Here is a 130,277-nt window from a genome sequence, read left to right as displayed (position 1 = left end):
CTTTCCAGACTTGGCACGTAGCCATACAGACTTTTTATATATTTTTTTAAATTTTGCACCAAAATTTGCAGACTTTCCATGTTTCTTTACGCAATTTCCAATGTGACATTGTCAATTTTTCACGCAACATTCCAGACTTCCAATGTAGCATTGTCAACTTTACACGTAACTTTTCAGACTTCTAATGAAACATTGTCAACTTAACACCAAACTTTTCAGACTTCCAATGTAACATTGTCAAATTTGCATGCGACTTTCCAGACTTTCAATGTAATATTGCCAACTTTGCACGCAATTTTCAAGACTTCCAATGTGACATTATCAACTTTGCACGCAACCTTCCAGACTTCCAATGTAACATTTTATACTTTGCACGCAACTTTTAAGACTTCCAATGTAATATTGTCAACTTTGCACGCAACTTTTCAGACTCCCAATGTAACATTGCCATTTTTGCATGCAACATTTCAGACTTCAAATGTAACATTGTCAACCTTGCACCCAACTTTTCAGTCTTCCAATGTGACATTGTCAACTTTACACCGAACTTTTCAGACTTCCAATGTAACATTATCAACTTTGCACGCAACTTTCCAGACTTCCAATGTAATATTGTCAACTTTGCACGCAACTTTTAAGACTTCAAATGTAACATTGTCAACTTTTCACGCAACTTTTCAGACTCCCAATGTAACATTGCCATTTTTGCATGCAACATTTCAGACTTTAAATGTAACATTGTCAACCTTGCACGCAACTTTCAAGACTCCAATGTGACATTGCCATTTTTGCATGCAACTTTTCAGACTTCAAATGTAACATTGTCAACCTTGCACACAATTTTCAGTCTTCCAATGTGACATTGTCAACTTTTCACGCAACTTTACAGACTTCCAATGTAACATTGTAAACTTTACACCAAACTTTTCAGACATCCACTGTAACATTGTCAACTTTGCACGCACCTTTTCAGACTTCCAATGTAACATTATCAACTTTGCACGCAACTTTCCAGACTTCCAATGTAACATTGTCAACTTTACACGCAACTTTTAAGACTTCCAATGTAACATTGCCAATTTTTCACGCAACTTTTCAGACTTCCAATGTAACATTGCCATTTTTGCATGCAACTTTTCAGACTTCTAATGCAACATTGTCAACATTTCATGCAACTTTTCAGACTTCCAATGTAACATTGCCATTTTTTACATGCAACGTTTCAGACTTCAAATGTAACATTGTCAACCTTGCACACAACTTTACAGACTTCCAATGTAACATTGTCAACTATTTACGCAACTTTACAGACTTCCAATGTAACAGTCAACTTTTCTTGCAACTTTACAAACTTCCAATGTAACATTGTCAACTTTGCATGCGACTTTCCAGACTTCCAATGTAATATTTTCAACTTTGTACGCACATTTTAAGACTTCAAATGTTACATTGTCAACTTTTCACGCAACTTTTCAGACTTCAAATGTAACATTGTCAACCTTGCAGACAGCTTTTCAGTCTTCCAATGTAACATTGAAAACTTTGCACGCAACTTTCCAGACTTCCAATGTAACATTGCCAACTATGCACGCAATTTTCAAGACTTCCAATGTGACATTATCATCTTTGCACGCAACTTTCCAGACTTCCAATGTAATATTGTCAACTTTGCACGCAACTTTTAAGACTCCCAATGTAACATTGCCATTTTTGCATGCAACATTTCAGACTTTAAATGTAACATTGTCAACCTTGCACGCAACTTTCAAGACTCCAATGTGACATTGCCATTTTTGCATGCAACTTTTCAGACTTCAAATGCAACATTGTCAACCTTGCACACAATTTTCAGTCTTCCAATGTGACATTGTCAACTTTTCACGCAACTTTACAGACTTCCAATGTAACATTGTAAACTTTACACCAAACTTTTCAGACATCCACTGTAACATTGTCAACTTTGCACGCAACTTTTCAGACTTCCAATGTAACATTATCAACTTTGCACGCAGCTTTCCAGACTTCCAATGTAACATTGTCAACTTTACACGCAACTTTTAAGACTTCCAATGTAACATTGTCAATTTTTCACGCAACTTTTCAGACTTCCAATGTAACATAGTAAACTTTGCACGCAACTTTACAGACTTCCAATGTAACATTGTAAACTTTGCACGCAACTTTTAAGACTTCCAATGTAAAATTGTCAACTTTTCACGCAACATTTCAAACTCCCAATGTAACATTGCCATTTTTGCATGCAACATTTCAGACTTCAAATGTAACATTGTCAACTTTTCACGCAACTTTTCAGACTCCCAATGTAACATTGCCATTTTTGCATGCAACATTTCAGACTTTAAATGTAACATTGTCAACCTTGCACGCAACTTTCAAGACTCCAATGTGACATTGCCATTTTTGCATGCAACTTTTCAGACTTCAAATGTAACATTGTCAACCTTGCACACAATTTTCAGTCTTCCAATGTGACATTGTCAACTTTTCACGCAACTTTACAGACTTCCAATGTAACATTATCAACTTTGCACGCAACTTTCCAGACTTCCAATGTAACATTGTCAACTTTACACGCAACTTTTAAGACTTCCAATGTAACATTGCCAATTTTTCACGCAACTTTTCAGACTTCCAATGTAACATTGCCATTTTTGCATGCAACTTTTCAGACTTCTAATGCAACATTGTCAACATTTCATGCAACTTTTCAGACTTCCAATGTAACATTGCCATTTTTGCATGCAACTTTTCAGACTTCAAATGTAACATTGTCAACCTTGCACATAACTTTACAGACTTCAAATGTAACATTGTCAACTATTTACGCAACTTTACAGACTTCCAATGTAAGTCATCTTTTCTCGTAACTTTACAAACTTCCAATGTAACATTGTCAACTTTGCATGCGACTTTCAAGACTTCCAATGTAACATTGTCAACTTTGTACGCAAATTTTAAGACTTCAAATGTTACATTGTCAACTTTTCAATCAACTTTTCCGACTTCAAATGTAACATTGTCAACCCTGCAGACAACTTTTCAGTCTTCCAATGTAACATTGAAAACTTTGCACGCAACTTTCCAGACTTCCAATGTAACATTGCCAACTTTGCACGCAACTTTCAAGATTTTCAATGTGACATTGTCAACATTGCACGCAACTTTACAGACTTCCAATGTAACATAGTAAACTTTGCACGCAACTTTACAGACTTCCAATGTAACATTGTAAACTTTGCACGCAACTTTTAAGACTTCCAATGTAAAATTGTCAACTTTTCACGCAACATTTCAAACTCCCAATGTAACATTGCCATTTTTGCATGCAACATTTCAGACTTCAAATGTAACATTGTCAACTTTTCACGCAACTTTTCAGACTCCCAATGTAACATTGCCATTTTTGCATGCAACATTTCAGACTTTAAATGTAACATTGTCAACCTTGCACGCAACTTTCAAGACTCCAATGTGACATTGCCATTTTTGCATGCAACTTTTCAGACTTCAAATGTAACATTGTCAACCTTGCACACAATTTTCAGTCTTCCAATGTGACATTGTCAACTTTTCACGCAACTTTACAGACTTCCAATGTAACATTATCAACTTTGCACGCAACTTTCCAGACTTCCAATGTAACATTGTCAACTTTACACGCAACTTTTAAGACTTCCAATGTAACATTGCCAATTTTTCACGCAACTTTTCAGACTTCCAATGTAACATTGCCATTTTTGCATGCAACTTTTCAGACTTCTAATGCAACATTGTCAACATTTCATGCAACTTTTCAGACTTCCAATGTAACATTGCCATTTTTGCATGCAACTTTTCAGACTTCAAATGTAACATTGTCAACCTTGCACACAACTTTACAGACTTCCAATGTAACATTGTCAACTATTTACACAACTTTACAGACTTCCAATGTAACAGTCAACTTTTCTCGCAACTTTACAAACTTCCAATGTAATATTGTCAACTTTGCATGCGACTTTCCAGACTTCCAATGTAACATTGTCAACTTTGTACGCAAATTTTAAGACTTCAAATGTTACATTGTCAACTTTTCAATCAACTTTTCCGACTTCAAATGTAACATTGTCAACCTTGCAGACAGCTTTTCAGTCTTCCAATGTAACATTGAAAACTTTGCACGCAACTTTCCAGACTTCCAATGTAACATTGCCAACTTTGCACGCAACTTTCAAGATTTTAAATGTGACATTGTCAACTTTGCACGCGACTTTACAGACTTCCAATGTAACATTGTAAACTTTGCACGCAACTTTTCAGACTTCCAATGTACCATTATCAACTTTGCACGCAACTTTCCAGACTTCCAATGTAATATTGTCAACTTTGCATGCAACTTTTAAGACTTCCAATGTAACATTGTCAACTTTGCACGCAACTTTCCAGACTTCCAATGTACCATTATCAACTTTGCACGCAACTTTCCAGACTTCCAATGTAATATTGTCAACTTTGCATGCAACTTTTAAGACTTCCAATGTAATATTGTCAATTTTGCATGCGACTTTACAGACTTCCAATGTAACATTGTAAACTTTGCACGCAACTTTTCAGACTTCCAATGTACCATTATCAACTTTGCATGCGACTTTCCAGACTTCCAATGTAATATTGTCGACTTTGCACGCAACTTTTAAGACTTCCAATGTAATATTGTCAACTTTTCACGCAACATTTCAAACTCCCAATGTAACATTGCCATTTTTGCATGCAACATTTCAGACTTCAAATGTAACATTGTCAACTTTTCACGCAACTTTTCAGACTCCCAATGTAACATTGCCATTTTTGCATGCAACATTTCAGACTTTAAATGTAACATTGTCAACCTTGCACGCAACTTTCAAGACTCCAATGTGACATTGCCATTTTTGCATGCAACTTTTCAGACTTCAAATGTAACATTGTCAAGCTTGCACACAATTTTCAGTCTTCCAATGTGACATTGTCAACTTTTCACGCAACTTTACAGACTTCCAATGTAACATTGTAAACTTTACACCAAACTTTTCAGACATCCACTGTAACATTATCAACTTTGCACGCAACTTTTCAGACTTCCAATGTAACATTATCAACTTTGCACGCAACTTTCCAGACTTCCAATGTAACATTGTCAACTTTACACGCAACTTTTAAGACTTCCAATGTAACATTGTCAATTTTTCACGCAACTTTTCAGACTTCCAATGTAACATTGTCAACATTTCATGCAACTTTTCAGACTTCCAAAGTAACATTGCCATTTTTGCATGCAACTTTTCAGACTTCAAATGTAACATTGTCAACCTTGCACACAACTTTACAGACTTCCAATGTAACATTGTCAACTATTTACACAACTTTACAGACTTCCAATGTAACATTATCAAATTTGCACGCAACTTTCCAGACTTCCAATGTAACATTGTCAACTTTACACGCAACTTTTAAGACTTCCAATGTAACATTGCCATTTTTGCATGCAACTTTTCAGACTTCAAATGTAACATTGTCAACCTTGCACACAACTTTACAGACTTCAAATGTAACATTGTCAACTATTTACGCAACTTTACAGACTTCCAATGTAAGTCATCTTTTCTCGTAACTTTACAAACTTCCAATGTAACATGGTCAACTTTGCATGCGACTTTCCAGACTTCCAATGTAACATTGTCAACTTTGTACGCAAATTTTAAGACTTCAAATGTTACATTGTCAACTTTTCACGCAACTTTTCAGACTTCAAATGTAACATTGTCAACCTTGCAGACAGCTTTTCAGTCTTCCAATGTAACATTGAAAACTTTGCACGCAACTTTCCAGTCTTTCAATGTAACATTGCCAACTTTGCACGCAACTTTCAAGATTTTCAATATGACATTCTCAACTTTGCACGCAAATTTACAGACTTCCAATGTACCATTATCAACTTTGCACGCAACTTTCCAGACTTCCAATGTAATATTGTCAACTTTGCATGCAACTTTTAAGACTTCCAATGTAAAATTGTCAACTTTTCACGCAACATTTCAGACTCCCAATGTGACATTGCCATTTTTGCATGCAACATTTAAGACTTCAAATGTAACATTGTCAACTTTTCACGCAACTTTGCAGACTCCCAATGTAGCATTGCCATTTTTGCATGCAACATTTCAGACTTTAAATGTAACATTGTCAACCTTGCACGCAACTTTCAAGACTCCAATGTGACATTGCCATTTTTGCATGCAACTTTTCAGACTTCAAATGTAACATTGTCAACCTTGCACACAATTTTCAGTCTTCCAATGTGACATTGTCAACGTTTCACGCAACTTTACAGACTTCCAATGTAACATTGCCAACTTTACACCAAACTTTTCAGACATCCACTGTAACATTGTCAACTTTGCACGCAACTTTTCAGTCTTCCAATGTAACATTATCAACTTTGCACGCAACTTTCCAGACTTTCAATGTAACATTGTCAACTTTACACGCAACTTTTAAGACTCCCAATGTAACATTGTCAATTTTTCACGCAACTTTTCAGACTTCCAATGTAACATTGCCATTTTTGCATGCAACTTTTCAGACTTCTAATGCAACATCGTCAACATTTCATGCAACTTTTCAGACTTCCAATGTAACATTGCCATTTTTGCATGCAACTTTTCAGACTTCAAATGTAACATTGTCAACCTTGCACACAACTTTACAGACTTCAAATGTAACATTGTCAACTATTTACGCAACTTTACAGACTTCCAATGTAACAGTCATCTTTTCTCGTAACTTTACAAACTTCCAATGTAACATTGTCAACTTTGCATGCGACTTTCCAGACCTCCAATGTAACATTGTCAACTTTGTACGCAAATTTTAAGACTTCAAATGTTACATTGTCAACTTTTCAATCAACTTTTCCGACTTCAAATGTAACATTGTCAACCTTGCAGACAGCTTTTCAGTCTTCCAATGTAACATTGAAAACTTTGCACGCAACTTTCCAGACTTCCAATGTAACATTGCCAACTTTGCACGCAACTTTCAAGATTTTCAATGTGACATTGTCAACTTTGCACGCAATTTTACAGACTTCCAATGTAACATTGTCAACCTTGCACGCAACTTTCAAGACTCCAATGTGACATTGCCATTTTTGCATGCAACTTTTCAGACTTCAAATGTAACATTGTCAACCTTGCACACAATTTTCAGTCTTCCAATGTGACATTGTCAACTTTTCACGCAACTTTACAGACTTCCAATGTAACATTGTAAACTTTACACCAAACTTTTCAGACATCCACTGTAACATTGTCAACTTTGCACGCAACTTTTCAGACTTCCAATGTAACATTATCAACTTTGCATGCAACTTTCCAGACTTCCAATGTAACATTGTCAACTTTACACGCAACTTTTAAGACTTCCAATGTAACATTGTCAATTTTTCACGCAACTTTTCAGACTTCCAATGTAACATTGCCATTTTTGCATGCAACTTTTCAGACTTCTAATGCAACATTGTCAACATTTCATGCAACTTTTCAGACTTCCAATGTAACATTGCCATTTTTGCATGCAACTTTTCAGACTTCAAATGTAACATTGTCAACCTTGCACACAACTTTACAGACTTCAAATGTAACATTGTCAACTATTTACGCAACTTTACAGACTTCCAATGTAACAGTCATCTTTTCTCGTAACTTTACAAACTTCCAATGTAACATTGTCAACTTTGCATGCGACTTTCCAGACTTCCAATGTAACATTGTCAACTTTGTACGCAAATTTTAAGACTTCAAATGTTACATTGTCAACTTTTCAATCAACTTTTCCGACTTCAAATGTAACATTGTCAACCTTGCAGACAGCTTTTCAGTCTTCCAATGTAACATTGTCAACATTTCATGCAACTTTTCAGACTTCCAATGTAACATTGCCATTTTTTACATGCAACGTTTCAGACTTCAAATGTAACATTGTCAACCTTGCACACAACTTTACAGACTTCCAATGTAACATTGTCAACTATTTACGCAACATTTCAGACTTTAAATGTAACACTGTCAACTTTTCACGCAACTTTTCAGACTCCCAATGTAACATTGCCATTTTTGCACGCAACATTTCAGACTTTAAATGTAACATTGTCAACCTTGCACGCAACTTTCAAGACTCCAATGTGACATTGCCATTTTTGCATGCAACTTTTCAGACTTCAAATGTAACATTGTCAACCTTGCACACAATTTTCAGTCTTCCAATGTGACATTGTCAACTTTTCACGCAACTTTACAGACTTCCAATGTAACATTGTAAACTTTACACCAAACTTTTCAGACATCCACTGTAACATTGTCAACTTTGCACGCAACTTTTCAGACTTCCAATGTAACATCATCAACTTTGCATGCAACTTTCCAGACTTCCAATGTAACATTGTCAACTTTACACGCAACTTTTAAGACTTCCAATGTAACATTGTCAATTTTTCACGCAACTTTTCAGACTTCCAATGTAACATTGCCATTTTTGCATGCAACTTTTCAGACTTCTAATGCAACATTGTCAACATTTCATGCTACTTTTCAGACTTCCAATGTAACATTGCCATTTTTGCATGCAACTTTTCAGACTTCAAATGTAACATTGTCAACCTTGCACACAACTTTACAGACTTCAAATGTAACATTGTCAACTATTTACGCAACTTTACAGACTTCCAATGTAACAGTCATCTTTTCTCGTAACTTTACAAACTTCCAATGTAACATTGTCAACTTTGCATGCGACTTTCCAGACTTCCAATGTAACATTGTCAACTTTGTACGCAAATTTTAAGACTTCAAATGTTACATTGTCAACTTTTCAATCAACTTTTCCGACTTCAAATGTAACATTGTCAACCTTGCAGACAGCTTTTCAGTCTTCCAATGTAACATTGTCAACATTTCATGCAACTTTTCAGACTTCCAATGTAACATTGCCATTTTTTACATGCAACGTTTCAGACTTCAAATGTAACATTGTCAACTGTTCACGCAACTTTTCAGACTTCAAATGTAACATTGTCAACCTTGCAGACAGCTTTTCAGTCTTCCAATGTAACATTGCCAACTTTGCACGCAACTTTCAAGACTCCAATGTGACATTGCCATTTTTGCACGCAACTTTCCAGACTTCCAATGTAACATTGCCAACTTTGCACGCAACTTTCAAGATTTTCAATATGACATTCTCAACTTTGCACGCAACTTTACAGACTTCCAATGTACCATTATCAACTTTGCACGCAACTTTTAAGACTTCCAATGTAAAATTGTCAACTTTTCACGCAACATTTCAGACTCCCAATGTAACATTGCCATTTTTGCATGCAACATTTAAGACTTCAAATGTAACATTGTCAACTTTTCACGCAAATTTTCAGACTCCCAATGTAACATTGCCATATTTGCACGCAACATTTCAGACTTTAAATGTAACATTGTCAACCTTGCACGCAACTTTCAAGACTCCAATGTGACATTGCCATTTTTGCATGCAACTTTTCAGACTTCAAATGTAACATTGTCAACCTTGCACACAATTTTCAGTCTTCCAATGTGACATTGTCAACTTTTCACGCAACTTTACAGACTTCCAATGTAACATTGTAAACTTTACACCAAACTTTTCAGACATCCACTGTAACATTGTCAACTTTGCACGCAACTTTTCAGACTTCCAATGTAACATTATCAACTTTGCACGCAACTTTCCAGACTTCCAATGTAACATTGTCAACTTTACACGCAACTTTTAAGACTTCCAATGTAACATTGCCATTTTTGCATGCAACTTTTCAGACTTCTAATGCAACATTGTAAACATTTCATGCAACTTTTCAGACTTTCAATGTAACATTGCCATTTTTGCATGCAACTTTTCAGACTTCAAATGTAACATTGTCAACCTTGCACACAACTTTTCAGACTTCAAATGTAACATTGTCAACTATTTACGCATCTTTACAGACTTCCAATGTAACAGTCATCTTTTCTCGTAACTTTACAAACTTCCAATGTAACATTGTCAACTTTGCATGCGACTTTCCAGACTTCCAATGTAACATTGTCAACTTTGTACGCAAATTTTAAGACTTCAAATGTTACATTGTCAACTTTTCAATCAACTTTTCCGACTTCAAATGTAACATTGTCAACCTTGCAGACAGCTTTTCAGTCTTCCAATGTAACATTGAAAACTTTGCACGCAACTTTCCAGACTTCCAATGTAACATTGCCAACTTTGCACGCAACTTTCAAGATTTTCAATGTGACATTGTCAACTTTGCACGCAACTTTACAGACTTCCAATGTAACATTGTCAACCTTGCACGCAACTTTCAAGACTCCAATGTGACATTGCCATTTTTGCATGCAACTTTTCAGACTTCAAATGTAACATTGTCAACCTTGCACACAATTTTCAGTCTTCCAATGTGACATTGTCAACTTTTCATGCAACTTTTCAGACTTCCAATGTAACATTGTAAACTTTACACCAAACTTTTCAGACATCCACTGTAACATTGTCAACTTTGCACGCAACTTTTCAGACTTCCAATATGTAACATTATCAACTTTGCACGCAACTTTCCAGACTTCCAATGTAACATTGTCAACTTTACACGCAACTTTTAAGACTTCCAATGTAACATTGTCAATTTTTCACGCAACTTTTCACACTTCCAATGTAACATTGCCATTTTTGCATGCAACTTTTCAGACTTCTAATGCAACATTGTCAACATTTCATGCAACTTTTCAGACTTCCAATGTAACATTGCCATTTTTGCATGCAACTTTTCAGACTTCAAATGTAACATTGTCAACCTTGCACACAGCTTTACAGACTTCAAATGTAACATTGTCAACTATTTACGCAACTTTACAGACTTCCAATGTAACAGTCATCTTTTCTCGTAACTTTACAAACTTCCAATGTAACATTGTCAACTTTGCATGCGACTTTCCAGACTTCCAATGTAACATTGTCAACTTTGTACGCAAATTTTAAGACTTCAAATGTTACATTGTCAACTTTTCAATCAACTTTTCCGACTTCAAATGTAACATTGTCAACCTTGCAGACAGCTTTTCAGTCTTCCAATGTAACATTGAAAACTTTGCACGCAACTTTCCAGACTTCCAATGTAACATTGCCAACTTTGCACGCAACTTTCAAGATTTTCAATGTGACATTGTCAACTTTGCACGCAACTTTACAGACTTCCAATGTAACATTGTCAATTTTGCATGCGAGTTTACAGACTTCCAATGTAACATTGTAAACTTTGCACGCAACTTTTCAGACTTCCAATGTACCATTATCAACTTTGCACGCAACTTTCCAGACTTCCAATGTAACATTGTCAACTTTTCACGCAACATTTCAAACTCCCAATGTAACATTGCCATTTTTGCATGCAACATTTCAGACTTCCAATGTAATATTGTCAACTTTACACGCAACTTTCAAGATTTTCAATATGACATTCTCAACTTTGCACGCAACTTTACAGACTTCCAATGTACCATTATCAACTTTGCACGCAACTTTCCAGACTTCCAATGTAATATTGTCAACTTTTCACGCAACATTTCAGACTCCCAATGTAACATTGCCATTTTTGCATGCAACATTTCAGACTTCAAATGTAACATTGTCAACTTTTCACGCAACTTTTCAGACTCCCAATGTAACATTGCCATTTTTGCATGCAACATTTCAGACTTTAAATGTAACATTGTCAACCTTGCACGCAACTTTCAAGACTCAAATGTGACATTGCCATTTTTGCATGCAACTTTTCAGACTTCAAATGTAACATTGTCAAGCTTGCACACAATTTTCAGTCTTCCAATGTGACATTGTCAACTTTTCACGCAACTTTACAGACTTCCAATGTAACATTGTAAACTTTACACCAAACTTTTCAGACATCCACTGTAACATTATCAACTTTGCACGCAACTTTTCAGACTTCCAATGTAACATTATCAACTTTGCATGCAACTTTCCAGACTTCCAATGTAACATTGTCAACTTTACACGCAACTTTTAAGACTTCCAATGTAACATTGTCAATTTTTCACGCAACTTTTCACACTTCCAATGTAACATTGCCATTTTTGCATGCAACTTTTCAGACTTCTAATGCAACATTGTCAACATTTCATGCAACTTTTCAGACTTCCAATGTAACATTGCCATTTTTGCATGCAACTTTTCAGACTTCAAATGTAACATTGTCTACCTTGCACACAACTTTACAGGCTTCCAATGTAACATTGTCAACTATTTACACAACTTTACAGACTTCCAATGTAACAGTCAACTTTTCTCGCAACTTTACAGACTTCCAATGTAACATTGTCAACTTTGCACGCAACTTTCCAGACTTCCAATGTAACATTGTCAACTTTGCATGCGACTTCCCAGACTTCCAATATAACATTGTCAACTTTGCACGCAACTTTTCAAACTTCCAATATAACATTGTCAACTTTACACCCATCTTTCCAGACTTGCAATGTAACATTGTCAACTTTGCACGTAACTTTTAAGACTTCCAATGTAACATTGTCAACTTTTCACGCAACTTTTCAGACTTCCAATGTAACATTGCCATTTTTGCATGCAACTTTTCAGACTTCAAATATAACATTGTCAACCTTTCACACAGTTTTGCAGTCTTTCAATGTGACATTGTCAACTTTTCACGCAACTTTGCAAACTTCCAATGTAACAGTCAACATTTCTCACAACTTCACAGACTTCCAATGTAACATTGTCAACTTTGCATGCGACTTTCCAGACTTCCAATGTAACATTGCCAACTTTGCACGCAACTTTTTAGATTTCCAATGTGACATTGTCAACTTTTCACGCAACTTTTCAGACTTCCAATGTAACATTGCCATATTTGCATGCAACTTTTCAGACTTCCAATGTGACATTGTCAACTTTTCACGCAACTTTACAGACTTCCAATGTAACAGTCAACTTTTCACGCAACTTTACAGTCTTCCAATGTAACATTGTCAACTTGTCACGCAACTTTACAGACTTCCAATGTAACATTGTCAACTTTGTGTGCGACTTTCCAGACTTCCAATGTAACATTGCCAACTTTGCACTCAACTTTACAGACTTCCAATGTAACAGTCAACTTTTCTCGCAACTTTACAAACTTCCAATGTAACATTGTCAACTTTGCATGCGACTTTCCAGACTTCCAATGTAACATTGCCAACTTTGCACGGAACTTTTCCGACTTCCAATGTAACATTGTCAACTTTTCACGCAACTTTTCAGACTTCCAATGTAACATTGCCATTTTTTCATGCAACTTTTCAGACTTCAAATGTAACATTGTCAACCTTGCACACAACTTTTCAGACTTCCAATGTGACATTGTCAACTTTTCACGCAACTTTACAGACTTCCAATGTAACAGTCAACTTTTCACGCAACTTTCAAGATTTTCAATATGACATTCTCAACTTTGCACGCAACTTTACAGACTTCCAATGTACCATTATCAACTTTGCACGCAACTTTTAAGACTTCCAATGTAAAATTGTCAACTTTTCACGCAACATTTCAGACTCCCAATGTAACATTGCCATTTTTGCATGCAACATTTAAGACTTCAAATGTAACATTGTCAACTTTTCACGCAACTTTTCAGACTCCCAATGTAACATTGCCATATTTGCACGCAACATTTCAGACTTTAAATGTAACATTGTCAACCTTGCACGCAACTTTCAAGACTCCAATGTGACATTGCCATTTTTGCATGCAACTTTTCAGACTTCAAATGTAACATTGTCAACCTTGCACACAATTTTCAGTCTTCCAATGTGACATTGTCAACTTTTCACGCAACTTTACAGACTTCCAATGTAACATTGTAAACTTTACACCAAACTTTTCAGACATCCACTGTAACATTGTCAACTTTGCACGCAACTTTTCAGACTTCCAATGTAACATTATCAACTTTGCACGCAACTTTCCAGACTTCCAATGTAACATTGTCAACTTTACACGCAACTTTTAAGACTTCCAATGTAACATTGTCAACTTTTCATGCAACTTTTCAGACTTCCAATGTAACATTGCCATTTTTGCATGCAACTTTTCAGACTTCTAATGCAACATTGTAAACATTTCATGCAACTTTTCAGACTTTCAATGTAACATTGCCATTTTTGCATGCAACTTTTCAGACTTCAAATGTAACATTGTCAACCTTGCACACAACTTTTCAGACTTCAAATGTAACATTGTCAACTATTTACGCATCTTTACAGACTTCCAATGTAACAGTCATCTTTTCTCGTAACTTTACAAACTTCCAATGTAACATTGTCAACTTTGCATGCGACTTTCCAGACTTCCAATGTAACATTGTCAACTTTGTACGCAAATTTTAAGACTTCAAATGTTACATTGTCAACTTTTCAATCAACTTTTCCGACTTCAAATGTAACATTGTCAACCTTGCAGACAGCTTTTCAGTCTTCCAATGTAACATTGAAAACTTTGCACGCAACTTTCCAGACTTCCAATGTAACATTGCCAACTTTGCACGCAACTTTCAAGATTTTCAATGTGACATTGTCAACTTTGCACGCAACTTTACAGACTTCCAATGTAACATTGTCAACCTTGCACGCAACTTTCAAGACTCCAATGTGACATTGCCATTTTTGCATGCAACTTTTCAGACTTCAAATGTAACATTGTCAACCTTGCACACAATTTTCAGTCTTCCAATGTGACATTGTCAACTTTTCATGCAACTTTACAGACTTCCAATGTAACATTGTAAACTTTACACCAAACTTTTCAGACATCCACTGTAACATTGTCAACTTTGCACGCAACTTTTCAGACTTCCAATATGTAACATTATCAACTTTGCACGCAACTTTCCAGACTTCCAATGTAACATTGTCAACTTTACACGCAACTTTTAAGACTTCCAATGTAACATTGTCAATTTTTCACGCAACTTTTCACACTTCCAATGTAACATTGCCATTTTTGCATGCAACTTTTCAGACTTCTAATGCAACATTGTCAACATTTCATGCAACTTTTCAGACTTCCAATGTAACATTGCCATTTTTGCATGCAACTTTTCAGACTTCAAATGTAACATTGTCAACCTTGCACACAGCTTTACAGACTTCAAATGTAACATTGTCAACTATTTACGCAACTTTACAGACTTCCAATGTAACAGTCATCTTTTCTCGTAACTTTACAAACTTCCAATGTAACATTGTCAACTTTGCATGCGACTTTCCAGACTTCCAATGTAACATTGTCAACTTTGTACGCAAATTTTAAGACTTCAAATGTTACATTGTCAACTTTTCAATCAACTTTTCCGACTTCAAATGTAACATTGTCAACCTTGCAGACAGCTTTTCAGTCTTCCAATGTAACATTGAAAACTTTGCACGCAACTTTCCAGACTTCCAATGTAACATTGCCAACTTTGCACGCAACTTTCAAGATTTTCAATGTGACATTGTCAACTTTGCACGCAACTTTACTGACTTCCAATGTAACATTGTCAATTTTGCATGCGACTTTACAGACTTCCAATGTAACATTGTAAACTTTGCACGCAACTTTTCAGACTTCCAATGTACCATTATCAACTTTGCACGCAACTTTCCAGACTTCCAATGTAACATTGTCAACTTTTCACGCAACATTTCAAACTCCCAATGTAACATTGCCATTTTTGCATGCAACATTTCAGACTTCAAATGTAACATTGTCAACTTTTCACGCAACTTTTCTGACTCCCAATGTAACATTGCCATTTTTGCATGCAACATTTCAGACTTTAAATGTAACATTGTCAACCTTGCACGCAACTTTCAAGACTCCAATGTGACATTGCCATTTTTGCATGCAACTTTTCAGACTTCAAATGTAACATTGTCAACCTTGCACACAATTTTCAGTCTGCCAATGTGACATTGTCAACTTTTCACGCAACTTTACAGACTTCCAATGTAACATTGTAAACTTTACACCAAACTTTTCAGACATCCACTGTAACATTATCAACTTTGCATGCAACTTTCCAGACTTCCAATGTAATATTGTCAACTTTACACGCAACTTTCAAGATTTTCAATATGACATTCTCAACTTTGCACGCAACTTTACAGACTTCCAATGTACCATTATCAACTTTGCACGCAACTTTCCAGACTTCCAATGTAATATTGTCAACTTTTCACGCAACATTTCAGACTCCCAATGTAACATTGCCATTTTTGCATGCAACATTTCAGACTTCAAATGTAACATTGTCAACTTTTCACGCAACTTTTCAGACTCCCAATGTAACATTGCCATTTTTGCATGCAACATTTCAGACTTTAAATGTAACATTGTCAACCTTGCACGCAACTTTCAAGACTCAAATGTGACATTGCCATTTTTGCATGCAACTTTTCAGACTTCAAATGTAACATTGTCAAGCTTGCACACAATTTTCAGTCTTCCAATGTGACATTGTCAACTTTTCACGCAACTTTACAGACTTCCAATGTAACATTGTAAACTTTACACCAAACTTTTCAGACATCCACTGTAACATTATCAACTTTGCACGCAACTTTTCAGACTTCCAATGTAACATTATCAACTTTGCACGCAACTTTCCAGACTTCCAATGTAACATTGTCAACTTTACACGCAACTTTTAAGACTTCCAATGTAACATTGTCAATTTTTCACGCAACTTTTCACACTTCCAATGTAACATTGCCATTTTTGCATGCAACTTTTCAGACTTCTAATGCAACATTGTCAACATTTCATGCAACTTTTCAGACTTCCAATGTAACATTGCCATTTTTGCATGCAACTTTTCAGACTTCAAATGTAACATTGTCTACCTTGCACACAACTTTACAGACTTCCAATGTAACATTGTCAACTATTTACACAACTTTACAGACTTCCAATGTAACAGTCAACTTTTCTCGCAACTTTACAGACTTCCAATGTAACATTGTCAACTTTGCACGCAACTTTCCAGACTTCCAATGTAACATTGTCAACTTTGCATGCGACTTCCCAGACTTCCAATATAACATTGCCAACTTTGCACGCAACTTTCAAGACTTTCAATGTGACATTGTCAACTTTGCACGCAACTTTTCAAACTTCCAATATAACATTGTCAACTTTACACCCATCTTTCCAGACTTGCAATGTAACATTGTCAACTTTGCACGTAACTTTTAAGACTTCCAATGTAACATTGTCAACTTTTCACGCAACTTTTCAGACTTCCAATGTAACATTGCCAACTTTGCACGCAACTTTCAAGACTTTCAATGTGACATTGTCAACTTTGCACGCAACTTTTCAAACTTCCAATATAACATTGTCAACTTTACACCCATCTTTCCAGACTTGCAATGTAACATTGTCAACTTTGCACGTAACTTTTAAGACTTCAAATATAACATTGTCAACCTTTCACACAGTTTTGCAGTCTTTCAATGTGACATTGTCAACTTTTCACGCAACTTTGCAAACTTCCAATGTAACAGTCAACATTTCTCACAACTTCACAGACTTCCAATGTAACATTGTCAACTTTGCATGCGACTTTCCAGACTTCCAATGTAACATTGCCAACTTTGCACGCAACTTTTTAGATTTCCAATGTGACATTGTCAACTTTTCACGCAACTTTTCAGACTTCCAATGTAACATTGCCATTTTTGCATGCAACTTTTCAGACTTCCAATGTGACATTGTCAACTTTTCACGCAACTTTACAGACTTCCAATGTAACAGTCAACTTTTCACGCAACTTTACAGTCTTCCAATGTAACATTGTCAACTTGTCACGCAACTTTACAGACTTCCAATGTAACATTGTCAACTTTGTGTGCGACTTTCCAGACTTCCAATGTAACATTGCCAACTTTGCACTCAACTTTACAGACTTCCAATGTAACAGTCAACTTTTCTCGCAACTTTACAAACTTCCAATGTAACATTGTCAACTTTGCATGCGACTTTCCAGACTTCCAATGTAACATTGCCAACTTTGCACGGAACTTTTCCGACTTCCAATGTAACATTGTCAACTTTTCACGCAACTTTTCAGACTTCCAATGTAACATTGCCATTTTTTCATGCAACTTTTCAGACTTCAAATGTAACATTGTCAACCTTGCACACAACTTTTCAGACTTCCAATGTGACATTGTCAACTTTTCACGCAACTTTACAGACTTCCAATGTAACAGTCAACTTTTCACGCAACTTTACAGACTTCCAATGTAACATTGTCAACTTTTAACGCAACTTTACAGACTTCCAATGTAACATTGTCAACTTTGCATGCGACTTTCCAGACTTCCAATGTAACATTGCCAACTTTGCACGCAACTTTACACACTTCCAATGTAACATTGTCAACTTTTCACGCAACTTTCCATACTTCCAATGCAACATTGTCAACTTGGCATGCGACTTTCCAGACTTCTAATGTAACATTGTCAACATTGCACGCAACTTCCCATATAAAAACTGGGCCGCCATCTTGATTTTTTGGAAAATGTTCAACATGCCCTAAGCTTCCTGGTATAAAATCTGAAGAGTAAACTTTGATAGAAAAAAAATTAGTATAATTATAATGATAATATCACCACAGTATAGCAAATATATTAAATATATTAAAAAGTCCGCCATTTTGAAACAGGTTCGCCATCTTGAATTTTTGGACATTTTTCAACATGCCCCAAGTTTTAATACATTCTAATATGCTTCCTGGCATAAAATCCGAAAAGAAAACTTTGATAGAAAAAAAAATAGTATAATTATAATGTAATATCTCCAAAGTATAGCGAAAATATATAGCCCCCCCCCCCAAATAGCACAATTATAATGACAATATCTCCACAGTATAGCAATTATGTATTTAAAAGGCCGCCATTTTAAAAACTGGGCCGCCATCTTGAATTTTTAGAAAATGTTCAACATGCCCCAAAGCCAAACATGCCCCAAGGTTTAATACATTCTAACATGCTTCCTGGCATAAAATCCGAAGAGAAAACTTTGACAGGAAATAAGGCCTAATTTTTCTAGCAAATGGCCTGCCTATCTACTTTATCTGCATTTCAAGTTGCACTTTTTCGTAGCTTTACCAACTTAGCAGCAACTTTACAGACTTTCAAGATCATTTTACCCATTTTGCACGCAACGATATACATTCGACGTAACTTGACCACATTTGCATGTAACTTTTCAGACTTTTGATGGCCAATTTTTTTAGTAGTTTAATTGCCATTACCGTATTACCCCGGGCACGCGTCCAGGGGCCTGAACATACAAAATCGGGAAAACTTGGGGGTGGGCGCTTACCGGAGGACCACCCCCAAAAAGATTTTAAAAAGTTACTTTTGTGATCGTATGATAAGGTCAAATAAAGGAATGCTTTCGTACACTTTGTACACATACTTATTTCTTGATTTATGCGAGGTTTCAATAAACGTGAGCACTCTGTCAAGAACTGTGGGAACACTAAGACACAGGGTCGAATTTCAAGAATAAAACTTGTTTTATGTCAGCTTTTTTAGTAACCGTGATCAGTGCAAGTCGAAACGGCCGGGAAAAACTACCGCTTGTAATCCAAGATGGCGATGACCTCATTAGCATAATTTTGTTCACGCGTGTATTGATACATCGCATCGTAATTACTGAAGAATAGCAAACAGGGTTATGAAACAAAAAAAAAACTTTTATTACTGATGTGAAATGTTTACAAACTATTGTGAATACATAAACATATACAAATGGCGATACATAAAAAACAGACTGAAAATAAACTCTGGTCGACCTTATTAACATGATTTATTCACGCACCCACACACAAGACAAAATTATGATGCAACAAGTTCCCATCGTCGGCATGCCTCATTATGGTTATCGTAATGGGCTTGAGGTCGGCAAAATGTTTTTTCTTCAACGACAGAAAAATAATCCACATGACCGTAATGCCATAGCTGTGATGAAGGATGGAAAGAAAGTAGAAAGTTTACTACGTGATGTCTCAAAAGTGCTAGCTCCCGTTCACAGTCAGCTGGCATCGGTGTCGCTGGGTGTATGATAGAGGGAAGTTGTGCAACCAAATTTGCCGAGTTCGCAGTTTTTCGCCGATAAAAAAATAACTAAACTCACGGTTTTTCAGCATTTTTGTAATAAAGACATTATTCTCTATCAATAATCCGCCCAAAATAGGAACATTTCTACTAATTCTTGTGTTTTTTCGACGTTTTTCGAAAAACCTGCGATTAGGCTGCGAAAGTAGAACATTCCGGAGGGGGTGAAACGGAAGAGCATCGCCATGGACGCGGGGCTTTTTGGCAAAGACCGCAAACGTACAGTATCCGTGTCCAGCCATTGGTTGGCCACGTGGAGGTCAAAATACGCGTTCTATTTTTACGCGTTAAGTTTGCCAGCTGACTTTTGCTCCCGTTATGAATTCACAGTCAGCGAAGTGCTGCGTTTTGAAACCAAAGCTAAGTGCTTCAAACCACTCACCAATGTATGGATTATTGTAGTATTGGATTCATCGTGAATGAAGAGAAAGCAGAACGTGTGCGCCACATGCTGCGTGGTTCATCTTACGTCGTTAAGTTCCAATGAGTTTTTACGTAAAAACACAAACAAAACGGCCCTTTTCAGGGCCACCACACACTCCAAAAAGAGAACTACCGTAACAAACACACTATTTAAATAAATCAAACGCGTTCGTTTTTGACAAATAAAACTTTATTGTTGACCCCGTTCTTGGCTAAAAATCACCCTGGGCGTTTAACCGAGGATGTCCCCAACATGTAACTTTTGTGAAAACAGGGGGTGGGGGTGGGCGCTTGCCCAGGTGGGGCGCGTGCCCGGGGTAATACGGTAGAAAATAACACTAAACACTGAAATTAGAGCGCACTACAACATTACAACAAGAGTACTTGATACCACAGTCCCTGTATCCTAGAGTGACTGTGTTTATACTTAAAATCGCCGCGCTTGAAACTTAACTTTTCGGACTAGTCTATATTAAAGATTGGTGAATTCTGAGTGACATAAAAATCACAGACGCTGTCTATTTCAAATCACAATTCACCAAGAAAACAAGGTTAATTCGTTCTATTCGTCCCAAAGACGAGGGAGGTGTATAATTATTTTCAGACTTAAAATTTGACTCAACAGACTTTTCAATACGGACTGTTCATGTAATTTTACCAATATTGCACGCAACTTTACCACGTAGCATTAGAGGTGTTGCACATAACTTTTTTTACACAAGTTGGCAGGTTTCCCTTGTAACTTTGCCAACTTCACCTGTATCAGTATCTCTTCAGACGTTCAATGTCACTTAACCAACTTTTCACGCATCTGTGTAGCCTTGCCTCACCGCATCGCATGCAATTTTGCAAACTTTCCACACAAATTTGACAACATTGCATGCAACTTTTCAGGCTATCCAAATGTTATTTTAATTACAACATGTGACCTTTCATTAACGTGCAGCTACCAAAGCCAATTGGACTACAAAGAAGGCAGCAAATCAGCAGATTTAACTCTGCGAAATGCGCACTGCTAAGTGATATCAAAGCAATGGGCATAGTAGTTTTCAAGAAGTAGAAAATAACATTTTTCTAATGACCCGCCGTAGTACAGCATTTGCATGGGAGAATTGGTCACACTGTTAACCTACGAATGTAATCTGAAACACGATTGCATGGCGGTACCTTGAATGCTGCAAAACCGATTTTTGCAATGAGAGAGGTGCTCCATGGTAATCTACCAACAATATTGTGTTCTATTTGGCAGCATATTTGGCACCTTTTGCAGAAGTCTTGTCAAATGCGGAATTTAGTTCAAACAGTAGCGCCCTCTTCGGTACAATGTTATTAGTGTTGTTTTGAATTAAAGCAGCGCCTAATACATGTGAAATTAAAGGGCGGCGGTCGTCGCGCAGCGCGTGTTCGTATTTCACGTAAATAAACAATGTATTTTACACATGTTGTGTACGTCGCTACGAGTTTCATATCAATCAGGACGCTGCGCGACGACCACCGCCCTTTAATTTTTTTTCCGGGCCCGCTTTATTTATGTATATTTGAGGCAACCATTCACCAGATCAATTAACTTTAAATCTAAAATTCATATACACCTGATAAGCACACATGTGAATATAAATTACGAGCCAAACAAGCAAATCTGTTTTTACAAATGTTTACAAGCTAGGCGAAGCTATAGCGCCCTCTGGTGTTCATTTAAATATTTCGGTTAAAACTATATATGTACGTACCCCAAATTCAATATATAGAAATGTTTTATACTGTGGAACGATGTCAAATAGACATAAATAAATAGATAATAATTAATGAATAGGAAAAATAACAAACTTGATCTCCTGTGCTCTTTATTTAAAAAAAACTATTTTGACTCTCAAAATAAAAAAAATATTGTGACGGCAATATAAAATTCAACTTGGCAATAAAAATGACATGCATCGTAATATTCGCATTAGCATGGATACGCTTTAAATCTGTTTCCTGAAAACAAACACGATGGAAATGTCATGACCTTATAAATATTGCCGAGTAGCAAGATCACAGCCAATCACGGCAAGGCAGCTCGGTCACGTGGACTGTGAATTAAGTGAACGACAAAAGGCAGCGCAGGCAGATCAAAATATCTGGAGCTGGAATGAAGATCATCTTTTTCACCATCGGCCGTATTTATTGAATGGCGATATAGATTGGAGGTGAGTGTATTTTCTGAAGAAGAGAAACCGGGCTAGCTACAAAAACGTAGTCATAGTAATGTTTACTGTCTTGGTTTAATGATCGTTTCTTGACCCCGTCCTTGTACTAGGCGTCAGCTGTGGTCTGGTCAACATGATATCGTCACGGACCTGTGAGGCTGTGTTCAGCGTTGCATGCATATATCTACAATTAGTCGGCGGCATAACCTTTCCATCAATTGTGTATGTTTTATGGCAACTTTTATTTGACGTGGACAATATTTTTAATCTTGGTTATTTGTGCAATAACAGTCAGATGTCTCTCGAAGAGAGGGGTTACTTGCTATAATGACACTGTGTACCACAGTGGACCCAGGAAAGATGGGTGATAGTATAATGAGACCAGAAATAAAATTTAACTATTTACCTAAATTAATTCAATACTTTAAACGCTAAAAAAAATATGATAAACCCCAATCTGCATATTGTTTTAATTGCCTAACTTTTTGACCAAACATGAAAAAAATATGTGACAAAAACATAGAAATATCAATAAGAATTGAATGAAATTGAATTTCTGATTCTGTATTTTGGCCAAATTGGGATGACTTTACTGTAAACATCATTAAAAATTGTTCTGTAATTGACTCCCATGTGCGAAGCACAAAATGGGAGTCTTTGCAGTTAGTGTGTCTGTATGTGTGTATGTGTGTATGTGTGTATGTGTGTGTGTGTGTGTGTATGTGTATGTGTGTCCGACTGTTCCACTGCTATCTCAAGAACCATACATCGGTTTTTGATGAAACTTGGTGCATAGATGCTCTGGGCCAATGCGCAGATTTGATTAGGTTTTGGTAAAAATCCATGCTCGTTAATTACCTAATTTGCATGATAATTAGCTAATTTTTAGCTGTTCTATGACTGTTCCACTGATATCTAAAGAACCACTCATTGGATTTTGATGAAACTTGGTACATAGATGCTCTGAACATATGCGCAGATTTGATTAATTTTTGGTAAAAATCCGTGCATATTAATTACCTAATTTGCATGATAATTAGCTATTTTTTAGTGGTTCCATGACTGTTCCACTGATATCTAAACAACCACTCATTGGATTTTGATGAAACTTGGTACATAGATGCTCTGAACTAATGCTAGGTTTTGATTAGTTTTTGGTAATAATCCGTGGATACTAATTACCTAATTTGCATAATGATTAGTCAATTTTCGGTTTTTCCACTGATATCTCAAGTACTAATCATCACATTTCAATGAAACTTGGTACATAGATGTCATACGACACTGCACAGACCTGATAGTTTTTATGGTAATATCAGTACATATTAATTACCTAATTTGCATAATTAATTAATTTTCAGCATTTGATATAAGTAGTTAGCATTACATTTCAATGAAACTTGGTACTTACATACTCAAGGACTATGCAGAGATTGATTGTTTTCGATAAATATTTGTGCATATTAATCACCTAATTTGCATAATTAGTTAATTTTCAGCTTTTCCACGGGTATCTCAAGTACTAATCATCGCATTTCAATGAAACTTGGTACATAGATCCTTTAGGACTATGCAGAGACCTGATTAGTTTTAGGGTAAATAATTGTGCATATTAATTACCTAATTTGCATAATTAATTTTCAGCTTTTCTACTGATATCTAAAGTACTAATCATCATATTTCAATGAATCTAGAATTATGCAGACCCAATTAGTTTCCGGTAAATATTTGTGCATATTAATCACCTAATTTGCATAATTAACCAACTTTCACACTGATATCTCAGGTACTATACATCACATATCAATGAATGTACATGGATGCTGTAGGACAATAGACAGACCTGAATAATTGTGGGTTAAAATCTGTACATATTAATTACCTAATTTGCATAATTAACCAATTTTAAGCTTTCACACTGATATCTAAAGTACCGTAAAAACTCCAAAATTTCGACTGGTTTTAAATAATTTGTGTTAGAAATGTGACGTGTTTTTAGAGTCAAAATTAAGGTGCATTTTCGGACGGTCGAATTTTTCAGAATAGAAATCAGCAAAAAAAAATGGGGATGATAGACAGTGTGCTTCATTAGTTTTTAAAAAATGCAATGTCCGTCAATTGACGTAAACTTCCTCATGTTTCACGGTAAAAGCAAAGGTCGTGGCCGAGTTGTAACTCAAAATCTAAACAAAGTCATCAATCAGTGAGTATTATGACAAGCAAAACAAAACATCAAGACGCGGAGAAGAGGTCAGCACAAAACTAATAGGTCAAAAGACAAAGCTGTCTCGCACTACCTAGGAAAACTTGCGAATGTTCGAAGTACAGGTACCCATTGGACAAAAGATACATGGAAGTTTAGCAAATGATCTCCCCGACCCAGTGCAATGTATCCGGTTAGAATCAAAGCTCACGTGTCCCTTATTTGAGCACCGTACCGGTGATTTGAGGGACCAAATTCTGCCGTAAATTCGCCCTTGGATTAAAAAATATAATGGGATTTAAGAAAATAAAATGGGACTTTTAAGGTGTATTTTGGCGTCATTTTTCGGACATTTCAATCAATCCTGCCGGCTAAAATAGAGTCTAAGTTTTACCGTAGTCATTGACGTCTGTCTATTCAAGAGTACACGTGTATGATTTTTATCGTGACTAGCGTGAGCGGGTAAGCTTCCTTTCGAGAATGAGCTGTTATCACTGTGAACAATGTTAAATTATTCTTCAGATGACCAGTTTATTTTTTAAAAACAACTAATTTTTTTATTTAAAAAAAATCATGCCGTTTTCGCATCATCCAGCTTTTTGATTGGTTAATTAGCGATTTGACCTATTTGACCTAAGAGAACATGGCGGATATCCTACAGCATCAAACGTTTATACGAGACCGGAATCATTCGCTTACGATGAAACTAAGTTGACTTTTATTTGTATTTCATAACCATTCAACAAATTTATTTTGTGTACATTATTATAATCACTACTGAGTACAGTAATAATCAACAATTCAGAAACGCAGCATGCCGAGATTTTTGTGTTCGTTTTTATTTGAAACTTCGTTTATTTAGAATATATTTTCGTTACCAATAAAATAAAAATCTCTCAGTCAATCAGAAACCCGGATTCATGCCTTTGAGGAAGGTCCCGTTTGAACGCTCACATCGGTTTTTTTTTCGTTTGGGGGAAAACTAAAACTGGTCGCAATTTTCGAATAAGAATGAGTCGGCAATTTTTAGTGGAGTCGAAAATTTGGAGGTAAATAAAACACCGAAACCCGGCAAATAAATAGGCGGTCAAATTTTTAGAGGGGTCGAAATTTTGGAGTTTTCGCGGTGCTAATTATTCCATTTCAATGAAACTTAGTACAAAGATGCTCTAGGACAATGTACAAACCTAATTAGTTTGGGGTAAAAATCTGTTCATATTAATTCCCTAATAAGCATAATAATTCATAATTTTTTGGTTCTAATCACATTTCAATTAAACTTGGAGACATAGATTTTCTGTTACATTGCGCAGACCTCATTAGTTTTACACTCAAATCTGGTCATATTAATTTTCTGATTTGCATAATTAGTTTTCAGCTAAGTAATTTCGAATTATATTTAATGTGTCTCCAATACTCTCAGCACATGGGAGTTCTTTCTAAGCTTTCTTTGATTTTTATTTATTTTTCCATTTATCACACTGTATCCACAGTTTGTTATGTAGCACAAAGTATTAAATGTTGCCGCTGAAGGCAACGATAATTATAATCTGTGTTTAAATGCTATCGTAACGCAATTTATTTTTTAGCCCTACTACAAGTTTGAATTTGACTATTGTATTGGAACACTTCAGGTCACTTTAAAAACGTTGCTTTGCAAATAAGACACGTAGAAGTCAAAAATTTGTAGTAAGGATTCAAGGATTATGTAAATTGTACTGATTTGGATTAATTTTGACAACGTCTGCTTGTTTGGATATTTGTAAAAGAATCTAATATTTTGATTTCCGTTTGTTTTGTAGGATTGAGTAAAGTCACACTTTGTTTCTCTATTTAGTGTTGGTGTATGCCAGTAACGTCCCAAGTTATGTACAGATATAAAAGTCATAGTTTTCTCATCACTATTTTATTATTTACATTTTTATTTTATACTATTTCTAGTTCTCTCATTCTACTACCATTACCCATCTTTCCTTGGCTCCCTATGCCAGTCGTTCCAGACAAAAACGTGAAATTGAATAACCTATACCAGTAACCCAGTAATTGGATGCCCCTTCCCAGATTCTGGTTTATTATGATTTAAACAAAGTTTTTTTTTTTTCAATGATTTTTAAATATGTGTATATTTGTAATTTTCGTCATAATTGATGAAATTGTTGAGATCCCATTCCAGATATAAGATACTTTAGCTCAAAAAAGAGACCCACGTCTGGTGTATACAGCTTTCTGATTACAATATACTTTTAACGTTGCAATCAATTCCTGAATATTTGTGACTCCATTCGTATTACGATAATATGTTTTGATTTTCAATAAATCATGTTTTCCATTTACACTAATTGAATAAAGAGAATAATGAAAACATCAATCGGATATGTATCGCCAATAACATTACTGCATGGTCACTGGTTTTAGTTATTTTAAATAAATTGGATTACTTGGATTGTTGATTCCAATTGCGCAAATGCTACATGTGTTGTTATTTTATTTAAAATGTTCTTTTATGTTTTTCTGTTGAAAAGTGACTGATCCCTCAATTTACTGTTTTTACCAAGTTTATTTGTGTTTTGTTGTACATTTTGACATCCTGAGGCGAATGATACATGTATTTACAACTATCACGAAATTATTATGGCTTGTGTTCAGCAAAATAAAATAAATAAATTTTTATTTTATGCATATTTTTCCATGGAAATTAGCTTGATCATGTTGTTTTGGTTTAATTCACTTTCTTAAAGGGAAACCGCTCAATCCCATGGATTGCACCAAAGAATCATGGGACACTATTGTTTATGTTGTTTACAATTATGTTAATCTATCTTTTGTTATCCATTGTTATTTTAATCCAGAAAGTAAATTTGTTGTAAAATTAATCTTAACTGGAAGGTGCCCCTTTAAGTACTATGTAGTGAACTTATGAATAGCTGTCAGTATGAAAAAGATCTATCAAGAACAATACCTTTAGATGACATATTTGATGTGTAAATTTTAAACTATAAATAAAAACTTTTAAATTATTAATAAAAAATAAAATGAAAAAAATAAAAAAACAAATAAAAACCTCATCTACCATTCCCAGTACTGTAGAATACTTTATTTTCGCTTGGAATTTATTTTCGCTATTTTCGCTGAAGACATGATTCCGTGAAAATAAAATCCAGCGAATGTATTTTTTTTCCTATATTTCCTATTAAACTCATCAAAAATCAGTGAAAATAAATTCTAAGCAAAACGCCCAAAAAGCCTTTTCAGTGAAAATTAATTCCAGCGAAAATAAAGTATTCCACAGTATTTTTATTTCAATAATCAATATCAGAAACATCAATTTTATTTTATTTGCGCCCATTTGAATTCCTGTTTAAAAAAATATACAAGTTAATATTAACAAACGTGCAAGCCTCAATAGAGTTTAGGACAGTAATCAATTGCCGAGACATGTCAAGGTGACAATGAGGTTTCACTTAATCATTGAAATTCTTTAAAAATCAAAATTGCTCACAGCAGGAATGCAGTTCCACATTGTGTCACTGAAAAACATTGTTACATTTTGTGATACGCTTAGTCAGTATAGAGAAAAAAAACAGTTGCAAATAAGTGCTTTTCAATTTAAGAATGACTAAACGTGTGTAAAATTAATCGTACACAGCTGTGAGCCAAAGTCCTTTTTATTAAGTTGGATAATCAATAATAATTTTTGTATCCCTGTATTTAAATAGAAAAATAATTCAGTCACTGCTGAATAATTGTTTGCAATAGAATTTTGAAACAATTATACCTACAGTGGTAGATCTGTCTGGTGCAATTATACCTACAGTGGTAGATCTGTCTGGTGCAATTATACCTACAGTGGTAGATCTGTCTGGTGCAATTATACCTACAGTGGTAGATCTGTCTGGTGCAATTATACCTACAGTGGTAGATCTGTCTGGTGCAATTATACCTACAGTGGTAGATCTGTCTGGTGCAATTATACCTACAGTGGTAGATCTGTCTGGTGCAATTATACCTACAGTGGTAGATCTGTCTGGTGCAATTATACCTACAGTGGTAGATCTGTCTGGTGCAATTATACCTACAGTGGTAGATCTGTCTGGTGCAATTATACCTACAGTGGTAGATCTGTCTGGTGCAATTATACCTACAGTGGTAGATCTGTCTGGTGCAATTATACCTACAGTGGTAGATCTGTCTGGTGCAATTATACCTACAGTGGTAGATCTGTCTGGTGCAATTATACCTACAGTGGTAGATCTGTCTGGTGCAATTATACCTACAGTGGTAGATCTGTCTGGTGCAATTATACCTACAGTGGTAGATCTGTCTGGTGCAATTATACCTACAGTGGTAGATCTGTCTGGTGCAATTAAACGCATATCAAGGTGACTAAGTAAATACTGTATTTCAGAGACAACAATTGTGACTTCAGTGATTTTGATTTGTTCTTACATATATGGTATACCATAATCTGTTTAATACATTGCTGTAGGCAGAAATATGGCAGTCAGCCACTATCTATTTTATTTTGCTAAAGTGTCTCTCCTGGACCACTAAACAATTGAGTTGTTCTATCGTTAATTTGAGATTCACAGAGTTAACAAAAAAATTAAAATCAACACTGTTTAAAAAAAATAGTTTCACATTAATAAATTAGCTTCTCTGTATTTTACGTTGCGAGTTGTCATTTATTTCACTAAAATATAACTATATATAAAATATATATAAAACTTCAAATAATAAATTAGCTTCTCTGTATTTTATGTTGCGAGTCATCTTTTGATTCACTGAAATATAACTATATATAAAATAAATATATAATATTTATAAAACTTTCAAATTCCAAATTGATACAAAAATCAACACTAATTAACATTAAACAATTGCATAATTGAGAAACGTGGATTATAATTTGTGTAAAATATTATGTGTATAATAAAATTAAAAATCAGTGAATGATTTTGACAGTGATATTCGGATAAATATAATATTGAATTTCAAGGTCAAATAATCAATGCCCTTCTACAGATCAGTATTGTAGTATGCATGTACACAGTGAAATTTAAACAATAATTGGCAAAGATACATGATTGAGATGAGCTAAATTTATTTTTGAAATATGATGTGCGCTATTCATATTTTCCAACAAAACATGTGTTGCCATGGTGATGAAAGCACAATAGATCCTTCACTGTGTATGTCCTATAGGCCATTATATTGATACCATCAGTTGACTCTTACAACTATTAGCATCATGTCTTTCCTGCAAGAATTCACTAGGGAATAAAAATCACTCTTATGCAGTACATGTTCCATGTTTTGAGGGTGGTTGTCAGAATCCAGCTGTTGTATTATTTTAAGTACTGGTAATCAGAAATGGCTGTTTCTGTAATACCACTTGTATATATACCTAATGGTATATATGCTTGTAAGTTTAATCTCTAATATTGTTTCAGTACATTTTTTTTCTTAACTCTGAAGAGATCTCATTAATTAATCTAAAATGAGATTCCAGTATTTTACTCGTTCATTGTCCACAATTCACCAAATATTACCCTCATCACACTGTTTAAATGCTCCAAGTTTGTGTTTGTTGCTAAGCAACTAGAACAATCACTGGTAGTTGACACTTGATCGACTTGTGCTGCAAAAATACTGTTTTAAGCTCAATGCATCGTGAGCTATTGGTATAGCACTGTATCAGATATCTGGCTATTTTCCCAGTAACTACTGACTTAGTTTTTGGTACATGTGGATGGAAATGACTAGGTAATTTGAGTGTTTATAACTGTGTATCCATGGCATTGACATTGAAAATGCAGATGATCTGCACAGTACACTGCTAAATATAGAACAACACTTGATGTTCTTTGATGTCATAAAAATCATCCTACAAAACATAAATAATTCAAGTTAGTTATTTTGATTATGGTGAATTATTAATTTGAAAAAAAAACAACAAAAAAAACAAGACAGTACATGTATCTAAAGGCTTTCATGATGGATGTTCATACAAGTCACAGTAGAGACTGATGTTTATTACCAGTAAGATTTCGTGTTTGATATAATAACAGTGTTTGCTTTTAGCATATTGATTTTCTATGGAATTAGGTTTGAGTTTTGAAATATTAAACTTGTCAGTTATCTACTGCAGTTGTAATCAAATAACACTAGCAGTTCTCGGAACAAAAAATAACTTATTACATATAGATGAATTTGCTGCTATACTGGTATTGTGTTCTTGAAATTTACAAAAATACACAGATATAACAAAACTGAAAAACTGTCGGCTAATGTTCATTAGTTGAATATGCTCATCAATCATTAAATATTTGTTATCTTCTTATAAAGGAAACAAAAATGTTTGCTTTTAATTATTTAATGGAAAATGTGTCTGAAATGATGTTTTTCTCAGTGGCATGGAAACGATGACTTCATAGCATTGTTCGGATAAGCTATCTAATCGTGATGCGTTGACGACTGAAGTGGTTTTCTCGGTTTGCTAGTGAAACTTCTTTTTTATAATACACTTGTACTATATCATCATAAGGTTTGTAGTTTTCTACTCCATGAGAAAGAAATAATTTTTTGTGATATTTTTCTAACATGGTTTGATTGAGTTCTCTAATATGTTTGTCATAATTGTTGATGCATTATACTTGCTACATGTAGAGATCTGAAAAAAATAATATGTAGGAATATTAAGAATAGAGACAATAATGTGTGAATAACTTGAATAACAGAAATTGCTTAGCTTAGTATCGGTAGTACTATTGTAGAGGGATTTATTTTCTCAGGGTTTTGATTTTCTGTCTTCAGGAAATGATATTGTTTTTGTAAATGAACATGTGTACAGTGTATTAAATCCTAATTCTTATTCCTACACCAATTTAAGTAATTTAATTTAATTTTGCTCATATATCTTAGAAGAAAAAGAACAATGATTGAGCTGCTATAGAAATGTCGTCAGTATCTCTTTCCCTATAGTTTCCTTATTCAGCGATGAGTTCTGTCAGTATCCATGGCAACGCAACATGTCGTTGCAGATTGAGTAGTTAATTATAAATAAATATATAAAAGTGATCTGAATATTCTTGACATTTACGTTCATTTCATCCAAATCATGTTCAGGGGAATTTTTAATCTCTATGCAATTTCCGTTTTAATGGATGAAACCATGGCAACCTGATGAAATCAACCGAAATACATGAATATCAGAACCACTCTATTGACCCAATTTGTTAGTATTTATATCAAATCAAGCAACTACAGCAGCAGTCTTATAAGATTCTTCAGATGGCAAATTGGTTTCTGTATTTACACTTTTAACCCTTTTCGTTATTTTCTTTATTTCTACTCAAATTGAGAAGAGAATCTAACACTGCTGTAGATGCTGTACCCGTAGTAGCTATCAACGACTCATGTAAACAGTGACGGTAACTAACTTGTTTTTCAGCAGATTCTTATATCATGATATTGTTTTCAAAAGATACCATAATAAAATCAGTACTATTCTAATTTTCATTATTTTGCAGTAGTTGATATCTGACGTAGATTTGTTGTGACAGTGAATTGCTTAGTTACAGTGTATGCTGATTAATACAGGTATATATCTTTCCCTTCATTGCTTAGCTTTACTTTTTTACCTTATTAAATTTGCTCGATGTCAATGAGTCTGATACTGCAATTCTAATCAAGTCTTAATATACCAACCAATATGTAGTCATCACCGACTCCATATTGCTTTAGCTGTATATCTTTCTGTGTTTGTGATGAACACAAATACTATCTCCATGTTTCTTCCTTTATTTCAAAACATTGTATTCCAGTAAAATATATGAGGTGTAACACTATGAATTGTTTTTATTTTCAGTTTGATGTGTTACTGTGCTATTTTATAATATATTTCTACTGTTGTACAACATTATACATTTCCCTGATATTTTTTGCTGCCATTTTTGTTGTTTTTTAACAAAATTATTATTTACATTCAGATACCAAATAAGGAATTTACGGTGATTAATCTTTTGTGAGCCAAATTTGTTCCCACTCAAATTTGGGTAAATTTTTCATATTTTCTGTAATTCTCACTGAATACAATCCCAGTTTTAGAACAGACAGACAAAATATGACATTGCTTCCAGTTTCTGAAGCAATGTTTGTGTGAAATAGAGCAGACTATAAAATAAACTGTTTTGTGGATGGTGCCTGAAGTTGACGTGGGCACTCAAGTTAACCTTTTCACCACCAGTTCCTTCTTTTCATCACAAATTCACAAAATAGTCCTTTTTTTGAAAAGATTGGGACAAAAATAGCCAAATATTTTGAGTAACTACTGAAAATTGACCCAAATGTTGTCAGTTGGCCCCACAATTAGGGTACTTTTCAAGAAATATTGAAGAATATAAGAAAAAAGTGAGTACAATTTTACTCGAGAACGTCTGGTGATGAAAAGGTTAAAGTATTCACTTCTACATACATGTAATTTGTACAATCATGTACTTTTTTGTGGATAGGTGAGAAATAGAGAATTTATTGAGCAATAAAGTGTGTATTAAATTAATGCTTACATATAATGTTTATTTCCAAAATAATCGCATGTGAAAGAAATGCCTGGAGGCTACAACTCAAGATTTATACGCTCACTAATTCACATAATCATAGGGTGTACATGTATCATTGACCAGTGCCAGTGTGAAATGAAAACCGTGTTTATGTTTAAGTAAAAACAAAACAAACAAATGCATGATTTAACCTTTTCACCACCGGATTTTCTCACTGATATTTTTTGCACTTTTTTCTTCAATATTTCTGGAAATGAACCCTAATTTTGGAGCCAACTGGAAAAATTTGGGTCAATTTTCAGTTTTGACTAAAAAAAGTTGGCTATTTTTGTTCTAGTTCTAAAGGAAAGTGTAGAATATCAACTAGACTACTGGTATTTTGTGAATTTGTGATGAAGAGAGGGTACTGGTGGTAAAAAGGTTAAAACCAAAATACCAATGAAGCACCTCTCACATATTTTTTGTGTGCTAAAACTAAAAACAGTGATGTGAAAAAAAAAATATTCGTGAGGTGATCCTTATCTTCTTTGACATGTTTGTGTAGGATAAATGTTACAATTCAGATATTTCCATGTTCATCCTCATATTATGTTTGCTACATAATAAACTGGTTTAAATTATTGAATGTTGAAACTTTTTAGTAACTGTACTGATAATCAATGCTACCCGTGAAAATAATATGCATAACAATTTATATTCTTTAAAATCAATGACCGGGAAGTTCGTAGATACAAAATCTTAAAAAATGTTAATCAATATATATTGTGTTATAGAGACAGATTGGCATGGATTCTGACATACCAGTGTTTACTTTACCATGAAATAAAACAGTCAAAAATAAATTGCCCTTCCAGCCATGTCTGAATTTCTAAATATTGCACAAAGGGTTAAATTTTTCAATTAAATATAAATATTTATTTTTTTCACATGTGCACAAACTTGCAGAAGGATTAAATGATTCTTCACATACAAATACGACTTTTTTTAACCATGCAGACATATATAAAATTCACATATAAAAATAGTATTGCTTTTTAGAAATAGGGGGCCACTATCAGACATTATATTTATTAATTGGAAAAAAAAATCATTGCGTTTACAGTTTTACCAACATATTTTATTTCCAAATCACTTTTCATTTTAAAGTTGGCTTGAATTTTATTATTGAAATCTCAGAAATTGTAGTTTAATACCGGTATTGTGAAATTATATACGAGAACACCATGGTAACCTAAGATTACTTTGTCCACTATAAGGATAGTGTGGTGGTAAAGTATAATGTATAAGCAATCCTGTTTTAATGAACTATTGAAAATTAATTTCCGTCAATCATGTTTTTTCAAACCATTACCTAGATTTTATTATAATACTTCAATCTATTCAATGGTAGTGCTGAATAGATTTGTTTATATTGACATGAGAAACTAATTAAATCGATTCTAGCCATCAAAATACGTCCTTTTCAAGGAAGTGCTTTATTGAGCTGTTCATTGTTGTCATGGTCTTGGGTTTCCACTCCTTGTATCATAGTTAATAACTTTTCAATGAGTCATTTGACATAATCTGCTTTGAGGTTTAATCAACATACATACATGCATTTTATTTAACATTTCACCTGAACTTAAATTGACCTGTGAATTTAGAACATTGCAGCCTTTTGAGATTGCATTCGCTGGGCTCTTAAGACTTAAGTTTCAGCGACTTTTGAGAATAATCATGAATCAAATTGAACTGATATGTGAATACATGTGTATACAACATAGTGTATGCTATACAACATAGCAACTCCATCAAATAAGTCTGCAGGCAGTTTAAATGCAATGGCATATATAGTGGCTCAGTAGTTCTATTCTTATACTAGTTTTCATGTTTATTCTTCCATACTTAGTTACATTTATTCAATGTTTTATCTGTGATTTTAGTGGAGTAAATTGAACTTCAGTTTAGCTTTGTCCTAAACAATAACATTAGCTTATGTTTTTTCCTTGTTCTATAATTATATGCTATTTGTGATACTACATGTAGTTGTGTGAAGTATTATTTCTGTTTTTGTTTTACAACAATAAAATTACTCTCTGTAGTAGATTTTCGTGTTGAATAAAATTATTATTATATTACAATTTATAATACATAAAACTATGTTGTGTCATTTGAGCTAAAATATTTTTTTTTTTGAAAACTGGCATTTAGTTTGTCCTGTTTATATATATCCTATTTTTATTAAATATATATGAATCATTTTCACTATTTTATATTTGGGAAGATAAAGACAATTCTTCAGACTATGTAACTCCAAATGGCAAACCTTATCAATCCATAAATCAGTTAGTTTGAATATTGTGACAGGAAAAGACTCTCAGTATATTTAGTATAATCAGGAAAATATAGTTGTATGATGCTTTAGCTTTCTTGTTAAAGTTGACAGTATACAACTGAAAAGATATTTAATCTACTGTAAAATACTTTATTTTAGCTGGAATAAATTTTCGCTAAACAGACTTTTGGGGTGTTTTGTATGGAATTTATTTTCACCGATTTTTGACGAGTTGAATGTAAAATATAGGAAAAAAGGTATATTCACTAAATTCTATTTTCACTGAATCATTCCTTCAGCAAAAATAGCGAAAATTAATTCCAAGCAAAAATAAAGTATTTTACAGAAATCGATAATTGTTATAAAAAATAATGATGTTTGATACAAAATTGAAGCTCAGAAAAAAGGATGTGTTTGAACTGCATGTATTCAAAGTGAACACAATTATTAACCACATACCAAATTAAGAGTATATATCACGCACATGTAACCATAGCAACTAAAACTTACTATAATATACTTTAAAATGTTTTCGATACTCATAAAAATAATAATAATAACTTAATTGCAGATGAATATGATTTTAAAATTTACTAACTATCTGCGTTGTGTGGTGACAAATACCAGATGAGTTTGTTATTCTCTATGCTGAAGAAGCCATCAACGCTTGCTACAACAACATCATTATAGTGTCAATATGAATGATCATTAAGTGTGATGCCTAATCAAATTGAAATGGCTTGATCAGTATACACATAACGATGTGTGTTCCCATCTCAAATGTAAACTAGGAATAAAAATGTATTTATTTATTACAGATTTAACATTTGGCTGTATGTCAATAATCCAACATAATATATCTCACACATGCTTTAAAAAAAAAAATTATTGCACTGTATTTGCTCTGTTATAAGCATGCACCTCCAAAATAAGTGCTTGTAAACCAACAGTTTCATGTAAGCTTAATCATTAAAATATGATATTTGACCCTAACCACACCACTATAATTTAAAATAAACACATACATTGCCAATAGAACAACTACAGTATGTTTATATAAATCAATTATTCACCTAGTACTAGATCCTCAGTAATTGAAGTCAAGGTCAACATTATTAAGAGAGACATTGTTTTATATACAGTTAATTTAATTTAATAATTTGGCCTCTACTTTATCTGATCTTAATATGTTTTTCATGTATTAAATTATTCACTGTATTTTGTTGAAGATGACATGAATTATATATATACCATTAATTGAGATGTGTTCATTTCAGAAACTCTATCAGTTAATGATGTCATTATAATATTCACTGTTGACATTATCAAAACCAATTGTTTTTATTTCCTGTAGGTATTGAATTCTTAATGGTTCATATCTGCAGTACTAAATATCATGCAAACAGCAGAGATGTTAAGCTGATGTTTACCAGACTTCGAAATTGAAATATTTGAAATACAGTACTTAGATTATTCAATTTCTCACATAACTGTGGTGAAAACAGAATTATGAGTCTTGCAGCTACCTATGCGAAGAATGTTGCAGGAGCTAATTTGGACAGAAATACCTCCAGTCTGTTTGATTTAAGTCGTAAACCACAGGCGACAGGCTCCAGCTATGTGACGTTAAGTTGTGAACCAAGTCACTATGGAAGTTTACACACTACAAGAAAATCCCGGACTAATTTAGAAAATTCATATCGTATGGAACCCACTAAGAAGTAAGTGTTTTGGTTATGTGTATTTGATATGCTTTGTGTACATGCTTTATGACATATTTGAATGAAACATTCTTTCATACACAAAGATATGTACTAGTATATAATGTTGTTTGCTGCTGTTGTTCTTGATTACACATCCAACCATATTTGTTCTCGCCAAAAGAATTGTTGGTTTATATGCACTTCTATTGGAAATACGTTTCCAATAGAACAAATACAGTATCGGGGTGTGTCTTGTTTGATTAGTATATACAGTTTGATTAGTATATATACATGTATATACATATAGATAACATTACTTTCACAAAATTGTCATGGAATATCATTTTTGTTGGCATATCCATGCTTGCCTTTTAAATAGTGTTACGCTGTCATGTGTAAGGCCTGCTTATTGCTATTGAGAGGGGCACTCACAGATCTCACACTGGACAGGGGGTTCTTTCACTGCTAGAATGGATTAGACAAGACAATAGTACTGGAAGTGAAATACACATACACCAGAATATAAAGTTAAAGCTCCTGGCTTTAATACCTCACAAAATAATTACACGAAACGAAGCACAGAAAAATACAATGAATAAATTCACTAAAATACGGGATTGCCTAGGGAAGTGTGCATTGGTGATAACTCACAGTTCCAGGATGTGGAAATTGATGAGAGTCAATGGCTTCTGCAACAATTCATCAAGTAAGACATCCTGCTAATAAACAAAATTATATGTCAAAATATATATTTCCAGTATAAGCTAGCTAAAAATAACTATAAATAATATAACAGCACTGAAAATTGGCATGAACAATTTTTCAATAAAACTAAAACATGATCCACATTGAACATTATCTAATGTAATGCACTGATCAACAAAGTTAAACAGAAAAAAATATTCATTCTGATAGAAGTCTTTCAAACAAGCTAGTCTATGGAAAAGATCAAGACTAGGAAAACAGTGTACAGTTTACACAGACTTCCCATTTGCTGACAGTTCTCACTGTATATATTTGACTTGTATATTGCAGGTTTGTTAGTGATAAAATTCAACCACTAATCCAGACAGTATTAGAAGAGAAGTTATCTCATGAAACTTACAATGCGGAGAAGTGTGCAGAACTTAGTAAATCTATCTCCCAAGAAATTAAACTCAGGATAAAAGCATTGCATTATGATAGATTCAAGGTAAGATAACATATCACTGGTTGACTGTGTATGGCTTTTTTCCGGCTTTGCCGAATAGAATAATAGAATGAAGAGAAAGTCAGTCGTTTGCCATCATCGTCATTGTAATCGTTGTTGTTGTAGTGAACTTTTCTTGTGAGCGCAATAACTCTAATAACTGATTGAATCAAATTAAATTGTTTTTTTAGCTCCGCTGTCGACTTTGTCGAGCGGAGCTTATCATATGAGTGATTGTCCGTCGTCGTCTGTCGTCCGGCATCCTGCGTCCGTCGTCCGTGTCAATGTTTTACTTATTTGACTTCTTCTTGAAAACTACAAGCCTGAATGCTTTGATACTTGGTGTATATATAGCTTGGGTAGACGTCTCTCAGATTTGTTCATTTCATGATCATATCTGAAATTCTCTAATTTTGGCGAATATTTTGTCATTTTTGGTAAAAAGTGATATTTTCGACTTCTTGTTAAAAACCGCAAGTCCAATTGCTTTGATATTACATATATATAGATACTACATGTGGACCTCTCTCAGATTTGTTCATTTTGTAATAATATATCTTTAATTCTCTAATTTTGGTGAATATTTTTGTCTTTTTTTGTAAAAAGTGATATTTTCAACTTCTTGTTAAAAACCGCAAGTCCAATTGCTTTGATATTACATATATAGGTACTACATATGGACCACTCTCAAATTTGTTCATTTCATGATGACATCTTCAATTCTCTAATTTTGATGAATATTTTTGGCATTTTTGGTAAAATGTGATATTTTCAACTTCTTGTTAAGAACTGCAAGTCCAATTGCTTTGATATTACATATATAGGTACTACATGTGGACCACTCTCAAATTTGTTCATCTCATGATGATATCTTCAATTCTCTAATTTTGGTTAATATTTTTGTCATTTTTGGTAAAAAGTGTTATTTTCGACTTCTTGTTAAAAACCGCAAGTCCAATTGCTTTGATATTACATATATAGGTACTACATGTGGACCATTCTCAAATTTGTTCATTTCATGACGATATCTTTAATTTTCCAATTTTGGTGAAAATTTTTGTCATTTTTGGTAAAAAGTGATATTTTCTTCTTGTTAAAAACCACAATCATTTATGGTGAAACATGATATTTTTGAATTCTTGAATGCATTGATACTATGCATATTGTTGGTGATCCGCTTCGCTAGGATTGCCCTTATAATCACTTTTGTCGTTTTGTGTGTGTGTGTGTGTGTGTGTGTGTCTGTGTGTGTACATTTCCAGTGTTCCAGTGTTCACGTATTATTTCTTCTGTGATTTTTTTGGCTTGGCCGATTTCGTTCAAACTTGGCAGGTTGGTCACACCTTAACCCTAGTTATAAGGAAAAATCTGGAAATTTTTTTTGCCCCACCGTTGCCATAGCAACAGCCAAAAAACTGATTTTTGGATAGCTTCGCGCCAAATGTATCTCCTCCTACAAATTTGGGATAAAACACTTCAAACATAGCTCATTCTACTCAGCTTGAGTGTGGGCACAAAGTTACCATTTGAATTTTTGATATCTGTTTTCATTACCGAGAAATTTGACCCCAAAGTTGGGGTAACTTTTCACCAGCAACGGCTCGGCTGGTTTTGTTCATACTTCACAGGCAGGTCGTGCTGTCACTAATTGGAAAAAAATCCTGGCCCACCACTGCCATTGCAACATCCAAAAACTGATTTTTGAATACTTTCGCCCCAAATGTATTACCTCCTACCAGTTTTGTACACAGTCAGGTGGCATCGGTGTCGCTGGGTGTATATGATAAAGGGAAGTTGTGCAATCAAATTTGCCGAGTTCGAAGTTTTTTGCCAATAAAAAAATAACTAAGGCAACAACTCACGGTTTTTCAGCATTTTTGTTATAAAGACATCATTCTCTATCAATAATCCGCCCAAAACAGGAACATTTCTACTAATTCTTGTGTTTTTTAGACGTTTTTCGAAAAACCTGCTATTAGGCTGCAAAAGTAGAACATTCCGGAGGGGGCGAAAGGGAAGAGCCAAATTTAACGCGTAAAAATAGAACGCGTATTTTGACCTCTATGCGGTCGTTGCCAAAGAGCCCTGCGTCCATCGCCTGGCGATGCTCTTCCGTTTCACCAGTTGCGTTTTTTGACTAAAATTTGGGCAGTACTGTCAGTCACGAAAATTGATGAATAAATTAATACACATAAAATATGAATCACGGGCTAATTCAATGGTCACTGAACACTCCACTACTAAACAATCTGTGGCAAAATAGTAGCGTACTGTATATTTGACCCAGATTTGACAAGCGTGATACAGTTTTTTGCGCGTGTCCGTAATAACGCGCACAAAGGATTGTGGGACAGAGTCCTTTATTTGCTGGCATTCTTGACTTTTGACTGCAGTTCTTTTTTTATATTTTAGAGTAAATGCTTCTGATATGCTCTTAGGTTGCTTATTAATATCCGTCTGAAATTCTGGACTGTGGTCACATTTTTCGATTAGGAGTCGTATATTTAAATTACTCACTGTGACTAGTGTTTTGCGTTATCAAGTTGCTTATCAAAACTATTTACTAGTATTATGAATAACAGACTGACATCCTATTTAGAAAGCAATAAATTATTAAATGAACTACAATTTGGATTTAGAAAACAGAGAAGAACAACTGACGCAATTTTTCTACTAAAAACAATAGTAAATAAAACATTATACACTAAAGAAAATGTCAGTAAACAAAAACGTTTGTACAGTTGTTTTATAGATTTCAGAAAGGCATTCAATCATGTTTGGAGAGATGCATTATTTCTTAAATTGCAAAACTTAGGGGTCAATGGAAATTTTTATAATATTGTGAAGTCAATGTATACAGGTTTAAACTACAAAGTAAAATTACCTAATGGTGTATCAAATGATTTTAAGTCTACTTGTGGTGTTAAGCAAGGATGCAATATTTCTCCAACACTATTTAATATATTTCTGAATGACCTACCCGATTTATTTGGTAAAAAGGATGATGACCCAGTCTCGATTGGTAAAAAACATATAAATTGTATCCAATATGCAGATGATTTATTATTGGTGTCTAAGACTCCCGAAGGTCTACAAAATTGTTTAAATAAACTAGCCAACTATTGTGAAAAATGGAGCCTTGTAGTAAACGTAAAGAAAACAAAAGTGATGGTTTTTAATACTGGCAACAGAATTCTTAAAAATCAAAATTTCTCAATTAATAACCAAAATATTACAGCAGTGGGTGAATTCTGTTATTTAGGCACTATATTCACACCAAATGGAAAATTTAAATCAAATTTATTAATGTTAAAAAACAAAGCAATGAAAGCTTTATTCTCTATACGACAAACCATATTAAATCACAAAATGGTGTCCCCTTCACTGTGTTTAAAGTTATTTGACCAACTAATCTCACCAATTTTAATGTACGGGGCAGAAATCTGGGCATGTGATTTATTAAAAGATGACAATGATCTTGAACACACCTGTAATCAATTTTATCGTTTCATACTTGGTGTAAGTAAAACTACATCAGTAATCGGTATTAAAGGAGAACTTGGCAGAACGCCAATAAGAATTAAGGCGTCAACATTAGCAACTAAATATTGGTTCAGGCTAAATACCCTACCTGATAACCATATACTTAAATGTGCTCTCGATGAAGCAGTTAAGAATAATTCTAGTTGGATAAAACATATTGAAAATATAATGGGCCACAATGACTTTGAAACAATAAAATTAAACCATAAAGTAAATAACATTGATCAAATCTCAAATGTTGTTAAAATAAAACTCACAAAAGATTATGAAAAATTATGGAAAGAAAGCTTAAATTCTCCTCACAGTAAAAATGGTAAACATGGCAATAAAATGAGAACATATAAATTGTTTAAATCGTTTTTGAAAATAGAAACTTACCTGACCGAAATAACAAACTTCAGCCTTCGGAGAATTGTGAGTAAATTTAGGCTTAGTGATCATAATTTAGAAATTGAAAGAGGCAGACAACAACGACCAAAAATTCCTGCGGATGAGCGATTTTGTAAAAAATGTAATACAAATTCAGTTGAGGACGAACAACATTTTATCCTAAATTGTGAATTTCTTAATAAAGAAAGAGGGGAGCTGTTTCAGGAAATAGGAATTAAAAATAAACTAAATAAAACAGATAATTTCATTAAAATAATGACGTGCTTCATACCCCTGGCAAAGTTTCTAAATAAGGCAAAACAGAAATCAGGTATATGATAGCTATCACCTCTACATTGGGAGAATCCTGTAACTATCCTTAATTTGTTTTTCCTATTAAGCTTTTAACATCTTTTATTTTAAATTTTATCTTATAGTCTAGCTACTGTATTTTTTCTTATGATTTGTATTTTATTTACCATACTGCGCCCTCTGATGGCATAGTAGTGTAATAAAGTTATTATTATTATTATGAAGTATATTGTTATGAAGGTCAACACACTGCAATTTAGGTAAATATTTACCATTTCGTTATTTCATTATTTCGCTTTCCAGCATTTACGGGAAACGCTTCATTCTAAAAAATGCTATCGCAAAACGGTTGGAAATAATAAATGTAACAGCAGAATACGTCCTAGCACAGTCACTCTACTAGGAGAGAGTAACTGTGGTCCTAGTACTAAACTAAGTGACTTCTAAAGACTGAATGGTGTTTGCGAACTTCGTATTAGTTATAAACCGACGTCAGCTTCACGTTTATGTCACCATGGAAACAGCCAAAAAACATGTTGCTTGTTTTTGAGCGGAGCGGATCGCCAACCAGCCTACCGGCTTGTTCATTTTCTAATGATATTTTCTGTTCTTTAATTGAAATGTGCATTGCTAACAGTGGAGCTATCTCAGCCGAGAGGCTGCTTGTTTGCTTTAGCTATCATGTTCATTTTAGCGTGGGTGTCATTGATATTTGGCCATTGTGACATGATACCAATTAAATTGTTATTGAGGGTTGCAGTTTCCCATTTTCTAGGTTCTCCTTCTACTGGATGTGCATTCTTACCACATCTGCGGTAGGAAGTAAGATGAGTAGATTCAATAGTCACTGGGTTGTAAAATTTCACAGGTAACATGGATACCTAAAGTAATATAACTGTGTATTGATGACCCCTCTTCCCATAGAAAATCAATACAATACACAACTTGAAATTCACAATAGGCAATATCGCAAATACTACAGCTACAGCTTTCGAAAAAAAAGGGGTAGTCCTGGACCACGTGATATTTACACAAAAGATACTTCTTTTCCTATCATAGTATTTAAAAGCTGTTCATATTTAAGCAATATATTGCACATATTTGTGTGTGGAATTTAAAATTACTTATAAATGTGGAATATAATAATAAATACGTCAAAAACATTTTTTATAGAAAAATACGAAATAACATTTTCCAGAATGTGCTTTAAACAAATTTCTGAGTACTATGCTCTTCAGGGATGATTTTTTTCAACTTTTCACTTGGTAAAGGATTAAATAACTTGTAGATGTCACTGATCAATTTGTATGCAAATAAGTAATTAATGATGTATTCATCCCTTTTTCTATCCTAGATTGTTTGTACTGTGAGTATTGGTGAGAAAAAGAACCAGGATATTATGATGGGAAGCCGTTGTGTTTGGGATACGGATAAAGATAATTATGCTTCAGGATCATATGCTAATGCATCTTTGTTTTCTATTGCTGTTGTGTATGGTTTATATTATGAATAACTTACCAAACAAAACAGTTATGATATCCCGTTTCTTGCAAATAACTGAAAATTACTAACCGTTTGTAAAAACATTTCACTTTTCTCCCAAATTAGGCTTCCCTCTTCTTAATTGATTGGATGGGTTCTTTACTTTGAATATAACCAATCAGAGAAGATCTTATGAAAACAAACTAGTTTGTAACACATCTCCTGATTGGTTGTTATCAAACAGCATATTTTAAACATAACATTTTTACTGGATTTTTACTTCGCTATTTTTGCTGACTAATAAAATTTGCTGAATCCTCACAGTACATGTATATCCCAGCTAATCTGTGAAATCTATAAGCTCTGTAATTATGTCCGATATACCAAAATAGTGAGATTAAATCCCAGTTATAATTATTACAGTCTTTAAAAATACTATACATGTTTATGTCGGATATAGTAAGAGAAAGACCACCAATATACACTACCTGTTGACGCTGTTTTTTTTTACTATTCATGTTGACTGTCTGTGAAGACTTTCAGGCTGGCAATGTGTTAATAGGTTTTATTACTGTGAACAAGCTTGCTTGTATGTATTCTAGTAAAACATTTCTTAAAATATTTTAATATGTACTCAAGTTGTTTACATGTGTCTCTGAGCTGAGCTGTGCTGTACACCATCAAAAATCTGCACCTTAAATTATTATATACATTATCATGCTCCATTTGAAACAAACCTACCTCCTAAATATTGCTTATGTGCCAATAGTTTGTATAAAGTTACACTTGTTAGTTTTGAATATTTTTTATTTCCAAGTGAACAAAGTTGGTGTTCCAAAATTGGTTTACATACATATGTCTACTTCTTATTCTTTGAAATACATAAGTGTCTTTTTCTTTCAAACTTGATATTCAATTGATAAACCAAGAAGTTTATAGTTGCTTGTTATTTTTACACAAGAAGAACATATTCATGTAGTATAATCTAGTTACAATTTCTGGAGCACTTTTAATTGTACATAAAAATAACTGAAAGATAATTGTATATTTATAATTTTTTTTAGATAATAACAGTCAGATATAACAAACTGGCTAATTTACATAGTTCTTTGCTCTTCACTGCCATAGTCATTGTTTACTTTTTACAGAAAAATTCTGTGAATATTTTTTTTCTCATCAACTCGATTTGAATCTAAAAAGTGATGAATTCTTTATTTTCAATCAACATTGTTTAACAAAGGTTCTTCTGCAGGATTAAAAAATACCAAAACTTCTCCAAGAAAACATAGCTTCATAAATTATGATCATAAATCTATTAAAAAACAAATTCATACTTAGTCTGTGCTGCATCCGCACTATTATCCTGGCCCAAACATAAGTGAATATTATGAACCAGACTTGTGCCGCCCACCATTGGATAATTGCCAATTATAAAGACTGTATTTAAAAAAAAAAAAATCTAAAAAATTCCAACGCTTGTTTTCAGTAGGTAAAAATGCACAGTATATCAAATTTAAGATTTGTAAAAGTTTTTTTTTTTTTTAAATAAGTCATTCATAGTGTTTTTCTTGCAGATATATTTGATAGTTTTAATTTTTTTTGATCTATAAAATATATGTTGTATAATAAATTGTATTCATTATGTATTCTGTTTCCTCTTTGTTTGCCTCATGATGCGTGGAAGGAAATAAACATATCTGAAAAATTACTTATCATCTGTTTGAAATTTTAAATGATTTTGATTTGAGAATGTGAAAAGATTATTTATATCCTGATGGCACAAAGAAATAAGGACAGATTCTACAAATATGAATAACATTTTGGAATGTGATGACACTAGGAGATTTATCTGCATATCTGATTTGATGAGATGATGGAATAACATTTATGCTGCTTTTGATTTTCCGTCATGTTAGAAATAAACATGATGATAAGTAGATGTGGCACATTTAGTGAATGTTACAAACAGGAGATTTTGGATAATCTGTCAATGAGGGCACAGTTGCTAATAACTAAACTAAACAAAGTAAGTTTGCTGTTGTGACCAAGAGGGCGTCATGTTCGAACATTTACTGTAGAATACTTTATTTTCGCTTGGAATTTATTTTCGCTATTTTCGCTGAAGGGATGATTCCGTGAAAATAAAATCCAGCGAATATACTTTTTTTCTATATTTCACATTAAACTCATCAGAAATCAGTGAAAATAAATTCCATACACAACGCCCAAAAAGCCTTTTCAGCGAAAATTAATTCCAGCGAAAATAAAGTATTCCACAGTATTTTTAATGAACCTTCGTTCAGGACAATTGTATTAAATGTTCATTTTTTTTTAGTTTAGTCAGATGTAAAATTGCTGCATTAACTCTGAGCTGAAAATCCTAATAATTTGGTCATAATTTTCATTAGAGTATTTTATGCAAGTATGAAGCTATAGTGTACATTATTGTTTTACAGTTATGAGTGCTTTTGCAAAAAATTGCTCAATATAATTCGGAAAATGCTATTTTTTAGAACATTTCCATGGGAGACCATTTAAAACAAAAATAGTATTTTTTGTCACTTTTTGAGTAATTCAAGACAATAGAAATATCCCACAAGTGATGTTATTCATGTTTTTTTTTAATCTATGTCGTCAGCCTACAATTTGAAGTATGACACCTTATCTGCGCCTTAGAAATCAATATTGTTAAAATGGCTGCCATACAGCCACAATTTTCTGGTGACTCAAAATCTTTTTAGGGTTTTCCTATAAAAAATACATTACTGTATCTGCTCTATTTTACATATGTATAGATACAACCAAAACAGGCACTTATGTTTTCTTTTTGAGGTGCGCCCCCAATTTTTTTTTATTTAAAAAACGGGAGTATTTAATATATTTACATTCGAGGGCGTTAAGTAAACTGAGAACGAGGCCATTTCCGTATTTGACGTCACTTGCGACGTGAAATCTCACCCTCGTGACAAAACCGGTCAAACACTCCCCTAGTCTGTAGACGAATACGCGTAATTATGAGTGACCTGTTCAGGTCAGCCCTGGGGTATCTGAGTGGTAGTCCGGCAGAAAGGGGCAATGAATTTGTGGGTCAGTTGGTGGAATTAGGCGATATGAAGCTGCGGGTGAGGCGAGTGATAGCGGAAGGTAAGTTCAGTGATCATGGATGCATTGCCCCTAACCCTATTCGTTAATCGTCAACATTACAACAAGCAAAAAGAAACTGTTATAACCTCGTCAAAAATATACAATTAATTGTGTCGCCGTCTTGTTCTAGGTGGTTTTGCTTTTGTATTTGTAGCCCAAGATGTCGCTACATCAAAGGAATACGCACTGAAGGTAAAATACACGATATTACCCTTTTTTGGCCTTTGTAAATATTGTAGCAATTCAGCGGCAATATTATTAATACACACTCGTGTTTTCACGCTGTTTTCGTACGTTTAATGGCAATATATTCTTCACCATCGACACAAACTAATAATGTATTACCGAATATTTTGGGAATGTAAATATACGGTCGACGCTTTGTTTTCACACCAAATTTACATCGATCTGCAATGCTTTATAAAGATCATACAAGATTGTATTTAGTATGTAAATAAATTACCACACTCATTCTAAAGGTATCAATGTGGATGACACATCTTGTATTTATTGCTTTGTGTACTATATGTAAATGTTATGTAAATTTATCACTATCGTCCCCCATATTGCTATGAATACCAGAAAACTATTGTTTATATTGTGTTGAAATTTATAATTTCTGTTTGCATATATTTCCCTGCCATTTAATCTGTCAAATGTTGGCCTGTAAGGTGCCTGCCTATAGTGTGTGTACTACAAGACGTTTGAGGTCTATTTTTACAATAAATAATTTTTTTTTTTTTTTTACTGTGGTAGCAAATTATAAAGAGCCTAATCTAACCAACTAATCTAAGATAATTCAGTGCACCTCTTAATTGTTAGTATAATCTGAGCGTATTCTGAGATCTGCGACAACACGCTAGTCCCAGAATAAAGACAGTCCTTGTGGTCAGCTTTACTACATCACTGTTTTTTTACGTGTGTGCAGTGACTACTTGGCAAGAACTAGCTGATGTTCACTGCTGCTGGTATTAATTATGCATGTATGCATAATAAAACAGCTTTATGCGCAACCTTATCACCAAAGATTGCATACTATTGCTTTTTTATGTTGGTTGGCAAAACAAATAACGTCACTGTGCAGTAGCCTATTGGCTGTTAAAAGTTAGCTGACTAAAAATAGCATTTTTGTTGATGTTAATAGTTCGGTCATCTGCATAACTCCCTGCTGTGCTGCAATAAACTGACCAATGAATGAGATTTTACTTTCCAATTTTCCAGTTTTGACCATTGACAACATCTCTTATAATAGTATATGGCACCTTCATGAAATCTGATTGGCTAATGGTGTAAAATCAAACATGTAACATTTATAGATCCTTAGGTACTTTGAGTTGTAGTAAAGTGAGCAGTGGACCAAAAATTAGATTTATAGAGTGTTTGTGAATTATGCTTGTCGGACACTGTCCGGTTTATTAGTAACCTTAGAAGTATGAATGTTTCATGTTCAAAGTTCGCTTTGTTGCTGTGGCAACGGCTGTCAGTTAGAAGGAAGGGCATGATGTTCATCTCAAATAAATCCCAAAGGGATTGCATCAAATATCTTGTGAATACCCAACACTAGAATTGTTGCCTATGGTATGGAACATAATACTTATCACATAACCACATTGCATATCATTCACACTAAGCGTCATCAGTCTGCGTGTGTTTCAACAGTATCACGATAATGTTTTTTTTTGCTGCGATATATTTTCAGACTGAATGACAACACTTAGTTGCTCGATGCAATAAAAATGACTACTGAAAATTTATTTTGAAAAATATTTCTAAGAAGATACCGGTATGTAACTTTTCGATTTTGTAAACCAACGACGGCCGTATCTACAAATGCACGTCTTCTGACATGCTTAGATGTCACACTAATTAGCATAAAGTTCTGTAAAATAATGATTACTCTGTTGTTTTGACGCTCAGAGTTGGGCATGTAATAGAAAAGGTTCATCTGATATCGCACATTCCTAGAGCTGATTGATACTTTTGGCATCAAGGACAACTTGTTATTCACTTACTTTCGGTTTGTGCATAATACTAGCCCGTGACTTTACTCGTATCTAACAGTGCTACGAATGATTGATATCTGTTGATAACCTCTTAGTGTTATACATTGTACTACTTACTGTAACTTATTGTGTTTCTGTCTCCAAAAATTTTCAGTATCGGCATCCGGTAACTGCTTTGATTTATTTATATAAATTTGTACAAAGCAACTGTACGTTTCTGAGCATTGATGGTTCTATTAAGCCTATCGTATATTCCCGAAAACTCTTGTATCATATCAAATGTATACTTGAATAACAAAACGACAGATAATAAAAAATGTATTCAGACAAATATGCCATGTGACAGTCACATTGGGTCCAATAACAAATTTAATTTTTTTTATTATACATGTATATCATATATTCTAAAATATTGTTTGTTCTCTTTGATTCAAAAGCATAAAAGAGCGATGGCGGCCGATTGGGGTCACTAACAATGAATTTTCTTTCCAACGTCTGTTAAAAAGATCCATAATAATAAGGTTAACAAAATACTGGAATTTATGTCTTAGTACATCCTGTGCAACATGTGCTTTGGCAGTATTTGTGATGCTACGCCTCTCAAATTTTATTTTCACTTTTTGTGGCTGTGGAAAATTAGTACATGAGTATCGTCACTGTACATGTATAGTGTATCCAGAACAATAATAGTCAGAAAACTTCAGTTCAGTACTAGTAAACATCAAACTGACATTGATTACATCGTAGAACATGGAAAACTCAAAAATACAACAACAGTTGAAAAACAAAACATAAAGGCCACACGCAACATTGTTTCTCATGACCTGCATTCTAGGTCAATCGGAGAGCCTATCAAAGATCACAATTAACTATGAGAGTTGGAAAATTAGCTATGAAAAACCCCAAAAGCTTTTATAACTATAAAAATACTATAAGGAAGCAAATAATCAAACATAATCACTGCATATGATTAATACACCAAATGTGAAATAATATAGTAAATATTTTGATGTCTAATTAGACAATTAAACTTGACTAACAAACACATCTATGATTTGTATGTGACACTTTTATTGTACCATAAATTCTTGTATTTGTTAATGACCTTGTAATACATTACATTCCAAGTGTAACTTAACAATCAAATGTGCCTAGTTTTAAACTGCTTTAAAGCTAGCTTGCCTTGTCTTCGCAACAACCATATACATACTATACAAGTAACCTGTAGAATACTGTGTGGGTAATATTTTTTATATTGATTTTTGTTGCATTTGCAGCAAATAGTTACCAAACAATGAGAAATCTATATGATTGAATATACCCCACAGCTGGCTTCACATACATTGTTCATAGTTCATATGGTGCTTACACCAGGATTTAATTACAGCACCTAGGCGGTATGTGGTTACAGCTTAATGTTCGAGTAATCGCAAGAAATTGACATGACAATAGAAATTCATTAAAGACTGCCACTCCCATGCAATTAACAGCGAGTGAAATTCCTGGGATTGAAACATATATTTTGAAGTCACTGGTGTAGGCAACGAATAACTGCAAGTTGACATGAAGACGAGGTAGTTTATTTAATCAGTGGTCAACTAGAGGCTGAAATTATAATTAATTTGTTTATTTCAATTTCTCCTGACGTCAAATAGAATACACTGGTGAAACACGGTAGTAACTGTGGGTGAAAGGATGTTTTGGGGTGTAGTTTACATTGTATATAGAGTGGTAGGGTCGGGTGTAATGTGTTCATTTCCAACTATTATGAAGTCACGTAGAATTTCACTTAATTTATTTTTTCTGACATGTTTTCAAGCATTACATGTGAATCCAATTTTCACTGCGCTGTGTCTCAATAGAGTATGAGGGAAATGGCATATTCACTGGAATTTATTTCAGGGGAAAAATGTTTTCAGTGATAATGAAGTATTATGACAGATACCCTCCCCGTGGCTTTCATTGCGTATGGAAGTTATTTTCACGAGTGATGCGGTGTATCCTGCTGCCGTACTTTCACTAGCGAAGCCACGGGGAGGGTGTGGGGTTCTGTTATTATACACATGTCCCATATTTGATTATTTCATATTAAAAAAAGAACGTGAAACACACCGGGATAGAAATTTAGATCGGGGAACCCAATTGCCCATTAATATGCTCCAAGACAGTGCTGCGACCTAGCAACTCTTGTCAGTGTAGAACGCGTGTCGCTGTACGTGTGAAAATAAAATAATCAGACGTCTAATTTAAGTCATTGTCCGAATAAATAACTCGTGGATGTTTAAGCGCGGTGGTCGTAGCGCAGCGCGTGTTCGAATTTCATGTAAATAAACAATGTATTTTACACGCGTTGTATACGTCGCTATGAGTCCCATATTGAACAGGACGCGACACGACGACTGTCGCCCTTTAGTTGGGAGCACGACAGAACCAGAACTTAAACTGGGCGACTACGATACACGGTTGATGTTGAAGTTAAAAGTTCCTCCACAGATCTGTGCATTGGCAAACATCACTGACGGAATGACTTTCGTTGAAATCGGTCGTCGCTGACTCGTGAGCTGCACACTACAACCTCGTTTGTGATGTTGCTTGCTTGTCGTGGATGGACTGAGTCTTGGTTACCGGTTAAATTTTGCTAATTTGGCGTTGGTAATCTTTATTTGGAACCGAGTAACGCCGCAACGTCGCCAACAGAAACCTCATGGTATATCGATGTTGATGGTTGCGGCTCCATATTAATCGGAGATTTCACTGCGGGTCCAGGCAGCGGGTGGATCTTCCGAGAGCCCTTCAAGATTTATAAAACTCAGATTCCAGGTGGTCAACAAACATTAAGTTCTCCCAATCTTAGTATTCTATGTGATGTACATCTAACATGCCAAAAATGCTGGTGAACGATTTGAACCTGACAAAAATACTTGAAATAGATACCAGGAAGGGGAGGGGGGTAAAAGAAAAGTTATATAACATTTTATTATTCAATAATTTATTAAAATACATAAGTTTGTCCAACTCCCTGTGATACAACACCTCAGACATAGCTCATTGTACTCGGCTTGAGTGTGGGCAAAAAGTTACTATTTGAATTTTTGATATCTGTTTTCATTAATGAGAAAGTTGACCCCGAAGTTAGAGTAACTGTTCAGCAGGAATGGCTTTTTAACTCTTCTGTGATTTTTTTGGCTTGGCTGATTTTGTCACGGTTCATACTTGACAGGCAGGTCGTACCATCACTAATTGGAAAAACAATCCTGACCCACCGCTATCATGGCAACAGCCAAAGTCTTGTAATAGCAGTGCCCAAATGATCATGCCTTTTATTGTGGCTACGTTGCGCACTGGTAAGAGATCACCGGCGCCGACATTGTTACCACTGTCAACGGAATCCCAACGCAGCTTTGAACTTTGAATAAAATGTAAATGCTGCCTCCAATCTAGAAAATACTATCGCAAAACGGTTGGAAATAATACATTTAACGGCTGAATACGTCCTAACAATAAAATAAAGTGACTTCTAATGACACAAAAAAAAATTGACTGCCATGTTATTTTGCGAACCTCGTATAAGGTGCCCGGTTTTAGTTATAAACAGACGTTAGCTTCACGTTCATGTCCCTTCCATGATAACAGCCGAAAACATATTGCTTGTTTTTTTACCGCTTTTCATTGGCAACCGAAGTATTTTTATTTTGTAAACAAATTTTCGTCTGCTATTTTTATTCAGTTCAAATCGTTCAGCAACATTTTTGGCATATTAGGTGTACATCACATGGAATACTACGATTGAGAGAACTTGATGTATGTTGACTGATTTTTATCATAGTACGAAGTACCAGGAAGTTACTCAGTTCCAAATAAAGATTACCAACGTCAAATGAGCAACATTTGACTGGTAATCAAGATTCATGTAATCCATGGCTAACAAGCAACATCACACGCGAAGTTGTAGCATGCAGTACCAGTAAGTCATCCCGTCAGTGCAGTACTGCAGTAACACGGCATGTTTGCCATCAGCATTGTATTCAAACGAATCACGTGGTGTGCCGTTCTCGTTCAAACCCGGGATTCGATCAATAGGGGAGTCCCAATTAAAAAAACACATTGCAAATCATGCAAGTTCAACATTTTCAAACCAATATACTAAAACAGAAATGCTCAGAGATGCAAATGAAGGATAGATATTACTTTTCACTATACACATCTCTGTTGATACTATCCCTCACATTTTCTACTCCCAATTACTCCTGCGTAAAATGGACTAGCCTCTTCATGTTGACATTCAGACTAAAATCACGTGACAGGCTGTTAAAATTGGCTGTTGTATACTCTTTCGCCGGTCTGGAAAAGGTGTTTAATTAACTCACATTCAAGCAACAATGCAGATTTCCCAGTGGGAGTGAGACTATTCGACTCTGCCACTAAAAAAATAGGGGTGTTTTTAGCAAAAAACGAATAACCCTGGAATACACACAATATACTGAATTTCGGAACAAATCGTGCATTACTTACAGCAGCAGAATACCACAGAAATATCAGACGAAACATGAAAACACTATATATTGTATTTCAGCTTGAACCCTCTATATTGCAATTCAAGGAATTAACCCCATATGTGCATCCATTTCCCACCTTGGTATCACCCACCCCTGAAAACAAACTCTTAATACCACGCTGAAGCGTTTGGTAATGACTTCTAAGGACTGAATGTTTTTTTGCGAACTTTGTATACGGTGCCCAGTTTTAGTTATAAACCGACGTTAGCTTCACGTTCATGTCCTACCATGGCAACAGCCGAAAACATATTGCTAGTTTTTTTTTAGTGGAGTGGATCGCCAACCGGCTTGTTTTCATTGGCAAAATCGTTCAGTAACATGTTTGGCATATTAGGTGTACATCACATGGACTACTAGGATTGAGAGAACTTTATGTATGTTGAATGAGTTTTATAAACCCCGAAGGGCTCTTGGAAGGTCCACCCGCAGTAAAATTAGCGATTGCCATGGAGGCGCAACCATCAACATCAAAATCCCAGGAGGTTTCTGCTGGCGACATTACCCAGTTCCAAATAAAGATCACCAACGCCAAATAAGCAACATTTTAACCGGTAATCAAGATTAATTCAATCCACGGCTAACAAGCAACATCACAAGTGAAGATGTAGCGTGAAGCTCAGCGACTACTGCTGACAACGTAAGTCATGCTTGCGTGCCTTCACCATTGTATTCAAACGAATCACGTGGTGTGCCGTTCTCTTTCAAACCCGGGATTCGATCAATAGGGGAGTTTCAGTAAAAAAACACATTGCAAATCATGCAAATTCAACATTTTCAAACCAGTATACTAAAACAGAAATGCTCAGCGATGCAAAAGAAGGATAGATGTTACTTTTCATTATACACATCTCTGTTGATACAATCCCTCACATATTCTATTCCCAGTTATACCTGCGTAAATGGATTAGCCTCTTTTGAGGTTGACATTCAGACTAAAATCACGTGACAGGCTGTTAAAATTGGCTGTTGCATACACTTTCGCCGGTCTGGAAAATGTGTTTAGTTAGCTCTCATTCAAGTAACAATGCAGATTTCCCAGTGGGAGTGAAACTATTCGACTCTGCCATTAAAAAATAGGGGTGTTTTGAGCAAAAAAACGAATAACCCTGGAGTGCACACAACACACTGAATTTCGGAACAAATCTTGCATTATTTACAGCAGCAGAATACCACAGAAATATCAGACGAAACATGGAAACACTATATATATGTATTTCGGCCTGAACCCTCTCTATTGCAATTCCAGGAATTACCCCCCATATGTGCAACCATTTTCCACCTTGGTACCACCCAAGCCTGAAAACAAAATCTTAATACCACGCTGAAGCGTTTGGTAATAAATTATACAGAGTAATTTGCTTAATTATTAGTAACATAAGTAAATACTACCAAGAATAAGTTGAAATTATTGATAATAATGATACTCATTTTAAAAATACAAAGTTTTTATGAAAGGGCAAAGGTGACTGATAACAAGCTTGGAAGTTAGGTTACGTTTCCATTGTATTGTTTTGTCAAATGCTTCAAACATAGTATGACAGATGATACAACCTTAATTATTGACCTCACGTGACCTCGCCAGGCATAGTCTATCTTGTTTGACTCATTGTTACTTCATTGCTATGTCATTCCACATTAAAGACATGGCACACGTATTTATAGCTTGATGAATTTCATATAGGTCACCAAAACTTCAATCTATAGCGCAGTTCATTAAAATATGGATTACTGTGGCTGTTTGTTTTATCATTTAACAAGTGGATCTAGTTCTATAGCCATTTGATAATTAGCCTGTTGTTTTGCAACTTGATCAACGACTGTTATAATTTGTCCACGAATTGATCCCTTTTAACATCCCAGTGAAATTCATTAAATAATTGTAACCCTAACCATTCTGCTTCACGTTCTTGTTTTTCTACACAGAGGCTTCTGGCAAACGATGAGGAGAAATCACAAGGCATTATCCGTGAGATCACAATACTTGTATCCTTTTATTTAAAACCCTGTCATGACACGGCATGAAAGCTTATTTAACAGGATTTGTGTAGATTATTGCCAAAAATGACAAATTTATTCTATGTAGTACATAACCAGTATTTTATAATATTAACATATTGGTAATGACATATCTCTGGCATCTTTACAGATGTTTATTGTATTGCCTTGAAACTATAAATACCCCTATCTTTAAAATTGTTGCCAGACTTAACTTTCTCTTTCCTTTTCATAATATTTTTCTTAATTTCCGTTGAACAGAAAAAACTCTCTCCCCATGCCAACATAATTCATTTCTATCAAGCTGCATCCATCGGTAAAGAGGATTCGGATCACGGCCAATCAGAATTTTTAATACTAACTGAATTATGTAGTGGTAAGTGCAGATGAATTGGTGATTAGTGTTTAACCTTGTTGTTTCTTTTTCAATTTGTATTGTAATTCATAAATATATTTTTGTGTTTTTCAAAAAACTTTATAATCTGTAGTTTTGGAACAAATTTAAAGCGCTGCAGTCGTCGCACCACGTCCTGTTCGATATGGGACTCGTGTTGAAGTATATACCGCACGTAAATACATTGTTTACACGTAATTCGAACGCATGCTGCTCGATGACTGTAGCACTTCAACATAGAATATGGAGGAAATTTTAGAAAATTTTTGAAATTTGTTTGAATTCAATTTGAAAAATGTATAAATGTTAAAATTTCAGATCAACATCCTAAAATCATGTTTTCTATTTTTCTATTCTAATATTTATCATATATTGTATGGTTTGATCATGTATTATTATTATATTGGATTTATATTGAGGCCCAGCTTTTTTTGCAAAATTTTAGGAGATTACCGTTTCTGATTAAGTTGTACATTTCTAGTGTATGTAATTCAATACACAAGACATAATTTTCCAAATGTGATTTGCCCCGGGATTTCTATACTACGGTATCTTTAATTCCCTTTGTACATGGACTTAAGTGCATGCTATTTTGCTATTTTCTTGTTGCATTTTAAACTCCCCTGTTTGCAGATCATAAAAATGAGCCAAATTTTTATCATCTGTCAATCAATCAATTTGTTAATTAGTATGTCAATCCGTCCATCCGTCTGCTTGTCTGAATGTGTGTGTCTGTCTGCAGAAATCCTATTCAACTGATACCTCAGGATACATTGATAAATATATCTCAAATAAAATCTGCATTTGCATCTTGTGTATAAATTTGATATCGTGTGATCTATTCCAGGTGGATTGGTAGATGCCTTAAATCGGAAACAGAATCCATTGAGTTGTGAACAGGTGTTAACAATCTTTTATCAGACGTGTAAAGCTGTACAGCATATGCACCGTCAGAGGCCGCCAGTCATACATAGAGATTTAAAGGTATGGTTTAAGTTATAGACTGTTTCAGAAGGTTTCTGTCCTGTACAAAATCGTATTACCATAAAACCCAGAAATACTAGTACAGAAACACAAGACTGTAGTAAGAAATTCATAACACATAATGAACAATCAGTATTGGTTCTAATGTTAATCTATATTTTAACTATCAAAACATGTGTATCCTTGTTAGGGTTACATAATACAGGACAGATCAAAAAGGTGTATGGTACAGATTGATGTCACAATACTGTACAAAATTTTTTTTCATTGTACACTTTATTTCAATTTCAGCACTATCAAATTACTTATAGCCTGAAGCTCATATTAAGAAAAGACTTTCTCAGTAATTACTCGCTTCTGTTGACGATATACTAAAAGAAAATATTATTATATTATATTGTATAAAAATACTGTAATCAGCGACTGATGTAAATTGCTTTGAAAATTGCGTAGTTTTGTACAGGTAGCAGTGAAAATGACACGATTTACAGTATGTTCAATTTCTCTAATTCATGCTGTATATTTCTTCAACAGTTGGAAAATCTATTGATAAGTGATAAAGGAAGTATCAAATTATGTGATTTTGGTAGCGCTACGACTAAAACCTACTATCCCGATGAGACGTGGAGTTCTATTAAAAGAAGTCTTGTTGAAGATGAGGTAAGGGTCTTGATTGATTGTATTGTGGACATTGTAAATTGCGCCCTCTACAAGTACTGTATGTCCATTCTAAACCGCTTTCTACAGGTATTATGTAGGTTTTTCGCAAGAGAAGAATAGCCATTTTAAATTTCGAATCCATTTTGGTTTGGCAGCATGTATTTGTCTACTATAGACTGCATTACGAATCACAACACTGATGTTATTGCATCAATTTAAATCTATTGTTAGTTTTCCGTGTTTTAGTGTAGGTTGACCTGCAGTCTTCTTGCCTGCATCTTGACACATTTGTTTATTCATGCACTAAATTAACTGCAAGTGATGTACATTTTTCATGTACAGACAATGATGAACCCTAAGTCGTACTTTGGTTCTCTCTAGTTTTTAGTCTCCAACAATGCCTGTTAACTTGTGATATATTTTATATCTCCACCGGGATGTATTTGATATCTCCACAGAGATATGTTTGCCATCTCTACTGTGACGTATTTGATATCTCCACAGAGATATGTTTGCCATCTCTACTGTAATGTATTTGATATCTCCACAGAGATATGTTTGGTATCTCTACTGTGATATATTTGATATCTCCACAGAGATATGTTTGGTATCTCTACTGTGATATATTTGATATCTCCACAGAGATATGTTTGCCATCTCTACTGTGATGTATTTGATATCTCCACAGAGATATGTTTGGTATCTCTACTGTGATATATTTGATATCTCCACAGAGATATGTTTGCCATCTCTACTGTGATGTATTTGATATCTCCACAGAGATATGTTTGGTATCTCTACTGTGATATATTTGATATCTCCACAGAGATATGTTTGGTATCTCTACTGTGATATATTTGATATCTCCACAGAGATATGTTTGGCATCTCTACTGTGATATATTTGATATCTCCACAGAGATATGTTTGGCATCTCTACTGTGATATATTTGATATCTCCACAGAGATATGTTTGGTATCTCCACAGAGATATGTTTGGTATCTCCACAGAGATATGTTTGGTATCTCCACAGAGATATGTTTGGTATCTCTACTGTGATATATTTGATATCTCCACAGAGATATGTTTGGCATCTCTACTGTGATATATTTGATATCTCCACAGAGATATGTTTGGTATCTCTACTGTGATATATTTGATATCTCCACAGTGATATGTTTGGTATCTCTACTGTGATATATTTGATATCTCCACAGAGATATGTTTGGTATCTCTACTGTGATATATTTGATATCTCCACAGAGATATGTTTGGTATCTCTACTGTGATATATTTGATATCTCCACAGAGATATGTTTGGTATCTCTACTGTGATATATTTGATATCTCCACAGAGATATGTTTGGTATCTCTACTGTGATATATTTGATATCTCCACAGAGATATGTTTGGTATCTCTACTGTGATATATTTGATATCTCCACAGAGATATGTTTAATATCTCTACTGTGATATATTTGATATCTCCACAGAGATATGTTGGGTATCTCTACTGTGATATATTTGATATCTCCACAGAGATATGTTTGGTATCTCCACAGAGATATGTTTGGTATCTCTACTGTGATATATTTGATATCTCCACAGAGATACGTTTGGTATCTCTACTGTGATATATTTGATATCTTCACAGATATGTTTGGTATCTCTACTGTGTTATATTTAATATCTCCACAGTGATGTATTTGATATCTCCATGGTGATATTTGATATCTCCACAGTAATATATTTGATATCTCTACAGCGTTATATTTCATATCTACAGTAATATATTTGATATTTCACAGATTGCCAGTCAGACTACTCCAATGTACAGAACTCCAGAGATGTTAGATTTATATTTCAATTACCCCATTAATGAGAAATCGGATATTTGGGTAAGCTTTTTTCATATCAAGGATTGTAGAGACTACAGGTTGTCATACTTAATAACCTTCATCTGATTGTCTTTGAATTGAGTTCTGGGATTTTCATGTGTACATCAACTGGAGCACTAACACCATCAGAATTATTGCTTGTTTTCGTGATTTATGTTGAAATCCTATATCTTCACAATAAGAACGAGTAGAAAAAAAAATATGCAGGTGCAGTCTATAGATTTGTACTGTAAATCATCAAATTGTCACGATATGATAATTTGCTGGCTTTTGTGAGGACAATTGCCCAAGTGACTTACTCGCTCCCGGTCCTAGTGAACTGCTTTCATAGTTCCTAAATATCTATCGTGATAACTTTTTACGGGAAAAAAAAATACAAGGTGTGCATTCTAACTTATTCGTATTTATGATCTGCTCTACAGGCCTTAGGGTGTGTACTCTATATGTTGTGTTATAAACAACATCCGTTTGAAGATTCCGCAAAGCTTCGTATAATCAACGGCAATTATAGCATTCCAGACGATCCCATGTATACAGTGTTCCATGAATTAATGCGTAAGTACTCGCATCTCATTGTGTACGATTTACTGTGTACATGTTGTTTAAGATTGGTCGGTTTACGAAGATGTTTATTCATGTTTATTTATACTGTCAATGCATTAATTTTTTGCAGGTTTTTAATTTTACTATTTTTGCTGATAAGTAAAATTTGCTATATTAAATTCCCATGAACATGTAAAATAAAATTATAACTCATTGTTTCCGTGCTCTAAACTCAGTAAAATCACCCAGAAAATCAAAATAGTAAAATTAAATGCCAGTGAAAAAATAAATGGTTTTACAGTATTCAAGTCTATGTCGAAATGACTGGCAATTGTGTTAGATTGTAATATAATGCATGTGAGAGTTGTTACGAAACCAAAACAGGAGAATTTATCTTTTCATCAGGTTCCACATTTCAAATTGATCCTCGCGAGCGGCCCTCGGTGAGTGACATCATCTCTCGGCTACAGGAGATAGCGGCTGCACGGAACATGAATCTAAAAGTGTTTACGAAACTTAAAGACAGCGAAAGCAGTGACAATGAAAACATTACTAGCAGTCCAAGAAGGCAACCCCCACCGCCAAGACCAGAACAGCCTGGTAAGACATCGTCTGTTATCGATTCACAAAATCAGGTCAGAATTGAAATACTCATCCAGGGATCTCATTTATTGATCTTCTTCGATAAGTCATTAAAGTTGCATCCCACTTTGTATGCTCAAAATCTTGCACTGATTATTGTGATCACCATAAGAAATGATTAAATCAGTTGCTGTGGCAACTAATCTTAAAATATTGGAGCAAAAGGTCATTGTTTCTAATCACAAACATAATTTCCATTGCTGTAATCACTCAATAAGTTTTCTAAATTTAATTTTTCAACATCTGTACGAAACCCAAAGCCTTGTTAATACTGTCAGGGGGTCAGTGAGAGAGGTTTTCTGCAGATCAGTGGAAATGTAATTTTAAACAATAAATTTACCATTGATTAGAATTGCATAACTATCTTTTGTATTTTCCTCGCAAAAATGCAATCAAGGTGTCATTGAAGTTTAAATCGGTTAAATATAGCAAAAATTGACATATAATATTGAAAATTAATACATCCAATAAGTACCAGGATTAGTGACCTATAGGGGTCATGTATATAGCCTATTATTGCACTGACATGGATTACATTACCACTGGATGGGTTTATTCTGAAATGACTGTTACGTCGTGTACTTACTTTCAGCTCGGCACTCACAGACGAGGAGCGAGACGAATTTAGATTATCCTGCGGCAGGAGGAAGTGGTCTCTTTGGAATAATGAAAGATGGTGCAGGATCGTTTTTTAGAAATATTAAAGACATGTCAAATAAAGTTTCGGAAACTGTTTCTAAGTAAGTAAATATTACTGAATTATTGGCAGTGTTTTCACATTGAGTTTGCTTGCTCTGAAGGTCATATCTGTTGAAATGTTACCTTTTTTGACAAGGTTGTCAGAAGGGCTTGAAAGTAACAGCAGCTTGTGGCACACACATGTAGGCTGCCATTTTCTTTTGTAAGGCTACCTATGTCATAGAGTAATAGTAGACCAAATATACATAGTTTGTTGATGTAGCAGTCTATATTAAAGCGAGGAAGTCGCCACTTGCGCATGCGTCAGATCGCCATAGCGTGTCATTGTTTAGAAACAAGCATCTACCCATAAGCCTTTGCATTATTAGTATGTGTTGTTATCATCGCTTGGGACTCAATTCCAGTTTAAACTTACAATTTTAAAACTGTGATCGTTTCTCGCTTACCATTCAAAATTTTTATTTTATATTTCATTGACAGTATGGCCCGTACTGATCTTGATCTTCACTACATCACCTCGAGAATCATTGTGATGTCGTACCCGGCGGAGGGCATTGAGGCCGCTTACAAAAACAACATTGACGAAGTACGCATGTTTCTTGACTCCAGACACAATCAGCATTATTATGTATTTAATTGTTGTCAGAGAAACTATAGAACACTTCGACTCAACAATAAGGTAAGCATATGTCCATATATGGGTGTAAGATTATTTTGTGTATAATTTCAAATCCATTTGACTTTTGGACAAGTTGTTTTCACTTTATTTCTGATTCCAATTTTGAAGGTGGATTTTCTGAACTTCTATGAGAACTCACATTATGTGTGAGGGGTGCAGACTGAAAGTTTGTAGCAAAAATTGTATGATTTGATTTTGAACTTGAATTCTTTATAGTTCAATGCCAAAATACCGATTTTTCAGAAGTGAATATGGCAATTGGATTTTACTTCTTCCAAATTGACTGTCGTCAAATGTGTATAACACATTATTAAATATGAAATTATGCTGGAAATACTGTCACATTGTCAAATCTCATTTGATGTTTTGATGCCACTATTGCTCAGTTACCTTTGTTCTTGAGAAGTTTGGAAAATTATTTATTATTACTTTATTCTTGATTTCACGGAGAAAAGAGGCAGGGAGTCTCATCATACAAGTTGACATTAACCTCAAACATTTAAAATTCTTAATGAGGAAAAATGCACACAGTTTTCAGTGGCTTGTTTAGTTTCTTGAATCAAAACATTTTTCTGAGAAACTTGGTGATGTATCTGAACTAATCAAGTGAAATGAAACTAATGTAGTTGCAGTGTAATCAAAGTTTATTTATGTATGCGTACACACACACTACACATGTAGCTCTAAAATTGTCTCTATGTATGTGTAATAGGTATCAGAATACAGTTGGCCCGCCAAAAAGGCACCTGATCTGAGAACACTTTACCTGGCATGTCGTAATATGTACTTGTGGCTTCAGAAGGATCCAAAGAATGTTTCAGTCGTACACTGTTTGGTAAGTACTGAATTCTCTATCATGTGTTTACAAGTATTCATTTCTATAGTTAAAAGTCCTACAAATCGCTAAATGTATTACCCATAATCCCTCCAATGTATATAACCTCTCTATCATTTTCTTATACCATGCATTCTTGCATCCCTCCTGCAACAGCATTGCGCATCGTTGGCTCGTTGACTCTCCTGTAAAGCTGATTAAACTTAACAGAGAATGGCTGCTCGACTGCCATTAAAATCTGTGAAATGAGTGTAAAGTCTTTGAAAACAGGAGTGGCATTGACTTGTGTAGCTCTAAGGAGAACCTTTCACTTTAATAACACAATATCTGATTTATTCATCCAGGATGGCAAGGCATCTTCAGCAACGTTGATCGCTTCCTTTTTTGGTTTTTGTCGGCTGTTTAAATCTATAGAACCAAGTCTATACATGTTTAATGTTAGGAGAGGTCCTCCGGGTGTAACACCTTCACAGAAAAGGTTAGTTCAATCAGGTATCTCAAATTCACCCCCCAAAAAATTGTTTTCTTTTTCTTTTTTGATCGAAACATTAAAGCAAAAATGTATGTCGTGTAAATGGATAGTGTTTTTTTTTAAAGTTTGCTTGAACCTTATCAGTGAGTCACACAGAATTTTTGTTTTAACTGTAAATATTAATATTTCAGATACATGGAATATATTCACTCTATGTTATCTCCAGAAAATCCTGTCATACCTCATAGCAAACCCATAATGCTGAAAAGAATCATACTACAACCTGTACCAATATTTAATAGAAACAGGTAAGTGTCTTTAAGATTAATAAGGTTTATAGTGATATTCCTGTCGTTTTTCTATGAAAATCAAAGTCATAAGATTGCACTCCAATATTTTTTGATTGACTGATTTTTCATGGTGGATATTTTAGAAACAAATTAAGGTCTTTCACTCTTCCCTGACACCCAAATTAAAGTGACGCCTAAATAAGAGATTATACGGTAGTATGCGTTTATAGTTGATATATCTTTCTAAAGATGTAACTCTCATTGTTTTCTTGTTATAAAAGTTAAGTAAATGACACGTCTTGGAATGATGGTTTCATAAATTTACTACAAATTGTGTCATCAAATATTTAAATATTTTATATTTTCAGGAATGGTTGTCGGCCATTTTGTGAAGTATTCCATGGGGAGGATAGGATATTGTCTACATCACAGGAATATGACAAAATGAGGTAAGATTTAGACTTCCAAGGTTTTTTTCAAATTGTAACTTAACTAGCAAAAAAAGCAGAAAATTGAAAAGCACTAATAATGCTTGATAATTTGCTGAAAGTCAAAAAAAAACAAATAAAAACCTAAACTTTTGTAATTAAGTGTTTATCCCTACTTTGATGGCCATTGCAAAATTTTAAATAAATAAATATCTACACGTACACACTTTGTGGTCAGGACGTCACGATGCCACCTAGGCATGCTCCTGGCAGAACATTGTAGTTTATAAACAAGTGTATTTGCAAAAATTTGAGAATTACTTGGCTGAAGGACATTATGAATCATTGCCAAATTGTATAGGAAACTAACTTGGCTGAATTACTGCCAGACTGGAGAAGAGTTCACTGACCTTACTACTCGAACAAAGGATTGAAATAACTTTTGTCCCCACTCCTGCACTCCTCCTGGAGAAACCCCAGTGGAATTGGGAGCACATGTAGAGGCAGTCTTCCCTTGGTGATCGAGGTGTGAGCAGGTTGTGGTCATGGTCTCTCCCTGCAAGTTGTGAAGAGATTCGGGCCATGCTGCATGAAGACTGACCAAAGAGCTCTACTAGGCCGATAATAGTAGCCACTAATAGTGATGTGAACATGCCAAGCCACTAAATCTTGTGCTGAGTGAAAACAAGGAAATCATCAATTTCATCTTGATACCACCACAGGCTGACGACAGAGACCATGGCATTTGTTACACATTCACATTAGTGTAGGGAATTCCAAAGGCTGTAGTAGTATTGATTGTTATTGTTGATTGTTTTGTTTGGAGATAATTATTTATTGTATATGGTGTTTTGCATAAGTATATTAAATCTATTAATTTTCTCAATACTGTGCTTTAATTACATGCGAGTGATGTTATACCCTGTATTTACTATATTAAGACAGTTATTCACAGTGAGATGAATTCCAATCCAGTTATTTATTGAGGTCCCATGTGGCCCTGTTTTTGACAGGTAAAAAAAAATCCACAATCATGGGTATTGAGTGGTGTCCTTCATGGACACGATTGTTCGTGCTGAATAACGTTCAATCTCGCGACATAGTCCCTGCGTTTGAATATTAAAATCCTCCCCAACATTTTGGCCATGGATTATATATACATTTTGTATATATATATATATATATATATATATATATCGATTCTCAATGCCAGCTCATACAATTTCATACGAGTTTGTTTGTTTTTGTGTTGTTTTTTTTCGTATGTCCGTTATTCCGAAAGAAGCTGAGTAGTCATTCAAAATCACTCAGGTTGACTCAGACAATGTCATCTAATTCTAAATTGCACATGCTGGTTGTCATGCGACATGTAAAGATTTTCAAATCAATGCTCTAGTAAACAAAAATAGACACTAATGTGTTGTCATCACATATAAATGTGACTGTAAATGTAGGGGACACTGTCACTTGTCACTCGTAAGTTTTAGATAATTAAAAAAATTGACATTGATATTTTGATTTCACTAATGCTTGACTTGCTCTTTTCTGTACAGGGGGTTTTCAGTTGAAAATACCAAGGCCTATGTAGATCTAGATGTATCTGTCAGTGGCGACATAATGATAGCTGTGTACCATGCGAGGTCTACATTTGGTGGCAAAATGCAAGGCAAGGTATGTATGAGATGGCCATCACACATGGCCCGATGTGATGGGTGTTAGTCTACATAGTGATCATAGACTTGATTTCCAGTCTGTATCCCGCTTCATGTTTTAGCTTTTGGTTTGTGTATACTGCTTTCAACGTACAGCATGTAAAAACGTTATATGTGATGGCCTACTCGTACATAAACACATTGACAACAGCTATGAAATAATATCTGACACTACTGGTATTCAAATCACACTACTATTACTCAATGTGTCACTTAATCCCCAATGCCTTGCTAGAAAACAAGATTAATTGTCTCTTCCACTCAAGTTTACCACTATTAACTACATACATGTATGTATCTTCTTCAATTCAGGTTACTGCCATTAAAATGTTCCAGTTTCAATTCCACACAGGTTTTATAGAATCTGGACAAACAAAAATTACCTTCAACAAGTGAGTTATATTATCATATGAAATATTATTCATGTTCATACTAATATTTATCTAGAATTTAAGGGCTAACTATGCCCTGTGTTACAGACGTATCTTTTAAGACAAGTGGGAATTCCACTCGTCTATCACTTGTCCAAATTATCACCATCCTAATGCATACTGTTTTGAAAAGATTTTAATAGCACAGCTCTTTTAATAACTTGCATTACTCAGAAGAGAATGTCTTTAATAGATGCCAGAAAATTTTTAAAAGGCAAGGTTTGTTGTTGGCCTATCACTAAATTTTAAAGGGAAGGCAAAGAAGTATTTTATAATTGGTGGGATTTATAATCCAATGCAAGTGTGAATTCTGTGAAGATGAAAGTTTACACCACCATTTAAAATCAATGAACATGTAATAATTAGAATGAAAATGTTATTTCAACCATTCTATTATGAAAATAAAAACATTGTTGTTCCTATTTGGACCTAATATATCACATTTTTTAACAAAATGGCTTCCTCAGTCATAGGTCAAATCTCAAGATATTTCTTGTAAAAGAAATTCCCCTAAAAATGTATTGCTCATTTTTAATTTTTATCATCCTGATCAATTAGCCACTGGCATTCAAATTGTGCTGGGTAAAACCATGATGGTAATGTATTGTCCTGGAGTCAACCAAGACCATTACACAAATACTTTTAACCATTAGGTTCCCATTGGTCATATTCATTCATGAATAAATCTCGCGCAGTGACCTTGGCCTTCCCATTGAGTATGTGGCACACTCACCCAGGATATGGATTCCCTGATGTCAATCAGGTATAATTTGAACCTGAGTCTACCCAATTAACCTGAGTCTACCCACTACCGGTGAATAGTTCATAATATTTGTTTTTGTGTTCAGATACGACTTGGATGCCACTGAGCAACCAGATAAGTATCCGGAGCTATTCCAGGTTATTGTGGAGCTGTGTGTCAGCGGCAAAGACAGGCCGCAAGATCAAACTCCTCCGTGGAAGAACTTTGAAACTAAACGACTGAATCCAAAACTGTGCTTCTCAGATGCTGAAGAACAAGACAAGGTTAACAGGGAATTTGGTAAGAAATGCAACTGTAGAACGTATAATAGACAGTTGCGTAGGCTCAGAGGAAATGGATATTCTCAGCTTTGATTTGTAACTTTCGCTTCTTACTCAAGACTTTATGTTGGGAATTCTGAGGAAGTGCACTTTATTTGCTCCATCAGAGACTAATCTCCAATTGAAATGTCTAGAAACAAAAAGCTGCCTTTATTTGCTTGATTATTATGTTGCACATGGATAGATGCACCGCTTTCATATATTTCATATACAAAAGCTCTTGCAACTTTATTTCAATTATATTTAATCTAGTTATTATATCGCTAATCCAGTTTTTGTTTGCTGTAAAATACTTTGTTTTAGCTGGAATTAATTTTCGCTGGAAAGACTTTTTGGGTGTTTTGTATGGAATTTATTTTCACTGATTTTTGACGAGTTGAATGTAAAATATAGGAAAAAAGGTATATAGACTGCATTTTATTTTCACTGAATCATTCATTCCTTCAGCGAAAATAGCGAAAATTATTTCCAAGCAAAAATAAAGTATTTTACAAGATCTACTAAATACTCGATGTTTTTCAATTGCAGGCCATGCTGATAAACCATTACGAAGTTCAAATACTCTTGATCAGTCTAGTGCTGTCGGTCAATCCAGTGATCCGGAAGATGATCGCAGTGCCATACAGAATGATACGGTATCGCCATCGATGCCAGACGAGACAAACGATAAACATCCACCTGATTTCATGTCTAGTTTGAATTGGCAAGATGCAGAAAAACAGAACGAGGATGTATTAAAATCTACGAGGCTCAGTAGCGATGACTTTGATGACGCGTTTGCCGCCCTCACTACTGAACGTGCCAAAGTTGCTGCACCTAACAATGATGTATTCCAGAGTGTTCCAGGATTGGCTGAAACCAAACCGACCCCCGGCGATGAAAATATTAACTTCTTCAATGCAGATTTTGGAGAGAGTAACAATCCAGACTTCTTTGATGCTAAGTTTTCTCCACAGCATTCCAGTAAATCTGCATCACCACCCAATGTGGACTTACTCAATATGGGCTCAGACCTGCCTGAGTCACTACACAGCAGTCGCGATAATTCTAGAACGGCAAGTCGGAGAGGGAGCCAAGATTTTAATTTGATGGATTCTGGGGGTCCTGAATTAACTAATTTTGATTTGTTGTCCAATCCCACTTGTCCTAGTCAGCCGACGTCAGCTCCTGGCAGTGCCAGTGGAAGTCGTAGTCAAACTCCTCAAGTCGAGGTGCAGCAGACTAATTTATTCAGTGAATCGTTTGATCCATTTAAAAAACCACCGTCACCTCCACCGCCGGAGTCTAATAGTTTTGATCCATTTCAGTCCCATTCAAAACCAACTGCATTACCAAGCCAACAACAACCAAAAGAGGCAAGTCCAAGTATACCAAAAGAAGAAAGCTTTGACCCGTTTGCTGGGACATCAACAACCCCTTCAAGTTCAACAAGATCAAATGATCCCTTTGTCAATCTCTTGTCTTCAAATCAGGCTCCCAAAACAAGTAGTGGGGTGGATTTGATGGGTGATTGGAATTTTGGTAGTAAAGTAAATAAAACACATTTGACGCCTGACATGCATCGTACCTCCAGCGCCAATACATTGAATACCATGGCTGCACAGAAACCTATGGACAGGACTCCCAGCGAGTCTGTGCTATATACTACACCGAGTCAGCTGGATGAGAAACCAAACAAGCCCTATGATCCGTTTGCTGATCTAGGTAAGGTGTCCATTACTCAGCATTTTGAAATTAAAGTAAAAATTGAAATCTGTGAAATTAAACACTGATGCAGATTTCACGATTTTTTTTTTCCAGACTAACAATTATAAAAAAAAAAAAACTTGTGTACATATTACAAGTGAGATGTATTAAATATAACTTTTTACAGTCCACTCCAAAGCCTAGATGCTCCATCCCAATACTTTGGGGGTTCTGTAAAATAGTTGCTTTCATAATTGCATTTATTTGCTCTTGAAATTAGGTGCCTAATTAAAACCCTGTGTATGTATAAAGTGAAATATGATCCAGTAGTGTTTCAATAATATGTCTTTATGTAGGTAATTTGAAGAGTGGACTACCTTCCTTTGGTAGTAGTGCAAAGAAACAGCAAGGGTTCGCTACACCGACATCACGTCAACAACAACAACAACAACAACAACAACAACAACAGCAGCAGCAGCAATCAAGACCCCAACAGCAAAAAACGCCACAGGGTCGTCCAAACTACAGCCTTGGTGGATTTAGCAGTAGCACTCCCAGTAGCGGTGGTAGTGTGTTTGGAAATAAGTCTAATGGAAAGGGGTGGAAACCAGGTAGGTTGGATAATTCATCGGTTGAGAGAAAATGAGAAGGGGGATACTGGCCTGTTTGCCTGCGTTACCTGTTAATTCCATACAATATAACGCATAATCATTAAATCAGGCCGATAGCAACTGCTGTTTTTTTGTTTGATTTGCTTCACTGTGTTGTGTGGAGGAAATTTCGTACGGCAGCTACATATCTGCAACAACTGTATTTACAGTGTGTTGTCAATTTCACCATCACAAAATTAACCTCAGATATGTTTAGTAGTATTACATTGAGCACCACACATTCATGTTGCGCATACATCAAGGAAACATTTTGGTTTAGTTGTGTGCAACATATTTTAGTTGGTGAGCCTATTGAAGACTAAATATGTTGTGTACCAATAGGCATGATATGAAAGTGCTCACACTAGACAGTCTGTTGTAGTCAACTTATTATATAGTGCATGTAATTCAGAACAATGGCTTATCTTGTAGAATGGTAAAATTCTGTGATTAGCACTCATTCATGCTATGTCATCATCTCATTTGTTAATATGGTTTCATGTTTGGATTTCACTTGCAGCTGGAACCCGACCAGGTAGTGAAAACACTGCATTTGAGGATTTATTGAGTCCAACTGGGTTCCAAGCATCAAGTAAAGCTGAAGCGGAGGCTCACAGGAAAACTATGAAAGAACTCAGGAGGGAGCAAATGAGGAATGACACAGATCCCAACGTTGTCAAGGTACGCATGTCTTCTGGAAAGGTGGTTGACCATTATTTCTATGATTGAGGGTCTATGTTTGTTTTTTACTCTGCAAAATAAAGAATCAGCATTTTGTTTATGTATTCAAATTAAATTATTTTTGTTTGTTGATAGGTCAGAGAATGGGTGGAAGGGAAAGGAAACAATATCCGTGCATTACTATCATCATTAGATTCAGTGCTATGGGACGAGAATCAAAGATGGAAACCAGTAGGCATGCATCAATTAATAGAACCAAATCAGGTATGTACAGTAGGCATGCATCAATTAATAGAACCAAATCTGGTATGTACAGTAGGTATGCATCAATTAATAGAACCAAATCAGGTATGTACAGTAGGCATGCATCAATTAATAGAACCAAATCAGGTATGTACAGTAGGTATGTATCAATTAATAGAACCAAATCAGGTATGTACAGTAGGCATGCATCAATTAATAGAACCAAATCAGGTATGTACAGTAGGCATGCATCAATTAATAGAACCAAATCAGGTATGTACAGTAGGCATGCATCAATTAATAGAAACCAATCAGGTATGTACAGTAGGCATGCATCAATTAATAGAAACCAATCAGGTATGTACAGTAGGCATGCATCAATTAATAGAACCCAATCAGGTATGTACAGTAGATATGCATCAATTAATAGAACCCAATCAGGTATGTACAGTAGGCATGCATCAATTAATAGAACCAAATCAGGTATGTACAGTAGGCATGCATCAATTAATAGAACCAAATCAGGTATGTACAGTAGGTATGCATCAATTAATAGAACCAAATCAGGTATGTACAGTAGGCATGCATCAATTAATAGAACCAAATCAGGTATGTACAGTAGGCATGCATCAATTAATAGAACCAAATCAGGTATGTACAGTAGGTATGCATCAATTAATAGAACCAAATCAGATATGTGCAGTAGGCATGCATCAATTAATAGAACCAAATCAGGTATGTACAGTAGGCATGCATCAATTAATAGAACCAAATCAGATATGTGCAGTAGGCATGCATCAATTAATAGAACCAAATCAGGTATGTACAGTAGGTATGCATCAATTAATAGAACCAAATCAGGTATGTACAGTAGGCATGCATCAATTAATAGAACCAAATCAGGTATGTACAGTTAGGTATGCATCAATTAATAGAACCAAATCAGATATGTGCAGTAGGCATGCATCAATTAATAGAACCAAATCAGGTATGTACAGTAGGCATGCATCAATTAATAGAACCGAATCAGGTATGTACAGTAGGTATGCATCAATTAATAGAACCAAATCAGATATGTGCAGTAGGCATGCATCAATTAATAGAACCAAATCAGGTATGTACAGTTGGCATGCATCAATTAATAGAACCAAATCAGGTATGTACATTAGGCATGCATCAATTAATAGAACCAAATCAGGTATGTACATTTGGCATGCATCAATTAATAGAACCAAATCAGGTATGTACAGTAGGCATGCATCAATTAATAGAACCAAATCAGGTATGTGCAGTAGGCATGCATCAATTAATAGAACCAAATCAGGTATGTACAGTAGGCATGCATCAATTAATAGAACCAAATCAGGTATGTGCAGTAGGCATGCATCAATTAATAGAACCAAATCAGGTATGTACAGTAGGTATGCATCAATTAATAGAACCAAATCAGGTATGTACAGTAGGCATGCATCAATTAATAGAACCAAATCAGGTATGTACAGTTAGGTATGCATCAATTAATAGAACCAAATCAGATATGTGCAGTAGGCATGCATCAATTAATAGAACCAAATCAGGTATGTACAGTAGGCATGCATCAATTAATAGAACCAAATCAGGTATGTACAGTAGGTATGCATCAATTAATAGAACCAAATCAGATATGTGCAGTAGGCATGCATCAATTAATAGAACCAAATCAGGTATGTACAGTAGGCATGCATCAATTAATAGAACCCAATCAGGTATGTACAGTAGGCATGCATCAATTAATAGAACCAAATCAGGTATGTACAGTTGGCATGCATCAATTAATAGAACCAAATCAGGTATGTACATTAGGCATGCATCAATTAATAGAACCAAATCAGGTATGTACATTTGGCATGCATCAATTAATAGAACCAAATCAGGTATGTACAGTAGGCATGCATCAATTAATAGAACCAAATCAGGTATGTGCAGTAGGCATGCATCAATTAATAGAACCAAATCAGGTATGTACAGTAGGCATGCATCAATTAATAGAACCAAATCAGGTATGTGCAGTAGGTATGCATCAATTAATAGAACCAAATCAGGTATGTACAGTAGGCATGCATCAATTAATAGAACCAAATCAGGTATGTACAGTAGGCATGCATCAATTAATAGAACCAAATCAGGTATGTACAGTAGGCATGCATCAATTAATAGAACCATATCAGGTATGTACAGTAGGCATGCATCAATTAATAGAACCAAATCAGGTATGTACAGTAGGCATGCATCAATTAATAGAACCAAATCAGATATGTACAGTAGGCATGCATCAATTAATAGAACCAAATCAGGTATGTACAGTAGGTATGCATCAATTAATAGAACCAAATCAGGTATGTACAGTAGGCATGCACCAATTAATAGAACCAAATCAGGTATGTACAGTAGGCATGCATCAATTAATAGAACCAAATCAGGTATGTACAGTAGGCATGCATCAATTAATAGAACCAAATCAGGTATGTACAGTAGGCATGCATCAATTAATAGAACCAAATCAGATATGTACAGTAGGTATGCATCAATTAATAGAACCAAATCAGGTATGTACAGTAGGTATGCATTAATTAATAGAACCCAATCAGGTATGTACAGTAGGCATGCATCAATTAATAGAACCAAATCAGGTATGTACAGTAGGCATGCATCAATTAATAGAACCAAATCAGGTATGTACAGTAGGTATGCATCAATTAATAGAACCAAATCAGATATGTGCAGTAGGCATGCATCAATTAATAGAACCAAATCAGGTATGTACAGTAGGCATGCATCAATTAATAGAACCAAATCAGATATGTACAGTAGGCATGCATCAATTAATAGAACCAAATCAGGTATGTACAGTTAGGTATGCATCAATTAATAGAACCAAATCAGGTATGTACAGTAGGTATGCATCAATTAATAGAACCAAATCAGGTATGTACAGTAGGCATGCACCAATTAATAGAACCAAATCAGGTATGTACAGTAGGTATGCATCAATTAATAGAACCAAATCAGGTATGTACAGTAGGCATGCACCAATTAATAGAACCAAATCAGGTATGTACAGTAGGCATGCATCAATTAATAGAACCAAATCAGATATGTACAGTAGGCATGCATCAATTAATAGAACCAAATCAGGTATGTACAGTAGGTATGCATCAATTAATAGAACCAAATCAGGTATGTACAGTAGGCATGCACCAATTAATAGAACCAAACAAGTAACCTGTAGAATACTGTGTGGGTAATATTTTTTATATTGATTTTTGTTGCATTTGCAGCAAATAGTTACCAAACAATGAGAAATCTATAGGATTGAATATACCCCACAGCTGGCTTCACATACATTGTTCATAGTTCATATGGTGCTTACACCAGGATTTAATTACAGCACCTAGGCGGTATGTGGTTACAGCTTAATGTTCGAGTAATCGCAAGAAATTGACATGACAATAGAAATTCATTAAAGACTGCCACTCCCATGCAATTAACAGCGAGTGAAATTCCTGGGATTGAAACATATATTTTGAAGTCACTGGTGTAGGCAACGAATAACTGCAAGTTGACATAAAGACGAGGTAGTTTATTTAATCAGTGGTCAACTAGAGGCTGAAATTATAATTAATTTGTTTATTTCAATTTCTCCTGACGTCAAATAGAATACACTGGTGAAACATGGTAGTAACTGTGGGTGAAAGGATGTTTTGGGGTGTAGTTTACATTGTACATGTATATAGAGTGGTAGGGTCGGTTGTAATGTGTTCATTTCCAACTATTATGAAGTCACGTAGAATTTCACTTAATTTATTTTTTCTGACATGTTTTCAAGCATTACATGTGAATCCAATTTTCACTGCGCTGTGTCTCAATAGAGTATGAGGGAAATGGCATATTCACTGGAATTTATTTCAGGGGAAAAATGTTTTCAGTGATAATGAAGTATTATGACAGATACCCTCCCCGTGGCTTTCATTGCGTATGGAAGTTATTTTCACGAGTGATGCGGTGTATCCTGCTGCCGTACTTTCACGAGCGAAGCCACGGGGAGGGTGTGGGGTTCTGTTATTATACACATGTCCCATATTTGATTATTTCATATTAAAAAAAGAACGTGCAACAAACCGGGATAGAAATTTAGATCGGGGAACCCAATTGCCCATTAATATGCTCCAAGACAGTGCTGCGACCTAGCAACGCTTGTCAGTGTAGAACGCGTGTCGCTGTACGTGTGAAAATAAAATAATCAGACGTCTAATTTAAGTCATTGTCCGAATAAATAACTCGTGGATGTTTAAGCGCGGTGGTCGTAGCGCAGCGCGTGTTCGAATTTCATGTAAATAAACAATGTATTTTACACGCGTTGTATACGTCGCTATGAGTCCCATATTGAACAGGACGCGACACGACGACTGTCGCCCTTTAGTTGGGACCACGACAGAACCAGAACTTAAACTGGGCGACTACGATACACGGTTGATGTTGAAGTTAAAAGTTCCTCCACAGATCTGTGCATTGGCAAACATGCCGTGCAACTGCAGTACTCCACTGACGGAATGACTTTCGTTGAAATCGGTCGTCGCTGACTCGTGAGCTGCACACTACAACCTCGTTTGTGATGTTGCTTGCTTGTCGTGGATGGACTGAGTCTTGGTTACCGGTTAAATTTTGCTAATTTGGCGTTGGTAATCTTTATTTGGAACCGAGTAACGCCGCAACGTCGCCAACAGAAACCTCATGGTATATCGATGTTGATGGTTGCGGCTCCATATTAATCGGAGATCGGAGATTTCACTGCGGGTCCAGGCAGCGGGTGGATCTTCCGAGAGCCCTTCAAGATTTATAAAACTCAGATTCCAGGTGGTCAACAAACATTAAGTTCTCCCAATCCTAGTATTCTATGTGATGTACATCTAACATGCCAAAAATGCTGGTGAACGATTTGAACCTGACAAAAATACTTGAAATAGATACCAGGAAGGGGAGGGGGGTAAAAGAAAAGTTATATAACATTTTATTATTCAATAATTTATTAAAATACATAAGTTTGTCCAACTCCCTGTGATACAACACCTCAGACATAGCTCATTGTACTCGGCTTGAGTGTGGGCAAAAAGTTACTATTTGAATTTTTGATATCTGTTTTCATTAATGAGAAAGTTGACCCCGAAGTTAGAGTAACTGTTCAGCAGGAATGGCTTTTTAACTCTTCTGTGATTTTTTTTGGCTTGGCTGATTTTGTCACGGTTCATACTTGACAGGCAGGTCGTACCATCACTAATTGGAAAAACAATCCTGACCCACCGCTACCATGGCAACAGCCAAAGTCTTGTAATAGCAGTGCCCAAATGATCATGCCTTTTATTGTGGCTACGTTGCGCACTGGTAAGAGATCACCGGCGCCGACATTGTTACCACTGTCAACGGAATCCCAACGCAGCTTTGAACTTTGAATAAAATGTAAATGCTGCCTCCAATCTAGAAAATACTATCGCAAAACGGTTGGAAATAATACATTTAACGGCTGAATACGTCCTAACAATAAAATAAAGTGACTTCTAATGACTGCCATGTTATTTTGCGAACCTCGTATAAGGTGCCCGGTTTTAGTTATAAACAGACGTTAGCTTCACGTTCATGTCCCTTCCATGATAACAGCCGAAAACATATTGCTTGTTTTTTACCGGTTTTCATTGGCAACCGAAGTATTTTTATTTTGTAAACAAATTTTCGTCTGCTATTTTTATTCAGTTCAAATCGTTCAGCAACATTTTTGCCATATTAGGTGTACATCACATGGAATACTACGATTGAGAGAACTTGATGTATGTTGACTGATTTTTATCATAGTACGAAGTACCAGGAAGTTACTCAGTTCCAAATAAAGATTACCAACGTCAAATGAGCAACATTTGACTGGTAATCAAGATTCATGTAATCCATGGCTAACAAGCAACATCACAAGCGAAGTTGTAGCATGCGGTACTAGTAAGTCATTCCGTCAGTGGAGTACCGCAGTAACACGGCATGTTTGCCATCAGCATTGTATTCAAACAAATCACGTGGTGTGCCGATCTCGTTCAAACCCGGGATTCGATCAATAGGGGAGTCCCAATTAGAAAAACACATTGCAAATCATGCAAGTTCAACATTTTCAAACCAATATACTAAAACAGAAATGCTCAGAGATGCAAATGAAGGATAGATATTACTTTTCACTATACACATCTCTGTTGATACTATCCCTCACATTTTCTACTCCCAATTACTCCTGCGTAAAATGGACTAGCCTCTTCATGTTGACATTCAGACTAAAATCACGTGACAGGCTGTTAAAATTGGTTGTTGTATACTCTTTCGCCGGTCTGGAAAAGGTGTTTAATTAACTCACATTCAAGCAACAATGCAGATTTCCCAGTGGGAGTGAGACTATTCGACTCTGCCACTAAAAAAATAGGGGTGTTTTTAGCAAAAAACGAATAACCCTGGAATACACACAATATACTGAATTTCGGAACAAATCGTGCATTACTTACAGCAGCAGAATACCACAGAAATATCAGACGAAACATGAAAACACTATATATTGTATTTCAGCTTGAACCCTCTATATAGCAATTCAAGGAATTAACCCCATATGTGCATCCATTTCCCACCTTGGTATCACCCACCCCTGAAAACAAACTCTTAATACCACGCTGAAGCGTTTGGTAATCAGGTATGTACAGTAGGCATGCATCAATTAATAGAACCAAATCAGGTATGTACAGTAGGCATGCATCAATTAATAGAACCAAATCAGGTATGTACAGTAGGCATGCATCAATTAATAGAACCAAATCAGATATGTACAGTAGGTATGCATCAATTAATAGAACCAAATCAGGTATGTACAGTAGGTATGCATTAATTAATAGAACCCAATCAGGTATGTACAGTAGGCATGCATCAATTAATAGAACCAAATCAGGTATGTACAGTAGGCATGCATCAATTAATAGAACCAAATCAGGTATGTACAGTAGGTATGCATCAATTAATAGAACCAAATCAGATATGTGCAGTAGGCATGCATCAATTAATAGAACCAAATCAGGTATGTACAGTAGGCATGCATCAATTAATAGAACCAAATCAGGTATGTACAGTAGGTATGCATCAATTAATAGAACCAAATCAGGTATGTACAGTAGGCATGCATCAATTAATAGAACCAAATCAGGTATGTACAGTAGGTATGCATCAATTAATAGAACCAAATCAGGTATGTACAGTAGGCATGCATCAATTAATAGAACCAAATCAGGTATGTACAGTAGGTATGCATCAATTAATAGAACCAAATCAGGTATGTACAGTAGGCATGCATCAATTAATAGAACCAAATCAGGTATGTACAGTAGGCATGCATCAATTAATAGAACCAAATCAGGTATGTACAGTAGGCATGCATCAATTAATAGAACCAAATCAGATATGTACAGCTAGCTGTATTCAGTGTTTTGTGCGAGTGGTTCAACCATCGATAATCTGAATATTATGAATAAGTCTGATGTTACAACTCCTCAAAGTCACACATCCTGGTACTCTGACCTACAAAGGTCACACGTCATGGTACTTTATAAGGGTAGTGCAATTTTTATAATAATTACTAGAATAATAAGCATTACCAGTAGCAATTATTTCTAACTGTTTATAGTACCAGGATGTGTTGAGCATTGTTGTAATGGTGGCCATGAGCCACTGTTTTAGCTCGTTAAAGTAGTCGTCACGTTGTGTACGTATGAAATTTGTGTTGATAAACATTGATTTTCCCACAATCCAATGCACTCTTCTATTTAAATCAGTGGTATACGGGTTGACCTGGACATAACATACACTAATTACCACCAGTGATCTTTTTGATACCTTCCAATTACTAATGAGATTACCTAGTTAAAGCTTGATAACATCTCAGTTTGTACTTGTTGGACTACGCATGGAAGGTAGTAGGGGGTCAAAGTCGCCATCTTTGTTTATTTGAGACCCATATCTCATACATTCGTGGCACAAAAACCACCGCCCTTTAAAGAAGGATGGGACTTGTCACCACTTTGCATGCACTTGTTCAGGACAAGTGTCAGACAGTCAGAACTTTATAAAATGTTCTTGCTGTTTTGTTATTAATTATAATCATAGTAATTAACTTTAAGAAGATTCAACATTTTTTGATCAGCCTTCAGCAGACTCAGCCTTCATATTTGCTTCTGTCTGATTGTGCATTTCTCAGAAATGCCTTGATCAATTGGTAAAGCGTGTTTCCCTTCATTGAAGAACAATTTTACTAACATGATACCATTTATTTTTTCTCCTAGGTTAAGAAGTTTTACCGTAAAGCTGCCTTAGCCATACATCCAGATAAACACGCTGGTACGGACAAAGAGGATTTGGCAAAACTTATATTCATGGAACTCAATGACGCTTGGACAGAGTTTGAAGAAAGTGGCATGAAGGCGCTCTATTAATAACAAGTCACACAATGAGGAGGCCCTCTGTTTAATTCATGCCATATTACATTTTCATAGAGACCTAGGTGTTCTTTTACAGGTGTAAATTAGCATATTTGCTGTAATGCTAGTCACTAATTGGTCAACTTATCAGGTGTTGATTAAGGTGCAAGTAACTCTCTGTTGAAAAGGGAAGTTGTACATTTTTCCACATGTTTTTTTTATTTTATTTTTTAAATTACCTGTTAACATCCCATATTTCATCAGTGGTGTCTGATGTAAATAAACAAATTACAAAATCTATTCCAATGTGTAATTGCTAGAGGCAGGAATGAAGATACTGCCCTCAATCAGTTTGTTTTGTTAGCATGACAATCATGTCTTGATATATTTGATATCATGTATACCAGTGGCATGCTGTACGATGTCTTAAATTTGAAATTTGTGGAAAAAGTATTATCCTGAGGCTGATGTAGTATTTTAGAATTGATATTGCTTTATACTGTGTAGTTGAATAAATTCCTGTGTTGGCTTGAACTGGAATTGAGCTGGGGTTTGATTACAGATTACATAGAGGCATTCATTTATCATAAATTCAGGGACTCTGGAATCAAGCACTGCAATTCGTCCAATTGTTTTAGTGAAGATTTGGGCAAAAAAGTCTATCCTGGTGGGTCATTAAATTTCTGACCTGTTCATAGACTTTTTAAGACAAACCTTTTGTTTATTTAAGACCTGTTTTACTTGCAAAGTTATTTTAAAAAGAAAATATTGCTTATTGAATGTAAAGTCAAAATAAACTCAATGTCATAATTTGATCTATATGCTTAGAGGTGGACAAGTTATTATTTGTTTCAATTAACCAAATCCAGGAACCTTTTTGAGACTCACTAAATGATTTTTCACATTTCTTAGTCTGTTTCTCAGCCTTAAAAAAAGCAAAGTTGAGTTTTGATCTTTTGCAAGGAAACCGTGTAATAAGGGTTTTGGTAAGGTACCAGATTAACAGTAAGCCAGTTATCATATCTTCTCCATTGTAATAATGCATGCACTTATGTAAACTATAGAGGTGCATACAATAAATGCAATTATTGGTTTATATGTACTTCTAATACAGTTTGTATTATATTATGTAGTGCACACTGTATGCCAAACCATTATGTAGCTATGGCAGTACTCTTCCCTTATTACTGTGAATTAAATTAAATACATAAAATGTTATAGTGGAATGAAAGTTACAAGAATTTTTTGCATTGTAATGTGATTTTTTTTAAAACTGAAGATGCATTTAAAATTTGTTTCGGGAGTTTTAAAAATAACTGCAAGTCAAAGTTTCATAACCAATGTTATTTTGCATTGCACTAAAACTGCCCTCTAGAGTTAACTTCAGTGGGTGATTTTGTTTTCATTACAGGCAGAAAGTACAAAAATAGTATATAATGTGAATACAGTTGGGGAAACGTTTAGATAAATATTGGCATTCCTTGTGCAATATCCATTAACTAAAACTTAATTTTTATGCCAAATTAATTAAACATGCATGCATTGTTTTGATGTAAATTGATATATTGGGTGAAATTTGTGTAAAAAAGTTTTTCAGGACATCCATGATACAGATGTGACATGATCTGTGAAATTATTCGTGTTTTCTTTGCTGGACTTATGGAGTTAAATCAGTAATGTACCATATGCATTTGTAAGTGTTTTGCATGTTAATATGTTAAGCAAATTCAGCTTCATCGACCTACTTAGTCTGCTTTCAATTACTTCACTACTTTATCATTTCTGTATATATTCAAGTTTAGGGTTGAATTCTCATTTCATATAATTGTCAAGAATGTTATGAGGTACCATTCTCACTACCAGGAAGTGAACTTGAGTCACTGCGAGTGGTTTTAAACCAAAATTGATAGCAATAAAATACATGTCATAGGGAAATGTTTCCCTTATTTCAGACATGTGAAATAGTTTTAGAAGTCCATTCCCTGAATTGTCAAAATCTGTACTTGTAAAGCAAAATCTTTGTGCTATTTTTTTGTTCCATTTATTCCATTGTGGTTGTGTCTGAATACCAATGTCCTATATACATTTGTGAACAGGTTCTGAATGTACTGTAATTTTTTTTTTATTTTAGTGGAAATACATGGTCTTAGGCCTTAAATTTATGATTCCTTTGACTTGTCTCTCTGTACTTAGTTCTGAAATGTACATACAAAATTTTAAACTTTTTATAGAATTAAGACTCGCTTAAATGCTAGTTAGTTATAACAATTTTATTTCTCCTGTGGGCATAGCTGGTGTTATACTTCACAATCTTGCAGCCACAAAATAATAATAATATTGAAGTATTTTCAAAAGAATTTAATTTATTATTTATTGGAAATTTGGAAAAGAATTTTTTGAAGAAAAAATATGTACAAAGATATGTTGTGATGGAATTGTTAAATAAAGTTGTTTGTCAACCCTGTAATAATATAAACTACAATATCAACTGCTTTGAGAATTATTACCCCCCTCTCCCCATCTGGCACATGTTGCAGACAAGGGAAACATAGTGGTGATGAGCATTATTTCTATATTAAAAACATACAGGCTTGCTTACAGATTCCCCTTGAAATTGTCAGTCATATGCTTGCACTTCAAGGACAAACACCCAGCTTACATCCGTCTCTCACGCCACATTGAGTCCTAAATTACAGGCTGATTTCCTTGAAGGGTACCACAAGTCATAGTCGTACACTTATACAAACAGCCCACGTACATGTGCCAGTTAGTCCATATGTTGAAAAGTACCCGGCAGGGTCTAGAGAATTAATGTGAGACGTGCTCTTAACGATACCAGTGCTAACAACCAGCTTGCATACACCAGGCTTTCCACATGTACATCACAAGTCGTGGTTCTCCACTTGCGCAAACCCACCAACATGTAGCTTGAAAACCCTCTGACCAATTTTCTTGAAACTTTCTATATGTACATGCATCTATCTGTGAAACTTTACCTTTTATTAAGTGTAAGTCAACATAAATTGAGTTCTATTTTCAATCAAAATACTAATAAATTTACCAGTTGAATTTCTTATCTGAACCTGAATTACTCGCAAACTTAAATATGTAGTAAACATCACAAGATAAAAGTATAACTTTAATATGAAATGAGTTGTCATTTTGACATGCTCTAGTGCAGCATGTCCCCTAAATAGTGTATATTAAAATCTGTCACCATAACATGGTATTCACGTTCCTGCTATGGCATTTTGATGTGCCACTTGAGACTTTGACAAAACAGTGCTGATATAGTGTAATGCGACTTTTCTCGTTGACTCCTTTGTGCAAAGCACTCAATGGTCTTTGCTGTGTGTGCAAGTATGTATGACCATTCCACGGATATCTCAAGAACTGCTGGTTAGATATCAATGAAACTTTGTACATAAATGCTCTAGGACAATGGACAGACTTGGTGATACAAATCTGTGCATAATTACATAATTTGCATAATAATTAGTAAATTTTCGTCATTTTCATATCAAGTACCAATCATCTAATTTCAATGAATTTTGGTACATAAATGCTCTATAACAATGTGACTGCCAAATTAGTTTTGAGTTTAAATATACCCATGATAACCAACTAAATTGCATAATCATCCCATTTCAATGAAATCTGTTACGTAGATGAACTTAAGATGGATGTGCTGATGATGATCGTACTGAATGCTTATAAATTGTTTAAGAAATTGAATGTGAAAAAAACACGAAAGTATCGCGATTTTGCCACGTCGTAAACTTTTGGATGGATGTAGGTGAGAGAAAACACACAAATAATCACTGTAAATGTGAACAAGGTAAGATTTATTTCGATGCCAAGTCAACAGCAGATACAAAGTATTAAACACAGCAGGCATGGTGGAAATGAACTTGACAGAAATGCCTGACTACTCGAGTCAGGAGTCCTAACGTTCGTAAATCAATGACCTTATAATATCGAAATGTAAATACAAGAGTGAGTAAATAGAAATATATATATACATGTACATGTCAGAACTGGAAAGGCAATATACTGGTATACAGATATTATCATTACATATAAGACTCGTTTTGACCATAGACACATCTCTGTCAAATGATATTACGAGACACGTTTAGCTTCTAATCTGGCATAAAGATCAGAAAATATTTTTCTCAACTTGGCAGCATCAGTGAAGAAATGAACGAAGAGACCACGCTCAGAAACCAGAAATGGACTGGTCTGTAAAGTCTGTGAAACAGAAAATATACACATTTGATTGAATACACAGGTTTTACAATATGCATCTGTATCTGGACTGTAATGATTTAAAAGCCATTACATATTCATCGTGCCCGAATACTGCCCTCTTCAGGCAGGTTGCGATGTCCTTTATTATACGGTATACATTGTATATTGTACATGTACTTGTACATATATATATATATAGATTACTTGTCAATTTGTAGTTTACTTATTAGATGTAATACTGTGTCCGGAGATATAAACAGTGGTGTCACTGGAAAGTCGCTCACTGGCCATTATGATTAAACGCATTACTGTTACAATTGCAATGTAAATTTTATACACTTTTTACCACAAACATTTGTAAAATAGAGATATTGCCACAAAATGAACAAATCAAATGAAGGTCCACCACCCAAAGTACCAAAAAGAATTAAAACAATTTTTTTCAACAAAAATCACGCTACATTGTACTGTATTGTAATTATTTTTCAGAATATTTTTTCATGGTTGTCCCAATTGGCAACTACTGTAAAATGACTAATATTCACTGGGTTTAAATTTTCGCTGATTTACCTTTTCAGGCATATTGAGTGGGTTTTAAATTCACGGTTTTATCATTTAGATAATGTGTTCTATGCTAAATTTTACATATTCACTGGGTTTTAAATTTAGCGCATTTTCCAGTCAGTGAAAAAGGCAAAATTAAAACTCAGTGAATAATTAATCTTTTACAGTAATTTCCATATTTGAATTGAATTCCGCTGTAAATGACACAAATATATTCAGTACTCACTTTTTTCTTGGAGTTTACAGATGCCATGATATCCAGAAGTGTTTCCTCCAGTAGATCCAACATTTGGTTGAGATTACTAATGTATTTACCAATGTCTGGTGGACTCAACTGTGGGGAGCCTCCCTTGGTGGAGGAACCACAATACAGCACTTCTTCGCATTTGTGTAAACCTTTCTCACTGTTGAGATAGTAAGTAAAATTGTAGAATTAAACTGTGGCTCGGCAAGCCTTGGGATCACACCAGTGCATAAAGGGAAATGTATCAAACGTTGCTGGACGTGGTAACACATCTCATATTGATGTTGAACAGTAAATGCATAATAAATATTTCCGAACACGTTAGGCTACCCAATAGATGCATCCTCATAGAGTGTGTTTTGCATACTGAAATCAGACATCATCTTTCCTTCTTCATACACCCACGTTTAAGCATTCTATTTTTACTGGTAATATATAGTACAAACAGGGAGACACAAAATGTGTTCACGAATCGTAAGCATAGCTCAGAAAGAGATCCAATAAAAGTTGCAGTGCCAGTTAATCAAATAGTAACTCTCTTCATAATTTCAATGAGTGTAATTAATTGTTATCACATGAAGTTAATTTTATATGCAGTGTTCTCCACAAATAAAATTTAAAGAGGGGCGCTAATTTGCATATAATTAGCATGTCTTATTTGCATATAATTAGCATACCAATCAAACATTTCAAAGAAAATTCATATCACTTTTATACATGTATTTACATTAACCTCAAATACTGTGTACAAGTACTATATTAATGTTCTTGAATTATTTTGATGAATAAGTTAAACCACTTGATGTAAAAAAAAAATATCAACTTTGACAGATGAAGAATATCCATTTTATTCTCTGTAATGGAACAAGTTGTGAAATTCTAGCCTTTCATTCATTACTTTTAAATTTCTTTCAAGTGTTTTCATTTTCATAAGTTTTATAAATGCACTGACATATTGTAATAGTTGAAAAACTCAAGTAATAATAAGAAAAATATTTTCACATAACAAAATCACCATTTATAAGAAAAAATCGAATCCATTGACTGTAAATAAATTGATCATTATATTGATTGCCTTATGAGAACTGAGGACAAAGGTCAAATCAGATACCGTGTCATCCATGTTGTTTCAGTGTTTACCGTACGTTTTGGCGATTCTTTTGATGATTTTTTTTACTTTTCGCCAACAAAAGGCAAGTAACAAGCAATTTGACCAATAAATTGTTGTTGGTTCTTCTGTTCTTAAGTATCTCAGCTAATTCAGGAAAGATGAAGAGCTTGTTTTGACTCTCCCATTGCGTGATTATTAAACGCAATGCTTGTGACAATCACTTCACGCCTCTAGCCATTGTTTTTTGTTTATTTATTCAGCCAGTGTTTCCCCAGACACCCAATCCATTGTCCTAGTTGTCACCTATGCCACTATCTGTCTCTTAGTTCTTTGTTTTATCGCCTGTCAATTAATAAGAGGTCTCTCAATAACGTCGTCGGGACATCTTCGGGGACTGGTAAAACAGCTGTCCACCGAAAACTAAGGAGGGCGCTGAAGATAAATAGAGGGGCGCTACAAATTGAATAGGGGCGCAAATAAATTAAAGAGGGGCGCTGCGCCCCTCTTAAACCCCTCATGGAGAACACTGATATGAAATCATAAATCAACAAAAATACATTTTTTCGAATATTTTTCCATCCAAAGAAAAAAAATAAAATAAGAAAAAATAAATGACATGCTGCATACGGAAATTTACATGTACACACGAAAAATTATCCCACAGGGAGGATTCTATTTTTGAGCTGTTTTGGGATTTTACTTCCAGAAATCCAGTACATGCAAGTAACATTCACCACAAAAATAACTGGTACCACAGAAAGAAAAACAAAAATTGTCATGAAAATATATTGTTCACAACTATTTTAGCGTTAAACAAAACTAAATCATCCCCAAATATTGCAATGTGAAATATACTGAAACTTACAACAAGGTCAGCACATCATCATTACTATACGTGTTAAGCGCCAATGTTGATAGCTGACTAACGATTTTCTCGGCTCCATCAACAAGCGTTTCATATTTCTGGAACATTGGTTTATGCTCCCTGAATGAGGAGTCTGGAGTGTCTACTAAAATATAAAAAGGAAACAGTATTCGGATGGGTGAATATGTTATCATACCACGTGTTACAAGTTTTGTGTCGGCATGGCGGTTTCGGTACGGTGATGGCGTTCTATTTCCATCACATGCTAAGCTGTTGTCGTTGTTAGATAAACAAAAAAAGTGTTTACATGAGACATAAATAATCTAGATGTGTTCCATGTTGGTGATGGAGCAAATATTGAAAAAAAACCAATGACTTTAATATTTAAATGTGTTAATTGAAAATGGTGCGACGTTAGAATGTACTATGTTTATATATTATGACTGACACTCAACTATCGTTGTCAGAAATTTTGCCCTAGAACAGTATTCGTCAAAACAAAATCACCACCAGCTATTTTGAATCTCACTTGGAGGAAAAATGCATCAAGGTCTCATCATTTCTAATTTACCAAATTTGGTATATTTGCATATTTTTAATTTAGCACATTTAGGTAAAAAACAAAATTGATACTTAGACCCTGTACCATCAATGCATAGTGAAAAATGCTATAATAGACGAGTACTAAAAGCTTCAGATCTCCACTGAGGACAATATCACCCACCCTTTCAGTACGTACCTAATATATTATGTAATCTAATAATAAATTTATCTCTGGAATCTATGATTTGTCTCGCTGTCTTGGCAGGTAACAAACACGGCTCTGACAACATTGTCTGGCAAAATAATTGTAAGGAAACGAACAACACATATTATACTTAGAATAATAAAGGGCAACTCAAGATAAGCCTGACCTGACAGCAAAGTGCCTTACAGGATTTAATTTACATTGGAAAACTCCAGACATATTAATAGTGCAAACAAAAGTAAAGTGGCTTCTGTCCCATGATTCCATGGTGCAATCCCGTAATTGACAGCTTTAATACTCTAATGATGCTTTCTCGTTGGAAACTGGTTGCACCTTAAAAATTTAGATTTAAAGCTGTCATTACATGCACCTCAATAATAAAAACCAAACACCATCATTATGCTAGTACTACCTCCCCCTCTCCCACTATGGTACATCTTACTATGATAATAAGAATAATCTTTACTGTGTTGATATCCTTTTTCAGAATATTTAAATAAATGCAAAACAGATGTCAGTTACCACACAGTGCGTATTCCAATTATGTGTGAACAACGTAATTTACACATACTGGGTATGTTGCATGCAACCCACATCGAACACATAGCTACGGGCACTTTAAAGCGAGGGAGTCATCACCAGCACATCCATAGCGTGTCATTGTTTACAAACAAATGTCTACCCATGAGCCTCTGTGTTTTTAGCGTGAGTTGTTATCGTCAAGTGGGACTCAATTGCATGCACAGGTGACAACCCTCCCACTTAAAGTAAAACATTCCGCTTGTATTTCTTAAACAGCAAGCTAACTCCTCTGGTATTGACATAAGTAAGATGCATCATGGGAGTACAAGTTAATTAAAGTAGCAATAGCTACAGATCTACATATAAATTTTAATTTTGTTTCTTTTATTGTAACGCTGCTTTTGTGTTTACGGTGAATGACTGCAAGATATCAACACAAATATAGTGTGCATGTATGATGTAATTTAAAACAAAAATATGGCAATTATATTTATACAGATTATATGGACCAATTATATCAAGGATACCATTCTGGATTGCAATGATTTATTCCATTTCTCCAGAAATCCTGAAATGCCAGTCAATAGTTGGTGTGTTTGTCGGTGCTTTCTCTTCTCCACTTCGAACGCCATCGTCAAAAATTCTGTTCTTGCTCTTTGCACATTCATCTGTCGTATAACCTAATTGGGAAAGATCACTGCAACAGTTAGTTCTCTTAGTTAGCATTTAGATTTTGCAACCTTAAGCTTTGGATTTTGAAAATGTTTTTATTTACTTGACAATGAGATTGGATTCTTAATGGCACTTTTTGAGTCGTTATTTTGTGTGATAACTACAGTGAGAGGAACATTATTAGACGAGAAAATCGTTGAAGTTTCCTACTCTGATGAGAAACCCTGCTGCCAGTGGCGAGACTTGAACCCTCACATTTATTGACGAGGAGTATCATCTCTTTTAGGTCTTGAAATCAACAACACAGTACCTGCCATCACCCATAATCCTTTGCAAAACTACCTTGACAAAAAGACAACAGATGTATGGCCCCCTTAACCACTTCTTAACCAACCACTACAGGGCACTCAAGTTTGATCAAGTGCACATATGGTTAATGAAATCAGAGGCACATACATAAATGTAGGATGGATGAATGACTAGAAAATTTTGTTTGGGTTGTTGACAACAGTGTCCAAGCATAGAACTCATTCTCTTGAACAAACAACAACAAGAAATAAGCACAGCGTATTCTCTTGTGTTCTCTTACGGTTACCAACCTGCTCTTGTTTAGAAGTAAAATAATCTTGTCTTGCTATCTTCAAATCGTAATCACCAGTCAGCATTTTAACCTTTTGAACTTCACCAACAGCTTTCACCATCTTTGGTAATTGCGACTCATATAAAATAACCGATGTTCGTTTGACATTCTGTAGCTTAGACTTGGCGCTATGTAGTTGTTGTCTGCAAAGAAAATATAAGGCATATACATATACATAAAGACTACTGCGCCTGCACCATCCCATATTGCTGCAATTATGTATGTACTATAGCAGGGAATATTCATTATATAGAGTTCTTATCTGAAGGACTTTTTTTTAAAAACACAAACAATATGCATCAGAATTTCACAATAATTCAGGACAAGCATAAATACCCATCTAATAAATACATTTTTGAGATATGAAAAAACTATTTTTATAACACAAAGAAATGATAATAGCTCAAAAAAATAAAAATAAAAATAAAAAATAAATAAAAAAAATAAAAAGTAGTTTGGTGATCAGTTTTTTATTTGAATTTAGTGAGCAACAGCATAATATAGAGCCATATGGTAAAAGTAAAAAAAAATTGTGATTATGTTTTAATAGACTTCGTGAGCAATGACATAGTTTTTCAAGTCACAATTTCTATTTCAGCTGAGATAACTAAATTAAATTTAGTAAAAATCAAAGAACATCACATGACAAAAAAAATATTTTTTTTTTGGCAAAAGAGAAATTGACCGACAAACAGAAAAGAGGGAGAGAAAAAATGAGATCCACTCTAAAAGAGAAATGCATGGAGTTTACCTGAGTTCGCTCTCATTAACAGTATATGGGCTCTGTTGTAATGAGTGTAGTTTTTGTCTTGCACATTTAACAGCAACTTCATTGCTTAGCAACTGAACCTGACCAGAGATATTTCTGTACATTTCAGCTGGGTACCTGCGTATAAATAAAGATTTACTCAATAATAGGGAAAATATGTTGTAACATTTGTTTGCCAAAAATATGTGACAAGTCTAAACTAGAATATAATATGTGAATAGAATAGAATAGAATAGAAAGCTTAGAAAGAACTTCTGTGTGCTGCAGATATTAAAAACATGAAATACAAAAAAGAAATACTGTATTTACCATATTAGAAGCACGTCTTCATTACACATAAAGCAAAAACTGTGTTTATTGCATGCAAAATAATTGAATAAGCGTATGTCTTATTTTGACCATATCTATGAAACATGTTTCATTAAAGCTTTTGAATGGTACTTGAGAAACCTGTGAAAGTGCTTAAAACTAGCTAATTAATATGCAAATTTGGTAATTGATATGCACAGATTTCAACCACAAACAAATCAGGTCAGTGCATGAATAGTTCATGAACAAAAAGTGAAAAGGCTTAAAATTGACTAATTAATATGCAAGTTACAGTAAAATCTGATAGATAATTGGTTCTTGAGATATCAGAGAAACAGACACACACACACAGAAGAACTTTCATTTCTTTTTTCCAGTTTTACACATGCAAATTAATTGTTCTCAAAACATTAAAATCACTTCCATAACTTGTCTTAGTGATTTTTAGGAGAGCTATTTTTCACTCTTTATTTATCTTCAAACATTGAGGCTTACTGGACAGTGGACAGCACTGGAATAAAATGGAATAGACGCAAAATTTGTAAATAAAGTTTGACATTTCTTGTTTAGACCAATTTAGTTCAACAAGTAAAGACTTTACCTTGGAAGTGTCCTGGGAGACACAATGTCACAATTATAATTGTGTCAACAAAATGGTATACAAGTATGATGTACTTACTCAGATTGAATTCTTAATAATTCTTTACATTCTTTTTTAAACACCTCTTCACTTTCACTGCATACAATTAAATCAGTCGGACTCTGAATGTCTAATAATGTATACCTGTGTAGATCATCACTACTGGCAATCTGACTAACATCCTGAATAGTAATAAAAGATCAGATTACAATTACGTGTGTATCTTACATTATTCTCTATGGAATGGATACGGCTCAAGTTTGTGCAGCAGAAGAGCCTAAGCTTGCGAGGGCACGTAAGCCGTACGGCCTCGGACAGCAAAAGCCGTATCCAGTCCATAAAGTTTTTATCATATACATTATAGGTGTAATTACATTTTACCATGGCGTTACCTTAAACACACGATGTAATTTAGAATGACGCGGTTTTTTTTGAATGATGAAAGCCGGGCATGCTGAGCCAGGCAGGCGTGATACAGGAAAATATTGCCCTGACGTAAGGGCATACTTCTCACAACATACAAGGTCGGGCAATACAAGGTATATGATAATGGACATTATTACATATGTACTGCAGTTTATTTTGAATCGTCCCTGAAATCAAAATCGGTATTTCCACAACCCATATGCAAATGAGGTCTGAGAGCAAACAAAGTAGTTCCTTCAGGAGTACTGTTTTTCTAAATAAACAATATTTAGAAGTACGATATTTTCCCCTTGGGGTACATGAATATACTTGCCGAGTGAAATAAAATTTGAACAACAGTAATGGTACTTTTAGGCAGTCACTTATTTTGACTCAAACTAATTTGCATATCATCCATGCAATAAATGTTTTCGATATTTTCACGGTCTATATGCAAATGAACATGGTATTTCCATTGGCAACAGAACTATTTTCATTTTGTACACCTTTTTCGTCTGCTGTTTTTATCTGGTTCAAATCGTTCAGCAACTTTTTTGGCATGTCTGGTGTACTTCACATGGAATACTACGATTGGGAGAACTTAATGTATGTTGATCACCTGGAGTTATATAAATCTTGAAGGGCTCTCGAAAGACCCACCCGCAGTAAAAACAGCGATTACTATAGAGCCGCAACGTCAACATCGAGATAACAGGAGGTTTCTGCTGGCGACGTTGCAGCGTTACTGAGTTCCAAATAAAGATTATTAATGCCAAATGAGCAACATTTTAACCGGTAACCAGGACTCATTCAATCCACGATCAGCAAGCAACATCACAAATGAAGTTGTAGCTCAGGGACGACTGCTGTCGACGAAAGTCATACCGTAAGTGGAGTACCGTAGTTGCACGGCATGTTTGCCAATGCACAATTCTGTGGAGGAACTTTTAACTTCAACATAAACTGTGTATCATAGTCGTCCAGTTCAAGTTCTGGATCTCTCGTGGCCCCAACTAAACGTCCACGTGTAATTTATTCGAACATTGATTCAGATTAGACATATGATTATTTTATCTCCACACAGACAGTGACACGCGTTCTACACTGACACGCGTTGCTAGGACCTAAATTCCATATCGATTTGTTGCACGTTCTTTCTTTAATATGAAATAATAAAATATGGAACATATGTAATAATAACAGAACCCCACACCCTCCCTGTGGCTTTCGTTGTGTATGGAAGTTATTTTCACTCGAGATGCAGTGTATTCTGCTGTACTTTCACTCACTTCGTTCATGAAAGTACGGCCGCAGGATACACCGCATCACTCGTGATAATAACTTCCATACGCAGCGAAAGCCACAGGGAGGGTGTGGGGTTCTGTTATTATTACATAGCTTTGTATCAGCAGAGGTTATAGAACACTCTGTTGTAGAAGCAATTCCTGAATTACCTTGCATTTTATACAATACTAACAAACACTTACCTTGAAGAATTGTCTTTTGGTGTACTGAGTTAATTCTTGAGTAAATTTATCTTCCTCTTTGTAATAATCATTCAGAGATATTTGTGATAAGAAATTGGCATCACTTGTTGTGGAATCTGCTTTCATATTCGTTTGAGTGTACAACTGACATAGGTCATGAATGTTGGTGGATAATTTACTTAAACATGTATTCATCTGGTGATAAGAAGAAAGAAGTATGTTCATATTCGCTTTATTAGTAGCGTTTATATCAATATGTATATGGTCCAAATATTTTACTGATCCAAGCTGATACATATTTGCTCAAATAGTAGTGCATGGGTTTATGTTAATGACAGAAGTGTGTCTATGGTCAAGATAAGTCATAAGTTTATTTGGTTTATGTGCAATTCCATTAGAGATGCATTACGTCGCACAACCTCAAGCCGCAAAAGCCGTATCTAGTCCATACATTTTTTTTTATATACCTTATAGATGGAATTACAATGTTTTCACGGCATGACCTCAAACACATAACGTAATTTAGAATGACACATTTTGTTTTGATTGATGAAAACCGGGGAATTTATTGCCTTGATGTGAGGGCTCACTTCCCATAGCATTATGAGGCTGGGCAATACAAAGTATATGATAAAGTTAATAAGGTACATGAACTTGTACATATCTGTGTATTATAAGGCTATAATGAAAATACCGCAAAATATGCACAAAATGAAAGACAGCACAGTGATTTTATCGACCGAGTGATTACTTGCAATAATGTTTTTCCCAGTTGTAACTGTAGTAATAATTTTAAAAAAAAATTTCTCACTGTGCAGATTTTTGCTTTCGATGAAAGGATTCTATTTTGATCATGTAAATCAATAATCTAGAATGTGATGATATCAGAGAACTTTTAAATATACAAATAAGTGCAGATACAGTTTAAGCTACTGCAGATACATTCTAACAAACATTGTATAAGCTAAGAAAAAAAATATTTCTGTTTCTCGTTTCCGCTCGCATCATTTTGAACTCGGACGTTTTTTTTTCCTTCTAAAGCATTCCAAAATGTGCTTGTACTCACACTTGTCTCAAATTTCCCCCATTTTAGCTCAGTAATCAAAAAAAAAAATTGCCTCGCAGCCTCATTTTGAAATTTCCATGAAACGAGAAACAGAGAATTTGTTTTTCCTGGCCTAAAGTGTTTTGTGCAGGGTTTTGTGTAGTTGATGGCAACAAAAATCCACTAAGGCGAGTAGAAGAGGGAATTAGTAAACTATGACTAGTGAGATGAGTATATAAAAAGTATACTATACCTGTAGGTTGTCACAACGTACTTGTTCTACATTTTGAGATAACTCTCTCTCATACTTTGATTCAATTTGAGTCATTTTGGTAAGTTTATGACTCAATCTAGTTTGGTGTACGCTGAAGATGACACAAAATATACAACAGCGTCACATATCTGTATAGTTTCCACAGTAACAGCTTTTCCAAATCTAACAGATCGGTAGTTAACACATTGTCTGTTGACGCTGTGTTTTTTTCGGATTCATCTGGCTATTCGTGGCAGCTAAAGCAGACTGTTAATGCCAGTAATTAATACATTGTACATGTATCATATAAACAATTGTCCATGCAAATAAATACAAAACTGCGTTCTCTCTTTAGGCAGTTTGGTACTGGGTAAGTTTGTCAACTTTACTGCAAAGTAATAAACCGACATAATAATTTCTATACGATTGCAATTTTCCTGTCGTTTAGCCCAATTTGGCTGACTTACACAGTTTTACCATAAAGATAACATGCAAATTCAATGTATTCACAACTATGCCAATCAAGACACGGATCAGAGGGTACAGAATAAATTATCTGGAAATTAACCAACTCTATACACATATCATTTGAATATTTTAATTTGGAATATGGTTAATACCTCAACTTATTCCGGCGTTGGATAAGTCTTTCTTTCTTACTGGCCATGTGTTTACAGCTTCTTTCCAGACAGAGAATTTCATCTCTTCAAAGACACACATAAAAAGTATCATTAGTTTTACAGTATTTTCTCTATTTAATACATCAGTATTCCATCCCCTGAAATAAACACGTTATTTTATCATGCATAGATATGTCTGTAGTAACATGCTAAATGTAGTCACTCTGTTTGAATCACTGAAAGCATGTTGAAATCAGAAAAAAGAAATTAAACAGAAACCATCCTGATTCCTGACAATGTTAATTTATGTGATGGAACAGAGAAAATAAAAACTGAACTGCTACTGATTATGAGCCCAATGCTACAAATTATAATTTTACATCTAAACATAACAGGGTTCTCCACGAGGGGTTTTAACAGGGCGTCGCGCCCTGTTATCTGAAATTGGTGCCCTATTTAAATTGTCAACACCTTGTTATATTTCCTGTGCGCCCTTGTTCCAGACAAAGAATTGTTTACAAAACAGGCCATCACTCATTGTCTTCCGAAGATAAATCATCATGCTCAGAGCAACTGGTTCATTGTTTTAAGGTGTAACTGCGAACATTCCGACTTGTTATCGTAGCAGGTTGCATGTTTTTCAACACGATTAAAAATGAACATGTGGCCTAGAAAAGTGTATTACCGTACCCATATTTTTACTGCCGGGGTGACGTCAAATATATAAAATCGTAAAACCATTATCGGTAAAACCATTCGTTAAAACATAAGGTTTATTGTTAAAACCAAGTTCACACCGTGAATTGTATCGGCAACAACATTGCCGTCGAGCGGAACAAATGCAACCCCTTGCATGATCGGTAAACCACCTGCGCAGTCGACGTACTTTGCGGTCAGTCTAGTTTTCGCGATCATGCTAAAAAGGCCAAATAGACAATTAATTATATTTATTTTTGTAAAACAAAAAAGAAGCCCAATCCACCGACGTACCATCACAGACATTGCTGATCACAAGGAAGTCCACACGAATGCTTGCTTAAACATGTAAATGTTTATATTTTGAGGAATGTCACTATTTAAAGTTGAATTTCCTTTAAATCATGATTTAAAAACCCCAGTGAAACGGCCATGCTTTCAACTCGCACCATAAGTGGAGGAATTAAATTTACTTGTGTTCTTATTGGAACAAATATTCTGATTAGTTGTTTTTCGCGTCAATGCGTGGCTTTGGACAATCAAAAGCATCGTTGCATAGTATCAGGGTGCACACAGTAAAATGAACTGTTTCCAGGTCACTGCTGTTTTCAACAAAAGCAGACATCAACAAACTTTCATATTTGAATGAAAATTATTCTTTTATGTATGTATTTTGTTTTATACATAATTCTATTGTTTTTGACAGTAACTGTCAACTGCAGATCAAAAATCTTCCATTGTGTAGATTTTATTTCGTTTGATCATCTTGTTTTTTGGCACTGATTCACGAATGTTTGTGCGACATCATAAATTTTATTTTGCTTCGTTCAAATAAATATAAATCACAATTTTTGCTAAAAATTAAATAAAGCATGTATGTATCTATTTGGTAAAATAAATTAACAAACTTATTACGTCTTTTTCTGGACGCGATCATTACTGGTACTGATGTCGCCGCGTGATGAATCGTGCAGCTAAAATCAGCTGATTGTACGTGCTGACATTTACTTAATAGTAGCTCTTCAAAATTCTCATTCATTTTGTAATAATAAATATATATATATATATATTATGCAAATGTAATAATGTAGATTAATAGATTATTTGATTTCCATTTTTCAATATCCATGCCAATGATGCACGTTACAAATGTGCCACGCCCACTTCACATTGGCGTGCCCTGTTTAATTTTCAAACCGTGGAGAACCCTGCATAAATTAAATTTAGCAGATTTCACTTCTCAGCAATAGCAGCAAAATTAAAAACACTGTGAATACCTTAATTGGTCATCGGAAAGATCATCATCAGCGATAACGTCATCCTGTATTGCATCCTGTAACTGCTGTCCATCTAGTATTGCCAGCTTACCACTCGCTTTCATTGATTCGTATCTATCAATGAAAAATGAATAGTGAAAACAAGAAAACGCAACCTTCAATGTAAGGCACTGGAATGCACCTCAATCCCTGGTTTAGAAATTACATAATTCTTTGTCCCTATTTCTGGGTACACATACATTTAGAGATCGTTACTATCAACACACGTAGCATTCTCACACCAATTGGAGAAAATTTGCTAGTCAACAACGCTTTTGAACATCAGTCCAGTACATGCTTTCAAAATTTCTTCCCATCAAAAAGTATGCATGAAGACAGTACAGCAGGAGTATCGACCGTCGTGCAGCGGAGGTCGATGCCCAGCATACTGTCTAAGTGCATACTTTGAGGTATTCTCGTAAATAACCTTATTATTATACATCTTTTCCTCCCAATGATACATAATGGAAATGCTGAAATACATAATGTTTAGAACAGAATCAGAGAACTTCTTTGTATGGGGTCCGATCAAACCCTGGTGGCAGCCATGTTTGTTTTTATTATTAGAGGACGCTTACGTGTGTATTTGGAATTCACATTTCCTAATATGGTAGGATGAAAATACCCGTAAAATATCGCAATATTATGGCACGCTGTAACTTATGGCATTAGAATGACAGATGTATAATAATATGATTTATATTGAACATGCAACAAGTACAGTAAATACAAGACAGGGGTATTTGAAAAAAATTTTAACACTTGTAAGATCTGAAATAATGATTTAATTAAATTGCGCAAAAATTGAGTACTCACTTGTCCACTTTCTTCTTGTCTAGCAAGTTGTCTTTGTTGACATTTTCTGAAAACCAATCCAAGAAGTTGACAATCTCCTTCTCTTCAAAGAGCCAATCAAATGCTTCCTCGTGAAGTTCATGTTTACCTTTGTAGCCTAATTGTTCTAGAGTCCTGACAAACTGCCGTCCTCCACTCATAGTAATAACTAATAAGAGAAGAACAAACACAAAATGCGTTTGTTTTGTGCTTGTCATGATTATGGCTTATAATCCAGCCCAACATGTACAAGACTGTGTGCAGTCAGCATGATCATGCAAACATGCCACTCTACAATTACGGTATAATATATTTTTTTTATTTAGACTTGTAAACGAAATAGTAATAATAACAAAAAGAAATAAAAGAAATAAAGAAAAAAATAGTAGCACCCAAACTGAAAAAAATCAACGAATCAGCTTAGTTCAGGGCTTGATGACAAGCGAGGAAGATTTTTTTAATGTACCGGGTAAATATGTGATAAAATGAACTGTTCATCCATTGGCTTGCTGTCAAAATGTTGGATCACAGCTTCAGCTAATGAGAACTGTTTCTTGTGATGGGTTTTATATTGATAACATTTCATTTGAAGATGAAATTCATTTTCAACATATCAAGTTGCAAGTTCCATCTTTTAAAAGAATTCTTATGTATCGCCCCCGGCCCTTGAAATAGGGTGATACAAAACCGTGAAAGTGAGCTACCAAGTTTGTTTGTGTAACATAGACAGGTACATATGTGTCTCTTTAATTTAATAATATTGCGTTTAAACAATGGTTTGTTGGGGGGAAGGGGCAGCCTAGATAGGCAATTCATGTTTTTTCACATCTGCAATGGAACTGAAAATCACCAGATACCTATTGGACTTTATAATGTGTACGTTCCAAATTATAAAGTATCCTATCCAACAATATCTTACACATTTAGTAGAGCCAATTAATACAGCATGAAACATTTTTTTTTTTTTTTCATTTTACCTGATTTAATTCTGTTTACGTATTTATTTTTGTACTCAAAATATGTCGTGTATTTTTCAACTACTGATATTTTTGTTTAGTACTACCGGTAGTACTTGCTATTGTGTGTTGTTATCATGCAATATAAATTTGAATGGAATTGAATATATTTTAATTTGTCTTATGAAAAGATTACTCTTTGGTCAAATGCTCGTGTGTGAAAACATATAGGCTCCACAGAGTACAGGTATGAGGCAAAATATACCGAATCCTGTACCACCGGATTTTATTCACATACATTCAGCTTTGCGTTTGAATGTATTTGACTGGGCACTAGTTTAGTCACATTGGGGATCGATGGCACCTAATATTAAATACAATCAATGTTAGACACCATCGCACATATTGTCACAGTGCAACGATAAGTAAGGTGCCAATGAAAACGATGACACCTCCACGATCACAGACAATTAAGTAGTTGTCACCAAAGATGTCATGTTGCCTGATCAAATCACATTAGCTTCGGAAATCGCAGACTACATTTTACGTTTCAGTGAACTATTGAAAGCTCACTTCTGATATTGTTAGCAACACTAAAGATATTAAATAAGAGCGTTACCTCTTTTTGTGAAATGGTTCCCGGAAATTGTATGAAATGTAAACAAATTTGGCGGCCGCCACTGTTCTGTGTGAAAACGAGGCTTTGAACCCGTGGGTCAAAATGTAACGTTAATACGGCTGCTTAGTTTGTTTCAACAATTTATCAAAATATATAAAAAAAATAGGTCACTTTAATAAGAATTACTGTTGTAACGCAATATTACAATAATGTTAACATTATCGGGGTTCACATTGTGTTTAAAGTACTATTAATAAAATATTGATTTGTGAACGAGGCCGGAGACGCCATATTGAAACTCGAAGGCGGCTGAGTTTGAAAGGTTTTTTGCCGGTTGTTTTCCTGGATATTATTTCCCGTACAGCAATACAGACTACATAACCTATGTAGAAAAGAAGACAACGGTAGGCATGCTTAGTTCATGTATCACAGTACAGCCACTATCTTTTTAATAACAAAAAACATCCGCTGTTGCGAAAAGTATTCGAAACAAAATTGTTTATGCTGTCAATGTGTAAAAACTCTCTACGTCTTCGCACCACTAAGTGACTAAGAACATAAGGTTTGCTTTATCGGTTTAGCAGCTAATTATAATACGTTTGCCTGACTGCTCTGTTTACACACTGACTTACTAGTCAATCTTTCACATTATACGGCTACAACATGAGTCGATGTGCACACAGTCGGAAAATCACATACAGTTTCGCTGTCAGAGACTGTGGTCCAGCCATTAGACGTCCAGGCCCCGAGATAAACACTGGGAGTTTTTGACCCATCGACGTTTGAATTCTTCGGTGTTTTAGTACGACACCAACGTTTGGAACACATTTATTATGGATATGATATCGACGACAGCACTATCAGGAATCTATTTCAGCTATTAGCAGCATCCACTTGTTAATTTCACAATAGGTTTCCAAGAAACCATTTATTTCTCGGGGCTAATTTTATTTCTTTCAATAAAGTTCCAAATTTTTTTTTCAAAGCATTTCGATCCACTGTGTAAGGATTTATTACATTTATATGTTGATATTTGCTCAATGCATTTACTATCTTGCATACATAAAGAATCCATCTGTTTTGGGATGTATTAGCAACAAGGCTAGTGTGACCTCTGTTAAGTGAATTAGGCTGCTGCATTTTGGGGTACAGTCACTTCGCCCGAAATCCACTTCACCCGAAATCCACTTTGCCCGAACTTCTTTGCTTGGTTACCAGTTCGCCCAATTACCGGTTCGCCCATTTTCCTTTTCGCCCGATTTACCTGGGGGTTTTGATTCAAAATGTACATCTGGTAAAATGCATAAAATCTACCATATGATCGCATTTTAGTCAGGGTTTTCTTGCTGATGCAAATACTGCAACTGATGTCTGCCATTGCTGGTAGTCATCCCCATTCACAATAGAGGGGTGGCCGACAGGCAATGGGACAGGTATGCATCAGCCGTCATACACAGATTTTTCACTTGTTTCACCATCGGTGTTTGAATAAAATACTTTCACAGTAGTGTCGTTGGCAGAATAATTTCAATCAGCGCATTTTATGCAAAGATTGACCATTGACAGAACCTTTGTACGCCCTTCGGTGTTGGGAACTTGGAACACTAAGTAGTACCTAAAGCCAACCTCTGCGTTTATCAATCTAATAAAACTCGCAAATCACGGAGATCGGGCGAAATGGTAATCGGGCGAACAGGCAATCGGGCGAAACCGGTCAGGCGAAGTGGTAATTGGGCGAAATGCCCCCAATTCCTGCATTTTCTCAGTTTTTTTCAGTTTTTTGTAGAACACAGATGATATAATTTAACATTATTTAAAAGAAATGAATTTAATATATATATATATATATATTTTATATTTCAGATGGCTTTACAGCAAGAGTCTGGCATAGTAAGGCCATTTATTCGTGGAAACATTGGCAGGTACAGTTGTGTGCATACATGTATATATACTATCATTCATACTGTACGCATGAATTGTAGAATCATTCATCAGGCATTTAACATTACATGACTATTGCAATCCAGTGTTCTCTCCATATTTTAAATCCCTGTGGCGGTAATCATGTATGTACTAATTTGCACATTATTTGCATAATTTTTAATTATAATTATTATTATGGTTAACCTACTCAAGTACACAATGCACAAAATTATGGACATACAAAACTGTTATTGCTTCAAAAGTGTTACAACTACACACAAGTTTTCAGCAAATTATCAATTTGATTTTAAAAATCAGCAGTGGCACTATGGAAATGGCACCGTGGCAGTCAATGTGGCTTGTATCATTGTAAATATAGGGAAAGATATACAGGGGGCAATTGTCTGTCCTAGTTGTTGACTCCATCTTGTTTGTTTTACTTTCTCATAGACGTACTGGTCGTCCCGTGTTGAAGAAAACACCACGGGTAAACAGCGATGGCTTTGATGTTTTTGATGACTACTGGACTGATACATCTGGTGAGTGCTAATGGCTAATTTGTATACTTATTAACATGATGTACATCTACAGCGGGCAATTTGAATCACTGAATCACGCCCATTGATAAAAATGGATATATATTATCGTATTACGAAAAATATTATATTATTCAATATTAATAATTGGTCATAATTATATACCCCTTTTTCGGTCAAGTCGGTGAAAAACCGCCGTCAACATGGGTATGCTAGAATTTACCACTCCAGCTAGCTAACTGGTTGAGTCGTTGAAAAACGGCCTGCTATTTAGGTTGCTGAGACGGTCAAGCATTTATAATACGTTGTACGGAACCTGATATTTTACACTTGCGTAATCATGGAGGGAGAGAATTTGTTTTTGATTCCGTCAAGTCAAATAAATTAACCAAGAATGTAATTCTATACACTTGTCTGCTCATTTCACTATTTTACCGTCACAACGCGACATTTGCGACGACGTAAAAAAAATGCCTTGACCACATTGCAAACTGCAGCATTACAACCATATTTGAACGACACGATTCACGATTATAACGGTAGTAACGTATTTTGACCAGCTTGGCAAATAGTCCCGGTACTTAGAATGAATAGCATGACGGATTCCAACAGCTGAGCTTGGAATGTCGGCAATCACCAACGTAAAATGACCGGGACAGCTGGTAGGAAATATTCAAGTCCACGTGATTTCACCGTCTGACCTAGCATATGCAATTTTATGTGTATGCAAATTGTAACCAATCCGTGTTCGAAAAAATAATATATTTATTTACATAACAATAAATATTCAAATTGTGGGGAGATGCAGTCTTGTGGACATCTGGTCGTTCAGTATAAATATGGCCGAAGAAAGTGAGATAAAGCCCAGACTCGCTGTGTGCCTTCTTTCCGACACGTACGTTAATATGCCGTCCTATACAGATAGGAAGTGTTTTATGAAGGCAAGAAGGAAACTGAAGAAAACGCGTCAATCGTGCAGTGGCACGGGGAGTGATTTTTCACCAGCAAAGTGTGGGAAAAGAAAGAAATCCAAAGCAAAGGAAACATTTGACGTCGAGGAGTTACCAGCCGAACGTACCACGGACATCAGTGAAGAAAAGGCGTAAAAATAATAAGAACAAACGCAAGTCGGAGACCGTCTCCTCTGTCAATGAACATGCGATTACAGAAAAAAGCCGTTTGAAGTACTCAGGCTGCGGGGGCAAACTAGGAGGCAAACCAGGAGGCAAACGTAAATCGAAGACGAACCGTAAAGTGGTTGAATCGCCAGCTGCCGACAAAGCAGATGCCGAAGAAACGGAAGTTGGTCACGCTGAAATACAAGGTGCTGTCGAAGATGTAATACAATTTTTGCAAGACAATGTTTGCGATTCGGAACCGTCGACATCCGCCACAACTGCCAACGCAGAAAAGCAGGGGCCTGAACATATCGACCCAGCGAGTACGCAACAAAACGTCGATGTCACCAAAGAAATGGTACAAGAAAATGTATGCGATACAGAACAATCAATACTTGCGAGTTTCCCCGAAAAACAAACTATTAAAAAACGTGTTGTGTATGCACACGCATCGCCAATGGACATGCGTGATGATGAACTTGTATTTGACGAAAAAACAGGTGAACTACGACACAAAATACCAGATGACTTCATAGTTGCCAATGACGACGATACAGATTCAGAAATCGATGAAGATCGTGCTAAGAATGACAATTTTTTAAAGCAACGTTACCCACCTGTACTCGATAGCGACATTGAAATTGAATCAGACACAGAAATTGGTGCTACAATGTACATTCGATTATGTTGCCTCCGGCACTGGTGAATGGAGAATGGCAACGGAGGAAGACGGCGATATATTTACTATTCCAGTTTTTGAACACGAACCCGGACCAACTTTCGAACTGCCTTCATATGCTCGTGAGGTGGAATATTTCTACAAATTTATCCCACCAGAACTGATAGAACTGGCTTCCATCGAGACTAATAAATACGCCAAATATCATCAAAAATGCATTGCAAAAAATTAAATGCCCGCTGACGTCATACAAATTTCAGTGAAATGCAAGCATTCTTTGGTGTGATGATATGTATAGGTGTTGATCACAAATCGGCAATCGACGATTATTGGTTGAGTGACCCCTTTCTGCAGAATATGGGAATTGCGTCAGTAATGACTCGGGCCAGATTTCAAATGCTAATACGTTATTTTCATTTAGCTGATCCAGTAAATGACCCACGGCGGGATCCTGACATTGAACGTCGTCGTCAATGATCAGAGGCCGACCCGTTGTATAAAATCAACTCGTGGCTGAAACCCGTACTCGAAAATTGTCGGCGATACTACCAGATGGGACAGGAAATTTCGATTGATGAGGGTATGATTAGATTCAAGGGACGGTCCAAGTTTAAGCAGAGATTGCCCCACAAACCCGACCGTGATGACTTCAAAATATGGAAGGTGTGCGACTCGACAACGTCTTACATTGCAAACTTTGAACCATATTTGGGGGTGAAATATAAAACTACAATTGAGGGGAGAAGGAAAGAAACTGGGACAATCAAGAAGACAACACACCGGTTGCTACAGCCCTTCACAGAAAAAAACCATATTCTTTTCTGTGATTCGCTTTAACATGGAAAGTGTACATGGTCGGTAGTTTTAGCAGACGAAATCAGAAAACCATGCCGCCGCAATTAATTCCTGAGGGGAAAAGCAAGAAGCTGAAATTGAAAATTGGTGAAATGAAAGCAGCAACTAGACCGGACGACACTATCAATATTACTGCATACCAGGATGACAGCGCGCAAATATTGATTTTAAATACAGTCTATCTCCCACTGGCTACGTCGGCAGAAGCAGTAGATGACGAGAGACACGTGCCTGTATCGTTACAATGTTACAGACATCACATGGGTGGCGTGGATCGTTCTAACCAAAGGCGAAAATACTATCACACGGGCAGAAAAAACAATCATTGGTGGATCTACATGGCCTGTTACCTCATAGATGTTGCATTGGTCAATGCTTATGAATGTTTCAAGGCATTGAATCGCACGACTAAAGTAACTCACAAATTCTTCAATATCCGCACAGGTAAACAACTGATTGGTGGACACTCAAGTAGAATTCAAAAATCCATAAGAAAAGTTGGCTCTCTTCCAAGTAACACGTCATTTATTCGTAGTGAAAACATGGATTCACACGAAATATGCAGATTATCTGGGCGTCAAAAATCTTGTAAGCAGTGCAGCAAGGACGGGATAAAAACAGCGAGTGGCCGATTATCAGAAACATCGAAAGGATGCCCAATTTGTAAAGTTCACCTTCATGCGGACGAATGTTTCGCTGCGTTTCATCACAACATGGCACTGAGGGGGAAAACGCACCGTGGGAACACAAACACACGAAGTACGGAAGAGCAGCCTTCGACATCAGGCAGACGCATGGGAGCAGCCCGCCGGGGTGGACCGCTAAGAAAGGCGTACAACAAATAAATTTGGGACTTAATACAGCGTCACAAACTGTACAATAGTTTGAGTTGGTGAAAATACGTTATCGTTAATTTAGTTTCATGCTCACTCGGTATTTATACGTTTTAATGTCAGGACAGTTCATCGGGTCTAGTCGGTGGAAATACGTTTCTGCAGGAGTATATATACACGCCAAGTCCCTGCAGTTACGTTCTCGCTAGTTCGTTTTATTTCAAGTCGTTAAATATACGGTGAAATATTTAGTTAGTTAATCGGGTCATGTCTGTGAATATACGTTGCCGTGTGAAGGTAACCCCGATCAAGTCGTTGCAGTTACGTTCTCGTTCGTTTTAGTCTCAGTTTGAGTCGTTAAATATATACGTTGTAAGTGTGGGCTTACTCGTACAGTCAAGTCGGTTAATATACGTTAGAGCTTGAATATAACATCAGTTAAGTCACAGAAAGTACGTAGTAATATGTTACACATGTAGTTCAAGTCGTTGAATATACGTTGCAATTTGAAATGTACGCTGACAGGTCGAGTACGTCAAACACGTTTTCCCCCGTACGTGTCCCAAATATCCCCATACTCGCACGTTTTTTTTTCTTATTTCGAACTTGCATTCATGTAGTGACCTTGTACTTGCTTGTAATGTGTTTTCAATTAAGCAATATTTATTTCAATGTTTAACACGTGTTTATTGAGACTGTACAAAGGGCAAAACTTTGTTACTTAACGACAGTAAAAAATGTGTATTGAAATAAAACTGTGATTTTTTTTTCAACGAGAAATTGTTGTCCATGGTGGTAATGAAGTGTGTATGCGAACAGATTGCAAAAAATGTGAAAACTGAGGTCGATACAGTCTGTTAACTATGGCCTATTTTTGCAAAAATGTCTAGCAGGATAGCGTGGACAGATGCTGGCTACTGTAGTGCATTGAATCATGACCGTTTTTCACCGACTTAACCTGATAGCCTGAAACTCCCCTGACCGGAAAAGAGATACAGTTCATAATAGTATTGAAAAAAAATCATCACAATAAAATCATTAAAAATTAAGGTTTAAATTACATAATTTGAACACCTTCCCCCATCTTGTATTTTGCTGTTGCCTTATTATCATCACATGACCGTGGATATATCTGTCGTGGATGGAGTTTTCTTTACCGACAATCTCAGGCAATATTTACTTTAAAACTACGGTAATTTGGAAGTAAAGATATATTTATTGTTACCCTGTGAATTTTAAGATTTGTTGTTTGGAAGAGGTGCCTCATAGCCATGTTTAAAACACTATCACTAACCTAGAATATCGAGGACAACCATACAAGTGTGGAAAATGGTGAGCAATCATGTTTGACATCTATTTGAAGTGCATCTGCAATAGAAGTGCAAAAAATGATATATTTATGCTTTATTTCTCAGAGAGTGATGATGACTGGTCAGTTATGAGTTATGCTTCTCATAATGGAGATAACATTAATAGAACCCTGACGTTACAGAAAAAAACTGTAACAAAAAAAAAGGTAGGTCATTTTATATGCATATTTTAAAATTTCAGAAAACTCAAGCATTTATTTGCCAGGCGAAAATGTAGCTATGATAGCCATAGCAATTGAGTGCATGTCAATTTATGATTGAATAAAATGAAACTCAGTAATGAAACAATCAGTTGCTTCTAATTTTATCAACATTTTGTTGTTAATTTGTTCTTTTGTTTATTTTTTTTGTAGCGAAGCTCTCCGTTAAAAGCAATGCCAACTTTCTCACCACGTTCTGCTAGCACAGTTGGTGGGTCAGCTTCAGTTTCCAACAATAACAATCCTGTACAGAAGGAGAATATAATTTTTCCGAGCAGTCCAGCGAATATCACTGGTACAATTTTAAAGGTTCCTTCAGCGCATGTTGAAAGTCCAAATACTACTACTACTATTGTGGAGAAAAGAAGGTTGGTTGCTATTTCTTTATACAGTTTATGCTTTTCTTGATCCACACTTCAGTTGGACTCAATTAGTGTTTAGGGTAGTTGTAATAAAAAAAAAATGTGATGTTTCTTTAACCCTGACCCCACCTAAAATTTATTGCTTACCCTAAACTTTGTTGGTATAAACATGAAAGAAATTGCATAAAATCACATGATTATCATGTGACTTGAATGATCTTTCTGACATGGAGGTGGCCAAATTAGAATGGCTTTTACTGTAAATGTGTCAACTAATCAGCAAGGTAGATCAAAGAAAATAATGCTACCCCAAGCTGTTTTTTAATCGCTCGTTATCAGAACCACTCAATTTTTTTTGGACCGTATAGTAAAACCAAATGCTACAAATGTATGCCAATGATACCAACAATATTGACATCTGTTAAAAGCATTTTTAGTTAAATTATTTTCTCTTCAGTTTTGCTTTCAAATATCAAAGCTGTTTTCTCTTCTGACCTTTTGTGAAATTAAAACAATCAATGAATATATCATTACATGCAGCAATGATCTTATTGGTAGGTGATGTCAACAATCAACTCTTGTCAAATACTTAGCAGCTAATTTTCATATAAACAAGTTCAGAAAGAAGTTTATAATTTGAGTTTTGACTGTCAGTCTGTTCATGCATGCACTCTCATATCATGGATGGTTGACAGGTGTATTTATCTTGATTCATTCATTCATCCTTATGAAGTCAGTTTGTTGGGCTAAAAGTGATCACTTTTTATCTGAAACTTTTTCAGGTACTGTATAGGGCTTAATTACTAACTTGGTTTCAAATGTTCAAATTTAACAATAGAATGTACTGTTTTCTCCACAATCCACAATAGTCCTGGTCGGAAGCATTTCCGTGGTGATCGCTAATTTTGAGTGCCGGTCGGGGCCGACCAGCACGGTGAGATCACTGTTGGTGAATTTAAAACCCAGTGAATATGCCTGCAACATCAAATCCTTTAAAATTAAACCCAGGAAATGTCTCCCTCTCTGCAGTGTGTGTGGAATTGCATGGGGCAATTTTATTTAAAATTGGTACAAATACAAATTATAATGGAATATATAATCTACTGACACTTAATAGTGGTTCATGCCCTTTTAGTAGTATTTCAGGAAAGAGCATGGTATTTACCTAAGGAAAACTTGTTATAAAATTCAATAGAGAATGATGTCACACTATTAGGAGTTAAGTTCAATTTGATCTTGATGATCTTACTGAAAGAAAAAAATCACCTTGAGCTATATGGATTACATGAATTAATTAATCAACTTACTCATAATCTAGCAGCTAGGGCTGCTTGACCTTTCGACAAATCATACCAACATTTCATATTTTAGGTACCGGTACCTAGTTTATTTCACTATTTTACTCACTGTCTAATTTCCGTCTTTTATTTGTTGATCTATTGTAGTGTCAATATTACATTGTATCAAGGTGGATGCACAACTTCTCTTTATCTTGTACAGGGGACTGTAACATGTTATTTCTTGGCTTTGTAGGCTCACGTTTTCCAGAGTAGTCACCGATGACGAAACTGAGGATAATTTACCCACTTGTGATGCGGAGCAGCAGGGGACAGAAGTAGAAACTGATGAACAAGTTCTGACTGAAGATGAGGATTCCATGAGGTGAGTAACATTCACATCTGACATATGTGTATCGTTATGGTATGTTGACTTTATCTGTAATGTCGAATGCAAAGTTTTTTTTGCTTGTGTGAGGCCTGCGAATTTGTATGTACAAAGTTCCGGTAATTAACAGTAATTCATCTATTTTCAGATGTCAAGAGTCACCAGCAATAAACCAGACTGATACCAACATACATAGAACATCAATCTCAACGGCCGCTGAAAGCTACTCACTGGCTCTTCCTCCTTCTCCCAATAAAAAACGAAAATCAATCTTAAAAGTTGCAAATGCTCCTCATGATACACCTGAAGAATCCTTTTTAAATCTCTCCCTTCTCAAGAAAGTTGTTTCACCAGTCGTTGCTCATAAAACACTGTTGGAGATAGATGATGAATCGGACGCGAGTGAAACTCACGAGTTTGTGATTTTAAGTGACAATGAAAGCTTTGAGATTAGCAATTCGAGGCAATCGCAGCAATCAACTAAAAGTGCCGTAATGAATAAATCGCATAACAGGAAAGGTGAGCACAAGGCGGTGGGTGATGCAGACATCAACAGAGACAGTAAAAATAACAACCGACAGACCAATCAGGGGAATCAAATTAAAAAAGTCGTTGTTAGAGAACAGTATGATGAAAATGATGACTCTGATCAAGAAGTCGTCTTTACTCTGAAATCAAAAAAGCCTAAAAAGAGAGGTCCTAAAACAAAAAGCACCAACAGGTCAACTGTGCATCAGAATATCAACAACAATAGTCAAGATCTTTCGGACATGGAGGTGGATGTACCAACTGTTCATGAAAGCAGTGACTCAGACTACTCTGAAAACATTGCTATGGACTCACCAAGACAATCAAATAAAAGACCCTTAGTGAATAAATCGCATAACAGGAAAGTTCAGCAGGAGGCAAATGATGCAGCCAGCTACGTGGAGAGTAGAAATAAGGATAGACAGACCAAACAAAAGAAGAAGCTTACTAGAAAACAGTATGACGATGATGATGATGTATCTGAGCATGAAGTTATTTCTCAGAAATCAAAGAAGTCTGGAACGAGAGGATCCAAAACAAAAAGGTCAACTGTGGATCAGATTATCAACAACAATAGTCAAGATCTTTCGGACATGGAGGTGGATGTACCAACTGTTCATGAAAGCAGTGACTCAGACTACTCTGAAAATATTGCTATGGACTCACCAAGACAATCAAATAAAAGACCCTTAGTGAATAAATCGCATAACAGGAAAGTTCAGCAGGAGGCAAATGATGCAGCCAGTTACGTGGAGAGTAGAAATAAGAATAGACAGACCAAACAAAAGAAGAAGCTTACTAGAAAACAGTATCATGATGATGATGTATCTGAGCATGAAGTTGTTATTTCTCAGAAATCGAAGAAGTCTGGAACGAGAGGATCCAAAACAAAAAGGTCAACTGTGGATCAGAACATTAATAATAACAGTCAAGATCTTTCTGAACCTGAATCAGAACATGATGTACAGTCAATGCATGAAAACTTTATGCACGAGTCTGACTACTCTGAAAACATTGCAAAATACTCGCCAAGACGACCAATTAAAGGAACCTCAAGGAATAAATCACGTAATAAGAAAATTAGAGATGATCTGCAGGTGGATGATACAGATAGCTACAGCGACAGTGACAGTGGAAATGATAACAGACAGACTAAACAGAGACAGAAAAAACAGGATGCAATTGGTAGAAGGCATTATGATGAGATAACTTTTTATGATGCACCTGTAGCTTCTGAGAAATTAAAGAAGCAAAAACGGAAGGGTTCCAAAACGAAAGGTCCAAACAAGACAAATGCACATCGGAATATAAACAACAATATTGAGGAAACTGGGGAGGATGTACATTCTGAAATTATTGCGCTTGCCGCAACTGTTTTGAAGGAGAGTCCAATGAAGAAAGGTACTGGTGTAGTTGCAGAAAAGAAGAGGCATTATGAAGCAGAAAAGCCAAGTGCTTCATCAGCAGCTGTGAAGAGCAAAAAGAAAGCCACAACTAAAGGGAAGGCGTACAAAGCAAAAACATCAGAGAAGAAAAAACTGAATATCTACAAAGACAGTACAGTGGATATTGAAAATATTGAAATTGTAATCTCGTCTCAGAATTCTTCCCAATCTCAGCGAAATGCGACCACATCTCAGAAGAAAGGCAAGATTCAGAATAGACAAGGTAAGTGACAGAGAAAAGACCTAGAAAATAGCTGAAAATGTTGTACAATTTTTTTTTCTGTCTGAGTCTGACAAATTCCAGTTAACAAATATCTATATTGAAAGCAAAGACGTAATAACACTGTCGGAATGTTGCTGTGAGAGAAGCAATTTATTTTACATTTATTTTTTACTGATGCCTCTTACTTCCTGTTGCTATCTGTAGCTACACCGGCACGTAAATCCAACAGAACTCGAATACCACCAGTTGAATTCTGGGTACTCGACAACAGTCAATACCAGGGGACAGATTTGGACGAAAGTACCTCAGAGAAAGCAAAAAAAAATAAGCAACAACCGAATCTCAATGAAGTACACGGTAAAGTGCAAGAATCAAATAAAGATGTAAAGAAAGCCAAGAAGGGTCTGAGTAATAAGGAAAAGGTGAACGAATCTGTGCTTGCTAGAAAAGATGAATATGTTAAAAATAATTCAAGTACAACAAGAAAGAAGACATCAATGGTTGTTAAGAGTTCAGGTAGGTAAAACTTTTAACATTTTTTGTAATGTAGTACTGTAAAATACTTTATTTTTGCTTGGAATTAATTTTCGCTATTTTTGCTGAAGGCATGATTCAGTGAAAATAAAATCCAGCAAATATACCCTTTTTCCTATTTTTTACATTCAACATTTCAAAAATTAGTGAAAATAAATTCCATACAAAACACCCAAATTGTCTTTTCATCAAAAATTGATTCCAGCTCAGCTAAAATAAAGTATTTTACAGTAATCATAAAGGTGAAATCATGAAATCTAAGTTGTAGTGGCTCTCGTTGTACTAAAAGGTGTATTCTTCAAACCTTTGACATGTAATAATTCAAGGATTATCACGGTAAATACCAGAAATAACACGTGGTATTGTGAGATGAAGTATTGACACATGCAAGCAAAAATAGAGCTACCGATACTACTTCATGTAATGCTATGAGGTTATCATGAGAATACCGCAAAGTATGCACAAAGGCAGTATGGTCATCATGCAGTTTTGTGCTGTGCACATATTTGTGAGTGTCAGGATTTTATTTCTATCACACTTCTACATCCAAGGTAAACAAAGAGAAGTTGTTCTAATGTGATGTCAATAACCTGTAGTGTGTCTAAGTTGGCGATGTAGTTTACCTCTTATAAGGGAAAATTTGAACATTTGAATGAGTGTCGATACGAGTGCAGATATGGCTTTTAATGGAACGAGAAATTGTATTGTTTTTGGTGCTTAATTATACATCTGTCAGTTACAGTGTGTCGTAATTTTGCAGTAATGCACTGGGTATTTGCATTCTACCATATTAGGAAATGCGAATTTCGAATATGAAACTATTACTTTTTGTATTTCAGCATCCCTATAATATATAATTGAGAGGAAAAGATGTATTTAATAAGGTTATTTATGAGAATACCACAAAATATGCCCTCAGGCAGTACACATTCATATCAATCTCTGCTGCACGACGGTCGATAATCCTGCTGTTCTGTCTTCATGCATACTTTGTAGTATCCTCGTAATAACCTTGTAGTATTGTCATCTCTTATACTCTAATACACAAAGCTGATTGGAGGAGAGTCGGTCATTTGGAATGAAATAAATCACAATATACCCCTCAGTTCGTGCAAATCACATTAACATTCTACTCTAATGGCCTCTTCATGTTGAACCACACAACACCATGCTGGCTGCCGAATTTGGATCAAATTTGAACATCAAAATGCTAAATGTCCAAGTACAGACAGGTTCGGCAAACTAGATTACTGCAAGAATCGGTGATAATTATCTCCTTATAACAGTACTGTTTTACCAAGACTGTTGTGCTAGGTTGTTACATGCTGGGCTGCATACTTGCCAATGAGACCACAGACGTTCAAATCACCACAGGATTTTGACAAGTAAACTCCTAAGCTTTTGAGGTATATGAAGATTTGTCTCCCCAATGTGACAATTATTCACCTCAATTGCAGTTAATAATTATTTAATATTTGGTGTGGGGATTACTGTTAACATTTAATTTAAAGTATTAACATTTTTGAAGAAATTTGAATGTGCCCATTTATAAATTTTTAACTGACACATGACCAGAAACATGAATATTTTCTCTGGGTCTCATCATTATGGTGAACACCTTTAAAATCAGTCATAAGAGACAAATATTGTTGAGACAAATATTGTTGCATGGAAAACAGAAAGGTTTTTTGTGTATGTTTTTTTTTCTACATCTACAGTAACAGTCACCTCTAAATAAATGTTATATTGAAAAATATCATTTTTTACTTCTCGTTGCAATCTGTAGCTACACCGGCACGTAAATCGAATAGGTCTCGGATACCACCCGTTGAATTCTGGGTACTCAACGAGAGTCAAGGCCAGGATACAGTGATGAAGGAAAACACTTTACCAAAGGAACAACAGACTCCTAAAGAATGGCCTAGCGAAGTACAACGATCCAATAAAGCTGCAAATAAGGCTAAAAAGAAACCGAAGCAGAGTCGAGGCAAAATGAACAATGTGACTGAATTGGAAAAAGTTGAAAATAATACAAATACAGATCGAAAAAAGACAGAAAAAAAGAAATCATCAGTGGGTGAATATTCAGGTAGATACAACAGGGTGTCTTGCTACCATAATGGTATTTAACTATTCACAAAACCATATGAAGAAGACACAAGGCACATATGATGGCCATCATTCGAATCACATGATTCTATAAAGTTGATCTAAACGTATACCCTCATGAACAAATGCATGAATCTACCAAGAGATGGCTTATTTGACTTTCATAAAATAAACAAACCTTGGCTTAATAAGATACATGATAGCAAGCCCTGTGACTCATTGAAACTGTATTTGTAAATATATTCAAAGCCTTTGACATTGTTCCTTGATATGATATAACTGGGGTGAAAAAAAATACTGTAAAATTTCCAAATTTTTCTAAAACAAGTGTTTTCTGTTTGAGTTTTATATCCAAAAATGACCACAGAGTTCTATAGATTTATTGTTTGGTGATTGAACCCTCGTCCTTTTCGTTGAGACAGCTGCCTAACCTCTCTTCAAACCATTAGATTTCAACAGCTATTATGACTTCCATGGCTTTAAATATTAAGTAATTGCATATATGACACTATTCTTATTCTGAATGTGTTTGCATCCAACTTGCATAGAATCCAGTGAACTGTACAGTAGTCTTCTGCAAGAGTTTGACAGTGTTGTGAATGAAAATGAAGATTCTGCATCATCTAGTGGTGAAAACACCTTAGTCAATACTCAGAATGAATCATTGAAAAGACAAAGAGATCAGTCTGCTTCTGACAACAGAGACAGTGATTATGAGGTCATGGCAAAAATTCAGAAAGTGACAAAGAATGCTACAAAAAGCAAGAATAAACAACCAAAGAATAAGAAAGGTTAGTTGCTTGTTTTGTTTTTTCTTGGAAAACACTAGAACATTAGTTTGTAAAATAGTGATCTTTATCATGATATTAGTAACTATGTTATCAATATTATGCGATACTCCAGATTTTTAAATGATTAGTTTTTTAAAAACTGTTTATTTTGAGAATACAAAATTACAGTGAAATTGTGATTGTACGATATACAAGGTGCCTCCAATTTTTCTGGAAAAGCATTCAATGATAGAACTAAGTTGAATTTTACATACATCTCAAAATGTAACATTGCCCAATAATCAGTATTTGCAAAAATACTGCTCTCTGTAAGTAATTTGAAAGAAAATCATGGTTGAATTCCTGGTAGGTGATAGTACATGTTTATTATGCACCTCCTTGGACATCTATATGATATGTGTTCCTCAAATAGAGAACTTCATTTGATATTCTTTCTCTTTTATACCTATCATCTAACAGCTTCATCAAGAACTAAATCAAAGACAAATACAAAACATCCATTTTCTACTCACTCTGTAAGTGAAACGCCTGCAGGAAAAAAGATAATGAAAGTCGAGAAACAAAAAATAAGTAAGTTTTCATTTAGCTTCGCTGTCATCATAGATGACATAGCAGATCTGTTCATGTAGGTGATTGTCCGTCGTCCATCAACTATTGCATTTTCGACTTCTAAAAACTACCTGCTCAATTTCTTTGATACTTGGTATGTGAATACCTTGGGGTGCTCCTGTGAAATTTGTTCATTTAATAACGATATCAATTATTTACCAATCTGATTACTTTAATATTTGAAGTGTATATTATTTTTGTGAACAATTTGTTCTCGACTTGGCTACCACAATGTTCTTGTAGGGTAGCGGAGCTATTTCAACCGTTAGATCACTTGTTTGTCTTTTTATTTATTTATTTTATATTTTTTGTTGATTATTTAAATTTTGGGAGCTTTATAACCTGTCTAAAATGTGGAGTGTTTGTCTAAAATGACAATTAGACATTAGTTTTTGCCAGTCAAATTGTGTTCACTATTCCAAATAAAATGGTTATATTTGATTGGAAGTTCATGGCATAGAGGGAGGCATACTGTCGGTCATAATGATATATTAGTACAGTTCTAACACATTTCCATATATTTAGTATTACGTCACATACTATAGACACTCTTTCATTGTGCGATGTTGGTGTAACTGTATTAATGCACATGTATGTAATATTTGGCAGTACAAGGGTAGATGTACTTTGAGAACAATATGATGATATTTATGGTAATATTTTTTTTTCTTTTAGTTACAGCTTGTAACAATCCTACACCTGGCACACGGCGAAGTAGACGAAATAGAGTACCACCAACCCGGTTCTGGATGTTAGAAAAGCCAATCTATGAGAGGCGACAATCAGGAGGACTTGCCTTGGTCGATATCCAGACGCCTTCCACTAAAATAAGGGTCAAACGAAACAATAATATTCCAAAAAAAGGACACTCCAAGAAAGCTGTGAACAAAAGTGAGTATAACATTGGTACCACCATGAAATACAATCATAGTATTTATTGTATATATAACATATAGCATTTAGTTTAGCAGGACTCTTTGATTCACTGTAGGACACACTTGTACAATATTTATAATAGTGTAAAGCTGAAAAAAAAAATGTCAGGTCATGAAATTTAAACCTTTTTCTTATTCTTATTTTTTCTCTTTTATATTTCTGTTTTGGCAGAAATTGAAAACAAATTGTAAGCAGCTCCTTTTAAAACATATCATTTGATATACTAATTCTTATTTACCTTAATCTGAAGCTCTTAATCTTATAAAATATTAAGAAAGGACATTTTTGCTGTAAGTTGAAACCTTGTACATGCGTACTGCAAGTTTAGTTGAATGTGTAATCCTAGTTTGAATTTATTCTGTACATATTAATTAGCTAATTTGCATACTAATTATGAATTATTTACTTTCAGCATGCTTTGTTTATATTTTAACAGTTTCCCTTAAATGGATTGAAACCTGCTACACTGCTATTTTTGTAGTTTTATGATTGTTGTAAATGATTAGTTAATTAATTGCTCTTTGTATATTTTTATAAAAGTTTTTTCTACATATACACGCTTCTTTGTTTTGTTTTATAGTTCCAGAATATACCAGTAATGTATTTCATGACGTGCAGCTTGATGGGACCTATGAAGAAATCAGTGATGTAATGATTCCTGTCATAGACACCAGTACCAACAGTGTCATCAATATCGGTAAGTAGTAGAGTGGTTATCAAGTATCAGAAAACACTTAACAAAGTTGTAGATCAAAAGGCGGTTTGAATCATGATCTAGTCTTAGCTTGTCAACCCATTCTTGACTGTTTCTTTAATCTTTTCTTTTATTTTATTCACAGATTGTGTCAGGCCTAGTTTCGCCATTGACTATCACGGTCCGACTGGTGAGCCAGCCTGCCCAGACGATTCCCTGATCATCTCTAAATCAATAGATGAAAAGGATTTTTCTGTTGGTTCCCTCATTCTGAGGCCATTACAGTCCAAACCTGCTCAACTTGTTGGACAGTACACATTGGCTTTCATTGTAAAGACTGGCCTACTCAATGTACTGATTCACGAGACAGAGTTTCTTGTCAGAACTGATGACCATTTCTTCGTTCCACCAGGTATTGTCTTTTGTTGCATCCCAAGAAATTAAGCTTCTCGCATGACATTTATAACATGAATGTAACAATTTATTGGTCACTGTTTTTAGTTCTCGTGATATTCATGGCTAATGACCATAAAGCATTAAAGGGCGGCAGTCGTCGTGTCGTGTCCTGTTCGATATGTGACTCATAGCGACGTTCACAACGCGTGTAAAATACATTGTTTATTTACATTAAATTCGAACACGCACTGCCAGAAGGTTGATAACTAGATCACTGGCTTCTTTGAGACTTGATCATGAATCTGATTGACACTTTTTTTTTCTGCAGAAGAAACCTACAGTTATTCATGATAATAAATTTCTGGTGCTAAATTACTATGATCTTGAATTTATGTACACCTAACCAGCAATATTGCCAGCTTAATTGGGGAACAATACATGTTGCCTCCAATTCTGCTGGCTTCCTGAAAGTGACATTGCTTGCAAGACAGCTGTGTTGTCAGCCAATTAGCTGACTATATTGCTGGTCAAGTGTACAAAACCAATTCCCAAATACAGTGAATCAGTGCAATGCTACTGAATGTCACCAGAATAGTGGCGCATCAGAGGTTAATACTATTAATTAATTCACTTTCTTTTTTTTTTCACACCAGGTAATGCATATTCCTTGCAGAATTTAAAGAATGAGGATGCTGAAATAATTTTTTTTCTTGTGAAAAAATAAAAAGTACTTGATACATAATTATTACTGCCAATTCAGCTGTCCACTCATTTGTGTGGGCAGCATAATGACTTTTGATATCTTCCAGTACGACAACAAGTCTAAGCCCTATGCCGTATCCTGCCCATTCCTTCCTTAGATGTTTTTAGTCTAGAATATTTTATAACCTGGAATACTGCATTGTAAAAATAAACTGCCAGATGTATTTTTTCAAGATTTTACCTGTACATGTTTTATAATAATTATATGCTTAGGAACTCTTCGTATATAGATAGTAATATGATAGTTGTACAAATTTGTAATTGATACAGTGGAATAGTATGGTCTCATTGCCGGAGTATCATAGGTATTGCTGCAAATGTATGATTGCTTCATTGAAGTTGGAGCCATCTTTCATCATATGTTTTTCCTGTCTACTAATTGCAGGAATTGTTGATCATGTTATCGTTTTATTAGCATTTATATGTTCTTATTTTATAACAGTGATATGTATTTTTTTATTATACATCATTTTTAAATCTGTATTAAAGCTTTTTATAACATTTGCGCATGACAATTATTTAAACACTAATTGTGGGAAAACTGTTATGTTGAAGCATACTCATAATTTTTTGGGAAAATTTGTCATAAATTGCATGACTCTGTTCATTGGTCTATTAGATTAAATTATGAAGCTGTTGTCCCATTGCACCATGAAATAGCATTCTTTTGTGAACAATTCCATGGAACCAGATGTTGAAATTTTTGACACTTTCTAAAAACCCAGATTTTTGAAACGATTCAGGTCAACAAAAAGTACCCCAATCATTAACAATTTTTTCAGTCTGTCGCCAGCCTACAATTTGAGATGCAGTGTACGACATATCTCTGCCATAGAAACCCATGGTAAAAGCGTTACAATACTGACAAAATGACCACTTAAGTACAATCATCATTCTCTCGAAACTCAAAACCCCAACTTTTTTTAACTCAATATTCTTGTATTGCCGGGAGTACAATTTATTACAAAATGAATAAAATTGGTGTATTTGCATTTATGAATAGGCTCATACTTTAAGAGCTTCTGATCTCGATTGAAATTTAGAACTGATGAAGTGATTTGTCATCTTTGATTAATTTTTGATACAAATCCATATTAGAATGCGAGCTTGAAATATCATAAATCTTACTAACATTTGCATATTGAGATTTGACCGTTGCTGAACTGTGTTGGTGTGATCAATATTTTACTACGTTCAGTCCTACTTTCCTTGCTGGCATTTAATAAGGAGTATTGAATAAAACTCGTCTGGCATAAACCCCCAAGTTTGACCCTAGTTCAGAAGTAAGCTACCCCAGGTGCCAAAAAAGTCGGCAACCTTGGGGTCCCTGGCACTCCCAAGTGATCAGTTCTAATTTTCCAAATAGTAATTCGTCACAATAATTTAGGTCGAAAAATGCCGTTTTTGGAAGTTTGTAAACTCAAAGACAGAGCGACCTACGGTAAACAGTAGACTGCTATACATATCTGTCATTTTCAGCTGTACTTAAGCACAGGGTGCCCAGTATCAACTAGTGGCTGGGGCTAGCAGTTAAAAACATGGTAGGGGTCAGGGGTTTGCTGCAGGTCCCACACGCAATCTTCTTAATTTGAAGTTTAGTTAGATGTGTTCCCAGATAAGATTCACAGATATGAGTGGTAGAGTGTCATCACTTTCAATGACCACAAACATGACATTTACGACAACTGGATGTTCATCACCCAGGAGTCCTCTCCATAATTAAACAAGACTATAAGATCCAGTTCACCACTCCATTGACATAAACTGTGTCAATGACTTTGCTGGAAAATCTGGTAAGCTTAATCAAGAGACTTTTTGTCAGGGCGTGATCACAATAGTGTCCAACTGCCTCCCCTTATATTACTTGATGTGTACAGAAAAGATGGAGGGTGTGCAACTTATCATAGATCTATGCCTGAATCTGTACATTTCGACAGATCATTTCAGAATTGTAACCCACTTGCCTACATACACCACTGCAAACATGGTGAGTGCCTTGCATTACTCAATCCCAAAGATGCATATTTGCATGTACTGATCCACACCAAAAGCTGTTGATACCTATGCTTTATGATCAAAAAGTTAAGGTAGCAGTTCAAAAGCCTCACGTTTTCATGAAACATGGCTGCACAGCAGGTCAATAAATGTAGATCTATATATCAACAACTGGTTTATATCAGAACAGAGAAAGAAGTGCTACTAGCACTCCCTACTCTGGGAAGAAATGTTTCTCTGGTGCATTTTTTACATTTGTTAGAAGCCAGTCAGAAACAGTGCAGCACATGTTTGATGTCTTAGAGACACCTGTATTTGAACAACAACTTGTATCCGAGGGCCAAGCTCGGCCTAAAGTGGTAAGTCATTTCACCTGGATTATGCATATTCAAAGGACGTGATGGGCAACACTGGACATGTATACATGCCCTTCATTTCCGATGAATCATGTTGTATTTGAGAAAATAATGGCGACATGGGTAGTAATATAATAATGTAATATAATGGCAGCAGTTATTCCGAATTGGCCATCAAGGCGTAGGCTTCCACTACCATATGTTAGTTGCAAACCACCTGTCACTTCTGATGCGAGCCCACAATGAGTCTGCCACTGCCCCTAATGCAAATGCAACACCTGGATGCAAATGGAAATTGAGAGATTGTTTTGAGTGTCTTGGCAATATTGCCTGTCGCCGAATGAAGATGGTTCAGTGAGCAACAGGCAAATCCATTGGAAACCATTCTGTGTCTTTGATTTTTTTCGATCATTTGTTTTACCATCGCAATCAAAGAGCCAATAGATCATGGATACCTTGATTTGGACCATGCAACCAATCCACAGATAGCGTCATTATATTCAAAACAGCAACCAGGCATGTGCCTCATAAAGGAATTCTTAGAATGTGGAATCAGTCTAGTCCTAGACTTATGAAATGCTTAAATCAGCGACAGTTTAGCATTTGATGCACAAGACTATTTTAACTCACTCTGGTCTTAGGCTATCAACCGAGTAAGATAACAAGCCTCTCATTTCCCCCCGACTGCTGCACTTTTTGGGTTTGGCATTTCAGTGAAGACAGGGTTTGGTTTATACTAACCGTAGTCTATAATTGGTTGAACAAAATAATCTCCATGTGCAATAATGTGTGAATGATGACAACATTGCACTGTCATCCTTTAAATTTCATGTCACTTGATTGGCTCATCTCTGATCTGCGTACCTGAACAACTAGCTATATATTTGAGTTACAATTCATTCGAGACCCTTCCCTAAACACTCTACTTGTTTGCACATTGAGTGTCAGTCAGCTGCATTTAACGACCATTAATATAAATAAGGACCAAAGTAGAATTAAATCTGGCACAGTTTGCATCAAAGGAAATACCTTTGTTTCCAATCATTCCTATTAATGGTATATGGTTGTTTATTGTTTCTGAAAAATGAATGTTGAAAAAGTCTGTGCTATATAAGTCTGGCATTGCTGCCCATATAGAATGTGGCTAACGAGGAAAAATTCACATTACATGAAAACTTACAATCTTATTCAAAACACAGTAAATGATACTTCAACTAAAATATTATAGTATAGTAACATTGACTGTCATTTACGATAGTATAGACAATTCAACATATATAATCAAAATTCGGCTCAAACTTAATTAAAGCTAATTATCCACTTTGATTTATCATGTCTCGGATTTCTCACCTTTATTATTGGCTCTAAGCTGCATTTAGTAATTTCATACATTAGTACACCTCATCACATGTGATGTACTTTTATATTATTTGTTAATAAAAAATTCATACATTAGACTCGATCCAGTTGTATAGATAATCCTGTTGCAAATCTGTAGTAGTAGGAGAGGTAACTGGTAGTGAAATCTAAAGCCTTTCATACATGTCGCGTATGAATCACGTGATTACACCGATGTAATCTTTTTAGTGGCAGGAAAGTCGAAAATCTGGAGAATATTCATGCATAGTTCACTGAAAACAAACTTAGATTGACTCCCAAAAAACAAACAAACAAATGCGTTTTGTTTTCGCTATCCTCTGCAGTACTTTGCATATATTTTAGCCATGTATGATTGAAGTAAATTTTTCTCGTTCACATTTTTACCAATTCTTTCACAATATGCCGTTGTTGTGGAAATTGTTTTCTTTTCAAATAGCCAATTCCTATAATAATTTAAATCCAATATTGCCGCCTAGCACTCCAACAAGCATTCCAAATGGCTAGAACAAGCACTCAACAATAGACAAAGAAATCAACGAACTTGCTTATTTCGACGCTTAACGACGAGTGAGAACGTTTTTTAAATAAATTGTGCCATTTGAATGTACATCCTGTGGCTTGCTGACAAAAGGTTTAATCACAGTTTTAACCAATGAGAACTGTTATTTCTGTTGGGTTTGCATATTGATGACATTCCATTAGAAAATGAAATGTATCCTCAATATGAACTTGCACTAGTTTGAGATTGCATTTAAACTTCCTATCTGAGAGGAATCTGTGCGATTATCGTTGTTGATTTCTTGTTGCCACTTATTTATGAACAGTTGTTTCAATAATTTAATTGCTTAATTTTAGATTATTATTTATCCCGTTTTAATTAGCTAGTTAATACTGTTTTACGAGTTCTGCTCGCAGTAAGGACCCATAATAGGTAGATTTCGTTACACCGGAATCGGCAATAGCTCATATCGTATCTTTAATTGGTGATTTTGTCGAAATTTCGTCTCCCCAAACATCATAACCATACAAAAGAATGGGTCTAATAAGTTTGTCGAACAGTGACAAAGACAGAGAAATGCCTAAATGTTGATTTGAACCCAGTTTAGCGTTTAAAGGGAGAGTAAAGTTAAGTGAACAGTTTGTCCAAACATGTTTGCATTCTTTGCTTTTGTGGAAGCATGACTATCGCCGTAGAGTAAGCAAATGATATTTGAATTTTCGAAATTTGGAGGGTCACGTGAATAGAGGTTGTAAGTGATTGTTGACATTGTGGTTGACTACGTCAGCAGGTTTACTGGCATTAAAATTATTATCTTTTCAATTCAAAATTATTTTAAAGCAGATTGAAGGGCGGTGGTCATCGCGACGCGAATGTACGACTTTTGTTGATAAACACTGATTTTCCCACAACTCAATGCGCTTTTTCTAATGAAATCACAAGTACGTGTTATGGCCTGGGCGCCATTTGCACTAATTACCGCCGGCGACTCCTTCGATATCTTCCAATTACCAAAGAATTAAGCAAAGCCTTGTAACGTCTCTGTTTGTACTCGTTTGTCTGCGCAACATTCAAAGTCGCCATCTTTGTTTGTATGACAACCATATCTCGCACCTGCGTGGCGAGACGACCACCGCCCTTTTAATAAGTGTTTGTTCTTGTTAAAAAGCGACTTTTTTAGGCGGGATATAAACGCAACCGATAAATGAATCATTACTAGAAGAATAAATAGCCTTGTCAACTTCACAACAAATAAAAAAAATTCAGTACGACCTGAAACCTAGTGATGTACTGATTAGTTTTTTCACCTGACGACAACACCCCTTTTTGTTTTTGTTTGTTTGAGCAACCAATTTTCCTATCATTTCTAATCATTTCAAATGCATCTAAAAATTATGTAAATTTGTTACTTTAATAACTGTTCCTATCAAGTTTCATGAACACAAGCTAGGTCAAGGAAATAAGTGAATTCTTTGAAGTCTTCATCAAGCAATTTACGGTTATTCAAAGCATATATATTCTGACTACCTAGTCTAAATTTAACCATAATTAATCAGCTCAACAAACACAAACATGACTGATCATGAAACGATATATTTATAAAAGTTTTATAAATAAACATTGTTATAAATCAAAATTGATGTTAGAATTCAAATTAGCAAATCCAAAATTGTAATGTGACGTCACCAATAGTTCTACTTAGTATTAATTAACATTATCCAATCAGCAAACGCTTCATTTTGAAGGCGATCACAGTGGCTATGTCACGTGACGGCATGTGCGCGCATTATGGGCGTAAGTAGTTTAGGCGACACTATAGGTACGACCATGAGGGCGCTGTTCATGGGATGACGTCATTACGATGACGTCATATTGGGATAGGATGACGTCATCCCGTGATTTGACGTCATATTTGGATGGAATGACGTCATCCTATCCCAATATGGCGTCATCGTAGTGACGTCATCCCATGAACAGCGCCCTCATGGTCGTACCTATAGTGTCGCCAGGATGACGTCACAATGGGAATATGTGAATAAATTATGACCTATAGTGTCGCCGGATGACGTCACAATGGGAATATGTGAATAAATTATGAGGGCGCTGTTTATGACGTCATATTTGGATGGGGCGGTGACGTCATATTGGGGTGAAGACGTCATAAAATGTGACGTCATCTTATGAGGGCGCTGTTCATGACGTCATATTTGGATGGGACGGTGACGTCATATTGGGGGTGATGACGTCGTAAAATGTGGCGTCATCATCATGGTTTTTTCAGAACGAACGACAGAGGGCGCTCACACACAAATAAATACACGTCATTTTAGAAACTAACGTTTATTACACAAAAGAAGAATATTAGCATTAAAAACATGACATTTTAAAATAGTTGAAATACATAGGGTATACATTTTTGACAAAAAACTAGTAAGATCAGTTACATTACATATATTTTTTGTTTACTTGTTTTGTGTTTTGTTTTTGAAGTAATTAATCATAAATTGAAATGGTATACATTTTCAAACGCTGTTAAGTATTCACACTGAGTAATATAAGAATGATATTATTAGATGACAAAAAACTAGTAAGATCAGTTACATTAAATATATATTTTGTTTTTTTGTTTTGTTGTTTTGAAGTAATTAATCGTAAATTGAAATAGAATACATTTTTCAAACACTGTTAAGTATTCACACTGAGTAATATAAGTATGATATTATTAGAAGTAATATAAGAATGAGTTTGAAATACATACAGTATACATTTTCAAACACAGTAAAGTATTCACACTGAGTAAATAAAAAATGGTTATACATGATTTTTAAACAAATATTGCAAAACTAGGTTGAAATAAATGGAATAGGGTTAGGGTCAACAGAAAACTCCCAAGTTTCTACATTTCACTAAAAAATTGACATTTTTTTTTTTTAAAAAGAAAGTTGAAATACATTTTCAAAACGCAGTAAAGTATTCACACTGAGTAAATAAAAATGGTTATACATGACATTTAAAAATAATAGCAAAACTAGGTTGAAATAAATGGAATAGGGTTAGGGTCAACAGAAAACTCCCAAGTTTCTACATTTCACTAAAAAATTGACATTTTTTTTTTTAAAAAAGAAAGTTGAAATACATTTTCAAAACGCAGTAAAGTATTCACACTGAGTAAATACAAATGGTTATACATGACATTTAAAAATAATTGCAAAACTAGGTTGAAATAAAATGGAATAGGGTTAGGGGTCAACAGAAAACTCCTCAAGTTTCCTACATTTCACTGTACTATAGAGAATAACTGCTAAAGTATGAATGACATGTTTTATTCTATATATGCTGCTGCATGATGTCAAAGAGTTGGGAATCCATTTCGCGTGTTGATAACATGATTTTACAAGACGGTATGCATAATTCAGGGCTCGATTTATAAAGTTGGAATAACACACGATTATACTGTCTAGAATATTTTCCGACCAGTTCTGGGTGAATGCGTTGAAAGGCATCGTAACAAGTGGCAATTTTACGGATACCAATATCGCGCAAAGCTTTGACGATGTATTGGTGAATTTGGCTAACCTGGCTGTCTTTATCACAGAATCCATAAGATAAACAAGCGTGTCGTGTTTGTGAAGGATGGTCTATTTGACAACCTAGACAATTGGAGCGAACGATGTGTCTGACTTGTGAACAGATAAATTCAGCTACAATTTTTTTTAAAATCAGTTTATCCAATAGTTTTCTTTTGCCTGTGAAAAAAAAAATATCTCTATCAACAGTTTCAAACGTATTGTGATAGGTATATTTGATGGTTAAAATCACCCGAGACAGCATTAAATTTCGACTAGCTCGCCATCTGACCTTGTCATTAACCTTTATCAGTAGATGTCATGGCAACCACTGTCAAAACTGACTGACCTCGTCATTTAACCCCTATCAGTAGATGCCATGGCAGCCACCATTAGGCTGAAAATATAAATCATGACAGTATAGTGGGAAATCTGATTGCAATGTTACTAACGAATTGACTGACTACTTGTGTTTTTCATTCTGAACGTATCGATATAACAGCAATGGATGTGAGGTGTTCACGACAGCTTACAGAAATCATTGATTAATGTGTTATTTGTTTGTAAAAAAAACAAAAAAACAAAACGTACCTGATAACACTGTTGATTTGGGGTAAAATTTCAATGAAATTGTTGTACTGTTCCATTGTTAATGCTACCCCACACTTCGTAGGGTACCCATTGTAATATTCCCGAATATGTACATAACGTTTCCCACGGAATGAATTAATCGTTACGTAAAGGCATTTGCTCGAACAAATCAGCTGGGTAAAGATGTTCTCACCTCGTGGGGCAATGGTGGAGGATTTAGCAGCCATTGCACTGACGTCAGGTGCTACCTTTTTAGAACATTCACCAGTTGATGAACGCATTGACTCAGATGTAGTAGTAGCTAGCGAATTAACGGTCGAACGCGATGAGCCGTCAGAAGCCATATTAATAGCCCTGCGTTTCTTAGGACGACTCATCATGTTGCCCTGTTCATAGATTGGAGATGAAGTCACAAGGTCTTGTGCTAAAGACCCAGCGAACTCGTCTAAATACGTGTTTAGCGGATTCATCTTGAACCAAGGCTACTATCTGAAGAAATGACGTGATCCACTGACTACACGTGTTTCAAATTCTAATGTTCGCTCGCTGATTGGACAATGCATTATATTTTTAGATGTTGAGAATGAATCATCTTTTTTATTTTCCCACAGATACAACATTCTTTGAGACATTAATCTCGGTGATGATGTAGGTAGACATTCACTACTGGTAAGGGGGGCTGGTAACCTAATTTGTATTTCCCACACATTCCTCAGAAGCACTTGCTCTTGTGTTGAACGATGAATGCGTACAACTGGTGTCCTGATACAATTGTATCAAGCCAAAACAGACATCAAAGACACCGTAAAATATCACAGCCGACTGCCAAAACAGACATCAAAGACACCGTAAAATATCACAGCCGACTATGATGTTGAAATATGAATGTCAAAAGAGTTGGTTAAACTTCCGTGTTATACGAAGACATTTACGCTCTACGACACCTAACTTCCAACACGATGTCCAAGCGGGCTCTAGAATTGGATCAAGCGGATTCCACATTTAAAAGGTAATCGATTCATTTTTTATTTTTGTTTTCACGTTTTCAAACACTAGTCAATGTTTTGTTTTGAAAAACTATCAGTTTAAATCACTGGGAAAAAATTTGCCACATAGACAGTGAGAAATGTCAAAACACATCTCAAATATGTAAGTCTAAGTAGTCAGAATGTATAATAATGGAGATTTGTTTACAGAAAAGGAATACTACAATGTTTTCAATTGATGTCATATCTCTCATTCACAAAAAAAAAAATCATTTTTTGAATCGAGTCATTGCTTGAACTCAATTACCGAGCGTACCCCTCAGCTTTAAACAATTATTATGTGTGGAGTTACATTTTTCTAAATTACTTAGGGTGTCTTTTCACTAGACATGACCTTAGTTTGTTATGTAGGTCGCTACACTAACTCAAGACCACGCCGATATTCCAACGCTCACTAGGCTATATCTTTTGTTTTTTGTATGTGTGAGTACGTTTTTTTGAACTGGACTTAAGTTGGTGTTGTTTTCTGTTATGTAGGTCGCTACACTAACTCAAAACCACGCCGATATTCCCAATGCTCACTAGGTTATATCTTTTGTTTTTTGTATGTGTGAGTATGTTTTTGAACTGGACTTAAGTTGGTGCTGTTTTCATTTTTCAGACATATGGTAGAATATGACAATTCAGATGATGGGTAATTTATTTATTTATTTATTTATTTATTTATTTATTTATTTATTTATTTATTTATTTATTTATTTATTTATTTATTTATTTATTTATTTATTTATTTATTTATTTATTTATTTATTTATTTATTTATTTATTTATTTATTTATTTATTTATTTATTTATTTATTTATTTATTTATTTATTTATTTATTTATTTATTTATTTATTTATTTATTTATTTATTTATTTATTTATTTATTTATTTATTTATTTATTTATTTATTTATTTATTTATTTATTTATTTATTTATTTATTTATTTATTTATTTATTTATTTATTTATTTATTTATTTATTTATTTATTTATTTATTTATTTATTTATTTATTTATTTATTTATTTATTTATTTATTTATTTATTTATTTATTTATTTATTTATTTATTTATTTATTTATTTATTTATTTATTTATTTATTTATTTATTTATTTATTTATTTATTTATTTATTTATTTATTTATTTATTTATTTATTTATTTATTTATTTATTTATTTATTTATTTATTTATTTATTTATTTATTTATTTATTTATTTATTTATTTATTTATTTATTTATTTATTTATTTATTTATTTATTTATGAGCATTTTGAAAATTTTATGTGAGGGAAAAATAAAACATGTTTTTAACTTCATCTACAGGGAGAATTTTACACAACCTCAAACTTCGTCAGACCTAGAACATGAATGTATTATTATAAGCAGGTGTGTATTTGAATACTATACATAGAATTCGTTCGATATGCATGTGAAGATATAGTAAACAAGATGAATATGAATAATAAAATAATATAACATTTATTTTTTCAGTGAAGACGACACAGTTGAGCAATCGCCTACGAAAGATAATGTTTCGTAAGTTTTATTTATTTATTTATTTATTTATTTATTTATTTATTTATTCATTCATTCATTCACAAAATACGATGTTGTATTTTTCAATAGTTCATGGTCTCCAGTCAGTAGTATAGCTACACCGGATTTCAATCAGAAGTTGAAATTTCTAATTAAATCTGGTTGCAGCTCACATGTAAGCTCTACAAGTACTGGCTTTGCAACAGCCAAGACCTGTAAGAAAAGCCTGTACTCTATATATGGAGAAATGAACACACCGAGTCCAATAGGATCTGTTAACAGACCATCTACCTCGAGTTATCAACGTGGAGGTGGTAAAAACCATGTAAGGTATGTTATTTATTTATTTATTTATTTATTTATTTATTTATTTATTTATTTATTTATTTATTTATTTATTTATTTATTTATTTATTTATTTATTTATTTATTTTTGAATTTTATTACAGTGATACTGACACGGATGATAGTGACGAGAATATCATCGACAAGATTAATTTCAATCTTGTCAGTAAGAGAAAACGTTTTGTCAAAAAGTTTAAGGTGAGTGGAACGGATTGGGTTGTAAAAGTTTCGCATCCAAATGCTAATACGTTCGATGAAGTTCATAACGTATTACACGCTACCTTTCATCAACTGCTCGAACTGATCACCTCTGACCTTGACGGACGTGACCAAATTCGCATTTCCATAAACGTACCCAACTTGAACAACGAAATTTGGCTACCATTTATACCGGTTGAGGACATGAATGTCGACAAGGTGATGTCCAAAGTGGAGAGGATTCTACAATCTTACCAAGATATATCCCTCGAGGAAAACATCACCATCAGGACGGTATCTGTTGAAATGCCCCTTGGTGCCGGCAAAACACGTGGGAGGAAGCGACAGTTTGATACGAAGATCGCAGACAGGTTGAAAAATTCCAAATCTGTCATTGAAATCGTTTCCGATGACCAGATGTGTTGCGCTAGAGCGATCGTGGTCGCCATGGCACACGCAACAAAAGACGAAAATCCACCATCGATGTGGAGTACCATGAAGAGGAAAAAAACGGCAAACTACTCTATGCAATCCGTTCAAGCTAGAGAACTTTTACGGAAAGCCAGAGTCGAACAGGGACCATGTGGTATCGAAGAGATTAAAAAATTCCAGAACGTGTTACCGAATTTCAGAATACACGTATTGTCGCACGATCATTTTGACTCCATCATCTTTGTGGGCGATGCCGCAGAAGGTTCAAAAGACATATATTTGTTTCTAAAAGATAAACACTACAACGTCATCACAAAAATGACAGGTTTTCTAGGAAAGAAGTACTATTGCACTAGGTGTGACAAGTCTTATTCTCACCGTTATGAT

At 35.0% G+C, this 130,277-nt stretch overlaps 4 protein-coding genes across 4 annotated transcripts; 3 read left to right on the top strand and 1 right to left on the bottom strand.

Annotated features, from left to right (window-relative positions):
* Positions 1-22,809: 22,809 nt before the first annotated feature.
* LOC100375714 (dynein light chain Tctex-type 5-B-like) lies at positions 22,810-45,010 on the top strand. Its single transcript, XM_078008414.1, has 5 exons — positions 22,810-22,921; positions 32,654-32,723; positions 37,351-37,717; positions 38,735-38,891; positions 44,467-45,010. The coding sequence occupies exons 3-5, from the start codon at positions 37,506-37,508 to the stop codon at positions 44,623-44,625; spliced, it is 528 nt and encodes a 175-aa protein (XP_077864540.1). The 5' UTR covers positions 22,810-22,921; positions 32,654-32,723; positions 37,351-37,505; the 3' UTR covers positions 44,626-45,010.
* Positions 45,011-47,538: 2,528 nt separating this feature from the next.
* LOC100376315 (cyclin-G-associated kinase-like) lies at positions 47,539-82,306 on the top strand. Its single transcript, XM_085503118.1, has 23 exons — positions 47,539-47,738; positions 47,869-47,930; positions 56,221-56,280; positions 56,554-56,668; positions 57,534-57,670; positions 58,205-58,330; positions 60,139-60,228; positions 60,651-60,783; positions 61,177-61,371; positions 62,006-62,153; positions 62,593-62,791; positions 63,504-63,626; positions 63,971-64,104; positions 64,290-64,406; positions 64,757-64,837; positions 66,370-66,487; positions 66,841-66,920; positions 67,808-68,001; positions 68,571-69,746; positions 70,085-70,339; positions 70,899-71,059; positions 71,195-71,323; positions 79,690-82,306. Exons 1-23 carry the CDS (start codon positions 47,609-47,611, stop codon positions 79,837-79,839), a joined length of 4,113 nt encoding a protein of 1,370 aa, XP_085359244.1. The 5' UTR covers positions 47,539-47,608; the 3' UTR covers positions 79,840-82,306.
* A 1,336-nt stretch (positions 82,307-83,642) lies between these two features.
* LOC100376161 (HAUS augmin-like complex subunit 3) lies at positions 83,643-99,461 on the bottom strand. Its single transcript, XM_002733789.4, has 14 exons — positions 99,391-99,461; positions 97,798-97,984; positions 96,943-97,056; positions 94,970-95,053; positions 94,350-94,461; positions 93,052-93,246; positions 91,199-91,341; positions 90,193-90,327; positions 89,401-89,584; positions 88,657-88,809; positions 87,599-87,695; positions 86,860-87,004; positions 84,866-85,043; positions 83,643-84,075 (listed from the first exon to the last, which is right to left on the bottom strand). The coding sequence occupies exons 2-14, from the start codon at positions 97,974-97,976 to the stop codon at positions 83,947-83,949; spliced, it is 1,848 nt and encodes a 615-aa protein (XP_002733835.1). The 5' UTR covers positions 97,977-97,984; positions 99,391-99,461; the 3' UTR covers positions 83,643-83,946.
* Positions 99,462-99,669: 208 nt separating this feature from the next.
* LOC100376010 (uncharacterized) lies at positions 99,670-118,461 on the top strand. The gene is made up of 15 exons (XM_002733788.4): positions 99,670-99,794; positions 101,254-101,312; positions 101,764-101,852; positions 106,750-106,850; positions 107,058-107,272; positions 108,800-108,928; positions 109,080-111,127; positions 111,332-111,643; positions 113,448-113,750; positions 114,319-114,561; positions 115,021-115,131; positions 115,846-116,061; positions 116,687-116,803; positions 116,946-117,212; positions 117,850-118,461. Exons 2-15 carry the CDS (start codon positions 101,254-101,256, stop codon positions 117,918-117,920), a joined length of 4,281 nt encoding a protein of 1,426 aa, XP_002733834.1. The 5' UTR covers positions 99,670-99,794; the 3' UTR covers positions 117,921-118,461.
* Positions 118,462-130,277: the final 11,816 nt, after the last annotated feature.

The sequence above is a fragment of the Saccoglossus kowalevskii genome, chromosome 9, assembly GCF_978046115.1.
Source record: "Saccoglossus kowalevskii chromosome 9, keSacKowa6.1, whole genome shotgun sequence".
In the NCBI taxonomy this organism is placed as follows: domain Eukaryota; kingdom Metazoa; phylum Hemichordata; class Enteropneusta; family Harrimaniidae; genus Saccoglossus; species Saccoglossus kowalevskii.
Note: the sequence above shows the minus strand (reverse complement) of the source record. Positions and strands in the feature narration are given on the sequence as shown.

Coding starts and splice junctions, on each gene's coding strand:
- LOC100376010 (XM_002733788.4), top strand. CDS start 101,254: ATGGCTTTACAGCAAGAGTCTGGCATAGTAAGGCCATTTATTCGTGGA. Junction 106,851..107,057: donor AAACTGTAACAAAAAAAAAG/GTAGGTCATTTT, acceptor TTTTTTTTGTAG/CGAAGCTCTCCGTTAAAAGC. Junction 116,804..116,945: donor CAACAGTGTCATCAATATCG/GTAAGTAGTAGA, acceptor TTTTATTCACAG/ATTGTGTCAGGCCTAGTTTC.
- LOC100376315 (XM_085503118.1), top strand. CDS start 47,609: ATGAGTGACCTGTTCAGGTCAGCCCTGGGGTATCTGAGTGGTAGTCCG. Junction 60,784..61,176: donor AGTGTTCCATGAATTAATGC/GTAAGTACTCGC, acceptor TCTTTTCATCAG/GTTCCACATTTCAAATTGAT. Junction 71,324..79,689: donor AATTAATAGAACCAAATCAG/GTATGTACAGTA, acceptor TTTTTCTCCTAG/GTTAAGAAGTTTTACCGTAA.
- LOC100375714 (XM_078008414.1), top strand. CDS start 37,506: ATGAGTCTTGCAGCTACCTATGCGAAGAATGTTGCAGGAGCTAATTTG. Junction 37,718..38,734: donor CGTATGGAACCCACTAAGAA/GTAAGTGTTTTG, acceptor TGTATATTGCAG/GTTTGTTAGTGATAAAATTC. Junction 38,892..44,466: donor TGCATTATGATAGATTCAAG/GTAAGATAACAT, acceptor TTTCTATCCTAG/ATTGTTTGTACTGTGAGTAT.
- LOC100376161 (XM_002733789.4), bottom strand. CDS start 97,976: ATGAGTGGAGGACGGCAGTTTGTCAGGACTCTAGAACAATTAGGCTAC. Junction 87,696..88,656: donor AATCATTGCAATCCAGAATG/GTATCCTTGATA, acceptor TTATTTTGCCAG/ACAATGTTGTCAGAGCCGTG. Junction 84,076..84,865: donor CTGTAAACTCCAAGAAAAAA/GTGAGTACTGAA, acceptor TCTGTTTCACAG/ACTTTACAGACCAGTCCATT.